The 142,414-nt window shown below is 47.3% G+C and overlaps 2 protein-coding genes, 1 long non-coding RNA gene and 1 pseudogene across 3 annotated transcripts; 2 read left to right on the forward strand and 2 right to left on the reverse strand.

The window, feature by feature from the left end:
* The first annotated feature begins 11,108 nt into the window (after positions 1-11,108).
* LOC138425916 (elongation factor 1-alpha 1 pseudogene) lies at positions 11,109-13,968 on the forward strand (annotated as a pseudogene).
* A 10,585-nt stretch (positions 13,969-24,553) lies between these two features.
* CMTR1 (cap methyltransferase 1) lies at positions 24,554-78,555 on the forward strand. The gene is made up of 24 exons (XM_069563984.1): positions 24,554-24,759; positions 26,766-26,903; positions 36,932-37,083; positions 39,334-39,492; positions 42,301-42,393; positions 43,824-43,895; positions 44,925-45,019; positions 45,142-45,214; positions 50,109-50,307; positions 51,057-51,175; positions 53,068-53,164; positions 53,479-53,611; positions 54,259-54,438; positions 68,605-68,661; positions 69,428-69,485; positions 69,937-70,005; positions 70,960-71,091; positions 71,966-72,088; positions 72,777-72,868; positions 73,597-73,665; positions 74,961-75,008; positions 75,837-75,949; positions 76,489-76,597; positions 77,198-78,555. Exons 2-24 carry the CDS (start codon positions 26,771-26,773, stop codon positions 77,328-77,330), a joined length of 2,508 nt encoding a protein of 835 aa, XP_069420085.1. The 5' UTR covers positions 24,554-24,759; positions 26,766-26,770; the 3' UTR covers positions 77,331-78,555.
* On the reverse strand, positions 70,626-74,165 carry LOC138425723 (uncharacterized). Its single transcript, XR_011251350.1, has 2 exons — positions 72,205-74,165; positions 70,626-70,797 (listed from the first exon to the last, which is right to left on the reverse strand). It is a non-coding gene; the product is annotated as an uncharacterized lncRNA (long non-coding RNA).
* A 1,132-nt stretch (positions 78,556-79,687) lies between the features above and the next one.
* On the reverse strand, positions 79,688-94,869 carry CCDC167 (coiled-coil domain containing 167). The gene is made up of 4 exons (XM_069563985.1): positions 94,766-94,869; positions 81,625-81,719; positions 81,381-81,433; positions 79,688-80,038 (listed from the first exon to the last, which is right to left on the reverse strand). The coding sequence occupies exons 1-4, from the start codon at positions 94,805-94,807 to the stop codon at positions 79,935-79,937; spliced, it is 294 nt and encodes a 97-aa protein (XP_069420086.1). The 5' UTR covers positions 94,808-94,869; the 3' UTR covers positions 79,688-79,934.
* Between the last annotated feature and the right edge of the window lie 47,545 nt (positions 94,870-142,414).

A 142,414-nucleotide genomic window follows, 5' to 3' on the forward strand; every position in this document is an offset into this window, starting at 1 on the left:
TTTTTGTAGAAAGGAAAGGTGCTTTTATCAGAAAAGCTGACAATCTGGGGAGGTGGTAGGCTCATATCCAGAGACCAACTCCAAAAATTCTGGTTAGCTATGAGAGCTTATTGTTTTTGGTTTTTTTATTATTATTTTTTTAATTGAAGTACAGTTGATAAGTGTTGTTACTTTGCAGTGAGGCAAAGTGAAGTTGCTCAGTTGTGTCCAACTCTTTGCAACCCCATGGACTGTAGCCTACCAGGTTCCTCTACCCATGGGATTTTCCAGACAAGAATACTGGAGTGGGTTGCCATTTCCTTCAGTTACATATACTTTCTGTTTGTAATATTCTTTTCCATTATATTTTATCATTGAATATAGTTCTCTGTGCTGTACAGTAGGACCTTGTTTTTTATCCGTTCTCTATATTATAGCTTCCATCTACTAACCCCAGCCTCTCGCCCAGCCCCTCCCCTAATCCCTTTCCCCTTGGCAACCATAAGTCTGTTTTCTGTGTCCATGAGTCTGTTTTGTAGATAGGTTTGTTCATGTCATAATTTAGATTCCACTTTTAAGTGATAGCATATGGGATTTGTCTTTCTTTTTCTGACCTACTTCAGTTAGTATGATTGAAATACATCTGTTTGCATTCATGTTGCTGCAAATGGCACTATTTCATTCTTTTTTTATGACTGAGGAGTATGCCATTGTATATATGTATCACATCTTTATCAATCCATCTGTCAGTGGATATTTAGTTTCCATATCTTGGCTGTTGTGAGTAGTGCTGCTATGAATATAAGGGATGCAGGTATCTTTTTGAATTAGAGTTTTGTCTGGATATATGCCCAAGAGTGGGATTGCTGGATCATACAGTAATTCTATTTTTAGTTTTCTGAGGACCCTCAACACATTTTTCTGTAGTGGCTGTACCAACTTACATTCCCGCCAACAGTGTAGGAGGGTTCCTTTTTCTGCACATCTTCTCTTACATGTTATTTGTAGAGTTTTTAATGATGACCATTCTGACCTCGGTGAGAGGTGGTACCTCATTGTAATTTTGATATGCCTTTCTCCAATAATTAGCAATGTTGAGCATCTTGTCATGTACCTGTTGGCCATTTGTATTTTTTCTTTGGAGAAACGTCTAGGTCTTCTGTCCATTTTTTGATTGAATTGTTTGGAGGTTTTTGTGTTGAATTGTATAAGCTGTTTGTATATTTTGAAAGTTAACTCCTTACTGGTTGCATCACTTTTATTTCTGTTGCCTTGGGAGACTGACCTAAGAAAACATTGGTACAATTTATGTCAGAGAATGTTTTGCCTGTGATCTCTTTTGGGTGTTTAATGGTGTTATAAAAGTGAAGTCACTCAGTCGTGTCCGACTCTTTGTGACCCCATGGACTGTAGCCTACCAGGCTCCTCCATCCATGGGATTTTCCAGGTAAGAGTACTGGAGTGGGTTGCCATTGCCTTCTACAGGGGATGTTCCCAACTCAGGGCTCGAACCCAGGTCTCCTGCATTGTAGATAGACCTTTACCCTCTGAGCCATCAGGGAAGTCCTTAATGGTGTTATGTCTTATGTTTAAGTCTTTAAGCCATTTTGAGTTTACTTTTGTGTATAGTAAGAGAGTGTGTTCTAACTTCATCAATTTACATGTGGGTCTCCAACTTTCCTGACACCACTTGCTGAAAAGACTTTTTCCCCTTGTATATTCTCACCTCCTTTGTCAAAGATTAATTGACCATAGGTGTGTGTGTTTATTTCTGGGCTCTCGGTTCTGTCCCATTAAGCCTCACGTGTCTGTTTTTTTGTGCAGATACCGCACTGTTTTAATTTACTGTAGTATTGTCTGAAGTTGAGAAGGTTATGCCTCCTGCTTGCTTCTTTTCCTTCAAGATCGCTTTGGCAATTCTGGGTCTTTTACAGCTTCATGTAAATTTTAGGATTGTTTGTTTCAGTTCTGTGAAAAATGTCATGGGTAATTTGATAAAGATTGCATTAAATTTATAGATTGATTTGGGTAGTATGGCCATTTTAACAATGTTAATTCTTCCAATCCAAGACTATGGGATACCTTTCCATTTCTTTGAGTCATCTTCAGTTTCCTTTATTCATCTTTTATAGTTCTCAGTGTAGAAGTCTTTCACCTCCTTGGTCAGGTTTGTTCCTAAGTATTTTATTTTTTGGAGTGTGACAGGTATTGTTTTTTTTCTTACATCACCTTTGTGATATTTCATTGGTAGTGTAAAGAAATGCAGCCGATTTCTGTGTGTTAATCTTGTATGCTACCTTGCTAAATTCATTTATAAGTTCTGGTAATTTTCTATGGAGTCATTAGGGTGTTCTATGTATAGAATTATGCCGGGCTTCCCTGGTGGTCCAGTGGTTAAGAATTCATGTCACAATGCCAAGGACACCGGTTCGATCCCTGGTCCGGGAAGATCCCTGGATGCCTTGGAGCAACTAAGCCTGTGCGCCACAACTATTGAGCCTGCGCTCTTGAGCCCATGCTCTGCAACAAGAGAAGCCACCACAGCTGAAGAGTAACCTCTCTTTGCCACAACTGGAGAAAGCCCACACGCAGCAACAACAACCCATTGCAGCCAAAAATAGATCAGTAAATCAATGTAAAAAAAATCATGTCATCTGCATATAATCATCTGGTAATAGGGTCACATGTTTTGAAGTCATCTGACAATATGGTTACATGTTTTGAAATCAGAAGGTTCAAAAGGACATAGGGTGAAAAGCCTATCACCTTTGTCCCCCAGTGACACTTCCCTGCACAGAGGTGATGAGTGGTGCTGGTTCCTCGTATATTCTTCAAGAGATGTTCTCTGTCTATACAAGCAAAAACATACATGTAGGCCTTCTTCCCTTCTTTTCCACAAATGGTAACAAACTGTACACTGCTTTGTACCTTGCTGTTTTCAGTTACATCTTGAAGACTGGTCCATGTCAGAACGTATGGAATCTTCTCTTTCTGTGTTACAGCTGCCTGTTACTCTGTTATGTGTTTACACCATAAACTTGTTTTCCAGTTTTTCTCGTTTTAAATCTAAGGTGCTTTAAACCCTTTACTCTTTTTCATACAACTCTCAAAGACCTATTAAATATATCTCAGAATATATACTTTCAACTAAAACAAACAAAAAATAATGGCAATAAAAATGACATAGACCCCATAAAGTGGTATATGAAGAATGAAAAAAAAGAAATCTGGAAATTCACCTAGTGGGAGTTCTTTATTAAAATCAAGGAGTTGGAATCTTTAAAAAGAAATTTATGGATATAGCTTTTTCTAAATGTTAGTAATGGTCTAGTAAATCTGGTTCCATAGTGATCTGACTACTTCCATCTGCAGTTCCAATAATCTACATTGAAATAAGAACAGAATCTATTAGGCTCCCAATTCCACCAAACCCTACAGTACAAAACTTCAGTAAAACCAAGGCAGAGTATCCAAGGTAAAATCAGTCTGCTCCCAACCAACCAAGAAAAAGATATCACTTGGTATGAATAGCCATTTACATTTTGACAAGATCCAGGCTTGAGACAATCAATTTCATTTGTAGTAAGATTTGTGTCATTGCCACTAAAATCCTTATAATTTATGTTGCATGGTATATAATTGTGTTGGGTGACTACAAATGAGCTGTATAGTTAAAACTATAGTTAACTGGTTCTTGCATAGTCAGGTGGTTACCATGCTGGAAAGTTCCATGGACAGAGGTACAGTCCAGACATGACTGAGTGACAACACTTCCACTTTTTGTTTTTTACCATGTTGGGGGCAAGTAGCTTCCCTCTTTTTACTCTGTTTTAAAACAGTGCTGCAGGGAACACCCTTATACATCACTGGAGGAAAGATCCTCAAAGGAGACACATCTCAACTCAAGAGCCTAAAGGCTGTCTGCAGAGACTGATCTCACAGAATGATCCTTCTCTTCTCTTCCTTGACTGTTGGACACAGTGACTTGCAACCTCTCCTTCTAAAACATGTTTCAAGGGTGCACACAAGTTCAGAAAGTGAGTTCTTAAATTAAAAAAAGACTTTGAAAACTTGGGTTTGAATCCCAGTCCTGCTATTTGTAACTGTGTGACCTTGGGCAAGTTACTCAACCTCTCTAAGCCTCAGTTTCTTCATATCTAAAATACCCTGATCTGTGAGGTCTAAATATTCCAATTATTGCACTGCTCAGAAACAAATGTTCCATTATTAAAGGACACAAACCAAAAATTAACCCAAACTTTTGCATCGTTTCTCTCAGCCACAATATGTTCTTTTCCTGAAGCGTTATCTGATATGAAACACCATCTCCATTTTGCTTGCCTAGGAAGATATGTGGTAACTTTTCTGCCTTGCAGCACCAAACCACAGTATAGCTGAACCCCACCACTGTGCATTCTGGCTCTAATTAAAGGCATGTTCTCTGCAACAGGGCTCTGAGAAACAGTAAAGAAGGTTTGTTTCAGATTCTGGCTTTATTAAGCAGATGAATGCAGTCAGCAAGCTCTGTGAAGCGCTTTGCAGTGAGTGGCAGGTGTCCTGTATCCGTCTGATTATGTTAACCTAGAAAGGGCTCACTCTAGCTCTAGGCAGTCTTCACGCCAGCAATCAGACTCTGCCAGGGCGGGGGACTTTGCCATTTGTGGGTTGGATAGCTGGATACCTGTCATCTGATTTTCTGATTGGAAACTGCTGTTTTTATAGAAGAACCTAAATCCCCTCGTTATCTCCAGCCCTTCTCTCACTACTTTCTGCTCTGTGAAGAACCATCCAGGCAGTCACCGCAGCTCCAAGAGTGCCTGGGATGGGCACCTCTCTCCAACTGCCTATTTGGCTTTTTATAGCCTGACTCTGTGTAGAATCTGCTCACTTCCTATCTGAAGATAAATCAGGCATCCCCTAGGTTTGTCTGTCTCAACAACTCATTCCCCTAGGCTTCTAAAATAAAAAGTCTACAATTAATCTATTTGACATAGAAATTAAAGGAAGGAATGTCTAACTTGCACTGTGGTCCTAGCCTAAGAAGAATCTAAGATGGTTAAAATGCTAGTATCGCTGTCTCTTACCCAGAAAAGCAGTCTTGTTAACAGGTGCAGGGCCTGATCTGAGCAGAATGCTGCCGCTGGTAACTGGAGGCCAAGCGCTTGTTCTTCTGAACACCAGACACCTTCCCAGCTGGTCAACTCTTTTAAACTGTTTCCATCAATGGGGGTTGAAGCAGTAGGAGCTCCTGAGGAGAAGATGGGACCTTGTGTTGATGAAAAGTAATGAACTGTCTTGTTTATCTGATTCTTTCATTTTACATGAACCTATGAATCCTGCACAGTAAATACACAGATGCTGGAACTCCTTTATCTGCACCATCCCCAAACAGTGTGCCCACCAGGGGTTACCCAAGCTCATCAATTTGATCTCCAAGCAGGATTTTCAGCTTGTTGCTTTACCAGAGTCTAATCTGGATCCCCACGTCAAGTCCAGTTTCCAGACCCACTCTCCCTGCTGCCCATCTTCCCCAGGACCTGTGAATACTCGAGTCTCGAGTGACTTCTGTCATCTAGTCGCTTATTGAATTCTGGATGTCTCCAATTCAGCAATAGTTGTTGGATGCCCATTTTTCACTAGGTCCTGCTCTAGGTATTTATGCCCCAAACAAAAGAAAAAAAGCCATTGTAAGCTACATTCTAGTAGAGAGTCAAAAAATCAAAAGCTTCCCACAAAGGTTTGATCAGATCCTCTGGAAGTGGTTTAGCAGTGCTGCCTACCTAAAAGCCAGCATAGTGGGTGTGCCTTCATCCACACATTTCCAGAGATGGGATTTTGGATAAGTGGGTCCTGTGGTGGTGAAGAAGGGTTGAAATGATGGAGCTTGGATTCAAGCCTGGTTAGGGTGGAAAATGAAGACAGGAGGGAGGTGATAATTAGACTATAGATGAGTCCAGGGCCTGCAGGAGGTACCACAGGATCAAAGAACAGTATCTGAAAGAGAGACCTGGGAGTTGGAGAACTGATGTGTGGATTTAGTATTTAAAGACTGGAATAGTTCTACAACCAAACAATCATGTTCTTATCTCAAAATAAAATGATGGGGCTTTGCTTCATGAGCACTCTCTTTCATGAAAGTAACCTCATTTGTTTTAATTATATATGTGTGTTAGTCACTCAGTTCTGTCCAACTCTTTGTGACCCCATGGACTGTAGCCCACCAGGCTCCTGTCCATGGAATTTCCCAGGCAAGAATACGGGAGTGGGTTGCCATCCCTTCTCCAGGGAATCTTCCCGACCCAGGGATCGTACCTGGATCTCTCACATTGCAGGCAGGTTCTTTACTATCTGAGCCACCAGGGAAGCCCCTTTAATTATATAGATCATATGTATTTTATTAATATTATTGTTTATACAATAAATTTATTTAAATAATATAATTTATATATATTTCTATGTTATATGTTGATACATTGTTCTTATGGATATATTCTTATATATTCATTTGAAATAGCATATTTTAAAATAATATGTAAGAGCTTCATTTTTTGATATATTTTTACTTTACTTCTTTATCACTCACTTTGTTTTCCACCTTAATCTCCAGCTGCAACAGTCAAAACAAATTAAGCATTAAGATGCTGTTACAAAAATCTTTGGTTCCTGTCCTTTTCTTGCATCTATCTCACCTACATTTGTCTTTTTTGACTATTCATCACCCAGACTACTTTCATATTAATAACTAATTCCCTTCCTTATGAAGCAAAGCCCACTTCCCCACAAAGAAGCTGAAAGTACTTGCTTTCCCAGAATTCCTTGTGGCCAGAGCTACATGCATAACAAGGATGCCTTAATTTGGCACTCTCAACCTGTGAACTGGGAATGGGATTTAAAGATGCTGGGACTAGCAGAATCATGTTCTGTGAGAGAGGTGGCTGCTAAGTAATTTCTAGAAGCAGTTGTGACAGTGGCGCTTGCAGGATGGTCCCTGGTCAAGGGTATCTGCCATATAAGCTCTGGGGTGTGTGCCAGATGCTGGGGGCAGTGCTGACTATAGAACCACCAACTGGTTCTGTAGTACAATTTCAGGTGTTAACCACTAGCTGCTAAACCTCTTTCTGATATATCCTTTTAATCCTTTCAATATATTCTTTTTCTAATTACTATAACCAGAAGTCATTTCTGTTGCATACACCTGAGTCAGAAGACTGACACAGCCTGGTCCAGCCGTGCCTTAGTCCTGTGAGCTGGCCTGTATCCTTCCAAAACCTGTTCTTTTGGTTTGAGTTGGCTGCATCAGGTTCTATTACTTGTGTAGGTGGCAGATGTGATGGGGAAGAGTCTGAGCTTCGAGGCTACCTTTTACCTGCTCTGTGACCGTTAGCCAGTTACCCAACTTCTGTGGGTCTCAGGTGTTGTTGTTCAGTCGCTTAGTTGTGTCTGACTCTTTGCGACCCCATGGACTGCAGCATGCCAGGCCTCCCCGTCCACCACCAACTTCCGGAGCCTGCTCAGACTGATGCCCATTGAGTTGGTGATGCTATCTAACCATCTCATCCTCTGCTGCCCGCTTCTCCTCTTGCCTTCAATCTTTCCCAGCATCAGGGTCTTTTCAAATGAGTCAGCTCTTTGCATCAGGTGGCCAAAGTATTGGAGCTTCAGCTTCAGCATTTGTCCTTCCAGTGAATATTCAGGGTTGATTTCCTTTAGGATTGACTGGTTTGATCTCCTTGTTGGCCAAGGGACTCCCAAGAGTCTTCTCCAACACCACAATTCTAAAGCATCAATTCTTTGGCATTCAGCCTTCTTTATGGTCCAGCTCTCACATCCATACATGACCACAGGAAAAACCATAGCAATGACTATGATGTCTCTGCTATGTGATGTCTCTGCTTTTTAATACACTAAGTTTGTCATAGCTTTTCTTACAAGGAGCAAGCATCTTTTAATTTCACAGTTGCAGGTACCATCTGCAGTGATTTTGGAGCCCAAGAAAATAAGGTCTGTCACTGTTTCCACTGTTTCCCTATCTATTTGCCATGAAGTGATAGGACTGGATGCCATGATCTTAGCTTTTTGAATGCTGAGTTTTAAGCCAGCTTTTTCACTCTCCTGTTTCACCTTCATCAGGAGGCTCTTTAGTTCCTCTTCACTTTCTGCCATAAGTGTTGTGTCATCTGCGTATCTGGGGTTACTGATATTTCTCCCGGCAATCTTGATTCCAGTTTGAGCTTCATCCAGTCCAGCATTTCCCATGATGTACTCTGCATAGAAGTTAAATAAGCAGGGTGATAATATACAGCCTTGACGTACTCCTTTCCCAATTTGCGACCAGTCCGTTGTCCCCTGTCCGAATCTAATTGTTGCTTCCTGACCTGCATACAGGTTTCTCAGGAGGCAGGTAAGGTGGTCTGGTATTCCCATCTCTTTAAGAATTTTCCACAGTTTGTTGTGATCCACACAGTTAAAGGCTTAGCATAGTCAATGAAGCGGAAGTCTCAGTTACTAGCTCTAAAAGATAAGAGGACACTTCCTTCTGACCTGCTCTGGTTATAGGATTTGGGTGATCTCTCTCTCAAAGGTCTGTGCTGAGTATGAGGGACAGATTGAACTGCTCATTGTTGATGCCACCCCTTCCCGCTGCCCATGGAAGGTTCTCTCTCTCTGTCTTGTCTTTTAGATTTTATCTTGGCTGTGCTGGGTCTCTGTTGTGGAGCACAGGCTTTCTCTAGTTGCAGGACGCTGTCTCTAGTGTGATCAGGCTCAGGAGCTGTGGGTCATGGGCCTCGTTGCCTCCCCCTGGCATGTGGGATCTTAATTCCCTGACCAAGGATGGACCCCCATGTCCCCGACATTGAAAGGTGGATTCTTAACCACTGGACCACCAGGGAGGTCCCTGGAAGCTTCTATTTTAAGTTCATAACATTCTAAAGCAACTAGATTTATCACGTCTTCTCTTCCATTCGTCGTCTTCCCTTCAAAAACACTGGGTGAGACTGGGACAGTGGACATTCTGGAAGTTAAAAGAGATGAGAGACTAAGGGGAATGGAAGGAACTTCCTAAAAGCTCAGGGAGGAGAGACAGATGTGTCCTTAACGTTATCCTCTTGCATATGGCTTCTTACAAGGAGCTTCCTCAGCCAACATACTTCACATCTTAAGTGCCAGGTCCTGGGACAGAGTGTACCGTGCTCAGCCCTTCCTCTTCTCTTCTCAAAATCCTTCGATAAATTTTCTAAATAACTGCCTAGTCTTTGCTCTTTTCTGTTCTAATCCATGCACCATACCTTATCCCAAGGTGGCTTTCTAAAGTATACATGAGGTCATGTCTTGGCCCTGTGTATCTCCTTGAGTCATGGGCAAATGAATTACATTTTCCAAGCCTCAGTTTTCTCATCTATAAAATGAGGATAGTAATACCTATGTCATGGGGGTTTTTGTGAAGACTAAATGAAATGGTAGGTATGTAGCCTGGAGCGTAGTGCCTGGAACACAGCAAGAGTTCCTGCGTTAGCTATTGCTATTACTACCGTTATTGCCCGGGGTACATAGCTGTCTGGTCCAGTGGTCGTGAGCGCTTGCCAGGGAGTCAGACACAGCTGGCTCTGTCTTTACTATTCATATGAGCTTAGGCAAGTCAGGTTACCTCTCCTCATTTCCTTTCCATGAAAATAAATAAATAAAAATCCTTCCACTCAGGGTTTCTGTGAGGGTGAAATGAGATAGTATATGCATTTCAGAATTAGGTTAGGCTAATAGAGGGCTCTAAACAAGCCATTACCCCTACCCCCATAAAAGCTGAAGGGAGACTGAGTTGTTACTAAGGACTCAAATTCTTCTTCTCTCTGTCCTTCACCATCCTTGGGGGTTGCCTAGTAGCCCATGACAGCAAAAGTTTTAAGACTTCCTGGAATTTCCACCCAACAACTTCTAATTGCACATCATTGTCCAGCATGTAGTATAAAGTCACATCTAGCTGCAAGGAAAACAAGAATTAAAGTTTTTCAGCTGGACAAATTGCCACTCAGAATGAAATAGGGTTCCTCAAGTCATTCTGCCAACAACTATACGAATGAGCTTGGAGGCAGATCTTCCAGCCCAGTCAAGCCTTCAGATGGCCAATGGCTTGACTTCGACCTCATGAGAAACCAGTATTACTGAGCTAAGTTGCTCCTAGACACCTCACCCTCAGAAATGGTGTGAGATTCTGTTGTTTTAAGCTACTAAACGTTGGGGCAATTTGTTACGCAGCAATCAATAACTAATACGGTAGACAACAAGCCGCAGAATATTAGATTATCTTTGTCACCAATAGAAACCATAGCTATTTAAATATAGTTAAGTTGCTGTAGATATTTTAAAATATTATTTCTACTCACCCTTCCTTTAGAATTACAGTATTATTAGATTTACTATTAGATAACACACAATTTCCTTAGGATTCATTCAGTCCTAAAGGAAATCAACCTTGAATATTTATGGAAGGACTGATGCTGAAGCTTCAGCTCCAGTATTGTGGCCACTTGATGGGAACAGCTGACTCATTGGAAAAATACCCTAATGCTGGGAAAGACCGAGGGCAGGAGGAAAAGGGGGCAACAGAGGATGAGATGGTTGGATGACATCACCTACTCAATGGACATGAGTTTGAGCAAGCTCCAGGAGATGGTGAAGGACATGGGAGTCTGGCATGTTGCAGTTTATGGCATCAGAAAGAGTTGGACACAACTTAGCGACTGAACAACGACAACAATACATGATTACGGTCTTGCATTTTTGTGTTATGTAGTAGGCCAGCTACTGGGCAACTCTGGATCTAGGGATCAGTGTGTTTCTCACACTGATAACTCTGATATCTTTGTTGCTTTTGAGGAATTTCTATCAAAAATTATTTGTTGATCAAACAAGATCAAACAGAGGAGGTAAGTTGTTTCCATTGTTGGTTCAGGTTTTGCAAACCAGACAGTCCAAATGAGAATTCTTAACACTCCATAAGGCAGCTTGACCTTTGGTAATGTGAGCAAGTGTGCAGTCAAGAAGCGTGTTGTTTTCAAACCTGTCTAATGGTTGAAGTAACTGTTGCTGGATATTATTTAAGATAATTTAGTAGTGTTAACACAATATAGGCCATGTTACACATTCTGCAAGTAGCACAGGTGCTTTAGTTTTGCACTGTAAACTCTCTTTGTACATTGTCTGTGTTTTGAAGTAAATGTATAAATGAACACATAGTATTTGTACAGGCTGTATTTGCATATTAATTTTCCTTAGAAAATACTGAGAGGTCTTTTGTTTATTTGTTTGGCCTAGCTGTGTGGCTTGTGGGATCTTAGTTCTCTGACCATGGATCAAACCAGTGCCCCCTGTAGTGGAAGCTCAGAGTACTAACCACTGGACCACCAAGGAATTTCCCTGAGCATTTAAGAAAACTGAAGGCAAGATATTCAGGTATGGCCAAGAGAAGAGATCGGCATCTCGTTCACCCCAAAAGAAACTGGGACAAAAGCGATAGTTGACATAAAGAAAAAATGACAAAACACCCATTTCATTTCCCCAGAAATGAAACATACGTCATATAAACGTACAAACAAAATCATAGAACAATCTGAGAAGCATTTATGCTTGAAAAACTGCTGATGAACTTCAGGTGAGAATAGTGGGAATCTGTGATTTTCTGGCCCGAGGCTGCTCCATCACTGTCTCCCTCAGTTATTTGGTACAGAGGTTCTAAATTTTAAGACAGTCAGGACCTTCTCTGCTCTGGTTAGTGGGGACAGAGGATAGTGATCAAAAACACCTGACAGTGTTGTTGATGAAGGGACAGTCTCAGAGGTAGCAGTGAGGAGGGGCCAGTGGCTCTACCATCTTAAGTTTGTAGTCTTGGTTGGGGCAAGCTTCCAGGATGAAGCTGCATGCGTGCACAGAGATAAGAGAGGGCCCGATCAGCTACACACTCCTGGCCAACCCTGAGGTTGTGTATGTGCAGAGGAAATACAAAAGGGCATAACAATAAGTAAAAGCTGGATAAGAGTGAAAATGGTGGCCTAAACTATGAATACACTCCCCCCTGGCCCCATACACGGATCTGTCAGTAGAGGACAGAAGATTGTTTAGTGGCTTGAGGTGGTTGGACACAAGCTCTGTTTGATCGGTGGCTAGTCACTCAGTTATGAAGTACATGAGGCAAGTACTTCAGGAAGACAGAAATAAAAATAACTAAAAAAAGACAGTAGTTGTAGCTGTATTCTGCTGGAGAGACAGATTTCATGGATTTAGCCCAGACAAGTTACTAATCAGAGAAACAATAAACAGATAAACAAACAGAAATAACAGTAACCTGCAGGGGGGATTTAGAATTCAGACTTGCTGCAAGATGTTATCTAAAATGTCCAGTTTACAATAAGAACAGCAACAACAAATTATAAGACACACAAAGAAGTGGAAATGCATGACCCATACTTGGAAAAAAACAGTTAATATAAATTGACTCTGAGTGACTATTGATACTGAATTTAGCAGACAAAGACTTCAAAGAGGCTGTTATAAGGATGTTCAAAGAACTAAAGGAAATTATATTTAAAGAATTCAAAGAAATTATGGTCACAATGAATCAATAATAGAGATTCTCAATAAGGAGATAGAAATAATAAGAACCCAAGGATATTCTGGAGTTGAAGAATACAGTAACAGCCCAAAATAATCTATAAAACCAATGCAATCCCTATCCAATGCCAACAACATTAATTTCTTTTTGCAGAAACAGAAAAATCCATCTTAAAATTCATATGGAATCTCTAGCAATCACAACGGTATGGTGCTGGCATAAAGACAGACGTATCAACCAATGGAATAGAATAGAGCAGTGGTCTGACACAAGGGATGAGTTTCATAAAAAACATTTTTTCCATGGAATGAGGGGAGATATAGTTCAGGCGGTAATGTGAGCTATGGGGAGTGGCAGATGAAGCTTTGTTCACTTGCCTGCCGCTCACCTTCTGCTGTGTGGTCCCGTTCCGAATAGACTTCGAATCAGTACTGGTCTGTGGCCCAGGGATTGGGGAACCGTGCAACAGAGAGCCCAGAAATAAACCCATATGGTCAAGTGACTTAAAAAAAAATTTTTTTTTTTAATTGTTGGCTGCATTGCACAGCATGTGGGATCTTAGTTTCCTGACCAGGGACTGAACCCCTGTCCTCCAAAGTGGAAGCATGGAGTCTTAACCATTGCTCCAGTCAACGTGGCAACTGAAGTGAAGTCTGTAGAAATGCACCATGAAGCACTGAGTGAAACCCTTCCTGGGGACAATGTGGGCTTCAATGTCAAGAACATGTCTGTCGAAGATGTTCGTCGTGGCAATGTGGCTGGTGAGAGCAAAAATGACTCACCAGTGGAAACAGCTGGCTTCACAGCTCGGGTGATTATTTTGAACCACCCAGGCCAAATCAGTGCTGGATATGCACCTGTGCTGGACTGTCACACAGCTCACGTTGCTTGCAAGTTTGCTGGGTTGAACGAGATTGATCATCGTTCTGGGAGAAAGCTGGAACATGGCCCTAAATTCTTGAAATCTGGTGATGCTGCCATCATTGATATGGTTCCAGGCAAGCCCATGTGTGTCGAGAGCTTCTCAGGCCATTTTGCTGTGTGTGATATGAGACAGTCTCTATGGGTGTCAAAGCAGTGGACAAGAAGGCAGCTGGAGCTGGCAAGGTCACCAAGTCTGCCCAGAAAGCTCAGAAGGCTAAATGAATACTATCCCCAATACCTGCCACCCCAGTCTTAATCAGCGGTGGAAGACCAGTCTCAGACTGTTTCTCTCAATTGGCCATTTAAGTTTAATAGTAAAAGACCGGTTAATGACAACAATGCATTGTAAAACCTTCAGAAGGAAAGGAGAATGTTTTTGTGAACCCTATGTTTTGTGTGTGGCAGTTTAAGTTATTAGTTTTTAAAATCAGTACTTTTTAATGAAAACAACTTGACCAAAAATCTGTAACAAAATTTGAGACCCATTAAAAAAAGTTCAATGAGAAACCTGTGTCTTCTTTTGGTCAACATTGTAACTGCCTATAGTACTACTTTGGTAAGAGTTGCTCATAACCTATTTCTGGTGAAACAATTTTTGATTTATAGGTTTGTATTTCTAGGGTGGAGCTTCAGGTTTGTTAACCTTGTGTTGAGAACTCATCTGTTTTAATCACATCTTAAGCACTGGTACAACACTTTCTAGGCTAGGACAGATGAGCAAAGAGTAACTATGTTTTATATGTAAGCTAGTTTGTAAGGTCAGATTCTATGGTATAAGAGCTCCCATTGCATATACAATTTTGTATGGTTACATAAATAATGAGTGAATCTATGTCATTTAGTTTCCCAGTTATGAGGCTGTGCATTCACATTTATAATATTAAGTTCAGTTCAGTTCAGTTCAGTCGCTCAGTCGTGTCCGACTCTTTGCGACCCCATGAATCGCAGCACGCCAGGCCTCCCTGTCCATCACCATCTCCCGGAGTTCACTCAGACTCACATTCATCGAGTCGGTGATGCCATCCAGCCATCTCATCCTCGGTTTTCCCCTTCTCCTCCTGCCCCCAATCCCTCCTAGCATCAGAGTCTTTTCCAATGAGTCAACTCTTCGCATGAGGTGGCCAAAGTACTGGAGTTTCAGCTTTAGCATCAGTCCTTTCAAAGAAATCCCAGGGCTGATCTCCTTCAGAATGGACTGGTTGGATCTCCTTGCAGTCCAAGGGACTCTCAAGAGTCTTCTCCAACACCACAGTTCAAAAGCATCAATTCTTCGGCACTCAGCCTTCTTCACAGTCCAACTCTCACATCCATACATGACCACTGGAAAAACCATAGCCTTGACTAGACGAACCTTAGTCGGCAAAGTAATGTCTCTGCTTTTGAATATACTATCTAGGTTGGTCATAACTTTTCTTCCAAGGAGTAAGCGTCTTTTAATTTCATGGCTGCAGTCACCATCTGCAGTGATTTTGGAGCCCCCCAAAAAAGTCTGACACGGTTTCCACTGTTTCCCCATCTATTTCCCATGAAGTGATGGGACCGGATGCCATGATCTTTGTTTTCTGAATGTTGAGCTTTAAGCCAACTTTTTCACTCTCTTCTTTCATTTTCATCAAGAGGCTTTTTAGTTCCTTTTCACTTTCTGCCATAAGGGTGGTGTCATCTGCATATCTGAGGTTATTGATATTTCTCCCAGCAGTCTTGATTCCAGCTTGTGCTTCTTCCAGCCCAGCGTTTCTCATGATGTACTCTGCATAGAAGTTAAATAAGCAGGGTGACAATATATAGCCTTGACGTACTCCTTTTTCTATTTGGAATCAGTCTGTTGTTCCATGTCCAGTTCTAACTGTTGCTTCCTGACCTGCATACAGATTTCTCAAGAGGCAGGTTCAGGTGGTCTGGTATTTCCATCTCTTTCAGAATTTTCCACAGTTTATTGTGATCCACACAGTCAAAGGCTTTGGCATAGACAATAAAGCAGAAATAGATGTTTTTCTGGAACTCTTGCTTTTTCCATGATCCAGTGGATGTTGGCAATTTGATCTCTGGTTCCTCTGCCTTTTCCAAAGCCAGCTTAAACATCAGGAAGTTCACAGTTCATGTATTGCTGAAGCCTGGCTTGGAGAATTTTGAGCATTACTTTACTAGCATGTGAGATGAGTGCAATTGTGTGATAGTTTGAGCATTCTTTGGCATTGCCTTTCTTTGGGATTGGAATGAACACTGACCTTTTCCAGTCCTGTGGCCACTGCTGAGTTTTCCAAATTTGCTGGCATATAGAGTGCAGCACTTTCACAGCATCATCTTTCAGGATTTGAAACAGCTCAGTGGAATTCCATCACCTCCACTAGCTTTGTTCGTAGTGATGCTTTCTAAGGCCCACTTGACTTCACATTCCAAGATGTCTGGTTCTAGATTAGTGATCACATCATCATGATTGTCCGGGTCGCGAAGATCTTTTTTGTACAGTTCTTCAGTGCATTCTTGCCACCTCTTCTTAATATCTTCTGCTTCTGTTAGGTCCACACCATTTCTGTCCTTTATCAAGCCCATCTTTGCATGAAAGGTTGCCTTGGTATCTCTAATTTTCTTAAAGAGATCTCTAGTCTTCCCCATTCTGTTGTTTTCCTCGATTTCTTTGCATTGATCGCTGAAGAAGGCTTTCTTATCTCTTCTTGCTATTCTTTGGAACTCTGCATTCAGATGCTTATATCTTTCCTTTTCTCCTTTGCTTTTCACCTCTCTTCTTTTCACAGCTATTTGTAAGGCATCCCCAGACAGCCATTTTGCTTTTTGCATTTCTTTTCCGTGGGGATGGTCTTGATCCCTGTCTCCTGTACAATGTCACGAACCTCATTCCATAGTTCATCAGGCACTCTATCTATCAGATCTCGTGCCTTAAATCTATTTCTCACTTCCACTGTATAATCATAAGGGATTTGATTTAGGTCATACCTGAATGGTCTAGCGGTTTTCCCTACTTTCTTCAATTTGAGTCTGAATTTGGTAATAAGGAGTTCATGATCTGAGCCACAGTCAGCTCCTGGTCTTGTTTTTGTTGACTGTATAGAGCTTCTTCATCTTTGGCTGCAAAGAATATAATCAGTCTGATTTCGGTGTTGACCATCTGGTAATGTCGATGTGTAGAGTCTTCTCTTGTGTTGTTGGAAGAGGGTATTTGCTATGACCAGTGCATTTTCTTGGCAAAACTCTATTAGTCTTTGTCCTGCCTCATTCTGCATTCCAAGGCCAAATTTGCCTGTTACTCCAGGTGTTTCTTGACTTCCTACTTTTGCATTCCAGTCCCCTATAATGAAAAGGACATCGTTTTTGGGTGTTAGTTCTAAAAGGTCTTGTAGGTCTTCATAAAACCGTTCAACTTCAGTTTCTTCAGCGTTACTGGTTGGAGCGTAGACTTGGATAACTGTGATATTGAATGGTTTGCCTTGGAGACAAACAAAGATCATTCTGTCATTTTTGAGATTGCATCCAAGTACTGCATTTTGGACTCTTTTGTTGACCATGATGGCTACTCCATTTCTTCTGAGGGATTCTTGCCTGCCGTAGTAGATATAATGGTCATCTGAGTTAAATTCACCCATTCCAGTCCATTTTAGTTCACTGATTCCTAGAATGTCGACGTTCACTCTTGCCATCTCGTTTGACCATTTCCAATTTGCCTTGATTCATGGACCTGACATTCCAGGTTCCTATGCAATATTGCTCTTTACAGCATCTGATCTTGCTTCTATCACCAGTCACATCCACAGCTGGGTATTGTTTTTGATTTGGCTCCATCCCTTCATTCTTTCTGGAGTTATTTCTCCACTGATCTCCAGTAGCATATTGGGCACCTAATGACCTGGGGAGTTCCTCTTTTGGTATCCTATCATATTGCCTTTTCATTCTGTTCATGGGGTTCTCAAGGCAAGAACATTGAAGTGGCTTGCCATTCCCTTCTCCAGTGGACCACATTCTGTCAGACCTCTCCACCATGACCCACCCGTCTTGGGTTGCCCCGCAGGCATGGCTTGATTTCATTGAGTTAGACAAGGCTGTGGTCCTAGTGTGATTAGATTGACTAGTTTTCTGTGAGTATGGTTTCAGTGTGTCTGCCCTTTGATGCCCTCTTGCAACACCTACCATCCTACTTGGGTTTCTCTTACCTTGGGCATGGGGTATCTCTTCACTGCTGCTCCAGCAAAGCACAGCCACTGCTCCTTACCTTGGACAAGGGGTATCTCTTTACCGCCGCCGTTCCTGACCTTCAACGTGGGATAGTTCCTCTAGGCCCTCCTGTGCCTGCTCAATGTGGGTTAATATGAAAGACTGTACTTTTCCTTCTTTTCTTAACTATCCTAAAAACTGCAAGATTATAACACTGTATTACCATGTTATATATATGATAAAAACTTTGTAAGAAAATTGTGAATGATATAAAAATAAGAACTAGTATTTCTAGGAAGGGACAGTAAACTGTTTAACACAGTGTACAACAATTATAGTTTCACAACTACTAAAGCCCTCATGCCCTAGAGCCTGTGCTCCTCAATGAGAATTGCTGTTGTTGTTCACTCAGTCACGTCCGACTTTTGCGACCCCATGGACTGCAGCACGCCAGGCTCCCCTGTTCCTCGCCATCTCCAGGAGCTTGCTCAAACTCATGTCCATTGATTTGGTGATGCCATCCAACCATCTCATCCTCTGTCGTCCCCTTCTCCTCCTGCCTTCCATCTTTCCCAGCATCAGGGTCTTTTCCAATGAGTTGGCTCTTCACATCAGGTGGCTGAAGTATTGGAGCTTCAGCTTCAGCATCAGTCCTTCCAATGAATATTCAGGGTTGATTTCCTTTAGGATTGACTGTTTGGATCTCCTTGCAGTCCAAGGGACTCTCTCAGAGGGACCAGAGTAGCTTATCAAGATTAGGAAATGGCCACCTGAGATTGATAAGGCTACCAGGCTCCTCCATCCATAGGGCTGTAGATTGAGACTGTAAACCCTGCTCACAACCTAATCTTGTCACAGACCCCACCTCTGAACCACTGTTATAAAACCCTTCATCATATCCTCTGGGGTTGAGACAGAGCAGAAGCCTTCCTAACCGGACAAAGCAATGAAGTTATCTTTTTCTACTTCATCTAAGACTCTGTCTCCGGGATTTGATTCAGGACCAGTGATAGACCAAGCTTTCGGTAACAGAACCGTCTGACACTAGCAAGTAGGTCTGGTTCAGTCTCCTGTGGGGTCACTGCTCCTTTCCCCCGGGTCCTGGTGTGCACAGGAGTTTGTGTGTGCCCTGCAAGAGTGGTGTCTCTGTTTCCCCCAGTCCTGCAGAAGTCCTGTAATCAAATCCCACTGACCCTCAAAGTCACATCCTCTGGGGATTCCTACTCCTTCTACCATCTCGCTGCGGCTTCTCCTTTGTTTGTGGAAGTGTGGTACCTTTTTGGTGGGTTCCAGTGCCGTCCTGTTGATGGTTGTTTCGCAGCTGTGATTTCAGTGCTCCCATCAGAAGAGCTGGGTACGTGTCCTTCTATTCTGACATCCTGAACCGATCTCTCAATTTTTGAGCTACTACTACTGCTATAATCTGTGTCTGAGGATTAAAAATCATTCATGGTGATGAAACCAGATAAAATGTAAAACTTGTCATCTGCTACAACTTACTATACCTATTTCTTAAATATCATTTTACTTAACACACAAATTACTTGTTTATCTATAGGCTCATAAAAGCAATTTATTTAAAAACCATACAAAAATTCTTTCAAAAATGTCACTTGGAGCATTAAAATAAATAACAACAGTAATGTATAATGATCTAATGCTATTATAACCACATACATATATACATGCACACATTAGGAGAAGAGAAACTTACAATAGAATGCCAACCATTAACGTGGAGTTAGACGGCTACCATTTAGTAGATTACACAGTGAAAATTGATATGGGCAGGTGTCATCCTCAAAAGCTAAAACTTGTTGGTAAAGGTTTGATGAGGAACAGAACATGCAGATAGTTTCAAATTACTTGTCAATGGAAAATGAAGAAATAGTAATGTCATGGTAGAGAAACTTAGACACCCCCTTAAACAGCTGAACAGGTGGTCAACATTACTGTCACTAGTAATGGTACGGATAGACATCGTGCCCCTCCCCTGCCATAAGAGGGACACAATATCGTTTCTATACTATCCTTGCCAAGAGTACATGATTCCAGTCTAATCCAGAGGAAACATTAGATTCCAATTTGGGTCCATCTCACAAAACAGCTTTTAAAAAATGTCAAGGTTATAAACTAGAGACTTTTAGAAACTGTTCCAGATTAAAGAGAACTAAAGAGACATTATATAATTTGATGTATGATACTGGGTAGGTCCCTGGACCAGAAAAAAATTTCCAGCTTATTGAGATATCATTGACAAATTAAATTTCAGCTATTTAAAGTGTGCAATGTAATGATTTATGTGTACATTGTGAATGAGTCGCCCTCCCCATGAAGTTAACACATCTATCCCCTCATATAGTTACTCCCTTTTTTTTTGGTGAAAAAATTTTAGTTTTACTGTTTTGGCAGATTTCAATTATACAATATAATATCAACTATAGTCATCATGTTATACATTAGATCCCCAGACCTTATTCATATTAAAAATGGGAGTTTGTGTACACTTTTACCAACCTCTCCTTATATTCCCCACCCCACACCCCCAGACCCTGGCAATCACTTTTCTACTGTTTCCATGATATCGAATGCCCCCCAGCCCCCAGATTCCTGATATAAGTAATACCATATAGTATTTCTCTTTCTCTATCTGGCTTATTTCACTTAGCATGATGCCTTCTAGTTATACCTATGTTGCTGCAAATGACAGGATTTCTTTATCCCATTATGTAAGTAAATACCACATTTTCTATCCTTTTTTTTTTTTAACTTTTTACTTTGATTTGGAGTATAGCTGATTAACAATGTTGTGATAGTTTCAGGTGAACAGCGAAAGGACTCAGCCATACATATACATGTATCCATTCTTCCCCAAACTCCCCTCCTATCCAGGCTGCTACATAACTTTGTACAAAGTTTCATGTTCTACACAGTAGGTGTTTGTTGGTTATCCATTTTAAATATAACAGTGTGTACATGTCCATCCGGAACTCCCTAACTATCCCTTCCCCCTAGCAATGATAAGTTTGTTCTCTAATATACCACATTTGCTTTATTCACTTATCCCAAAAAATTGTTTACTGCAAAGTACATTATGGGACAGTTGGTGAAATATAAATAAGATCTGGGGATTAAAATATCGAGTCAGTGTTAACTTCCTGATTTTGATAATTATACTATGGTTAAGGAAGAGACTATCCTTATTCTTGTGACATAAACACTTAAGTATTTAGGGATCAAAAGGTATCATGCCTATATAATTTACTTCAAACAGTTCATAAAAACAATGTGTTTATATTGTTTTTCAATTGTTCAGTCACTAAGTCCTGTCCAACTATCCCACCCCATGGACTGTTGCATGCCAGACTTCCCTGTCCCTCACTCTCTCCCGGAGTTTGCCCAAGTTCGTGTCCATTGAATCAGTGATGCCATCCCACCGTCTCATCCTCTGTAACCCTCTTCTCCTTTTGCCTTCAGTCTTTCTCAGTGTCAGGGTCTTTTCCAGTCAGTCGGCTCTTTGCATCAGTGGCCAACGTATTGGAACTTCAGTTTCAGAATCAGTCCTTCCAGTGACTAGTCAGGGTTGATTTCCCTTAGGATTGACTGGTTTGATTTCCTTGCAGTCCAAGGGACTGTCACATCTTCTCCAGCACCACAGTTCGAAAGCATCAGTTCTGCACTCAACCTTCCTTACAGTCTAACTCTCACATCTGTACATGACTACTGGAAAAACCATAGCTTTGATTATAGGGACTTTTTTGGCAAAGTGGTGTCTCTGCTTTTTAATACGCTGTCTAGGACATTTTCCTTTCAAGGAGCAAGTGTCTTTTAATTTCATGGCTGCAGGTACCATCAAAAGTGATTTTGGAGCCCAAGAAAATAAAATCTGCCACTGCTTCCACTTTTTTCCCTTATATTTGCCATGAAGTGATGGGACCAGATACCATGATCTTAGTATTTTTATTGTTGAGTTTCAAGCCAGCTATTTTTCACAAAGCCAGTTTAAAATGAAATGTCAAGGAAAAGTAATTGATGATGACAGCCTTATATTATATTGTTTTACTTGAATTATCCAATGTGTTAGAACACAAATGGAGTGTGTGCATGTGTAAAAATGAATGTGAACTGAAGTGTAATGTAAGCAAATTGAAAGAGCATCTTACATTTTCCCAGCCTAAAAGGGCATCTAAGTAAGATGTGGCTCTCAATGTCACCAGCTTCCTCTTTTTGTATCCTATACTCATACTGATGCCATCAAGGAAGAATTCTTATCCTGTGAGTCCTTTTGGAAACTACAAAGGCTATGAACATTTTGAAAAGAGTAAACATTGTTTACCAAATAAAACTTTTGGGAAGAAAACTTTGTATTATGCACAGATGGAGCCCCTGAGATGCTTGGTAAAGCATCTCATTTTACTACTTTTATAAGAAAGGAAACTCTTCACACCACTCATTGTCTTTCTACTTAGACAAGCACTGGCAAAAAATTTTTTCTAACAGCCCTCAAAAAGAGGTTTTGTCAATAGTCACAAATGCCATAAATTTATCAGAGGCAGATCTTTTTGAGTCAAATGCATTGAAAATTTTTTTTGTAAAGATACGAGAGCAAAATATAAATTCCTTCTGTACCACATGTAAGTTTGCTGGTTTTCATAAAGATATGCCTTCAAGCACATTTTCAAACTAAGGGCAGTTTTATTTGAACAGAAAGTTTAAAAACAAAGAAGGAAAAGAAAATCCACTCTTGGGACATTATGAGAGTTTTGCTTTTCATGTATGGCTTACCTGACATATACTTGTGATCATGTGAATGAGTTAAACTTTTCCATTCAATGTTATGAGGTCAATGTTATAATACTTCCTAAAAAATTTAAAAAACATTTTCAGTTAAGTGATTAATAAGGAAGAAACTGGAAGATATGTTTTTCTAAGACAGAGTTGTAATATAAAATTCTATCAAATTTCTTTGAAAAGAGAAATCTGCAAATTTCCAGAACACTTTAGAAGTCTTTCAAAAGTTATTTCTATCTTATGACTTCTAAGTTGAACCACAGATATGCAGTCCATTTCTTTCTTAAATAAACTGAATCAAAGAGATTAAGATGCTGATCTAATCAAAGATGAATTCATTCATCTTAGAACAAAAAACTACAATTGAAGTTTTAAATACTGGAAGAATTCTAGAATTCCTTGAAAAAGCATTATTCTTGCCTTGATTCAAAAAATTGTTGAAAGTTTAATACCATTTGCAAAAATAAATCTTTTAAAAATATTTAATTTCATTTTTATTTATTTGGGTGCACCAGGTCTTAGTTGCAGCATGCAGATCTTTGGTCTTCATTGCATCACGCAGGAGTTTTAGTTGCAGGTTGTGAAGTCTTAGTTGCGGCTTGTGGGACCTAGTTCCCTGACCAGAAATGGCACTCAGGCCTCTTGCATTGGGAGCATGGAGTCTTAGCCAACTGGGCCACCAGGGAAGTCCTTCCCCCCCCCGCCTTTTTTTTTTTTTTTAATCTTTGGTCAGTTATTTCATTTCTTTTCCCACACTTGACCTGTTCTAGAACCCGCCTCAACATGCATGCAGAACTTTTTGCTAAGATGGATTCCACCACAGAAACCTGTAGGGGGTTTGTCCACACTTGCTATGGGGTGGCGCCCCCTCCCTTTTTGACCCCTAAGGAGCCTTCCTGCACATGTGCAGACAGGGAAGTCTTCCTTGATCTCAGGAGTGGTCATTTTATCTCCTTCAACACAGCTCAGCTTCTGTCCTTGGAGTGGCTGGGGAAAGCAAAGCTTCAATTTTACTCCAGTTGAAAAACACCAGCTGTCCAGCCCAGGGGCCCATCCATCTCCTACCTCAGTGCCATTCAGTGGAAAAAGAGCAGGCTTATGGGAGAATGTAAGGTCAGACTTGAATTTATGGGTGTGAAGTTGTTGCAGGCCCATTCTGACTCCATGTTGGAGGTGTTTCTTAGACTTGCTTTTCGTTGCTCTTGTTATTATAATAATTGGTAAGCCCTGCCTCAGAGAATCCTGCTCCTCTGCCTGACTGTTAAAGTGCCTTTGTTCAGAGCCCCGTCCACCTGTAGATGGCAAGATGTAAGAAATTAACACATCCCCTGTCTGAGGCTCGCTGTTCTAGGAAATCTTTGCAAGATCAATGGCCTTTTTACTTTGTTTCCTCACCTCCCCCCATCGCTGATCTATTAAAAACAACCTGGCAAGATAGTTATTTTGAGATATAGTCTACCAGCTTCTCAATCAGCTCTCCGAATGAAGTTGCATTCCTTGCCTCAACCCCTGGTCTCCGGTCATTGGCCTGTCCCGGGGCGAGCAGAGCAAGCTTGGACTCCAGTAACAAGGTGACACCGAGGACGCTCAGCAAACTTCTGGCCCCACTGGTCTGAAGATCAGAAGAGGAGTTTGGCATGGGAAGCCATCTGTGTCCATACGGTAAGAGGCCATAGACAGCTCTCCTTCTTTCCTCTGGACCTTACTTCAGTATCTGTAGAGGCTGCACTGTTTCTCTACGCTGGAGATAACAGCAGTGAACAAGGTTGGGTGTGTGTGCCTTCAAACCATTTTACCCTTTACCTCTCTAAACTTGTTCTTAATCTGTAAAATTAAGAGGATAACTGATTGACAGAGGAGTTGATGTGATGCCACTTGGCCTTTTCTGTTTTCCACATTTGTTTCTCTTCCTCTAGAGCCAGAAGACGAGACCCTGTTACTCTCGCTTTTATAGCCCTTCCGCGTTGGGTCTTCTGCGCAGGCGCCCTGGACGGCTCGGGGGCAGGGTGGGGGTGGGGCGGGCCCGAAGCCGAGCAGGTCTTCCCCCGGGCCAGGGCCCGCGAGGGGTGGAGGGAAGCGGGCTGCCCTGACGTCATCAGGCTGCGCGGCCCGCAGGGCGGGACCCGAGCGCGACAAGGCGGCCCGCGGACCCGGGCGGGCTAGTGGGGAAGCGAAACTGAGGGAGGAGGAGGCGGCGGCTCTGGCAGCGGCTGGGCCAGGCCTGGTGGCGGCGGCATCGGCGGCCTGACCGCCCCCCCTCTCCGCTCCTTGGCAGGTCGCCCTCTTCCCTCAGCGTGAGTGCCGACGCGCGGCCCCGGGTGGGGGGGCGGCGAGCGGGCGGGCACGCGGGGCTCAGCATCCTCACGTCCGCCGCCGCCGCCTCGGCCCCCGCGCTGGCGGTCGTGACCCCTGCCGCCCCTTCTCTCTCCCCTCCTCCCTTATATCCCCTGTCTCTTCCCCCGCGCCCTGTCTCCAGTCCACCAGCCGCTGCTGACACACGTCTCTGCGCACATATTCTTCACACACTCACGTTGTCTACAAATGAGAAGGCTGGCCGGGAGGGACGCGAGCTCATCTCTTCCCTCTTGTGATAACGGGTGGCGGTGCGAAACCCAGGCCTGGGGAGATAGAGAGGGGATCTGAACCCCTTCCTTGGGAGAGCAGCGAGTCGAAGCCGGCCTTCTGCCTTCCTCTTAGGAATTCCCTGCCAGGGCACATTCTTTTGGATGTGTAGGTCACTTGGGCTGTGGTAGGTAGGTCGGTTGGCTGCGCGGCCTGCCCCTCTCGGGCCTCAGTTCCTTGCAGCGGCAAAGGAAAGAGGGTGGGATGAGGTGGTTTGGAAGGTCCAGATCTAGGATGTGTAGGGGCGGAGCAGCAGCACCTCCTGCCTTTCGCACACTATTTCCACTCCTTTTCCTGCATCAATCTCAACACAGTTCTTGAGTATCCTGTGCTTCTAGCCTCCCCCAGAGGTGCTAGGAATCAGAGGGCCCTTTTTGCTTAGGTTATGGGCCTTGGAGGTGGTGGTGGTTGCGGGGGCCGGGGAGTGGGATTTTTAAGACCGTACTTTAAAGTTAAATGTAGCTTAGCCTGGTTTTGCTTTCTGTTTGTTCCGCATCTCCTGTTCTTCCTTCTTCCTCAGGATAGCTCCTGCCTGTGTGTAGTTAAAAGGCTGCCTCCTTAAAAAGGAGGAGATTATGGGTTGGATTGGCTGGCTCATCCTTGAGCTGGAGAGAAGTGAAACGTGATTCATGTTTGAATCATGAGGGATCAGTGATATCTTTGGATTTCAACATTGCTGCCCTGACCCGTGCTGTTCGCCTGCTCTTGTGCCCCTGCAGCTCCCCTTCCCCAAGCAGTTGCAGGCCAGCTGAGCACCCACCTGTTTGCTCTTATTTTTGAGTACTTTCTCTTTTCTGAGTCCTCTTATAGCCACTCTGTTTTCACCTACTCTTGTTTTTCAGTTTAATCACTCCTTGAGGAATGATTTCAGGAATCTCATTATTACTTCATTCCATCTCATTTCCCCCCTCATGTTTGCTTCTCACGCTTACCCATGAGCATGGGTGATGGTGACACGGTGCCTCGCCTCGTTCCATTCTCTTTTTGTGGAGGCAGGTTCTTGTTCTTAAAATTGCTGTTTTTGTACCTGAATCCTATGATTTGATAAGTCTGGTCCTGCTAGCTTTCCCACTCTTCCATTTTTTCAGTCAAGTCAACCACTGCTTCCATTCCTTACTCCATTTAAAAACTTTCCCAGTTCTCCCATGTTTTCAAACATCCTGAAGTAAACCAAAAACCAGTATTTGTATCATATTGTGTAATCTCTTAATTTTCCTGGTGAAATAATAATGGCGATGGCGTAGCCTTTCTGGGATGGTCTTTTTACCTTGAAAATATTTGTTGATATTCATTAGGTTTCATGATTAATTTCCAGTGTACCTTATCACACGTGTCCCTTGTTGCATCAAAACTATAGAATAGCAAGTACCTAAGGCCTTTTTTCCCTTGTGGCTTGTGGAGTTGATCCATGACTTTTTAGTGTTTGACACCAGTGGCCCAGAGACCTCTGGGACTGTGAGCACCACATTTTCCAGTAAAACTGACAGCTCTTATTGAAAACCAGAGCTTGGCTAGCCTTCCTGGGTATCCTTCTGAGGAAGAAGCTGTTCAAGCACTGACACTGGGAGCTGTTTGGAGTTGCCAGCTTTCATGCCATTAATGGTTTACTCTGGAATTCCCTGCTGTGATCCTAGTGGCTCTGACCAGGGCAGCTGACTATCTGGATTTATGGTTGCAGTAACAATGAAGAGGAGAAATGATTCAGAATGCACTGCCCCTCTCAAGAAACAGAAGAAAAGAGTTGCTGAGCTTGCCCTGAGCCTCAGCTCCACATCTGATGATGAGCCTCCCTCCTCTGTCAATCATGCAGCAAAAGGTAAGCTTGCCTCTGTGGTCAGAGACCACTGACCATCTGGCTGCTTGAATCCCTGATGCCTCAGTTGGGCAGAATACAGTCCACTGCCCCATGAGGAAAATTCGGCAAATTCTACCGAGATATAGCGGCTGTAGACTTTCTCTTTTGCCATTATCCTGTTGGGAGCTGGGAATGTGTTGTAACTAAAATACTGGGCTTTCTACAGGTGTGCCTTAGTTCTGTTGTGGTCCTTCAGTGAGTGGCACTCTTTTGCTGCCTTTAGCCAGGTAGACATAGTGGTGAGCCTTGAGTGCCCCTTGTTCTCAGCTGTTAATGATCCTGGGGCTCTTTCACAGGGCTGGGCTCTTTGCTGTGGTGATCTGGCTTAATTTCCCTCAGGTTTTTGCATTCTGTTTTCTCAGTTCCCTTGGCAGGTATGGTCAGAAACACCCAAAGGAATTGGAGCATCTCTGAGTTCACTGTTTGCATTAAGCTTTAAGGATTTCACTGATCTGGTTGAAACTAGCATTTTACTTTGCTTGTTTTCTAGGGTGACAGATGTTCACAGTTTCCACAGGTGCTTTCTGTGAAGCTTTCTGTCTTCGAGCTTGCCTGAAATATCAAACAATTAGAAGTAGCTCAGTTTGCATTTTCCTTGAGTTGCCAGCAGTATTAATTTCCTAACAGTACCATGAACTACGTAGCTTAAAACAACAGAAATACATTCTCCAGACTTCTGGAGGCTGGAAGTCTAAAATGAAGGTTACAGCAGGGTCATGCCCCCTCCCAAGACTTTAAGAAAGAATCCTGCCTTGCCTCTTTTCATTTCTGCTAGTTGCTGGCGATTCCTGGTGTTCTTGCAGCAGCGTAACTCCAGTCTTTGCCTCTGTGTGTGTCTGTGTTCAGATCTCCCTCTTCTTAGGAGGAGAGCAGTCACTGGATGAGGGCCCACCCTAATCCAGTATGACCTCATCTTAATTTGATTACATCTGCAGAGACCCTGTTTCCAAATGCCATGTTCCCAGTGCTGGGTGGATATGACCTTTTGGACACCCAATACCCCCAGCAGTCTTGCATTTTGTATCCTCTGCTGGATCAGTGGTAAATTGGAATGAAATTTGGTGACAGATTGGTGACTGAAATAGTGTAAAGCATTCCCTTGAGGGTGATAGAAAATACAGTTTATTCTCAAGAGGCTGGCTAATTGAAGGGTGGTTACTCATCAGGTGTACTGAATAGCTGGTCCAGAAGGGAGGAACTTGACAGACCTTGCAGACAGCTAATGAAGCATTTGGTGCGGCCATGATCCCCGCTAGATAAGAGACTCTTCTTATAACCTTCTGTGTGGGGATCGGTGTGGCTTTAAAGTTGTCACAATGGATTTTAGGGTGGGTGGGAAAGGGTTTATGTCATTGAGGTTGCTAACTTGGGAAGGCAAAAATATATTGGGTGAATCGGTTCTGGCAACTGTTGAGGGAGGGAATTTTGCTTATCACCTGGGATTTGAGCAGCTTGAAGGTAGAATCTTCAGTCTTGAGCAGGAGAAATGGCCTGCAAGGGAGAAGGGGAGTGTGTGCCTAGGGGAATACTTAGGTGGTGGAGGTATCTGGTCCTAAGCGGATCTCCGGGGACATTTGCTCTCAAGAGAATGACTCCCAGGAGATGAAGGTGTATACTTAAGACTCTTTCAAGGGAACCAGTCTAATTTAAATTTCAAGCTTTTAAAAATGTGACTGTGGAGATTATCCCCCCTCCCTCCCATTCTCCCACAAACTCCCCTTAATTCTGCCAAATGGCTTTAACCTTTTCAGAAGTAGCACCATATGACTCAGTCAGGTTTGACTGTTCCTGTTGTGTGTACAGAATGGAAATCTAGAGGTGGCCAGTACATTGTATATGTCTGGCAATAGGCCATTTGGTCCCTTTGATTGGCAGAAAAATGAGGCAGAGGCAAACATTGTTAACTTCCCAGGTCAGCTAATTTTAGGGAGGGGCAGCTCCACAGATGGAGAAGGCAGTGGCACTCCACTCCAATACTCTTGCCTGGAGAATCCCATGGACGGAGGAGCCTGGTGGGCTGCAGTCCATGGGGTCACTAAGAGTCAGACACGACTGAGCGACTTCACTTTCACTTTTCACTTTGATGCATTGGAGAAGGAAATGGCAACCCACTCCAGTGTTCTTACCTGGAGAATCCCAGGGACAGGGGAGCCTGGTGGGCTGCCGTCTGTGGGGTCGCACAGAGTCGGACACGACTGAAGCGACTTAGCAGCAGCAGCTCCACAGAAAGCTCTGAGGATGAGGGTCTGGTGTCTTCATCAGCAAGACTGCTGTCTGTGCCCCTCCCCCTGTAGCCCCATGCCTGGCATGGAATAAATGGCTCAGTAAGTGGGGACGACAGAGGATGAGATGGCTGGATGGCATCACCGACTCAATGGACATGAATTTGAGTAAACTCCAGGAGTTGGTGATGGACAGGGAGGCCTGGCGTGCTGCAATTCATGGGGTCGCAAAGAGTCGGACACGACTGAGTGACTGAACTGAACTGAAATATTTACTGAATAAAACTGATGGAAGGCAACAGTGGTATCTTTTCTAAGAGCCTTAAAATGCTTCACCTCTTGGACTGTGCCCCCCCCTCCTGCAGTCTGCAGAGGATCATTTCATTAAGTGCCTTGTGTCTCTGTCATCTCCGTCTGTGGTGACTTCTCCCAGGCATTCCCTGGACAGTGTGCTCCGGTAGTTTTCTGTCTCCCCAGAAACTGCATATCCGCTGAGAGCTCTGTGTGGCTTTGCTGCTCAGCACACTGCATTAAAGCAGGTGCATTTCCTCTCCACCACTGCTACCTGGACACACTGTTGAATAGATGATTGAAAAATGCTCTTTAGGGAGTGCAGATAGAAAAACAAAAAATCAGCAGTTGCTGTTTCTGTCTGGGCCTTGTTTGTGCTTCCTTTGCTAGATCAATGTGGTGACTCATTAATAGGTCTATTTAGTTTAATCAGTTTGTTTATTTTGCATTATTGACAGGGTAGCTGCATTGCCAGTCTGAGACTGACATCTGACCAGACTAAAGAAAAGGGATGTTGTTGTCATGGCCACTGGGTCATCGTGTGTTCTTTTGAGTATTTTAAGAGGAGTTTCAAGGCATTTTCAAGCCTAAATATACTCTTGGAAATTAAGCAAGGAGTGGCAGATGGCAGTCATTTTGTTCTTTTTGGTTGTTTGTCACAGGATAGGTTGGTCTAGACCCCGACACGATTTCCTTCTCTTCTCAGCTGCACATCCCGTGTGGGCTCCCAGCCCTCCCACAGCGTGTTGCTCTGGGCTCCTTTAGCCGAAAGTGCCTTCCCCTCCACCAGGTTTAATTCTTCCCTAAATAGGCTATTTTCCCTGAAACGCCATCGTTTTCCTGTCAGCCCAGATTCATGACCTTAATCAAAAACTTCCTTTATAGGTATCTATTTAAATTGCTTTAACGAGTTACCATTCGTCCGGCATGAAGGAGAAATTGAGTCTTTAAACAGGAATAAGTGTGCTCCTCAGCAGTTGTTAGGCAGGATGTGGTGTTTATGGCGGTGTGTAGTTCATTCTCCCGCATCTGTGTGCTGCGCACCGTGGCCGTTGGCGGCCAGAGCTGCCCGAGCTGCCCCTCGTGTGCTGTCACTGTCATTTTTAATCCTGACATGTTTGACCTGCTGTTCTATTATGAACAATTCTGTCAGTAGCTGGGATACCTCTGATTCTTCTCTAAAATAAACCTCTTGTCTTTAAAAGGATTTAAGAGTAATGATTTCTATCGGGTAGAGAAGAAATCTTAAGTGAAAACGTGGAAGAATGTCTTGGGCTCTCTGGTAGGTTTTAGAAGGGAAGCTCCTGGGGAGTAAATGGGAATGCCACCCAGCTTTGGCACATTCTTAATGAAACTCATGATTTTAATAGACCGACCTTATTACTCCTGTTAATTTATATCCTCATTATAAGATTGTCTGCTCAATATTTGCTAAATTCTTATCAGTCTTGGGAGGCTAAACGTCCTCTTTAGCTCTTGCTGCAGCAGAGACAGGTGTCTTCTCTTCATGTGGAAAGAGTGGCCGTGGCAGTCTGTGGACATCAAGACTGCTCCAGGGCACTTGGCTTCAGTGGTGTCAGGCTAAGAACAGGCTTTAAATAGCACATGAAATAGAGGAATAAGGCTTATCTGCTAATCCAGCACACTTCTCCATCTCACAAAGAAAAGCCTAGTTGGATATTTTAGCTGCCATCAACCTCATTCTCAGACCTTGGGCGGGACAACTGTATTCTTGGTGACACCTTGGAAAGACAAATGGAGTGGAAAGCTGTGTGCCAGAGTCCGGTCCAGGAATATTGTACCTGAGCCACCAAGGATTTGTCCAGTGAGCCTTGTGCCCAAATTTGGTTCTCTCTGTCATTTTGGTCCAAAAATGTTATGAAGACAAAACAAAAGATCTCTCTCTCTCTCTGGGATCTGGCGGTGGCAGGAACCCTGCATGCCCAGGAATGGTAATCATATTGTTGATGGGTGCCCACTGTTGGATCGTTAAGCAAACCTAACAGCCTGGCGGCTCCCTAGAGCTGGATCAAGGGCGCATTGTCCTGTGAGAAGGAAACCAGGCTTTCCTAACCTTTGTATAGATAGACGTGTGAGTCTCCAGATAGCTGGTGAAAGAAATGACAACTGATGTAACATGCTAACTTCTAGGCTAGTCCGGTGGCAGGATCCCTGGGCTTCCCTGAGAAACTAGGGCTGTGCCCAGGGAGCTGCCCGCTACTGAGCAGTACAGGTTAGAGTCAGGGAGCAACTGAGGAGGAAGACGCTGCACCTTGGGAAGCACAGCTCTTCAGCGGGTGGGAGCTCTGTTGAGCTCACATCTCTCCTCTGCATGGGCAATGAGAGGCCTAGGGTTCGTCTTGAGCTACTCAGGTCTTTTCCCTCATTTGCTGTCCGCTGAAGATTACTCTGGAAACAAATTCTGCACAGGACTTATTGACTGAGACTTTATTTCTTTATCGTTTTCTTTTCCTTTAACCCTAATTTTGAAACTAATATATTCTTATTTCTCACGCAGAAAATGCAGAAAAGCCAAGACAGAAAATACATATCACCATACCTCTCAGTTTCCATGGTTACTCATTGTTAACGTTCTGGGTCTGGCCTTCTGAGTAGCACTCTGTGACGTGTGCTGCATTGGCCCATGTAAGCACGTCGGCTCATTGTTGAGGGAATTGGAGGGTCACCTTAAGAGGACAAAGGCCGATTTGGTGCCTCTCATTCAGGGATTTTCTCAGCCAACATTCCTCCTCAGAAGCCAGAATTTTGGTTTTAAGTTTATTCTAATTTTTTCACACATACTCACCTGCTTTTCTTTTGCAGAATGTCATATATACTGAAAAACACGTGTTTATCTTAGCTGTTGGATTTTTAAGCTCTCTGGGAGTAGGATTGATACTTTTGGATAGTACTCCATTGTATATAACACGGACAGTTTATAAAAACAGGCCCTCAACCAAAGTTGTTATCTGATCTATTAAACAGTATAAGGTGTCCTTTTTTGGCCTTGTTACAGGGTGCTAAAGAGTAGTCCAAGGGGGACACAGTTCTCTGTCAGGATATAGATATTCCATCTTCATGCTTAAATTTTTTGTTGAACCTTAAAAAAATTTTTTAAGACTTTATTTTATTTTTTTTTACAGCGGCTTGTTTCACAACTCAATTGAAAGTAGAAAGGGACCTCCTACACCCCCGCCCCTGTGTGTACAGCCTCCTTCATTAGCAACATCTCTCTTCGGAGTGCTGTGTTTGTTAAAATTGATGAACCTATGCTGATACAACGTTATGGTTCACTCCTGATGATGTACACTCTGTGTATTTGGACAAATACTAGATTGGTGCAAATGTAATTGCAGTTTTTGTATTGTTGAAATTTGCCATTTGATACTGGGATACATTCTTAATAAATGTGATATTATACATCATTTTAATGCACATTTCTCACCTTTTTTTTTTTTTCCTGCTAATGTCTGTTTACTTGCTGTTTATCTTTACTTTTTGGACTATGGAAATTATGTTAGATGAAAAGCAAATTTGACCTATTTTCTTGAGTTTGAAGTCATAAAGCAGTGGAGACAATTTGCAACATTAACAATGCATTTGGCCTAGAAACTTCTATTGAACGTACAATGCAGTGGTGGTTCTAGAAGTTTTGCAAAGGAGACAAGAGCCTTGAAGATGAGGATCATGGTGGCTGGCCACTGAAAATTGATAACGACCACCTGAGAACAGTCATCAACGCTGGTCCTCTTAGAACTACACAAGCTGTCAGAGAACCTAGCATCCACCATTCTATGGTCATTTGGTATTTGAAGCAAATTGGAAAGGTACAAAAGCTCAGTCAGTGAGTGCCTCATGAGCTGACTGCAAATCAAAAACATTGTCATTTTGAAGTGTCGTCGTCTTGTATTCTGTGCAACAGCAATGAACCATTTCTTGATCAGATTGTGATGTATGATGAAAAATGGATTTTATATGACAATCAGCGATAACCAACTCAGTGGTTGGACTGAGAAGCTCTGAAGCACTTCCCAAAGCCAAACTTGCACCCCCAAAAATCTCATAGTCACTGTTTGGTGGTCTGCTGCCCATCTGATCCACTACAGCTTTCTGAATCCCAGTGAAACCATTACATCTGAGAAGTATGCTCAGCAAATCGATGAGATGCACTGAAAACTGCAACGCTTGCAGTCAGTATTGGTCAACCGAAGGGGCCCGATGCTTCTCCATGACAATACCTGACCATATGTCACACAACCAGTGATTCAAAAGTTGAACAAATTTGGCTGCCAAGTTTTGCCTCATCCACCATACCCCTTCTTCAAGGATCTCAATGACTTTTTGCAGGGAAAATGCTTCCACAACCAGTGGGAGGCAGAAAATGCTTTGCAAGAGTTTGTTGAACCCCAAAGCATGGATTTTTATGCTATAGGAATAAACCAACTTACTTCTCATTAGCAAAAATGTGTTGATTGTAATGGTTCCTATTTTGATGAATAAAGATGTGTCCGAGCGTAGTTAATAACGGTTTTAAAATTCACAATCCAATACCATAATCACTTTTGCCCCAACCTAATATATAATGACATGTATCCTTCCCCTGTATTTCTGAGGGCTGGATGTCTTACACCACATGTTTGAGGTATTGTAAAAGGGAATGTCCTAAGGAGTTGTACACTCAGTAGATGCTTAGCAAAGATGACAACTGGGTGCCAGTTCTTTAAATTCACTACAGTGAGTACCTAGTTTATTTGTTTTAATGCAAAGCCTCAGTTCAAGTGTTAGAGATAGAAGGTTAATTGTGGCACAGTCATTGCTCCCTAGGAGTGACTGTGTCCAGTGGGATGGCATGTGGCAACTAGCTCTCAGGCAGTGTGATGAATGCTGTGCTACTGGTGTGAATACTGGTCCTATTGGAGCTCTGTGGAAGGGAAAGTCAGGCCTGGGTGCTAGGGAAGACTTCGTTCTTCTCTGAATGTCAACCCTTTGCGACTCCGTGTTCTCACAGGGAGATAGATGGATGGGTCAGTGCACACAGGCTTTAGAATTAGAATGTAATCCTCAAGTTATGAATACCTGTATAAAGCCCATTTTGGGTATATAGAGAATTTTTCTTTAATGGCTGTCTTTCGTGCCTGTCCTCAAATGCTTCCCACAAGCAGCCAAACTTTGAGTCAACATCTCTTCTCAAGGACCTCCTTTTTTTCTTAAAAGAATTGTGCTACATTGCTAAGTTAGGGTTTTTTTTTAACATTTATTTTAAATTTTGATAGCTAATATATTCACATGGTTCATAAATCAAAAAATATAAAAAGATAGCCACTATAAACTCTAGTGATATAAAAATAGAAATCAGGCTTCACTTTTTCCACTTGTTCCAAGTAATCATTGTGGTATTTTTTCTCTATGCCTCAACCACACATGTGTGGCTAATCACTTTTATTGGTCTTGTATATCTTGCCTTCCCAAAACTTTGTAATTATAAGAAATAAAAATTTATTCTATTTTATTCTTATTGTCCTTTTTGAGAACATGAAAGTTAGGATGCCATGCTCATGGATATGGTCTTGGTCTTCTGTTACCCGGTTGACAACATGTCTTGGTGGTCTCATCATTTCAATACATAGAGTGGAGGTTCCCAAGTTTTCTTGGTTCTTGACACTCTTAGTGTTGCCTTAACTTTTTTCACTATGCCCTTAAAATACCCAAAGAAATACCTAACAGGTTTGTTAGCATTTAGGTCTAAATAGCAAGCATTTATATCCTAATAACTACCAGATGTTTGCAAGAATAATATTCATAAATTGAAGAGATTAAAAATTTTATTCTTTAAAAAAATTTTTATTGTGAGCTGCACTGGATTTTCGTTGCTGCGTGCAGGTTTTTCTAGTTGTGACGTGTAGGAGCTACTCTCCCTTGCAATGCAAGGGCTTTTCCCTGCAGTGGCTTCTCTTGTTGCAGAGCACAGGCTCTGGGATGAAGGGGCTTAGTTTTCCGGCACCATGTGGAATTTTCCCAGATCAGAAATTGAGCCTGTGACCCCTGCATTGGCAGATGGAGTCTTATCTACTGTTCCACCAAAGAAGCCCCCAGAATTTTATCGTTAAGTAAGCACAGTTGCCTATTAATGAGATTTGTGTACTCCTGAGCACTGTACAGCTTCTTTAACCTTGGGATCAGATTGAACACTACCACTGTCATTTCCTGTTCTGCATTCCTCCTGGCTTGGTGGTTTATACCATTTTTCAGTGGCAATATGCAGAAATTGTTTACCAGATTTTTTTTTTCCCTTGCTCTCTCTCTGCACCATGGAGGATCTTCATTCCCTGATCAGGGATCGAAACCCCGCCCCCTGCAGTGGAAGCATGGAGTCTTAACCACTGGACCACCAAAGACGTCACCTGTTTAACTGATCTTTGAGATAGAATTTATTTCCAAATTTGGGTGGGTTTGCCTAAGAAGCTACCTGCATAAAACTGTATTGGGTTGAGATATCTTTTTCTTTTTTTTTGGCCATGCCATGTAGCTTGCTGGGTCTTAGTTCCCTGACCAGGGATCTAAGCGACCTGGCAATGAAAGCACGAGTCCTAACTACTAGATTGCCAGGGAATTCCTTAAAATCTTCTAAGAGATTCACATATCTATCAAAGAGAAGGAAAGATGCAGTTATAATGATTATTTAGACTGTGGCTTATCCTGCCTTTGGCAGGTAGTAGCTGCTAAGGTGGGTCTTATTTAGAGTCTTTTGGCAACAAAATTGCTGGCAAATGATGCTAATGGCTTGACTCACCCAGGCCGGCAGCTCCCTCCTGGAGCCTTTAGTTGCAGCTGCTTGAACCCTCGTCTTCCCTGTCTTCTCTCTCCTCCTCCTCTTCCTTTCCTATCCCCACCTCCCCCTTCACTTCTTCCTTTCTCTTCCCCAGCTTTCACTCTGTGAGCCAGCTCTTTGGGGCTGTGCTGTAGACGCCCCCATCTCACCCAAAAGTTTGAAGGACCATGAAAACAGAAAGCTAGGAGGTTAGACAATCACAAGCTAGTAGTCCCCATGATAGAATTGTTGAAAATGAAAACAGGTATCAGTGTTTGGAAAGTGATGTTCAACTAATAAATAGCAGCAGAAATAATAATCATATTGTTAATAAATTTTTTATTTGACACTGCACTCCCAAATACATTTTTTCACTTAATCTTCAAACAACTATATGAGGAATGTATTATCCCAGTTTTGTAAGAGATGGGAAAGGAAGACATATTTTGAACCCCCATTGTGTGTCAGATACCCTTAGGAACCTTCAGTGGCCTTGCCCAAGATCACACAGTTTAGAAGAGGGAGAGAATACATTTGATCTGGGTCAGTTAATGAACTGTGTGTGTGCAATGCATATACCGAACACTAGTTGTATAAATGAAACTTGAACTTTTAGAGGCTATATTGTGTCATAAACACACCAAAACATTTTCTTTTTTCTTTTCTAGCATCTGCTACAAGCCTCAGTGGGTCTGACAGCGAGACTGAGGGGAAGCAACGCAGCTCGGACTCTTTCGACGATGCATTCAAAGCAGACTCTCTTGTGGAGGGAACTTCCTCTCGCTACTCCATGTATAACAGTGTCTCCCAGAAGCTCATGGTATGTCAGCACTTGGGTTGGGTTTCTAAAGCTCTACCAGCAGAATGAGAGGAGGGAAACTGTGTTGATAGAAGCAGCAAAACGAGGGCGTAAGTTTTCCCTCTGCTTCCCAGCTGCTGTAGTTCAGTAGAGAGAGCGTAACCCCTTCTTGATACACGTATCACATTTGAATCATCCGTGGGAAGCGGCTGTTCAGGCCTGCTTCTGTCTAGAGCTGGGGCAGCCTTTGGTCTCAGTGTTAGGTAAAAGACGACCAGGACACCAAAAGAGTGTCTTAACAGGCTTTTAATGCCGCAGCACTCCCGGGCGGTGTTCCCGGACCCGAACGAGGCCGGTCGAGGGAGTCCGCCCCCAGACTGTGCTGGGGAGTGGTTTATATGCGTTCCTTGCAGGGTATGGTCGAGCTAGATCGCCCAAAAAGGTACGGTTAGGGAACGGGGGTTCAGATAGGTCGCCAGGCCGAGGCGTCTCGGGCTGACAGGTCTTTCTGTGTGGCTAGGGCAGGGCGGCTTTAGCTGGCGGAAGTGTGCTGTCATTGGTCCCTGGGGTCTGGGAGGCTCCTTCTGTTAGGGACTTCCCCCGCCAGCAGGCGCGAGGAGGGGCGGGCCATCATAGCCCCAGGGTCCGGCCTTACACTTAGTAGTGAGTTCTTATGAGCAAAGCTTTTGAACTGTGGTGTTGGAGAAGACTCTTGAGAGTCCCTTGGACTGCAAGGAGATCTAACCAGTCCATTCGGAAGGAGATCAGCCCTGGGATTTCTTTGGAAGGAATGATGCTGAAGCTGAAACTCCAGTACTTTGGCCACTTCATGCAAAGAGTTGACTCACTGGAAAAGACTCTGATGCTGGGAGGGATTGGGGGCAGGAGGAGAAGGGGACGACAGAGGATGAGATGGCTGGATGGCATCACTGACTCAATGGACGTGAGTCTGAGTGAACTCCAGGAGTTGGTGATGGACAGGGAGGCCTGGCGTGCTGCGATTCATGGGGTCGAAAAGTGTTGGATACGACTGAGCGACTGAACTGAACTGAAGCACACGGATGCGTGTTGGTGGATAAGGAGGCGTCATGCTGAGATTTTTGCTCTAGTGATTGATCTTAAAATGACTAAAATCCTGCTCACTCCCAGGTTCCTAAAATAAATGGGAGTAGAGCTGTCTTCTGTGTTAACTTCCAGAAGAGGGCCCAGTTTTCCTTTCCAGCTTTGGTACCCTGTTGATATACCACAGGAGGAAGGTGGAAGAAAAGACCTGCTTACTTCTCTTATCAGACTTCAGTATAAGGTCAGGGAAATCCAAGTTTGTCTTCTGTCCAGCTTCACAAATATTATAGTTGACGTCTCCGTTTTCTGCTGGAGTCATTTGAGAACAAGAACTGCCACTTCTGAAGTCGTAGTCAGGATTCTGATTTGGGGGCCAAAAACTTCGGGGAAGTGGGAGATGGGAAGGTTGGTGGCTCAGACTCTGACCTGGGGAAAGGTTTGTGGCTACTGTAGGAATTTCATCAAGCTGCTGAGCCTGCAGTGCCCCTTCCACAGGGAATACAGGCCTCTAGAGGAAACAGGTCTTCAGGGTTGGAGTTCTTTTATTAGACAAGAGTATGTGGGTTTGGGGTCTCTGGTTTTAGGAATATGTAACTGGGCCCACGACTGTAGAGTTTAGTGTAAGCTTTTTAGTTAGTTGTGACATTTAAACAGATGCTTCTGTCCAGTCTTACAGTACCTCCCATGCCTCAGTTTTACATGAAGTGATTTTTCAGTTACTGTCTTGATTAAGTGGGCTCCTACAAGCCCTCATTGTCCTTCCCTAGTAAGGCCATTTGACTGGTTAAGGGTAAGGTTTAGAAGTTGCCGCTGGAAGCAGTTCCATTTTAAATTATGTTCTCTTTATCAACTCTGCTCTAGATTTACTTCTCACTTAATCAGACAAATTAGCTGGAAGGGTAGTTGTGCAAATGTCCAGTGAGATTCATTATGTACTCTTGGTGCCTTTAATTACAGCTGTGAGGTCCTTCTCATTTATCCAACTTCTGGTTGCCCTAGACTTTTCACCCCCAGAATAGACAGCCACAGGGCTCACAGTCAAATTGCAGTTATTAGGCTAGAAGGAAAACTTTAGGCCTTACTCGTTTATATTTCTCACAATTTAATACAGTGTCTGACACAATAGAAGGACTGAATAAATATCTTATTTATGTAAGTGCTCCACTTCTGTTTGCTTATATAAATACACCATTTACTTCTCTTTTTCAGGCCAAGATGGGCTTCAAGGAAGGTGAAGGATTGGGTAAATACAGCCAGGGTCGGAAGGACATCGTTGAGGCCTCTAATCAGAAAGGTCGACGAGGCTTGGGTCTGACACTGCAAGGCTTTGACCAAGAGCTGAATGTGAACTGGCGAGATGAGCCAGAGGTACCTCATGTGGAGAGGAGATGGGAAGGCCATTTATGTTTTTATGAAACTATATTAACAAACTAGAAGTCCTCAGAGGCAGTATGATCAGGGTGGTTGGTGGGGATTGGAACTAGTTTCTTACATGGAAAATATGGGGGTGTCCAAAATGGAAAAGAGCCTGGGGGAGATACGGTGGGATATGGATTTGTTTCCTGTTACTTCATAGAAGACTGGGTCTAAGACCAGTGGGTAGAAGATACAGAAAGGCAGAGTGTGTCTCCACAAAGAACTTGAATAAATAGATAACAGCTTTTCACCAGTGATGAACATGCCTGAGGAGGTAGTGAGCACCCTCTGCTGAAAGGATTTCATGTGACAGATGAGGGCCACTCTCCCACTGTGTGAGTAGCTGGATCAGGTGCCCGCCAAGGTCCTTGCACTGCCTCAGGTTTATGATATCCTGATATTAAATAGGTGTTTGTTTATGCCAAATAGCTTTTCTCTTGTGGGTTTATTCTGCTTATCTTCTTGGGTGTGAGTTTGTTTTAATCCTGAATATCTAAAGAGATTCCCTTTTGATGGCATAGATAATGTTGAGATTTTATGTTTATTCATTTACTTATGCCCTACCTTATTTCACAGAGGATTTGAAGTGGGTATAATAAAAATACCTAAAAATAATGGTAAAATGTTACCATTATAGAGTTGAAACTAGAGAAGATAAAATACAAATGTCTAGCCTTCCATATAGTTGCTGTAAGTTGAGCTTCAGATGTTGCTCTGAACTCTGGAAAATAGATATTTTATTTGTCTTCCTAATGTTCCGGTGCAGCAAAGAAGTTCTGTGAACCTGTGCATGATAAAAGCCTAAAAAAGTGTCAGAGTAAGATGCTAACAAACCAGGAGTTGATGGATTCTGAGAGTGGTTCTGCTGTGTTGCCTTGTAGTTGTAAGGAGACGCAACAATGCAAAATAGGCAAATATTTATAATTGGGGCTAGATGTAGGTTTCTACCTCCAAATTCCTTGGTACTTTCCATGTCCTCATTTATTTAAAGTGAGTGAAAAGTCCCTACCCTCTCAATGGGGCAGAATTAGAACTTTGCTAAACTTGGAATCTGAAATTTGCTTTTAAAATCTGTTTTTAATAGAGACAGGCTATTGAAAAAAAAGGGGGTGTTTTTTGGCCTCGTCACATGGCTTGTGAGATCTTAGTTCCCTGACTGGGGATTAAACCCTGGCCATGCCAATGAAAGCTCCAAGTCTTAACCACTAGACCACCAGGGAATTCCATGAATAATTTGTTTGAGGCAAGACTGACTTAATCACCATTTACCATAATTCACTTTTTTTTCCTTAAAGATAATCTTTTGGTTAAGAGTTTGCCTCAACTATTTGTTGGTGGCCACTTCTTTTTTTTTTTTGTGGTTGTTGTTGTTGTTTTTTGTTTTTGTTTTAAATTTTAATTGTTTGCTTATTTTTGACCATGCCAGCTCATGTGGGATCTTAGTTTCCCAACTAGGAATTGAACCTGTGCCCCCTACAGTGGAAGCACAGCGTCCTAACCACTGGATCATCAGGGAAGTGCCGCTTCTTTAAGGTAGTTGAGTCTGGGCGGCCTGAGGCGAGCGTCCGATTCCTGAATCACCGCATGGAGAATGCTCCAGTGGCGCTGTCCAGGAATACGGAGTGTAAGGTGTGGAGCTTCAGGTAGAGTTCACTTTGTAGGCAGCCATAATGTTCACACTTCCATGGAGAGATTGAGTCTGCTATTCCTCTCCAAAGGAGCATCCCTATTGTGTATGAGCTCATTTTACAGGTTATAGTTCACAACGTTTATACCTAAAGGGACCAGATTTGACCAGGAGGAGAAGCCATGATTCACTGCTAGATTCATTGACAAAGTTTTCAGTAATTTTTCTTTTAAACTTTTTCTCTGTTGATGGTAGTTGGCTTGCCCTCAAGACCTTGCATTGAGATACCATTTTATGCCTTTCAGAGCATGTAATATTACCTTTAATCTCATTGCTTCAATTCGCAATGGTGAATCTCTTCTCCACACTTACTTGGAGGGAAAATGTGGAGCTGCCAATGCAGGTTAGCCAGCTATTTAGGTTTTATAATCGTTGTCTCTTCAGCCCTGTGAACTTAGCTCTGGATGCACATTAGAATCACCTGGCGACCTCTTAAAAATGTCCTTATACCCAATCCTCACCTGAAACCAGCAGAATCATATACTCCGAGGGTGGGGCCCAGGCATCAGTACTTTTTAAAAGGTCTACAGATAATGCTAAGTGTGGCCAGGACGAAAACCACAGTTTTAGCTTGGTAAGGAAAGTGACTGAAAAATTAAGAGAAAGCAGCACTAGAGAAGCCAGTTTCTACTGTATCTTGCAATAAAAGGCATCAGGAAGTGAGGCTCACTGCACTGTCTTCCTGATGTAATTGCCCTGTAAACGTATGTTCTTCTCTGCGTCCCCACTGCTCTGACTATAGGCCACTTGAGTTAAAGACCATGTCTTTTTACCTCTGTGTACTGAGCTCTTAGTCCACAGTAGGTGTTCATCAAATAATATTGGAACAAATGAAAGAAACTTTGAAAGTTGGAGAAGTTTCTTAGAATTCAAAGCAGAAGTGGTCCCGGCTTTTAGAAGCTGAACTTCAGAATTCTGGCTCAGTTCTTAGGTCTGACACTGCTGTTGGCCTCAGCTTCCTGGACACTTCTCTCTCTGAGCCCCTCTTAATAGTTGGGGAAAGCCCTGGTGAGTTGGGGCATGGCCCTGAGGGTCTGCCTTACCTGACTTACTTGCCTCTCTTCTGTTTGTAGCCCAGTGCCTGTGAGCAGGTGTCATGGTTCCCAGAATGTACCACTGAAATTCCTGACACTCAGGAAATGAGCGATTGGATGGTTGTGGGGAAGGTAGGAGTTCAGGAAAATGTACTCTGAATTCTTGACACTTCTGACATTTCTCCTCCTCAAATCAGGTGTGTGTATCTGTATACTCACAGTATTAGAAAAGTGTGAATCTAAGCTTTCTGGCAGGAATAAAGCTGCATCAAGAGGGTATCAAGAGCTTCACGGATATGCCCCTGGGAGATGTGGCATGCGGGGCTTTTTTCCTCCTAGTCATTTACCTTGCAAGGCAGCACAAAATGGGTAACTTCTGTCTTCCTCTTGGATGCTTTTTAGAGTAGCTTATTATACACCTGTGTATATTCTGGTCACTACTGGGCACTGTTCCAGGAAGATAAAAAAAGACTACTCCTGTCCTCAGAAAGGAATGAGGGAGTTGTTACAAAAGGAATTTGTGTGTTCTCTTTCTGGGAAATTGTAAGAATTAAGTATATAGTTTTACCAGATCAGCATGTTCCAGAGAGCAGTTCTCGAAGTATAGGGACTTGAGGGATCTCCATGACCCTTTCAGAGGGTCTACAAGGTCAGTTATTTTCATAATTCTGAAAAGTTATTTGCCTTTTTCATTCTCACTCTCTTGCAAGTGTCCTGAGAAGTCTTCCAGAAGCTCTGACATGTGATAGCATGTGTTGAATGCGCATGTGGGCGGGAGATTCTCCCTGTCTCGTGTAAGCTGGGTGCTGAGAGCTTTGCAAACATGGAAAGCAATGCCCACTCTTCTCAATCATTTTTTTTCTGGAATACAATTTTCTTACACGTTTATTTATATTAATACAACATTTTAAACTGAACTAGTAAATATTTAAACATCTCGTTTTTAACTTCTAATAATAAGGTATATAAATACACACACACACATATACACATCTATCTCCCACAGAAACAAAAGCTGTTGAGGATCCTCAGTGATCTTAAAGAGTGTAAAACCTGAGAATACCGAGTTTGAGCACCACTGGTTTAGAGGCATTCTCACTCGTACTTGACACTGAACTCAACATCCCCATGAGGCTCCCACACCCTTGTTTTCTGTGAGGCTGCCAAGTCGGTGCCTTCATACTCACCAAGGAGCAAGAGGCTTCCTGGCAAAAGGACAGCCTCTGTCATTTTGGGTGTTCCTAAGCATCCCCCTTCCTTCTGCCCCCGCGCTCTAGGGACAGACAGCTTGGGTGTCTCCTCCCTGTTTGCTTTTCTCAGCCTTGGCATTCACGAGTCTTGTATCCATATGGCGCTTTCATAGGAGCCCCCAGAGGGCTCCTTCTCGCAGCCCCATCTGGAGCCAAGCCAGAGGGATTTAGGCTTTTCTCTTTCCCACCCCTCGGGGTTGATGTTCTCTGGCAGGGACTCAAGCCCCCTTTTGCTCTGCTCACTCAGAACCCTAGTTTCCCCCCAGATGCAGTCACATGTGGTCACTGTGGATTGTTTTCTTCTCCCTGTAGAGAAAGATGATTATCGAAGATGAAACAGAGTTTTGTGGGGAAGGCCTGCTTCGCAGTGTGTTGAAGTGTAAGGTAAGTCCTCGTGGCTAGAGCTGGCGCTAAAGATTTTGTGTGAGGGGTTGTGCTGGGCTTTTCTTGTTCTTTTGAGTTGGTTTTGGGGGACCTGAAATTTAGCTAATTTTTCTTGGTGGCTCCCTTGCCCTGCAGTGTTGTTCTGTCTCTGTGGTCAGTAGCCAGGAAGGGAACCACTTAATTTCAGTGGGTGGGTTCATCGTAATCCTGAGGAGGGGCTGGCATAGTGGAAAATTTGGAATCATTCTTCAGTATCAGAGCTGAATTCAAATCCTAGTTTTGCAGCTTTTCTTTCTTTTCTTTGCTGAATGACCTTGGACCATTTGCTTTAGCTTCTCTGAGTTTGAGTTTCCTTATCTTTAAATTAGGAAGAAAAAAATACTCAGTGTTAGAGTTAAAAGAGATAGTTGGTGTTACTCTCCCCTTGATGTCTTCTGACCTGACCTGACTTTGGTCAGGAGGTGCATTGCCTGGGGCAGGGTGAGCCAAGGAAACTGAGGAGAAAATGAGTTGGAGGAGAAGCAAGGCCTGAGACAAGCCTCACGGAGCTTATTTTTCTGGCAGGTAGAGTGTTGGAAATATCCTCAGGTAAAGTGAGGCTTTCTTTTTCCAGAGAGAATTAGAAGAAAGAGAAGGGTTCCCTGCTGGGAGGTAGGTGCCCTCAGAAAAGCCTGATCTTGGTTTGCCGGCCCTCTTTCTGGGTACACCCTTCATAGCAAAACTCTGGTCCCTGCCGAGTTGCTGCTGGAGTGGAGAAGCAGGCTTGCAGCAAGGTTTAGCAGTGCCAGGAGGATTAATACCACAAGCACGTGGCAGGCACGTGCTTGCTTCCCTTTTATTTTGTACCATTTTATAAGTGAGGTAGTTGAGAGGCAGAGTGATCGTCCCACCTGTCTGGGGTCACACATCTGGTCATTTCAGAGCTGGGTTGCAGCAGAGGCCTAGCTTTTCAGAGGGCTGTGAATCCGGCTCCTCAAGCTCCATCCCGAGGGGGATGCTCACCCTGTGCTTCTGATTCTTTCCGGGCAGAGTGTGTTTGATGTCCTGGATGGGGAGGAGATGCGGCGAGCTCGGACTCGGGCCAATCCCTACGAGATGATCCGAGGAGTCTTCTTCCTCAACAGGTTTGCTGGCATTTCCCTTCCCTCCCCTCCTCCGATGTGCACTGGTCGATGTTTCCATTTGAGCCTCAGCTCTCCCATCTGTCTGGTACTGAGGTATGCTTTTCTGTCTTGCTTTGTTTCAGGGCAGCAATGAAGATGGCTAACATGGATTTTGTGTTCGATCGCATGTTTACAAATCCAAGGGACTCTTATGGGGTGAGAACAAGATTTTGCTTCTGAATTCATAGTGCTAAATAGGCTTCAGCTTCAGTGGCTCAGAAATTGCCATTTGTACAATGCTAGGAGAGTATTCCTGCTGGGTGATGGAGATGCATTTTGTGATGAGATATATTTTGTTTTGAGCTCTTCAGCTAGGGTTCCACAGTGCTTCCTGTGGTCCCAGGAGTGCCCTAGTAAGCAGTTATCTCTAGGGCTTCAGGCCCGGAGTCCCAGCTCCTGCCTCTGCAGATCCTGCTCTTCACTCTGGGTAGAGGAGCACAGGGCTTGCAGCAGTGGAGGAGGAGCATTCCTGACCAGACCAGCAGGTGTAGCCTCCATAGGCCAAGGGGGCAGGGAGGTGAGGGCATGAGTGAGTGCATCGGCCTCCCTGCTGCACTGATTAAACGTGTATTTGTCCAGCCCCTACGTTGTGCCAGGCACAGTGCTAGGCACCAGGAATACATAGATGTGATCCCTTTCCCCATGGTGCTTAGGGTCTGGACATTCTGGGGGGCTTAAGAGCAGATGAGGGTAGGGGTTGGGTGTGTGTAGAGCCTCTCCATGCTTGTCGACGTGTAGAGGCCAGTTGCCACCAGGGAGCTTGAGCCTGCCTCTTACAGGGTGGGGTGGAGTCTGAGTGCAGTCAGCCCTCTGTGTCTGTTGACTCTGCGATGCAGAGGGCCGGCTGTATACCGCCACTTTATGTAAAGGACTCAAGCATCTGCAGATTCTGGTGGCTGTGGGGGGGACCTGAAACCAATGCCCTGTCAATACTGAGGGACGACTGTGAGCAGTCCTTACAGTGAGTTAATGTTCCAGGTTGAAACTTGTGATATCATCTGATTTGGTTGCTGCTGTTCCTGGTATGAGGGGGCAGTACTCTGGGAAATGTCTGAGTTTTGAATGAATTGTGGGCATCTGGGTTCTTTCACGGGTCTGTTTACAATCAGGATCATGTCTGAAGGTCTGTGCTCATGGTCGGGGGCAGCACTTAGTCACAGGTGGTGTCCCTCAGGTTCATACCTCCTTTGGATCTCAGCTACCTCATCTCTGAAATTAGCCCTACTAACCTGCCAGAGAACCAGGGTAGGACCAAGAGACTCTTAAGGTTTGTTCTAGCTCTTAAAATCTGTGACTTCAAATGTGGCCACTTTCCCTTTCTGCTTCTCTGGACAAGCTTCATGTGGAATTCTAATTACAGGTGGTGGATCGGAATGATTGTCTACTTTACTACTCTCATTTTTCTGAACACAGACCCTCCATATGATAGAGAAAGAAAAAAGGAAATTTCATTCTAGCTTTCCCTTCAGAGTTTCAAAGCATTTTCACCCTGTCCTAGAAGGTTAGTCTCTGACAGTGAAGGGGTCAGGAGCCGGCTGTTCCCAGTCCAGTTTCTGCCTCATTCAGCCTCCTCCTGCTAGGCCCCCGATTATCCACTGCTTAAAGAAATTTGTTTTCCAAGTTCTTCACTGCTCCAGCCTTACCTGCCTGGTTGTCTCCTCTATGCTGGCAGAAGGGCAGGTGGACCCCTCCAGTCTGTATTTATTTCTCTCTCCCAGGTCTCCCTCCCACCTTACAGCACCAGCAAGCTGTACAAAACAGCTCTTGGAATTAGCATCTTGAGAAAATTACATTGATACAATGTTGATTTAATTTTCTGAGCTCCCAATGATTTCCCTTAAACCCCTGCCTGGCAGAGGAACTCTGTCAGGTTGATGGGAAATCACAGCGTCATTTTGGGCTTTTGAATGTAAATGCCTCCAGCAGCTGGGATCTGGTTATTGTCTTTTGCTGTCAGGAAAATGAAGTAGGCATCAGGGTTGTACCATTCAGGTGGAGGGTGGAGATTTTACATAGGAAAAGGTGGCTGTGTTTGTGATGCTTCAGGCAGCTCCTTGACTTGCATTGATTGATAGTGGCCATGGAGAATTGCCCTTCCAGAGAAGTTCTTCTATACTCCACTATAAAAGTGATTTCTCTTCAGCTCCTAGTGTTTGCTTCTGTCTGTTCACCCCTGTTTCCTCCCAAGGACTGGAGTGACAGCCAAGCCCAGCAGGCTTGTTGTGTTTAGAGCAGTCCCAGCAGACGTGGGAGTGGCAGAAGCCCCAGGCACACGCCCAGGTTTGTTAGAGCCTCAGTGGCTCTTGGATCAGGGAAATCAGAGTGAGAGTGCAGACTACGTGAAGCCTAGCGAAGTGTGAGGAGGTTGGCGATGGGAAGCTGGAGGGAGGCTCTTTGAGGTTTTTCAGCATGTTTCTGCTTCTACAGGTTGTGGTAAGAGGAGAAAAGAGGCTAGGGAAATAAAGAGATCATAAACAAGAATTGGAAGGGGCCAGGAAGAGAAGGGCGTTTAGATTCTTTGGGTATATGGAAGCGTATTATATATAAACGTTACGTGAGGGACTTGTGTGCCTGCAGTTATCGTTGTGGTAAGAAAGCATTGGCTATGAAGCGTAACAGGATACAAAAGCTGAATGTAGATCTTGAAGTTTCATCGCTGTCTTAGAAGAAATTAGACAGCACTTACAAAGTCCCTGCTGCCTGTGGAGCGCTGCGCCAGACTCTGCAGAGAGAAAGGGAGAGGAGGGGCAAGGGCCCCTCAGGGACTCTCAGGGAGCTGGCTGATCGAGTTGAACTTCGTGTCATCTTAACGTTTGTTCAGTATTGTACAGTTTTTAAGGGTCTTCGACATAAGGTACTTTGTTTAATCCTACAATAGCCTTAAGAAATAACCTACATTAGTTCCCGTTTGTCGTTGAGGAAGCTCAAGCTTAAAGACATAAATCGTGTTCTTGCCTTTGACTGCACAGTCAGTAAGTGGCAGAGGTGAGAACCCCGGCCATCCTTTCTGTGAAAGGACCGATGGCCGTGGCCTGCTAGGGTGACACATCCTGAAATTACAGAACAGATCATATTTATGCCGTCTTTTTGGAGGTGAGACGCTTTCATTGATTCATTCTCCTTCTCACAGTCTTCTTTGGGCCAGCCTCTCACCTGGAGAAGCTGGCGCCTGGGGCTAGGGCTTGGCCTGTGAGGAGGAACAGTATCTTCTCTGCAGTGTGTGCAGGCCTTAAACTTGTGACTCCTGCCTCACTAGCACTTTGCAGCCTGGGAAGTGCTGCATAGTATTCTTGGCGTATGCCATTAGGTCTTTTCTAGTGTGCAAATGAGTACAGTAAGAAAGTGTGAATAATTGATGGCTCAGGAACAAAGAATGCTAGGGTGATGGAGCAGAGGGAGGGGAGAAGGAGCTGATATGCCCAGCACACTGAGTGGGCTTGTCACAGGGCGAGGGAGTGTATTTTTAGCTACAGGCCCTTTCTCCAGAGACTTTTTCCACTGTTGTGATCAAGCTAGATAAACCACCACCAGATGCAAAGCCCTTGTCACCCCGAAAGTGACTGGACTGTGAGCATTAGTATTTCCATTTCTTTCCTATAACTGTTTCCCCTGAAGCCTTCTGATCTTTATCTGGCAGTTAGAGAGCTCTGGACAAGCACCCAGCCGTGCCAGACTTTGAGGGAGAGAAGGCTGAGCTGTCTTAGCCCTTCCTGCTGGATGTTCATCAGGGACCCCTGCGGTCACTCCTCTGAAGCTCAGCTTCTTGTCACCAGTGCAGATGGCACGTCTCTGCCGTGGAGGCTTGAGACAAGTGGAATTCACCCTTGAGGGCCCAGGTGTGTAGAAGAGAAGTGTAAACACAATCTAGATCTGCATTCAGCATACATTAAATTTAATTAATTAATTTGGCCAAGCTGTGCAGCTTGTGAGATCCCAGTTCCTTGACCAGGGATGGAACCTGGGCCACAGCAGTGAATGCGTAGTATCCTAACCACTAGGCCACCAGGGAATGCCCAGCATTTTATATTAAGAATTTAAAGCCGCTTAAGTGGCCGAAACTAATCATCAGATACAAATGATGATAGTGTAATTCAGTTGTTCTTTAGGTGGGTGGATGCTCTGATGGCTGCCTAGGTCAGTGTCTCCTGTTTTCTCAATCTTATCAGCTTCCAGCTCTGCCCTGTGCAGGCCCTGGTCAGCAGAGGGGCAAAGGTAGGAGCAGGGGTGTGCAAAAAAGGAGGACACACAGGGCACTGTGGGGTCTTGGATGGAGTCGTGGAACAGAACAAGGGGTCTGGTGAGATCTGAAGCAAGTCTGGGGTGTAGTTCGTAGAAATGTACCCGTGCATGTCAGTTCCTTAATTTTTACAGCTGACCATGTAAGATGTTACTAAAACTGGGTGAAGGATATGTGCAAACTTTGTCCTCGCAACTTAGCTGTACGTCTAAAATTATTCCATGGTAAAAACTTAATTGGAGGGGAAAAAAAAGATGGTGGCTAGGAGGAGAGGAAGAAGGGACACAGAAACTGCTATTTGGAAGATGAGGCCCTGAGCTGGGAGGAAGTGATGTTAGAGCCCCTCAGACTCTGGTTGGACGGGAAGCCTGCGTCTCCTGCTCAGGCTGACGGGATGCTGACTAAGCGGTGCTGCAGACTGAACAGGTCGATTTGTGTCTTGGCGTTTCTCTTTCCCTGTCTGTCATGTGGGGGGCTAGAACATCTGCTCCGCCCGTTGGGACTCTTGTAAGGCAGGATGCGGTGGGGAAAAGATGCTCAGAAAACATGCATGCTTGGGTGCCCATTAGGGTGTTTTTTAGGAGTCTGAGCTGGGCATGGTGGTGTGAAGGGCATCAGGGGTGTTTTGAGGTGGGGATGGGTGACTCTGAAGGCAGTGGTCTCAGAGGACCTGTTTCCTGGTGGTTGTGGCTCTGGCAGGAACTCTGCACTGTGCTTGCTGAAAGGCTTGTTTTACTCCCCTGCTTTCTCTTTCCTGCTCCCCACTGAGGCATTTCCCCCTCTTCCTCCCCTGGCTTCCACTTGCCCCTGCAGAAGCCGCTGGTAAAGGACCGGGAAGCGGAGCTTCTGTACTTTGCCGACGTCTGTGCGGGCCCGGGTGGCTTCTCGGAGTACGTGCTGTGGAGGAAGAGGTGGCACGCCAAGGGCTTCGGGCTGACTCTGAAGGGCCCTCACGACTTCAAGCTGGAGGATTTCTACTCTGCCTCCAGCGAGCTCTTCGAGCCCTACTACGGTAGGGACACGGAGGAGGCCCCAGGGACCGAGAGGGACGAGTCTTACCAGGAGGAGCTCCTAGCCATGTGCCGTGTTTTCTGTCCCGGGGCTCTCAGTCCGGGGCTCCCAGCCCACGTCACGAGGTCTTGGTCTCCCCTTGCCTGTGCCTTTTACCCCAGGCCTGTGGGATCCAGGTTAAACCCTCCAGTAGGCAAACTCGCAGCAGATCCATGCTAATTTCTCCTTCCTTCTCTTGTGGTGACAGGAGATAATAAAACCGTTCGATCTCTAGCTGAGAACTGGCAGGGTTATTAACAAATACAAACCCACACCCGTCCCCAGCCCTGTATGCCAGATGGTCAGCAACCCCCTAGCAGTTCCCTCCACTCTGTCTTGCTTCTTGTGATTTGGCAGGAAATCCCAAGTCCTTTGTTAACAGAACTTATTAAGAAATTGATATTGCTTCCTAAATGTAGGTGCTTTAAACACGTTTGATCTTGAACATGAAGACCTTCTCTTTCAGTTGATGGCTCACGGCTGGTTGACTCCGCCTGAGCTCTCCTCCACTGTAGCAGGGCCCTGTTTCTGCCTCCTGGCCCATCACTGCAGGGCAGCCTTGTGTGACGGGTCCTGAGCTGCTCCTCACAGAGGCTCTTCTGGGCCTTGAGGCCTGCCTGGTACCTGTGTTCACAGCCCTGGCGAGGCTGTGTCCTGGTGCCAAGGATGCACAGGGCAGACGAGCTAAGTGTGAACCTTGTGTCCTGTCAGGTGAGGGTGGGATCGATGGAGACGGAGACATTACCCGCCCGGAGAACATCAATGCTTTTCGGAATTTCGTCCTGGATAACACCGATCACAAGGGTGTCCACTTTCTGATGGCTGACGGGGTAGGTGACCTGCTCTTCGTGGGGTGATGATGTATGTTTTTATTCTTTTTGTACATCTTTTCAGTTTGTAACTTTGTCAGGGCTGGGCTGTTACAGGCATCTTTGCTTGGGGCAGGTGGATCTTCCCAACTCACTTCCTCAACGGGCCTCGGGTGTGGGTGGAGGCCTGGTGAGGGGGCACCGTGACTAAGATGGACTCAGCAGAGCCAACGGGAAGGACATTTCCATCATTTGTCACCCGGGTGCTGCTCTCGGAGAGGCTGTCTGTACATGGCCACTCCTAAGCCTCGGGAGCAGCTGATAGGTGACCACGTAACCAAATGCAGCTGCTCCATATTAAGACTCCATATTAAGACTCTGCAAGAGGCTCTGTCAGTGGCTGGGCTGAAGAAGATACTCAGGTTGTCCATTTCTTGGGCAGTTACCTGAGGCGTAGAGGCAGCCCCTGCAGCTTCCTCCCTTAGTAATCTGATGCTGCCAGTAGTCTTCTCTGGACTACCAGAAAAGTTGTGAGTCACAGCTTAGTGTGGAGAAAGGTCAGAGAACGTGGCAGTTGCTCCAGGGTCACGTGGCCAGAGTTGCAAAAAGCTTCTGGAGCCCCCTGGGCAACCTCATAAGCAGTAGCTGTGTGGAGAGGTGAAGAAATGTTTAGGATGTCAGCACAGGAGCCGAGCGTGCCCTCAGCCCCCAAAGATTGGTGCCTAGCAGGGGACAACAGATAGGCTTGGGTAGAGGGAGGGGCCGCTTCCGCTGAGCCTGTCGGAGTCTGATATACTTGGGAGGCAGCCGGGCAGGGCATCAGCTCGAGTGGCAAACTCAAGGATTGTCCCTCTGACTTAGGCAACATAGACTGGTGACCCATGTGGGATTTTTTTTGTGTGTGTTTTTTTCCCCTCTCCCTGTAAACAGCTGTGCATTTTAAGAAGCATCTGTAAATCTGGAAGACATTACCGAACATTTTTATTTCTGGAGACCAGCCTCTTTGCTTCTCTTAATTATTGTGATAAAAATCACATAACATAAAATTTACTGTTGTAGCCATTTTTAAGTTTACAGTTCAATTATGTTAATTATAATCATGCTTTCATGAAACAGATCTCCAAAACTTTTTCCATTTTGCAAAATTGAAATTCTATGCCCATTAAACAATAACTCGCCTCTCTTCCCGTCACAGCCCCTGGCGTCCCTCACTCCCCTGTGAGCCTGGCTCTCTGCTCCTTGCTGGGATCTCACAGGGAGGGAGACCACTCCAAGAACAGCAACATACATTCTTCATACAAACAGCCTGCCCAGAGACTCTGCCAGCTGGAGGAAGAGGCTCCATGGTCCTGGGACAGGAGGGGGGGTTTGTGAGTAAATCTGTGGTCAGCAGAGAAAGAAAGATTCTTGTGACTATCAGAGTCAGGCAGACTTTCTCCTGTCACCAGACTGGGGCCTGTTCAGTGCAGCCCAGGACTGAGGGAGCCCACACAGATTTAGCCACACGTGCTCCCTGGGTCTCACTGGACTCACCAGGGCATTCAGTTTCCTGTCTTGTAGTTGGCTTGAGACCAGCGTATTTTGCCTCTGTTCTGCCGTATCCTTCCCTTGGATTCCAGCATGAGTTTTTAAATTTTCTGGACCATCTCCTTGGAGGAGCAGATCCCCAGGAGCGATAGAGCAGGAAAACAGCACTGGCTCAGTAGGCAGGCCTGGGTCCCAGGTGCTGTCTTTACCACAGGGAGCCATACAACCACGCTGGAGAATCTAAACACCAGACTGTATCTGTGTCAGTCAGTTGGTGAAGATCAATGGAAACACCTGTAGAGATCTCAGGGAAGATGCGGTGGGAGCACTCTCTTCAGTCCTCATCACTTCTCTTTTCTGCTCTGCTCCTTGTGCTCTCGTTTCAGGGTTTCTCAGTGGAGGGACAGGAGAACCTGCAGGAGATCCTCAGCAAACAGCTGCTGCTCTGTCAGTTCCTCATGGCGCTGTCTGTTGTCCGGACAGGTGACACTCCTCTGCCGTCTCCCCACCCAGGACCCACCAGAGGCCCTGTTGTACAAGAACATGTATTGGGGTTGGCTTGAAAGTTAACTAATGGTCTGCTTGTATGAGGTGACACATGGCGGAATGAGGGATTTAGGGGGAAAGGTGCTATGGAATCCCCAAAGTCCCCTCTACAACTCTTTCCCTTCTGTGGCCTGTGACTTTTAATGGGCCCAGGTATCTGGGCCCTGACTTTGTCATAGTCCCTGAGATGACCCAACCCATTTCCTGGAGTGGAAGCTGCTGACTATCGTTGGTGTTTTCCTTTAACCTAGGAGGCCACTTCATCTGTAAAACCTTCGACCTCTTCACACCATTCAGCGTGGGGCTCATCTACCTGCTGTACTGCTGCTTTGAACGAGTCTGTCTCTTTAAGCCAATTACCAGCCGTCCTGCCAACTCAGAGAGGTGAGACTTTCCTCTCCCTTTGAATCAGACTAGTTGGCTAAATGTCAGAACAAGAAAACCTGGTGCATCTCTGGCATGAGCACTCAAGCTGCATTAAAAAACCCTGATTTAAAAAAAGTGATTGGAGCCAAGAGGATTTGGATTTTCTTGTTCAGCCTCTGCCTCCTCCACCAACCTTGTTCACCACACTTTTGTGGGCGATCCTTGGCTTGGCCCAGGAGGGTGAAGGAGACCAAGGAAGGGTTACCTGAAGGACGGTTGGGCCATTAACCAGAGTCCCTGTTTGCATCCCAGATGGGACACAGTGCCCATGCATCTTGTGAGAGAAGATGCAGCCAATCCGAATTGCTAGGTGGCTTGCTCAAAACACAGATTTCTTGGCCCCATCCCTGGAGAGTCTGATTGCCCTTAACTTAGCAGACTTCCCCAGCTGATGGTGATTCAGCCAGCCTGGCACAGGGTAATTGGAAACCACTGCCATAGAGAGTAGAAACACAGCCCAACATGAGAAGGGTTTGAGGTGAACTTTGCAGCACTCTGTTCTCAGTGCGTAGACAGGGGTTTTGTGACTCAGCAGGTGGTTCGGGGAGGAGGAATTATGCCGGGGAAGCCCTTGCTCAGTGGAGTGACAGGGTCTCTCCTCTCAGGTATGTGGTGTGCAAGGGCCTGAAGGTGGGCATAGATGAAGTGCGGGATTACCTCTTCTCAGTCAACATTAAACTCAACCAGCTGCGGAACACTGATTCTGACGTCAACCTTGTGGTCCCCTTGGAGGTGATCAAGGGAGACCATGAATTTACTGACTACATGATACGGTCCAACGAGGGGTAAGCAGACCAATGTGTTTTTTCCTTCGCTTCTTTTTGTTGTTGTTGTTTGCTTGCATCCCTAGGGTATCAGGAAAGCCCTAGGGATGAAGAGAATGAAGGACTGAATGACTGGCTTTTGGTATCACTTTGTCCGTTTTGAAAAACTGGTAGCTGAGATTGGTCTGCTCGCTCCAGGGCTCCCTAGGACTTTGAGTACCTTGAGGACTTTCATCCTGCTCCCATGCCTTGTCACAGGGTGGCTGGTGGGAGCCTGGCTGGCACAGCCCTGCCCGTGGGAGCCTGAGTATGATAGTGAAGCTAGAGGGCAGACTTGTCTTGCATCCTTGGAGGAAGGAATAATCTCCCTTTAATTGCTTCCATTTGTAGAAGGCCATCATAGTTTGCTGTCCCATGAAGTCCCTTAGTTGGAAGCAAGAGATGGCTGGAAAGCAAGTATATAACATGCTTTTGGAAGTTTCTGGTATCAAAACTTTTGCCAGACCATGAGGTACTCAAATAGGCCATCTGAATGCTGGTTTTGTTTTTGTTTTAACCTTCATTAATTGTTTTCCCCCTCCTTGTTAGTAGTGATAATTTAAAGTTGTGAGAGTTGGCTCAGTTTTCTAAGTGGGCAAACCTCATTGAACAGTTTTCTGAGGAAGCTTGGAGAGTTGTATAGCAATGAATCAATAGAAGTGCTTGCTTAGGGGGCCAAACATGTACTGGAAAGGTCATTTGTAAGTGGAATCCCAAGTCTCCCAGAGAAAGTTGAATGTATGGGTGGCCCTAGGGGAACATAGGAGGAGAGGAAGTCTTTATCCATCTTCTCTCAGTATTTTAATTTTCCATTCTGTGGTACTGCTACATAAGCTCTCTCATCTTGATGTAAGAATCGGCACCAAGGCGGAGCCCGTACTAAGTTTCAGCGTGTTGTAGATGAGGAAGCAGGCCCGGAACTGGAAGTCAGCAAAGCCAAAGCTATGTCACATTTCTGGACTTCTTTTTGTTGAGCCATGCTGCAGTTTCATATGGGTGTGTGTGGATGCATGGCAGAACTGGTCTTCTCAAAGCTCCCAGTTGCAGAGTGTTTAAGCAGCCTGGTAAATTGATTTGTGTCTGGTATATTGGGAATATTTTTCCCCAATCTGTGGTTTGCCTATTCATTGTCTTAATGATGTCTTTTGATAAGCAGAAGTTAAAAAATTTTTGAGTCCGTTTTTAAATTGTAAAATACACATAACAAAGTTTATCATTTTAACCTTTCTTAAAATGTGAAATTTAGTGGCCTTAAATATATTCACACTGTTCGGCAACCACACCACAATGCATTTCCAGAGCTTTTTAATCATCCGAAGCAGAAACTATACCGGTGAGATAACAGCTCCTATTCCCCTCATCCCCAGCCATTGGTGCCCTCTGTTATCTCCTCTCTGACTTCGCTTGTTGCATGTGCCTCATGTAAGTGCATTCGTACAGTATTTGCTCTTCCGCCTCTGGCTGTTTCGCTTAGCATAATGCTTTTAAGATTCATCATGTTGTAGTGTGTGTCAGGGTTTCATTCCTTTTTTAGGGCTAAGTAATAATCCATTTTATGTGCATACATACACATACATTTTGTTTATCCATTCAGCTGTTGATGGACATTTGGATTTTCCTCACATTTTAGCTATGGAGAGTAACACTGCTGTGAATGTTGGTGTGAAAAGTAACTGTGTCCCTCCTTTCACTTCATCCAGGTATACATCTGGAAGTGGGATTGCTGCACTACTTTACATTCCGACCAGCAGTGCATCAGGGTTCCAATTTTTCCACATCTTCACCAACACTTGTTATTTTTTGATTTTTTTTTTCCATAATAGCCATTCTAGTAGGTCTGAACTGGCTCTCATTGTAGTTTTGGTTTGCATTTCCCTAATGACTAATATGTTGAATATGTTTTCATATGCAAATTGGCTATTTGTATATCTTATTTGAAGAAATATATTCAAGTCCTTTGCCCATTTTTTTAAAAATTTTATTTTTCATTGAAGTATAATTGACTTACAGTATCATATTAGTTTTTGGTATACAGCATAATGGTTTGATTTTTTAAAAATTATTTATTTTTGGCTGTGCTGGGTCTTCATTGCTACACATGGGCTTTCCTCTAATTGCAGCAAGCAGAGGCTAATTGGGGTGCTAGGCCTCTAGTTGCGGTGGCTTCTCTAGTTGTGGAGCACAGGCTCTAGGACTCTCAGGCAGCAGTTGTGGCCCACAGGCTTAGTTGCCCCAAGGCATGTGGAATCTTCCCAGGCCAGGGATTGAGCCCTTGTGCCCTGCATTGGCAGTTGGATTCTTAACCACTGGACTACCAGAAAGTCCGATTTGATATTTTTATACATTAGAGAATGTTCACCAAAGTCTGATTACCATCCGTCACCATAAAAAGTTATTAAGATATTATTAACTATATTCCCTGTACTATACATTACATCCTGGTGACTGACTTATTTTATAACTTGAGGTCTGTACCTCTTAATCTCTCATTTCACTCATACTCCGCATTCCCCTTCCCTCTGGCAAACCACCGGTTAGTTCTCTGTATTCAAGAATCTGTTTCTTTTGTTAATGTTTGTTCATTTGTTTTGTTTTTAGATTCCACATATAAGTGAAGTTGTATAGTATTTATCTTTTCTCTGACTTACTTTACTAGCATAATACTGTCTAGGTCCATTCACGTTGTTATAAATGGCAAGATTTCATTTCTTTTTTATAGCTCAGTAATATTCCTTTGTGTATATATACCATATCTTCTTTAATTATCTATTGATGGACACTTAGATTGCTTCCATATATTGGCTATTGTAAATAATACTGAAATGAACACTGGGATGCGTATATCTTATTTTTGTCAGAAAAATAGCCAGAAATGGAATTGCTAGGTCATATGGTAATTCTGGCTTCCCTGGTAAAGAATCCGCCTGCAATGCGGGAGACCCCGTTCGACTCCTGAATTGGGAAGATCCCCTGGAGAAGGGATAGGCTGGTCACCCACCCCAGCATTCTTTGGCTTCCCTCATGGCTCAAACCGTAAAGAATCCACCTGCAATGTGGGAGACCTGGATTCAGTCCCTGGGTGGAGAAGATCCCCTGGAGGAGGGCCTGGCAACCCACTCCAGGATTCTTGCCTGGAGAATCCCCATGGACAGAGGAGCCTGGTGGCCTGTAGTCCATAGGATTGCAAAGTCAGACATGATGACTGAAGCGACTAAGTACAACACAACACATGGTAGTTCTGTTTTTAATTTTTTGAGGACCCTTCATACTGTTTTCCATGGTAGCTGTACCAGTTTGCATCCCTACCAACACTGCATGAGAGTTCCTTTTTCTCCATATCCTTGCCAACAGTTATTTGTTGTCTTTTCGAGATGGCTGGATGGCATTACCCACTTGATAGACATGAGTCTGAGTGAACTCCGGGAGTTGGTGATGGACAGGGAGGCCTGGCGTGCTGCGATTCATGGGGTCGCAAAGAGTCGGACACGACTGAGCAACTGAACTGAACTGATTCTGACAGGGGGAGGTGATATTGTGGTTTTGATTTGCATTTTCCTGATTAGATTAGTGATGTTGAACATCTTTTCATGTGTTTATTGACCATCTGTATGTCTTCCACAGAAAAATATTTAAATCCTCTGCCTATTCTTTAATCAGTTTTTTAAAATTATAGTTTAACCAAGTGTTTTTTAAGTTGAAATATAGTTGATTTACAATGTTGTGTTAGTTTCTAGCGTACAGCAAAGTGATTGCTTTATGTATGTGTATATGTTATTTTTCAGATTCTTTCCCATTGTTACAAGGCATTGAATATACTTTGCTGTGCTTTACAGTAGGACCTTACTCCTTATCTGTTTCATACGTAGTGGTTTGTATTGGTAAGCTCCTAGCTTACCACTCTCTGCCTCTTCCCCCTTGGGTAGCCATGCTTGCTGTCAGTGACTGTGAGTCGCTGTCTGTTAGTCTGTTTTGTAAATAAGTGCCTGTGCGTCTTTTTAGTTTCCACATCACAGTAATATTGTGGGATATTTGTCTTTGTCCGACTTCTTCACTTAGTATGATAATCTCTAGGTCCATTCATGTTGTTGCAAATGGCATTATTCATTCTTCTTTAAAGTTGTCTACAGAGAATCACTTGGTGCGGGAAGCCTCTCCCTTCCATGTGGTTTATTTTAATAATTAAAAATGTATTTAGTTCTGGCTGTGCTGGATCTTTGTTATCGTGTGGGCTCTTCTTGTTGCGGGGAGGGGGCTACTCTTCACCGCGTGTGTGGGCTTCTTACTGTGGTGGCTGCTCTTGTTGCGGAGCACGGGCCTCTGGGGCATGCCGGCTTCCATAGCTGCACAGGCTCCAGAGCACGGGCTCTGGAGCTGGGCGCGTGGGCTTTGTTGCTCCGCAGAATTTGGGTTCTTCCTGGACCAGGGATTGAATCCAAACCTCCTGCATTGGTAGGCAGATGCTTTACTACTGAGCCACTGGGAAGCCCTATTGCACTCTTTCTTATGACTGATACTCCAGTGTGTGTGTGTGCGTGTGTGTGTGTGTGTGCGTGTGTGTGTGTGTGTGTGTGTGTACACACCACATCTTCGTTTATCTGGGCGTTTTTTTAATGTTGAGTTGTGTGAGTTCTTTTTATGTTTTGTATTGTAACCCCTTATCAGATACATTGTTTGCAACTATCTCCCTCCCGTTCAGTCGGCTGCCTTTTTGTTTTGTTGGTAGTCTCCTTTGCTGTGCAAAAGCTTTTTAGCTTTTGATCTAGTACCATCTGTTTAGTTTTTTGTTTCCCTTCTCTAAGGAAATATGTCCCCCCAAAATTGCTGAGACTGGTATCAAAGAGCATACTACCTGGCTTTTCTTCTAGAAGTTTTATGGTTTCAAGTATTACTTATATTTAAGTCTTAAATCCATTTTGGGTTTATTTTTGTATAAGGAGTGAGAAGGTAGGCCAGTGTGATTCTTTCACATGTAGCTCTCCAGTTTTCCCAACACCATTTATTAAGAAGCTGTCTTTCCCCCAGTCTATATTCTTGCCTCCTTGGTCATAGCTTAATTGCCCATATTTCCTAGTTTGAAATTAGGGAGCATGACACTCCCAGCTTGGTTCTTCTTCTGAAGATTATTTTGGCTATTTGAGGTCTTTTATGGTTTCACACAGATTTTAGAATTATTTGTTCTAGTTCTGTAAAAAATACCATTGGTATTTTGATAGGGTTTACATTGACTGTAGATAGCCTTAGGTGGTGTGGTCATTTTCTTCTGGTATCTTCACTATATCTTTCCATTTGTTTTTGTTATCTTCAGTCTCTTGAATGAATCAGTGTCTTATAGTTTTATGAGTACAGGTCTTTAACCTCTTGGTTTACCTCTTAAGTTAGATTTATTTGTAGGTATTTTATCTTTTTGATGCAATTGTAAATGGTATTGTTTTCTTAATTTCTTTTTCTGATAGTTTGTTGTTAGTGTATAGAAATGCAACAGATTTCAATTTATTAATTTTGCTTTTTTTTTTTGCCAAACCTCATGGCATCTTAGTTTCCCAACCATATGTCCCCAGGAGGAGTCCCAGTGGCCTCCTGTCTCTCAGGGAGGCTCTCTAATTTAAAGATCGGCAGGTGGGTCTCACCCAGACTCCTCTCAAATCACCACCTGAGTGCTGGGACTTGGGGTGTGTGAGGGTTTGCAAGTGCCCTTAAGAGTCTGTTTCCTGCAGCCCTGCAGCTCTGGGCTCGGATGCCTCAGTCCTTGGGGAGCACCCCTGCAGTCGTGGTCCTCTTTCCATTTGTGAGTTACCCACACAGGGCTTTGGGTGTTGTCTACACCTCATCTCTGCCCCTCATACCCATCTCATTGTGATTTCTTCTTTATATCTGGAAAATCTTTTCTGCTGGTTTTCACGTGGTACTCATAGATAGATGGTCTGATCAGTTTAGTTCAGTCGCTTAGTCGTGTCCGACTCTTTGCGACCCCATGGACTGCAGCACACCAGGGCTCCCTGTCCATCACCAACTCACGGAGTTTACTCAAACTCATGCCCATTGAGTGGGTGATGCCATCCAACCATCTCATCCTCTGTCGTCCCCTTTTCCTCCCGCCTTCAATCTTTCCCAGCATCAGCGTCTTTTCAAATGAGTCAGCTCTCCACATCAGGTGGCCAACGTATTGGAGTTTTAGCTTCAACATCAGTCCTTCCAGTGAATACTCAGGACTGATCTCCTTTAGGATGGACTGGTTGGATCTCCTTGCAGTCCAAGGGACTCTCAAGAGTCTTCTCCAACACCATAGTTCGAAAGCATCAATTCTTCAGTGCTCAGCTTTCTTTATAGTCCAACTCTCACATCCATACATGACCACTGGAAAAACCGTAGCTTTGATGAGACGGACCATTGTTGGCAAAGTAATGTCTCTGCTTTTTAATATGCTATCTATGTTGATCATAGCTTTCCTTCCAAGGAGTAAGCGTCCTTTAATTTCATGGCTTCATTCACCATCTGCAGTGATTTTGGAGCCCAAAAAAATAGTCTGACACTGTTTCCCATCTATTTTCCATGAAGTGATGGGACCGGATGCCATGATCTTTGTTTTCTGAATGTTGAGCTTTAAGTCAGCTTTTTCACTCTCTTCTTTCACTTTCATCAAGAGGCTCTTTAGTTCTTCTTCACTTTCTGCCATAAGGGTGGTGTCATCTGTATATCCGAGGTTATTGATATTTCTCCTGGCAATCTTGATTCTAGCTTGTGCTTCATCCAGCCCAGCATTTCTCATGATATACTCTGCATATAAGGTAAATAAGCAGGGTGACAATATACAGCCTTGACGTACTCCTTTCTCGATTTGGAACCAGTCTGTTCCATGTCCAGTTCTAATTATTGCTTCCTGACCTGCATACAGATTTCTCAAGAGGTAGGTCAGTTGGTCTGGTATTCCCATTTTGTTCAGAATTTTCCAGTTTATTGTGATCCACACAGTCAAAGGCTTTGGCATAGTCAATAAAGCAGAAATAGATGTTTTCCTGGAACTCTCTTGCTTTTTTGATGATCCAGCGGATGTTGGCAATTTGATCTCTGGTTCCTCTGCCTTTTCTAAAACCAGCTTGAACATCTGGAAGTTCATGGTTCATGTATTGCTGAAGGCTGGCTTGGAGAATTTTGACCATTACTTTACTAGTGTGTGAGATGACTGCAATTGTACAGTAGTTTGAGCATTCTTTGGCATTGCCTTTCTTTGAGATTGGAATGAAAACTGACCTTTTCCAATCCTGTGGCCACTGCTGAGTTTTCCAAATGTGCTGGCATATTGAGTGCAGCACTTTCACAGCATCATCTTTTAGGATTTGAAACAGCTCAACAGGAATTCCATCACCTCCACTAGCTTTGTTTGTAGTGATGCTTCCTAAGGTCCACTTGATTTCACATTCCAAGATGTCTGGCTCTAGGTGAGCCATCACACCATCGTGATTATCTGGGTCATGACGATCTTTTTTGTACAGTTCTGTGTATTCTTGCCACCTCTTCTTAATATCTTCTGCTTCTGTTAGGTCCATACCATTTCTGTCCTTTATTGAGCCCATCTTTGCATGAAATGTTCCCTTGGTATCTCTGATTTTCTTGAAGAGATCTCTAGTCTTGCCCATTCGATTGTTTTTCTCTATTCTTTGGATTGATCACTGAGGAAGTCTTTCTTATCTCTCCTTGCTATTGTGTGGAACTCTGCATTCAAATGGGTATCTTTCCTTTTCTCTTTTGCTTTTTGCTTCTCTTCTTTTCACAGCTATTTGTAAGGCCTCCTCAGACAGCCATTTTGCTTTTTTGCATTTCTTTTCCATGGGGATGGTCTTGATCCCTGTCTCCTGTACAATGTCACGAACCTCCATCCTTAGTTCATCAGGCACTCTGTCTATCAGATCTAGTCCCTTAAATCTATTTCTCACTTCCACTGTATAATCATAAGGGATTTGATTTAAGTCATACCTGAATAGTCTAGTGGCTTTCCCTACTTTCTTCAATTTAAGTCTGAATTTGGCAATAAAGAGTTCATGATCTGAGCCACAGTCAGCTCCCGGTCTTGTTTTTGCTGACTGTGTATAGAGCTTCTCCATCTTCGGATGCAAAGAATATAATCCATCTGATTTCGGTGTTGACCATCTGGTGATGTCCATGTGTAGAGTCTTCCCTTGTGTTGTTGGAAGCGGGCGTTTGCTCTGACCAGTGCCTTCTCTTGGCAAAACTCTATGAGCCTTTGCCCTGCTTCATTCTGTACTTCCAAGGCCAAATTTGCCTGTTACTCCAGGTGTTTCTTGACTTCCTACTTTTGCATTCCAGTCCCCTATAATGAAAAGGACATCTTTTTTGGGTGTTAGTTCTAGAAGGTCTTATAGATCTTCATAGAACCATTCAATTTCAGTTTCTTCAGCATTACTGGTTGGGGCATAGGCTTGGATCCCCGTGTTATTGAATGGTTTGCCTTGTAAATGAACAGAGATCATTCTGTCACTTTTGAGATTGAATCCAAGTACTGCATTTCGGACTCTTGTGTTGACTATGATGGCCACTCCATTTCTTCTAAGGGATTCCTGCCCACAGTAGCAGATATAATGGTCATCTGAGTTAAATTCACCCATTCCAGTCTATTTTAGTTCGCTGATTCCTAAAATATTGACATTCACTCTTGCCATCTCCTGTTTGACCACTTCCAATTTGCCTTGATTCATGGACCTAACATTCCAGGTTCCTGTGCTGTAATTTTGGTGTCCCATGTGAAGAGGTGAGCTCCGGGTTTTACTGTGCCATGTTGACAGACCTCCCTTTGCCCACTGTTAAATTGATTTGCTTGATTTTTGTTGTTTAGTTATAGAAATTCTTAATACATTCTGGGTATTAATCTCTTAATCAGATGTATGATTCAAAAATATTTTCTTGTATTCTGTGGGGTTTTGTTTTTGTTTTTTACTGTATTGATTATGCCATTTGCACAGAAGTTTTATATTTTTATATAGTCCAGTTTATCTATTTTTTCTTTTATTGCCTGTGCTTCTGGTGTCATTCAAGAAATCCATCGCTAAATCCAGTGTCGTGAAGCTTTTCTCCGTGTTTTCTTTTGAGAAAAAGAAAAGTTTTAGAGTTTTATTTCTTGTGTTTAGGTCTTTGATCCATTTTGAATTGATTTTTGTAGGTAACGTGAAGTAAGTGTCTAACTGTATTCTTTTGCATGTGGATATTGAGTTTTCCCAACATTAGTTGTTGAAGACTATCTTATATGCATTCCGCATGGAATGATCTTGGCACTCTTTGAAAATCATTTGATCATACATGTGAGGGTTTATTTCTGAGCTGTCTATTCTGTTCCATTGGTCTTGATGCCAGTACCACACTTTTTACTGTAGTGTCGTAGTAAGTTTTTTTGAACTGAGGATATATGAGGCCCCCAGGTTTGTTCTTCATTTGCAGTATTGTTTTGGCTATTTGGGGTCCCCTGAGTTTCCATATGATTTTTAGGATGAGTTTTTCTATTTCTGCAAAAGCTGCCCCTGGGATTTTGGTAGAGATTGCATCGAATCTGCAGATCGCTTTGGGCAGTGTTGTCCTGTTAACAACATTAAGTGTTCCAGTCCGTGAGCACAGCATGCCCTTCCATTTATTTATCTCTCTTCATTTTCTTCAGCAGTGTTACACAGCTTTCAGTGTACAAGTCTTTCACTTCTTGATTTAATTTATTCTTCAGTATTTTATTCTTTTTGATGCTATTGTAGATGGAGTAGTTAACTTCATTTTCAGATTGTTTGTTGTTAGTGTGTAGAAATGTGACTGATTATTATAACATTTTTTTGTGGAATCTTCAGAGTTTTTTGCATAACAGATGTCATCTGCAAACTGAGATAATTTTACTTATTCCTTTTCAATTTGATTGCCAAGAAGTTTTAAATTTTGATGTTGAAATCCAATTTATCAATTTTTTATTTTTGTTGGTGATTCTTGTTGTCTAAAACACTTTCACTGTACTAAAGTTAATATTCTGACTAGAAAAGCAGTCAGAAGTTTCACCTAGAAGTTTTATTTAGGTTCTTTAATCTAGTCTTTCAGCAGTTTTATAGTTTTCAGTATAATGATGTTACACATCTTTTGTTAAATTTATTTGTAAGAATTTTATGGGTATGTAAACGTTGTTTTAAAATTTTTATTTTCTAATTGTTCATTACTAGTATATGGAAATACAGTTGAGTTTTGTATATTGATTACATATTTTGTGTGAATGCTTCATTTACTTATTAGTTCTAGTAGCTTGGTAGATTCCTTAAGATTTTTTATGTATATAACCATATCTTCTGCAAGTAAATAATTTTTTGCTTTCCTTTCCAATTTGAATGTCTTTTAATGTTCATTGACAGATGAATAGATAAATATATATATTCCTTTATAAATATATACACCTAAAGGAATTAAAAAAGGATTAATAAAGGGAAATTTATAGCATTTAAATATATATATTTGTTGTTGTTCAGTCGCTCAGTCATGTCTGATTCTGTGACCCCATGGACTGCAGCATGCCAGGCTTTCTTGTCCTTCATTATCTCCCAGAGTTTGCTCAAACTATGTCCACTGAGTTTGGATGCCATCCAACCATCTCACCAAAATTCTAAAGATTACACATTTATAGATTAATACCCCTCATGAGCCTATACAGAAAGATCTTCCCTTGGTTGCTCAGTGGTAAAGAATCCACCTGCCAGTGGAGGAGACATGGGTTTGATCCCTGATCCAGGAAGAGCCCACAAGCCATGGAGCAACCAAGGAGGTGCACCCCCAGTCTAGAGCCTGTGCGCTAGAGCCCGGGAGCCGCAACTGGAGGGCAGCCCCTGCTCTCCGGAGCTAGACAGAAGCCTGCACAGCAGCAAAGGCCCGCACAGCCAAAAACGTAAAGGAAACTGTTTAAAAATTAGTAAATCACATCTGGCAATGTATAAGAGTAATGCTCATGATCAACTGGAGTTTATCTAAAAATGCAAGATTTGTGTACCTTTTTTGAAAACCATTTTTTGTACTTCACTGTATTAAAGGAATAAAGAGGAAAAATAATAATTTTGATAGATACAGAAAGAATATTCAATAAAATTAAACATCTACTCATGATTAAAAACTCGCAAACTAGTCATAGTGATAAACTAGCCATGGGGATAGACTAGTCATAGTGATAAACTAGCCGTGGGGATAGACTAGTCATAGTGATAAACTAGCCGTGGGGATAGACTAGTCATAGTGATAAACTAGCCGTGGGGATAGACTAGTCATAGTGATAAACTAGCCGTGGGGATAGACTAGGCATAGTGATAACCTAGCCGTGGGGATAGACTAGTCATAGTGATAACCTAGCCGTGGGGGTAGACTAGTCATGGTGATAACCTAGCCGTGGGGGTAGACTAGTCATGGTGATAAACTAGCCGTGGGGATAGACTAGTCATGGTGATAAACTAGCCGTGGGGATAGACTAGTCAGGGTGATAACCTAGCCGTGGGGATAGACTAGTCATGGTGATAAACTAGCCGTGGGGGTAGACTAGTCATGGTGATAAACTAGCCGTGGGGGTAGACTAGTCATGGTGATAACCTAGCCGTGGGGGTAGACTAGGCATGGTGATAACCTAGCCGTGGGGGTAGACTAGTCATAGTGATAAACTAGCCGTGGGGATAGACTAGGCATAGTGATAAACTAGCCGTGGGGGTAGACTAGTCATAGTGATAAACTAGCCGTGGGGATAGACTAGGCATAGTGATAAACTAGCCGTGGGGGTAGACTAGTCATAGTGATAAACTAGCCGTGGGGGTAGACTAGGCATAGTGATAAACTAGCCGTGGGGATAGACTAGTCATAGTGATAAACTAGCTGTGGGGATAGACTTTGTCAGTGTGTCGTGTGTCCTTTTTCCTCTGACTGCTTTCAAGAGTTTCCCTTTATATTTTGTCAATTAATCTGTGACACAGGAGGCAAGGATATACATTCGAGAAAAAACAGTCTCTGTGTCTTTGTGTCTCTATGACAGTGATGCTGGAAAAACTGGTGAGCTACATGTAAAAGAATGAAATTAAAACATTTTCTCATGCCATATACCAAAATAAACTCAAAATGGATTAAAGACCTACATTTAAGACCATAAACCATAAATCTAGAAGAAAACAAGGGCAGAATACTCTGACATAAAGAGTAGAGATTTTAGAGTGGCGGGATCAGGCCCTAAGGCAAAGAAAGCAAAAATAGAGAAATGAGACCTAATTAAAGTTAAAAACTTTTGCACAGCAAAGAAAACCAACCAAATGAAAAGACAGCCTATTGAATGGGAGGAAATATTTGCAAATGTTAAGACTGATAAAGGGTTAATATGCAAAATATATAAATAATTCATATAATTCAATATCAATTAAAAAACAATCCAATTAAAAATGGGCAGAAGACTCGAATAGACATTTTTCCAAGGAAGACATATAGATGGCCAACAGGTATATGAAAAAATGCTCAACATCACTAATAATCAGAGAAATGCAAATTAAATGTGATCACCTTGCACCTGCCAGAATGGCCATCATCAAAGTCCAAAGGTAACAAATGTTGATGAGGAAGTGGAGAAAAGGAAGCCCTAGTGCACTGTTGATGGGTCCACACAAACTGAAATATCACAGTCATTTAAAAAAAAGAATGAAATTCTATTTGCCACAATATGGATGGACCTCGAGCAGTGGATCTTAGTGAAATCAGTCAGACAGATAAGTTATCATTTATACATGGAATCAAAAAAATAAATAATAAAACAGAAATTGACTGATAGAGAACAAACTATTGGGTTACCAGTAGGGAGAGGGAGGAGGGGAGGGGCAAGATAGGGGATTAAGAGGTACAGACTACTATGTGTAAAATATATAAGCTACAGGGATATATAGCCAGTATTTTATAATAACTTTAAATAGAGTATAATATATAAAAATTTGATTTACTATGTTGTATACCTGCAACTAACATTTTAAATCAACTATACTTCTGTAAACCAGCTAAATAATACCATTTATCTCTATTTTTCATTTCTAGAATTTTTGCTTTTGAAAAAGTTTTTATATATCTCTGCCAGTATTTTTCCATCTTTTTAAGTATATTATACCTTTTTCACTAGATCCTTTAACATATGTTTCAGTTATTTTAAAGGTCTTGTCTGATAATTTCAACATTTGGATCATCTCTTGGTCTTGATCTGTTGGACTGTTTTCCCTCTCTTGTCAGTGGGTCACATTTTCTTGCTTTATCATGTCTCACTTGTTAAATGAAAAATTTGTCTCTAAGAGTCGTGGCGGCTAAGCAGTAAGGGTGGCTCCTAGCGCAGGTGAGTCAGTTTAGTGTGTACTTGAACTGAGTCTGCTCTGTGTTGCTGCTCCATTTAGAATCAGGTCAGGGAATTCCTGGTGGTCCCGTGGTGAGGACTCTAATTGAAAGGCTGCAGGTTTGGAGATCCCTGCTTGAGGAACTAAGATCCTAGAAGCTGCACAGTGCAGCCAAAAAAATTATTTCATTACGGCTTTCAGTTTTTTTTTAATTTATTTGGTTGCTCTGGGTCTTTGTTGCTGCTAGCGTGCTTTCTCTAGTTGTGGTGAGAGGGGGCTACTCTTTGTTGAGGTGCTTGGGCTTCTCATTGCGGCGGCATCTCGTTGCAGAGCACGGCCTCTAGGCACATGGGTTTTCAGTAGTTGCGACTTGCAGGCTCTCGAGCTTGGGTTCGGTGGTTGTGGTGCAAAGTCTTAGCTGCTCTGCAGAATGTGGGATATTCCTGGACCGGGGATCGAACCCATGTCCCCTGCATTGGCCGGTGGATTCTTATCCACTGTACCACAGGGAAGTGCTCAAATTTTAAAGAATATCAGAACCTTCCTTTTGGCTGGGCTTGGGATCTGAGTGTCTGGAAGGTTTGACTCAGTTCTGCTTCACCCTAAGTTTTCATCAGGTCCATGTAACTGTACCATAAGGGTATGGTCAAAGGGGTTCTTTTTTGACTTTACCCCTTCCCCAAACGTAGATGGCCACTGCTCTGGCTAAACTTCTCTGTCCCGATGACCGTAGGCTGTCTTTTTTGGTAATCCTTCTGAGATAAAATCCTTTTTTTTTTTTTAATTCCAGCCACTGTAGTCTGCAGATCAAAGCTCTGGCCAAAATCCGTGCCTTTGTGCAAGACACGTGAGTGTTGCCCTTTCCAGAATCCACCTATTTCAAGGGAAGATCTTTATGCTTTGTTCCCCACCCCCCAACCCCAACTCTTCACTTCATTTCTACAAACATTTAAAAATACCTACTTTTTAAATCTCTCATACTTTACCGTATTCTGTGAAGGATGCCAAAGAAGCATATGGCGTGAACCTCAGCCTCAAAGCTTTACGTTGTCTTTGGACAGATAAGAGTAACCCAGGCAAAGGATACAGGAAAAATTGTTACCAGTGCATTAGAGAATGTAGAGGGGCATGTGTAGAAGGTCTGATGTTCAGGGGACATAAAGAGTGATGTTCAGGCAAGGAGAGGGAGGCCTGGTCGAAGAAAACCTCTGGTGGGGGTGAGCAGAAGCTCGTCCAGCTTTCTCGGGCATGGTGACGTCCATGGGATGGACTTACTGTGGCCTGTGTCAAGGAAGCAACCAGTGTGTTCTGATGGGTACTTGGAAGAAGGGTGTTTGGGGACCCTGCCATCCAGGGTGGTCAGGAGGGTGGCTCCTCCCTTCCCTTTGTGGTTGAACGAGGAGATCGTCTCGTTTCCTGTGCCCCTGTGCGCTCACTTCCCGGAGACAGAGCCGTGTGAGTGTTACAAGCACCGTGGGTAAGGGCGGCTTGGCCTCGTGTGGGCATGCACCTGTTCATTCCCGCGACTTCCTCTCCCTGGGGTTCTGATGGGCGTGCAGGAGGCACACTCCTTGTACAGAGGTTTCAGTCATGTACTGGCTTCATTTTCCCAGGACCCTGATCGAGCCTCGGCAGGCAGAGATCCGGAAAGAGTGCCTCCGGCTCTGGGGGGTGAGTGTCCCCCCACCCAGTTTTGCTCCAGGGCAGGGCAGCTTTCGAGAAGACTGGGACCGACTCCCAGCCTGGCCGGCCCCCACAGCACTCAAGAGTTGGACGTCTCAGCACTGTCGGGAGTTACTTCATTGGCTCTTTCACTCCTAGTTTAGCCCCGCAGACTGGTCACAAAGGACAAGGGTGGTGGGTGAACAGGCCTGTTTCCTGCTGGTGGCCCTGGGTAGCAGTATTGACCACAGAGAGCCCCAGAGAAAGGTAAATGGCTTTGAAGGAGTGTTACCACAAGGCCTGAAAGGGAGCAGTGACTGAATTGGCCACCCCAGCCCCCCCTTTCCAGCTTCCTTGGGTGCCATTTCTTCTTGCCCAGTCTGAGCCTTTGTGTAGGCTCACACACAACCCTGATCAAAAGTGCACTTGAAAACCGAAGTTGTTTGCTTTCTCGTTTCAGATCCCAGACCAGGCTCGAGTTGCTCCTTCTTCCACAGACCCAAAATCTAAGTTCTTCGAGCTCATCCAGGTAAGCTTGGTGTCTGGTGAAAACAGAGTTAGAAAGGCCTGATAAGAGGTGGTATCACTGAGACCCCCAGGTGCCTGCCCTCCAGGGGGCTTGTGCAGGTACCATGTGGGCTTCAGCAGTGGGCTGAGACCTCCTACAGGCAGGGACTTTTGGTGAGAGTGTTGAGTTCCCACAGAGCCCACCAGGCTGCCTGAAGATTCTTGGCCTGAGATGTGTTGTGATCAGCATTCCCGCTGCCCCAAGTGTGGTACTGGCTCTTACTCCCTGGCAAGTTTAGGGTGCCATGTGCCTGCAGGGGAGGTGTGAAGTGTGAGGTGATCTTAGGCCGGGAGCTGGTCAGAGGGGCAGGAGGGGCTGCCAGAGAGCTCCACAGTGGAGCGGCCCAGACCTAGGCTCTGTTTCTGGTGAGTGGTCTCCGGAATTCTGCCCTGTGTTTTCCTGCCACCTGAATTCCAGCTTTTCCCTGGGCTTCATTTAAATCTGGCCCTAATCTTGAGCTGTTGTGCAGGTCAGGGACTGGAGAATGAGGTTCAAGATGGCCTCACAAAAACAGCATGTGTAAACTTTTCTGAACCAGGTGGAGAGATCACCTAACTACTTTCAAATCAACTGCTTGCAGGTCTTTGCTTTCAGTTTTATTGAAGGGGAGGCTTTTATATTCTGGTGACATTTCCTTATAGCTCTGGTAAATCGATCTGTACTCAGGGACTCGGTGTTCTTTGCTTTTCCAGCCTCTTCTAATAGGTCCTAAAGGAACACTCCAAGCAGATGGAATTAGATCCCAGTTTGTTCCTGGTTAGGTAGAACAGGGGGCATGTTTCAGAGAGCAAGTGCTTCCTGTCCCCGCCCGCGCCTTGCCCCCCAGCCTGCCCTGACCTCTGCCCCCAGGCCCCCGTCCTGAGCGCCTGTCCCTCTCCCCAACCCAGCTGTGTTTTCTCTGCCCCGGGGCTGCAGGGCACTGAGATTGACATCTTCAGCTATAAGCCCACGCTGCTGACTGCCAAGACCCTGGAGAAGATCCGCCCAGTGCTCGACTACCGCTGCATGGTGTCTGGCAGCGAGCAGAAGTTCCTCATCGGCCTGGGGGTAAGTCTGCAGCTGGTTCCCTCCCCGGCTTGGGTGGTGGAACCGTGCTGTCTGTCTGTGGGAATCTGGACAGCCGCCTGCCACACTTGGCGCGTGTTTGTTTGGCACTGAGGAGCTGACGCTTTGACCCCAGGGAACGTAGTTCTTGGAACTTCCCTTCCTTTCCGCCTCCGTTACCCAGGTGTCATTCGTTCTTTCATTTTCTCTCGTATTTGCTTGTTCACTTTGGTGCACTGCTGACGGGAGCACTGCTGACCGGAGCACTGCCGCCTCCTGGTGACGTGGCGCCTCCCGGGCTAGCAGGACGGTCGGCAGGCTCGGTGGCTCGAGCCCCGGCAGCCGTTTCTTTGCAGCACCGCCCCCACCCCTGCCTCCCCTGTCTCGCAGACACCGCCTGTCCTTACTCGGGTGCCTTTGGAGTCTCACATGAGGTGAGGGAATGGCTCCGCAGTTCTGTATCTGCCTCACCGCTCTCACTGTATAGTTTCTTTCTTCTTCCTCGCTTCCCTTCTCTGTGTCCTCTTACCTTTTCTCGTTTTCTGTCTTCACTGTCTCTCTCCGCTCTGCTCTCTGGATCTTTCACTAAGCCCTCTTCACTCCTGAGGGCCTCTGATCACGGACTCAGGCCTTCTGAATGGTGCCTGAGCCTGTTCGCTGTGGCGGGACCGAGTCAGAGCACGCCTCTTCCGCCGAGGCAGCGGAGGACAACACTGCCCTCCTCGTGTATGAAGTGTCACCAGCTCCTTTCTCCAGACCTCCTCAGCATCTCCAGCCCCATCAGCTTGGAGCCACCAACTGAAAGCCTTTTTGAGAACTGGCCTCTCACCACTCAGTCCCTATTCTGCCTGACCTAACCCTTTCTCTCTGCCCATAGAAGTCTCAGATCTACACGTGGGATGGCCGCCAGTCAGACCGCTGGGTCAAGCTGGATCTGAAGACAGAACTACCCCGGGATACTCTGCTCTCTGTGGAGATTGTCCATGAGCTCAAAGGGGAGGTCAGAGGTGGTTCTGCTCGCGTGTTGTGGCTCTGCCATCTAGGGACCTGAGACACAGCTGGGCTTGGCCCTTCACTGCCTCCCACCACATACACATCCCGAGTTGACTGGCTTACACTGCACGTGGCTGTTGACAGGGCCCAGGGCCCAACGAAGGCTTTGTGATCATTCCTCCTCCTCCAGTAGTTGCTTTAAACCAGCGTGTTCAGGTAGGAAGGCACACAGTCTCCTTCTGTGCAGGAAATCTCGATCATCTCTGGGCAGCAAAGGCCCTAGTCAACCTGCCGTGTAGTTTTTAGATATTGATTGTTACTGACCGAGGATCCCTTGGGAAGGAAGCAACTTCTTATTTCCCTTGAGTTTTGGGTATTACCACCACACACATAACTTTCAGAACAGTCAGTGGGAGTAGAGGGCCAGAGTGGGAAGCCAGCTCCTCCCAGAGCACCATGGTGGCAGTCTCACTGGGTCTGAGATTTAAGGGGGCTGGTCCAGCACCTCAGATCTCTTGTCTGCTCAGAAGCCTGGGCCAGTCTGGGGCTGAGCATCTACTGGGAGGGAGGTGAGAGAAGTGTGTTCAGAGCACCTCCCCCCAGCTCTAGGTAGAATGGAGGCCAGCAGGCCACCTTGGGCGGAGTGGGCCCCAGGCCAGTGCCTGGCGGGGTGGGCAGTGTCCTTGTCCTTCTAGGGGAAGGCCCAGCGGAAGATAAGTGCGATCCACATCCTTGATGTCCTCGTGCTGAACGGCAGTGATGTGCGGGAGCAGCACTTTAACCAACGGTCTGACCGGGGCCCTGGGGGCAGAGGGGGAGGTGGGCCGGGGCGGCGCTATGGCAGCGGCCTCTGTGGCTTGGCTCCTCACTCAGGTCTTCTCTGCTTAAGAACATCCTTAGTTTCCCTCTTCTGTCCACTAGCTGGTTCCAAGGGCAGGGTGAGAAGTTGGTGTTGGCACTTTGATTCACCAGGGACAACCCTTGATTTCATAGATACCAGCACACTCCACTTTGCCGCTGTTTAGATCAGGAGTGATGTTTGCTTTAAGGTTGAGCAAGAGGGTGACCTTATGGGGAGAGGGAGGGTCTTCTCTGAAGAATGTGTTCCGTGCTTGGTGGCTCCACCTAAGTCAGTTCACCTGGGTCCCACAATTGCCACTCTGGTTCACGGATGGATGCTAATCAGTTGTTTAAAGGGAGTTACAGAACACCCTTACACCACCATGCTGCTGACATCACTCCTGAGCTGGCTTATCTGAGTGGGTGCATTGTGGGATCAGTGGTTTGGGGTGAAGGAGCAGACGTTTACGATAAAGATGACCCTTGAAGTTCTGCTGGAGGTGACTGACCACAGGGCAGGAGGGGGCCTCCAGGGGGACGTGGGTGCCGCCTCTTAGAGCAGCTTTGCTGCAGATTCAGGAGTGTCCTCCCACTGGTGCCATGAAGATGCTCTGGGGGTGGGGGTCCTGGTAGAGGTACCCTTACTTGCCTCTGAGAGACTCCGTTGGATTGTAGGATTCAGCTTGCTGAGAAATTTGTCAAAGCTGTTTCTAAGCCCAGTCGGCCTGACATGAATCCCATCAGGTAAGCGTATCACCTCTCCCCCCATATCCGCCTTCCCCATTGCTTCTTTCTGGTTAGTGCCTGCCCCCGTCCTGTGAGGTGAGAGAGGGCTCAGTGGAGGCCAGGCCAGGCCAGCGTGAGAGGTCAGACCGCCCTGATGAGTGATGTGCTTGAGGGTCCTGGAGAGGTGCCTGCTTGCCCCAGAGTATCTCCCCGTCCCACCTGTCACAGCGGGCCAGCCTCCAGCGGAGAGACTCATCCTCAGGGTTCAGGTGCCCTCATTTCAGATGCACGCGCTTCTGAGGGCACTAACGCACCTGTGAGCCACACATCCGTGCTTGGGTATCATTAGTATATCCATCCTGGCCTTTTCATTTGTTTCAGGTAAGAAAAGGGTGCCGAGGGAATGGGAGTTTTTGAACATGATAAAGAGAAGGGTGGTTTGAAGTAATGGGATCCTTGGTGCATGGAAAGAAGGCCACGGTTTGTTGCCATGTGAGGTGATATGAAAGGTCCAGACCCTGTGGGAGGCAAGGAGGATAAGAACAGTCAGCAGATAGATGGAGAACAGACTTTTCCAGTCTGGGCTGAGGTCTGATGTTATTATCTTTGGGGCTTCATGTGTCTAGAGACTGAAAAAATAATTTTCATTATTTTTAATACAGATTTACTTAGAATTAAATCCAGTAGTAAGAATGCACTTTATAGAAGTCTTCTGAAAGCCTAAAAAAGTGATTTCTTCCCGTGCTTGAAAAGGTCCTGTCCGCCAGGCACTGAGAAGCTGCTTCAGGGACCCTGCCTCTGTTGTGTGTGGTCTGGTTGCTCAGTCTCTGGGCACCTTACCCAGTAGTGGCTCCAAAGGCGTGCTCGGCGGCCCCCAGGGCCGGGGGGCTGCCTGAGTGGTCTCCTCGCCCGTCATGGAAATAGGCCTGTTAGGACGATTTGGAAGTCTGCTACCGGAAGGCCTAAAATCCATGCAGACGGACCTGGACGAGAGCCTGGCCCTTAGTGTCCTGGCCTCTGGTGCTGGGCACGTGAGGCTGTAACACTGACAGGGACATCGCCTCCAGACCTTCCTCTCCCTCCCTCCTGTCCTCCTCAGCCATGGCTCTGCTCCCCAGTTGCCGTGGGTCAGGCTCCAGGGTGCTTGGCAGCTGTGAACCCTAGAGCTTGTCTATGGAGGCAGTGCCAGGCTGGGGTCCTTGTTCTTGGTGGCCTTGGTGGTGCTGGGCCTGCAGGCGCAGCCTCCTGCCTCCCCCTGTTGCCCAGACAGGTGTCCCAGGAAGCCCTCATCATCTCTGCACCTCTCTCCACAGGGTGAAGGAGGTGTACCGGCTGGAGGAGATGGAGAAGATTTTTGTTAGGTGAGTGGCTCAGCCAGGGAGCTCAGGATTTGAGGAGTTGGGGTGGGGCATGTGGCAGCGTCCAGGGCTCCTCCTCTGCTTTTCTGTAGAGATGGGTTGGGGGCGCAGCGCTGAGCGGCCCCGCGGCTCCTCTAACCCCCCCTCCTTTGTCTGCATGGCTGCCCGGCAGCCAGAGGGGAGCAGGGTGGGTGCGAGTCAGGCAGAAATACGGGCTCATTGATGCTGTAACAGTTACGAGTGTCCCCACGAGAGGCAGAGCACAAGCTGCCTGAAACACTGTAAATCCAAGCCCCTGGTGCTGAGAGGGGTTGAGCCTGGGGGTTGGAGGGTCTCAGTGCTTCCTCATGTTCTCAGCCGTTGTGCAGGGTGCTTGGATCTGGGGGGCTCTTCCTGGGTGTGCCCGCTGGGGCCACTGGAGCCAGACCTGGTCTCACTGCTCCTCAATTAACTCTTTAGTGGCCACGCTGAGACCATGGCTGGTGAGCTGAAGGCCTCGTGGCACTTGGGGTTTCAGATCTCACCCCAGCTGGTGTCACCCTGACTCCTCGCAAACAGCAGCAACATAGCAGAGGCGTGTGCCATTCCCCTGCCTCCACTGCTCAGTTGGGAGTTCAGATGCTGAGTTCTAAACCCAGCACCCCACTGTGTGACCTGGAGCAACTCAAGTCTCTGCCTCAGTCTCTCTTATGTTGAGCCAAGAGGCAAGTAAGTGGTTGGCTGGTTTTGACATTAGTCAGAGATCAGCGTCAGGACTGACTCTCTCTCTCTCTCTCTCTCTCACACACACACACACTCTTCCTGTTTGCACGCCTGCGTGGGAAAATCAAGGTTAGAAATGAAGATCATTAAGGGCTCCAGCGGCACACCAAAGCTCAGCTACACAGGGCGGGATGACCGGCACTTCGTGCCCACTGGCCTCTACATCGTCAGGACGGTGAATGGTGGGTGATAAGCCCCTCCCTGAGCCCCTCCCTCAGCCAGGGCGACTGGCCCACACCCCGCCAGGGCCAGAGCGCAGGGTTTCCTGCTGAGGTGGGCAGAGCCAGGCTTATGTTGAGGGGGACTGTCTTCCCTGAGCTTTTGTGTCTTTGGTGGTCCTGGGGGCTGGGCTGGGGCTGGAGAGTGGGGCCCAGCTTGTACATAGGGTGTCCTTATGGCAGGAGAAGGGCCTTCCTCATGGGCAGTGGCAGATCCAGAAAGACAGACCTGGCCATTTGTATCTCCTCTCGAGTCTTCTTCCCTCTGGCTGATAGAACCCTGTTCCCTCCACTAGCCCTGGTGGGAGGTGGGGCTGCTGAGTAGTAGTCATCTTAGACCGTCCTCCAGGAGCCCCTCTGGGCTGATGCTGAGGGCTGTGTCCTCCCAGGCTGTTCTCTGCTGTCTAGGGGAGGGGCATGGAGGAACCAGGGAGGAAGGCCTGACCCATCCCTCAAGGGTCTTGTGTGTCCTTTCTGAGCCTTTGTCCCCTTCCTCCCATCAGAGCCATGGACCATGGGATTCAGCAAAAGCTTCAAGAGGAAGTTCTTCTACAACAAGAAAACCAAGAACTCTACCTTTGACCTCCCTCCAGATGCCATTGCTCCATTCCAGTAAGTAGGCCTCCTCCAGGCCTGCCCCCTCAGCAGCCCCGGGATCTCCTACCAGGATGCCAGCTCTTGGGGCACACCTGCGCCCTGAGACCTACTGCTGCCCAGGCAGGGGCCTCCCCTGTGGGCGGGATGGTGGTTTCTGCAGGGTGTGTCTGGGACTGGGCGGTGAGCTCAGGGAGAGGCGGGTGATGTCAGGACTGGCTGTGAAAGTTGGGTAGGTGTCCTGGGTGTAGGAACGTGGCGAGGGCCACAGCCTTGCTCTCAGACCCAGTGTCTGTTTGCCAGACTCTTGGTCATAGGTTTCAACAGTAGCAGTAGCCCTAATGGGCCCGTAATTATTGTCACCACACTAATGCTGTTCAGTTAGAGCAGCAGAGACAGATAAGCCAGGAGTATCAGTAATGAGAGGATCCAGTAGGATGCCGATAGCAGCAGCAGCTGTGTTGTTGGAAAAGCGGATTCTGGAAGGCAGGAGGAGTGGGGTTACAGGGTATGTTTTGGCTGCCATAGCGAATCGTTCCCGTCACAGGTGCCAGGTAGGCGGGGATCTCTTGGCCCTGTTCTCCTGGGTGCGGCCTCTGACTTCCCCTCTCCCCCCAGCATCTGCTACTATGGCCGGCTCTTCTGGGAGTGGGGGGATGGCATCCGTGTGCACGAATCCCAGAAGCCCCAGGACCCAGACAAGCTGTCCAAGGAGGACGTCCTCTCCTTCATCCAGACGCACAGCGCCTGAGGGCCTGGGGCACGCCCACCCTGCCCAGCGCCCTGTCGTCCAGAGCCCGGCCTTGAGGGCGGTGGCCCCTCCAGCTCCTCTGAAGAGCTCAGTTGGAGCCTTTAGAGGACATATGTTCCTTCTGTGGGACACTCTGAACTTTCCTCCCTGGAGCGCTGCCTGGGAACTGTCTCCTCTGCCAGGACAGGGCTCCGTCAGCTCCTGCAGCAGGTTGAGGTCAGGGCCCAGGGCACCTGGGGCCAGCAGCGGACATGTCAGGGGCAGCAGGGCTCTGCCATTCTCGCTTGTAGCGCACACTCACTTTTCCGAGTTCTGTGCATTGCCCGAGGGCGCTCGTGCCCCTGCCTTGCCCAACTTTTTATTGGGCAAACTCCGAGAGGGAAGAGGCCCACTGTTGTGAGCTGGCCGGAGCAGCTGCTATATAAATCAAAGTTTTGTTTCCTTGAACTTGTTCTGTTTTGATGCCAAGTTGGAGAAGACTGCCTCCTCCCCTTCCCTGGAGCTCTTCGCAGCCCACACCTCTGACCATCCTGCAGGCTGGGAAGGGAAGCATGTGGACCCCGTCTGATACTACATAGGGTGCAGGTGGCATGTCTGGGAGTGGGTGTGACTGCTTCCTGGGATTGTGGAGCCTTTCTGTGCCCCAGCCCTCTCAGTGTAAACCTTGGGTAGCTCTAGAAGGGGAGGAAGCAGCCTTGAAGAGCTGTGTTTTCTGTGGCCATCAGTGGTGGCCCCCTGTAACAGGGTCCTCCAGGGTTGGGTGGCACCCAGTCCTCTGGCGATCATGGCACTCCTGGTTGCCCCAGACACCTTGCCACCCTCCCCCCTCCTTTGTTTTCTTCCCCAACAGGAGGCACAGTTGCTTTTGTTTGTCCTTATGTGGTCACTCCACGTCCTCTATCTTGGCAGGCAGAGGGGGAAGCTGGGCAGTCGCTTTGGGTAGGGGAGGGAACCTGTGGTTGTTTTTAATGGGAAATACCTCTCGGAGATGCTCACAGGGGCTCCCTAGGGCCCCATCCCAGTACTAGACTGGTTTCCATGGAGATAGAGGGCACGGAGGCGTCCCATGAGATTGGAATTGACTCCACCTCAGGGGTCTCCAGCCTGCATTCAGCCCCTCCCCCCGGTCGTCAGCAGCACCGCTGAGATGCTGTATTTCCACCCAATTCTGGGTATCAGTGTGTCTTGCAGAACCTTGGATCATTAAAGACAGACATATTTTTAACGCCTGTGTGGTTCTGTGCTGGGGCTGCTGCTGTGTGTCCTCTGTGCTTTGTGGTCTTGGGCTGGGAGGTGAAGGGGAGGAAGCTCTCCTCAGGGAAGAGGGGAGGAGAGAGGGTTGGTTTAATTAGCGCCGTGTCCGAGCTCAGGGCTCCCGGGGCTGCTGCTTGCTGCCAAAGAGGGGCCCAAGGAAGAGTCAGAAAATGCTGTGGCTCCTGTGAGAAGCAGGGGTTGGAGAATGAGAGACCCCACAGCCCAGGAGGCCCCTGCCCCTCACGTGAATCACTCAGCTACTCCCAGTGGCACCGTGACAACCCGGGATCAGTCTGTGTGACTAAAATAACAGGCGTCAGACCAATTAGTGCCACTAGACGGGGAGGGAGCTCCGCGTCTGCACTGGAGGCCGCGGGCGCCTCTCCCACTGTGCTCTAGGCGCGTTTCTCCAGCGGTCCTCCCCGCCGGCAGGTCCTCCCCTAGAGCCTTCTGCCTACACACTGCTTGGGTCCTTCCTTCACGTTCCATGGCCCGAGCACCCAGGCAATGCCTTTCCCAGCTTTTCTGACTTAATTGGTGTGATCTCGGCTCCCAAGCCCCTGCATCCTTCTGCTTGCCCTACTTGGCCTTGCTCCAGCCTCCCGTGCCTGTGCTGGAGGAGAGGCTGTGAGCAGGGGCCAGGTGGTCTGCGTTTGCCCCTCCTGCAAACTCCGCCAGGTTTCCTGGTCCCTCACCGGGAGCCTGTCCGGTCGTGAGCGTGGCCCCGGCTGCCCACTGGCCCTGCAATGCCTCCCCAGGCCTGCTGCCTCTTGAAGAGAATGGGTTAACTGCCCTCCAGGGGGACCACCACACAAGCACGAGTCCCCAGGTTGCCCTTCAGCACACAGGCTGCACTTCTGCTGCTGTGATCACAGGCAGGCACCAACTGGGGTGCCAGACCGCATCTGGGGGGCACAGGGACAAGTGGTGTCAGGTCGGCCTCCGCCCAGCAGCCCGAGCTCTCGATGTGGCTCCCACTGCAGCTCTGCCTGAGCAGGTGCTTTGTCACCGCCTTATTCCCCACCTGGGGTGGGAGCTCACCTTCACAGCCCCTCTCCTCCCTTGAATCCTGAATGCCACCCCACTGCCACTGGGTCATGACATTTTCTCGGCACACAGGTTCTTTATTGCCTTTCTCCTGGGCCAAGCCAGCACAAAGTCCTTCTGGAGCCCCAAGCCCCACAGCGGGAATGGGAGGCGAGAGGGGCCAGGCCAGCAGGAAGCCCTGCTCCAATGTCTGGGTCAGGGAGAAACAGCCCTTGTACCTTGGTCCTCTCGAGGCTCAAGGGCCTGCTTGGCTATGATCACGGAGCTGAGGGGAAGCCAGGGTTGACCGGAGAAATCGCAGCCTCACAGGGCCCAGTAGGCGTAGATGACCGTCAGCAGGAGGAAGATGGCCACAGACAGCAGCATGTTCTTGCGGTTCTCCTGCCGAAGCAACTTTAGCTCCTTCTCTGGGAGGAAAGGGGTGGTGGACAGGTGTCCTCGATCTGCACAGATCCTCACAACCTTCTGGCTATAGGTGCTGGGCCCAAAAAAGCCCCAACCCCCAATGTGGCTCAACCGTTTCTCTCCAAATGCAGCTGAAGACAGCATGTGTGGGAGAGTCAACAAAAGGGCTACACCTGAAAGCCCAGCGAGGTGGTGGCGTGGCCTCCCCAGAAGGGACGACCCTCCGGCTCGTCCCTGAGTGGCCCCGTGGCGCCCTTCCCTCCGGGGCGTCTCATCCGGTCAAGCAGAGACTGAGGGCAGCTGGGCCTTCCTTAGGGAGCAGGCACAAAGTAGGGCCACACAAGCAGTGCTTCAGTCTGCCCCCTGCTGGATGCCCAGCTAAGCAGGAACTAGTGATGGTGAGAGGAGGCCGTCTGTGCTCACGGGGTGGTCAGGCTGCCTCAGGAGGATGCCAGCCCAGCTGTTCCACAGCCACGCTGTGTCCATTCATGACACAGAGGTGGTTGGTACTCTGAGGGCTAAACTGAGTGATAAATGCTACAATTTTGTGTGAAAACCGCCAGCTTTGAGGGGCAAACTGAGGTCTCATTTCTCCCTGTGTGAGGGAGTGGGGACATGTGCAAACCAGCCTTGGGCAGGCCAGACAGGACCCAGGCAGGGGTATGTGACACGCACTGTGCTTATAGTGCCGATTCAAATTCCCCCGCCGTATAACTATTCTAGGGCTGACTCTGGGCCAGGTCTGGCCCCCCAGGGTGACTAGAACAGAGCCCGAGGAGCCTCTGCAGACCCTTTACCTCCCAGGCCACTGGGCAGGGCGACAGTGGGGTGGTGGGGGACAGCGGCCACCCTCCAGCTCTGAGCCGGGTGTGGGCTCCCCCTGGCTCGGCGCCCGGCACCCAGAAGGTGGCAGCATTGCTCCACCCACAGCAGCCCTTCACAGCACCCATGTGGGAGGTTCATTGTCCCTCCTGGGCCCCAAAGACCCTACTACCATCTTTCCCATTGCAAGGTTTTCCTGGGAGGGAATGGAGGTCTGCAAGGAGAGGGCCAGAACAGGCTTCCCAAGGCAGGAGAGTGAGAGGGATCTCAACCCGGCTACAGCCACCCCCTCCATCCTAGGGAGAGAACAGACCCTCTGGCCTCTCCATCTCCCTTGGAACAGAAGAGCAACCCTGCTCCTCTCCTAGGCTGCTGGGCCTTCAGTGGGGTCCTGAGGGCTGGCCCCCTCCTGAAGTGCACCCTTGACCCCCATCACTTTGTGGGCTCCCCAGGCTGTCTGCCCATTGCTGATCCTGGGACTGGGGGGAGGGGGGGGCTGGCAATGGGAAGGAGCTTTCTTACCATAGTTGGAGGCTTTGTTCATCAGGCTGCTTTTCTCCTTCTCCAGAGACCTCCTGTGAGGGGGGAAGGTCAAAACAGCTCAAGCGCTTTTCCCACCTAAGGAGCAGCAGGCGTGCCATGGCAGGATGGACAAGAGGAACAAGGGCCCAGGTCTCTGGAGGCAGGGGGAGGGGAGGGGTGGAATGTGAAGGTCAGGACCCAGGGACAGATACGAAAGGGTGGGGGCCGTGGGGAGGGGCATCACCTGGCCTCTGAGCTCAGCTCCGCCCCACAGAGCCTGGAGTTCACCACCTCCAGATCTCTCCGACATTGTGACAGCTTCTTCTCCAGCCCATCAATCTGAAAAACACAGCACACCTAGCAGATAGAGATGGGTGGCAGAGTCTTCCAGTTTTCAAGACAGCTGGGATCCTGGGATGAGGAGGAAGGAGTCTCTCGGAGTCTTAGGACAGCATCCACACCCCGAGTCCATGCTTTGCTGTCCTCTACGTCCACGTGGTACAGCCTCTGCCCGGCTGGAGACACCTGTGAGTGTTGCTCAGGGTCTCCGAGCTGCCCTGACCCACCGGGCCACACGGGATGGGGCAGACAGGAGCAGCCCTTCAGTCAGCTGTGTCCCCAGTTGGGCCCCACAGCAGGAACAACCAGAGCCCTGAATGTGGCAGGTTCTGCTACACGGGCGGCGCCTAGAATGAATGAGGTGATACGGGCAGCCTTTGCCTTTCCAAAGCACTCCATGCGCGATTAGACATCTAGGGGCCAAAAAGCAGAGGCATTTCTTCACATTGGCACACTTCATTTTAAAGTAACCCAAGTTGTAATAATACACATTTTCCCATGAGATTCAATAAAAATTATTGAAAGTACAGATCAAAAGTTTCTGACTTGGCTTTTGTGCAAAAGCATTGACCGGCATCAAGGTAGCTGTGACGTGTGCGGTAAAATAGCTAAGCTCCTGAAAGACTACATGCCAAAGGTGCCAGTTCTCCCATTTATTTTGATTCTAGTTTCAGAGATGTGTTCTTGGGGAAATCATCTGAATTACGGGGAGATGCTTTATGAAATACTAGATTGGGTCGTCCACAGTCCTGGTGTCACGCGTTTGGCTTTCAGAGTTCACCTGTGTCCATCTGTCTCCAGGTGTCTTGTCAGCCACACCTCTTTGGGTCTGGGCCTGTTGCTTCTTGCGCCTCTGCCCTGCTGGTGGAGCCCAGACTGCAGTGGGTGGGAATTCAGGGGCCCTGTGTCCCTCACAGCAGCTGACTGAACAGTGCCCTGGGTCCAGCTCATGCTCGATCTTCCGTATGACCTCACTCTCACCACAACCCTGGGAGGGACAGCAAGTAACCACGTCGATTTCACAAATGGGAGAATGGGTCCCCCAGATGGGAGGACTTTACTGAGAAGTCAGGGTAGAACGCCCCTCTCCTTGAAGGTCTCAGCCAGCTCTGCTCCAGCCCTTTCTGGAGTGGCCCCTGTACAGACGGAAATCAATGACTGCGCAGACCAATCCCAGCATCCCTGGTGTTCTGGGGACAGTGTCAGAGTTTCCCTTGAAGACTGGGCCTTCAGCCCCTCCTGGCCCGCACCCACCCCGGTCCTTCTGGGTCAGCCTCTTTCCCTTGTCCCAACGCTCAGCCCAAATCACACACCACCTACCCCCTTCCCTGCAGGCCCCGCTGCCGCCGACTCCAGCTCTGGAAGCAGGGCGTTGTGGGCGGGAGCCACTGCAGAGCCTTGAGTTAACTGCGTCATTAACTGCTTGGTTAATTGCGTCATTTCCTGCTAGTGGGTTCCAAAGGGAGGGCTGTCCTGGAACAGCCCTAGCCAGGAGATGGGGCCTGTGCCTGGGGAGGCCAAAGGCCGCCCTGAACCTGTGCTGTAGGGACACCAGCGCCAGGGAGCCAGGCTCAGGGAACGGAAACAGCCTGATGTGAAGGTTAGTGGAGATGGAGCCAGGAGGAACAGGTGACAGGCCACTGCGAGGCCTGCACTTCACAGCAGCACCCCCGACACACACAGCTGCCCCTCAGGCCCTGAGACTTGTGGTTTCCATTTCCTGGTGCAGAAAGCAAAATCAAGGCACCAAATTCTATGCTGGGCCCCACACAAAGCTTAATTCTTGCTGCGCTCTCTCCTCCATGAGGCCTTTTCTGCGGCCCTTGGCTGGAGAGGTGTTGCCTCCTTCCCTGGGCAGATTAGCCAATCCTTCTCTCATGAAGCCAAGTGCATATTATGTCATCCAGCTGTGGGAGTCCAAACCTCATCTTGCCAAACTCCGGGAGCCCCCTGGGTAGATGATGCAAATCTGCAACCCAGGGTCACGTCTTGCCTAGATCAACCCACTCCACTTACGTGTGTGATGCTGGCCTCTAAGGAAGCCTGACTGTAGCGCCTGCCCTAGAAGGCGTGGTGGCCATCTGTCCCCTCTCTGTGGCCACTATAAGGCATGGGCTACTGCAGTCCGTGTTTGTAGCCATGGAGGAATGAGTGGGGCTAGGCCTCATTTAGCACATGGCGTCTGAAACTCTCCCCTCATGCCCACAGAAGCGGAGAGAAGCGGTGGTACATGCACGTGGATTATATACTTTGTGGACCACCCCATGCAAGTATTACTTCTAGGTTACATTTCTCCCTGCCACCCTTTGGCCAGGCCCTGGTTTGCATGTCATTCTGTGGAGGAATTTCGGGGCTTTCCATCCCTAAACACCTCTACAAGGCTACCGGGGGCCAGGAACTCATCATGCTAAGTAAAATCTTTAAATTGAGGTTGGCAAACTGCAAGTGGGCATGCCAGTCTGCTGTCACGCTCCAGGCAGGGCCTGTGGAACTGGCAGCTGGAGGCCTTTATCTGAACGAGCCCAATTTATCTGCAGTTCCATGAATACCCCACTTTCACTTACCACTTTTTAATGAACATAAACAGACTAACACAAATCAAGGTTTTAGGGACTCAAGTTCTAACTTCCCTCCATGAATATTTATGGCCTGCTGCAGCGCTCTCTGATTCCCTTCTAAACATCAAATCCTTTAAACCCAGCTGTCTGCTGTGGGCAGAGTGAGGGCAGTCTGGACTGTCGGGACACTCTTCAGCAGGCCACAGACCCATCCTCAGAAGGTGGCCCCCCGCAGTCCAACACCCTGCAGCACTTGCTGAAGCAGAAGCCGGTTCTCAAGCAGCCATAATAATGGGTGCAAAAGTTCTAGTGACCTAGGGACTTCCCTAGTGGTCCAGTGATTAAGAATCTGTCTGCCAATGCAGGGACATGTGTTCGATCCCTGGTCTGGGAAGATTCCACGTGACATGGGGCAACTAAGCCACCGCAATAAGAAGCCGGCACATCGAAACAAAGAGTAGCCCTTGCTCACTGCAACGAAGACCCAGTAAGTAGAGGCAAAAATAAATTTTCTGGTGACCTACTGGCTGCTGATCAGGCAGGGAGGAAAGGTCAAGATGCATCTTTTTAAGTTGTGACTGGGGTCAGGGAGTGATGGCCACAGAGCAGAGCTAGCCCAGCAAGATGGAACCTGAAATATGGGTGAGCACCCAGGAAGCAGTCCTAAAATAAGCCTCTAGTTGGCTTTTCAGTCAACAATGACAAGCACATAGGGAACACACTTCGCAGATTCCCCCAAACAAATCTATAGTCTTCGATCAGCCTCCTCTCTGCCACCAGGCTGAAGGCAACAGAGGACAGGACAGCCAGGACCAGGAGAGAAAACATGGGTTAGGACCAGAATAAGGAGACAAATGTCAAGAAGATTCTGGAAGCATAAGGGTCAGAGCTGGGCAAGCAGTTGGAAGACCAAGTGCCCAGAGGCCTGAAGCTGTAGTTTCTGAGAAGTGTGGTAACAGGGAGTATGGGCTGTAATCTGGTGACTTAGCCCGCCAGTCACCTGCTGTGTGTCTAGGTGACTTCCTTAATTCTATGCCTCAGTTTACTCGAGTGTAAAACAAAGGTAATAATGTTTCCTATTTCCAAGAGTTGTGGAGATGATACAAAGCAATACATGTAAGGTATTAATATTAGAACAGTGCCTCACACACACAGTGAAGGTTTAACAAGTGTTTGCTATCATTATTAGAGAATGGTTTTCAACTAGATCTTTAGGGAATAAAAAGAAAATTGAGTTAATTTGTGGCAAGAGTAAGAGGAGCAAGAAACGGGGGTGTGAAATAGAGCGAACTCCCCGTTGGTCACTGGCTGGTAGCAGCATGAGGGGAGCCCCTCGGCTCAGGTACGGCCGTCCTGTCCATGGAGGGTCAGCAGGGCCTACAGGGTCGATCATCAGAACAGTCATGCCTCCAGACCAGCCTCCCCAGCCGGCTTGGGACGCGGCACACTGGGGACTTTATGACCCTGCCCTGGGATGAACCTGGGGTGGTCTGGAGCCAGTGCCATGTTGTAAAGGTTGGGCCTGGTGGAAGCAGAGGTCAAGAGGCCAAGGGCAGCGGCTAGAGTCAGAACAGACTCAAGTATGGTCTGAGCCCCAGCGGGCATCTGAGAAGATGCGGAACAGCAGGTGGGGGCTGGCAGCTGGCGCCCAGGTTCCCTGAAGCCGCGGCTTTCTGGGGCCGGGTGCTCAGCTAAACTGGGAACAGGAATGCAAAGCCCAGGACTTCAGGTAGAAAGAGGCTCCATCAGAGATCTGACCAACTCTGACGGGAAGGGAAGATAACACTCTGGAGGCCAGGGAGGCTCCCGAGACTCCTGCCCAACAGGCTAGAGAGTAGGCATTCGGCAGGAGGAGCGTGGCTGCCCCACTGGTTCAGTTGTAGGACTTCCCTGGAGCGGTCTGCTGGCTGTATCTCTCACAGGTACAGTAACAGCTAGGGTGGGCACTGAGGCAGGCCCTCATTCAGGTTGTGTGGGAGTAGAGAGTGGATGCCCCTGGCGGGCAGTAACACGGATGAGAGAAGTGTCCACGCATTACATTTATACTCAGAAGACCAAGTGTCTGTTTTACTACAGGGGAACAGAACAGTGTGTCTCAGTCAGTAGGCGAAGCACGGCTGCACAGGGGCCCGAGGGATCAGTAAGGCCGTGGTGTGAGCTCCGCACCACTGTCTGCCTTCTGGCACGCCACACAGAGCCAAGCACCCGCTAGGTGTTCTGTAAGCTTGCGTGCAAGCAGCTCAGGGGGCCGGGAAACAGGTGGTGAACAGGCAGCCTGTCCTGAGAGTAAAGTCTGCTCTCGACCCCAAGACCAGCAGTGGCTAAAACCTGCCCATGGAGACTGCCAGTCTGAGCCGTGGTGGGGAAGAAGGGAGGAGGAGAAAGGCAGGGAGCCTCTCTCAAGGAGTGGGGAGCTGAGGGCCCCGGGGGAGGTCCTGGAGACGGGAGCCAGAAAGTCTATATTGTGTTGGCCAAAAAGTTTGCTCAGGGTTTTCTGTACCATCGTATGAAAAGATCTGAATGAATTTTCTGGCCAACTCAATATTTTAACCAGAAAGGCCCACGAGGGATTCCTCCACAGTCAGAATGGGAACTGCCGCCCTTCTCACCTAAGCTTGGGCTGGGGGATTGGAGGCTGGGCAGTGGGCAGAGGATCAGGCTCAGTGAGAACTGTAAGACCAAGGATTCTCCCCCGAGGCGGGGGTGTTTCCTGCAGCAGATCTCGGGGTTCTGAAGGCAGACTGACGCTAAGGTCAGAAGAGGCCCCGGCCCCAGCCAAGTGAGGCCACTGCCCCTGCTGGCCGGCACTGGGGCCAGGGCCTCTCCGTCAGAAGCAGCTCTGGGCTCCCTGCAGGCAGTTCAGTATTAAGCAAAACTACCTCTGCCGCCTGACTTGGGGGATAACACCCTATTCTCACAGCTTTAGGGAAATCTCCCTGGGGTCCTATATACCATAAAACCACTGTGTTAAGAGAAACTGTAAAATTCTCCCAGAATCCCCAGGGGGCATCTTTTCAGGAGTGTGGAGCCTCCTGGTACTGAAGTGGCCCCTTTCGGGGCAGGGAAAGATAAGCACTCAGCATCCTGGTCAGGCCAAGCCCGCGGGCAGCCATTTCCAGGTCTGCCAACAAGCACGAGCTGTAGGCTGTGGCTCTCCCACTGAAGACTCTCCTACTGAAGGTGCTGAATGGTGCTCCCAGAAACATCCTGACAGCCCAGGAGGTGGCCCCCGCCCACTTCCTAAGAAGCCACTGTCTAGGGCCAGACTTTCTTCTGGAAAAGGGCAGAGGCACACCTGGGGCTTGGCGCTGCCAGGCAAGCCACTGTGCTTTCCAGTTTAGGAAGTCGTTTCCAGTCTTGCTGGCCTTGCTCTTGGGAGCTTCTGGGCTCTAAGTGACAAGGGGCTGAGAATGAGTTAAGGGTCAAGCAGCGGTCACGGGGCATATCCTGCACTGGCCTGGCCAGATCCTTCCTGCACCGAGACCTAACAATGAGCGTGCTGCTGAGGGACCCGAGCCCAAGTCAAATCATGGCCTTACACGTGTCTGGATGGCAGCGTGCCGGTCAGAGCAGCCTCTGGAAGCCTAGGGCCCACAGTAATACCGGCAGCAGCCAGCACTCTGGGAGCAGGCACTGCTCTAAACACCTCACATGGCTCCCTCACAGGATGCTCACGATAACCCTGGGCGGTGAGGAGAAGTGTTAGTGTCCACATCCTGCGGATGAGGAAACCTGGGCCACGGGGATGAAGTAACCTGTCCAGGGTCACACAGCCGGTACCCGAGGGGGTGGTGGTGGGAGTCAGCGCTGTGAGTCACCAGCCTGTAGCCACTTTCAGCTCTTAGGCGAAACCTCCACTTACACCCTGGGCCAGTCTGTGGGCAGCTTCCCTTCCCGCATGCTCCCCACTGTCTGCATCAACTCTGCAAGAAAGGGACCTTCCCCTTTTTACAGAGGAGAAAACTCCTGCACGTTTATGCAAACAGATTTAGGTCACAGCACTGGGAAGTCGCAGAATTGGGGTCTGAATCGGTGTTTTTCTGCTTCAGAGCTCATGCTCTTTCCACCACTTCAAGCTCTTTCACCAAAATCCCTCATGAAAACATTCATGACAAAGAAGGGTTCTGTGGAACAAAATCATTACACATCCCAGTTGAAGCCCATCTAAGCTTGTTGATCTGGCTTTAACAGATTCTCTGCTCTGAATAATCTTGTACAAGGGCTTTGCTTGGTTTCTGTCCACATAACAGATACTCGCTGTGAGGGAAGAACCTGACTGAAATCTGTTTGCCTGGAGACAGTGAGATGGGAGCCTAGCGTGTCCTCACACTGAAGGCAATTATTACCTTCCAACTCTGAGCTTCAGACATCCGAGGCACCCTCCCCCAAATGACCTATGCTGCCAAAGCACCCTGACAAAGCACACAGAACAAATACGTGTCTGAGAAGGAAAAAGGTGGGCTAGTTGGGCCTGAAAACCTCTTCTTTCCCCATAGCCTTTCTTCTTACTTGTTAACAATCCACAGCCCGAAGAGTGGGGTCAAATGTTTCATCTCTAGCCCCAGCAGTCCGCGAATTGGATTTCTGGAAACCCACTCATTCTCACATGTCAGGGAAGCCCCAGGACATTTATTACGATGGGGAGAGAAGCCAGCCTGCCAGCCCAGATGGTCTCCAGCTTCCCATCTGGGGCCTTGAAGCCACACAGCCAACTCACATGAGGGTCACGGGCCCTGATTTTCCAGGGGACCAGCCTCAAACCCCAGAGGACGGATTACCCTGATAGCCCCTAAGGGATGTTTTTCTGTGGAGGAAGAAAACAAAAACCTCCACCATGGCTCCCAAATCATCAGAAGTTTCTCTGCTAGGCTGGGCAGACGACAGCAAACCCACCCAGTTTTTAATCAATGAACAGTTTCAGGAAAAGCAGAGAGCTAAGGGGCTTGTCATTTCTCTGGAGAGTCATTCCCTGCCCCAGGTCAGAAACTTGGGGGCCGGGCTGAAGCCCTCACGAGCTCTGAAGCCTTCTGAGACCCCCCTGGCCTTTGAGCAGCTCACAAGCAGATCCATGTCAGTCTGCGCCTGGAGCCTTCAGTCGTCCCTGGACCAGAACACCCGAGCTTTGTTTTCTCTTCTTTCCCCCAATATATAATTTTTGATAAATTAGCAAAAGCCTCTTCATCGCTGAAAGGCTCAGAGCCCTTTTTAAGAATTGGCATCCACCCCGCGCCTTATGAATTCATTAATTAAGATGCTGGCAAACAGCCACTCCACACACGCTGACATCCAGCCGTGTTAGGTAATGAGGTTTTAGTCTCCTGACCCCCGTCAAGTGGAGTGGAGCCAGACACAGGCTGCCCAAGAGAAATCACCTGCCCAATGGCGACCTGTCGCTTGTGCCTGGCAGCAGGTGAGGCTTATTTAATGGTCAGTTGCCCTTGAACTGTGTCCACAGGCCTCAAGCCTTTCTCCCAGCAGCAGCCAGCAAGGCGGTGCCCAGATGCCTGCTCCACTGTGGCCTCCTGACCTCTGACCGACGAACCAGTCAACTGGGCCCAGAGGTCAAGAGGTGAGGGTTCAATGCCTCCTCTAGCTTTTCAAGGCCGATTCAGTAAATATTTATTGATGGCCCACTAGGCTGCTTCTAACCTTTGTCTTAGCAAGTTGGTAGGTTCCTGTTCCAGAACCGAGACAGTCTTCATCCACACGCAGCGCTGCTGCCTCTCACTGCCCTCAGGGAGTTCACAGCGGGGGCTGACGGTGCACAAACACAAGTGTCCAGGATCCCCTCCTCCTGGGGCTCATCCTGCCTTGGCCAATGTTTCCTCTCATCCTACCACCTGTCTTTCACCATCACTGATCCTGGCCTCTCTCTCTGATAAGAATTCCAGTGAATTTTAAATGACTACCACTCACTTTTATTCCCTCTAGCTGGTCAACACAACATTGACTCCCAACCCCTCATCCTTTGCATGCCACCACAGAAGTTAGAAAAGCTCAAAGATACTTTTCCAGCCTCAGGGCAGCCAGAAATGGTCACGTTCCAGATCTAAGCAATGAGAAGATCCAGAAGTCAGCTGGGAGACTCCCAAGAGAGCTTATGCTTCACTGATAAAAAGGACAAAGAGTGTTATAGTTCCTTTTTCTTGTTCTCCCTGACTTAAAGTTGAATATGATGACTGGGGCTGTGGCAGCTATCTTGTGAATAGAGGAAACAGCTAAGAAAATGCAGAAACACCAGCCCTGACATAGCTGACCTTTTGAACTGAAGTCAGTAGCTACCTCTCTCTCCGAATTTCTTGTGATGGGGGAAAAAAGTGTATTCTTGTTTTTTTAGGTCACTGAGGTCAGTTTTCTGTAACTTGTAGCTTAAAAGTTTTCCAAACTGATAGATTTTTGTACTGGGCCCCAGATCCAACTCTCTAAATGTCAGCCAAGACACTGCACATCTGTTAACTTAAGACTGTTGAAACATTTAAAGACACTAAGGTGAATGGTCCAGCTGTGGTGGGAAAGTACAATGACCAAATAACAGGTCATTACTATCAGAAATTAAAAAACAAACAGGTTTTACCTGAGCCAAAATCCTATCCATTGAGACTGAAATGCAACCTTTCCCTCAGGCAGAATCCTTCTATCAGTTTAGATGGAAATACAATCTTTCCTTCCTCCCACACAATTTGAAAATCAGTACCAGAGCTGGTGATTTCTCATCTGAATTCTAATTCTCTCTTGTTATTCAGAATAAAACTTGGTAGCCAGTTTTTCCCCAAATCTGAGATCTCACAAGGTGGCACATGAGTTGGATAAAAAGGCTTTGAAAGGAGCCACAGGTTGGGGAGGGTGAGAGATGCCTTGGTGTCCTGGGAGGTGACTGTCCAGTCCAGCTGGCCCGAGCCAGCCCTCAGGGGGAGTGCTGCCTGCTCAGTAATTGCTGCATTACAGCAAGTGGAGCCTGTCTGCAGGTGCTGAAATCACTCACTTGTGGGGGTTTTACTGCACTCGTCAGATTAACAAACATTTTTGATTAAATCACCACTTCACTGGCTCGGAGCACATGACTCTTAATAACAGGACAGTATCTGCGGCTCCTGGACGCCAGCGCACATTCAATACTCAGATCTGCAGGGGGCAAAGGAGGAGCACGGTGAGGAGACAGCCAGAAGCCAAGTGTTTTTCTCACGCGCACAGTTGCAGAGCTCAAACCTTAGAATATCCCAACAGAAGTAACCTAATCATCAGGATGACCAGCGTAAATACTTATACTGACATTGACAGGTTAATAAAAAAATGGGCAAAACTGATTGGTATAAGGCACTAGGAGGCAGGCACATCACCATATCAAAACACTTTTAAAATTCACATCAGGGACTTCCCTGGTGGTCCAGCGGCTAAGAATCCATGCTCCCAATATAGGGGGCCCAGGTTCCATCCTTGGTCAGGGAACTAGATCCCACACTCTGCAACTAAGAGTTTGCAGGCTCCAACAACAACAAAAAAGCCACTTGTCGAAAGAAAGACCCAAAGTAAGATCCCAGCTGTCACAAGTAAGCAGCCAAAACAAAGAAAGTAAAAATAAATATGAAAAAAGGAAAGGTATATAATAAATAAAACCCATATCAGACAAACAGAAGACATCTATGATCTATATGTGGACCACAGCCACTGAGTCTGCAAGCCCTGGTGATGTTCAAGTCCTTCATGTCACCAATGAGGAAACTATAAAGTCCAAACTTAGTTACTGTGGAAGGATGGCCACCGATAAGAAAGCCTTGTTTACTGATTATCCAGCGTGTCACACGTGCTCCTTTACAAACTCTCTCTCATTTAATCCTCAGAGCCACCCTGTGAGGTAAGACGCAGTCTGCTGAGGAGACTCAGGCTGTCCAGTAAAATACACTTACATCTTCTTCCACAGAAATGGAGCCCTAGTTGGGCACATGGTCTCCTAGGTGATGAATGTATTTACGAGCCACCCCTTACAGGCCTTGCATCTCAGCTGCAATCTTTGCCAGTGGGGAGAGGGCACTTTGGGCCCAGGATTCTTCAGACACTGAGTGTGCTTCCTCCACTCCGTCTTTCCAGTCAGTGAACACTTCAGTGTGGCGCAACCTAGCTTCCTTCATGAGGTGACAACAAGGCCCTGGGGGACAGCAGAACCACAAGACCGAATATGGTAGAACCACTACTGCCCTGGTGCCCTAGACCAGGAGTTGGCAAACAATGGCCTGCGAGTCAAATACGGTCCACGACTTGTTTCTGTAAATCAAAGCTTTATTGGGTGTATGACTTGCTTTTGTAAATAGTTTTATTGGACCACTCATTAATTTACATACCACCTATGGCTGCTTTTTGTGCTAAGTATAGTTTTTGGTTATTTTTTAATATAGCTGAGTCTCATTATTTTGGTAGTTATGTTCTATAAAGTTGCCAACAAAAAATTAGCAAATACTGAACCAAGTTAGGTTCCAGAGAGCCTCTGGTCACAATATTTTTATCAGCTGATCAATACAAAACCCTGCGTGCTTGTGTCTAAAGAGACCTTATTTAATATATATTGTTGTTTAATTAACATTGAACTCACATCCAACAGCACTATAACTATGACTGAGAAACCTAATCTAACACACACATTTTTCTCCATAAGGCACGTCTCAGCCTTCTTGCACTTTGGAAGACTAAACAGCACTCCAGCCCTACACTTGAGGGCCATTTTAAACTGCAAAATCACCAACAAAAAGCACAACAATGTGAGAAACTTGGTACTAAATAGACCAGAAAAAGGACACCAGTTCAGAGCTCACAGAAGAGTTGAAAAATAAAGACCCTCTATTGCCTTGTTTGACCGTAACTGGACATGTGTGCCTCAGGTGAATCAAATCTCAATGCTTTGAGTCAGTTTGGTAATTACTACAGAAGCGTTTCAAGTATTGATTAGGGGGTAACAAGCACATTTTAGCAAGCAGACAAATGCACAATACGTGATCTGTGAACAATGAGGGTTAACTGTAGTTGCAATAGAGACCATATGGCCCATAAAGCCGAAAACATTTACTATCTGATCCTTTATAAACAAACAAAACCCCGAATTTTGGGATTTCTGTTACAGCAGCTTGTCATGTCCTAATATAGGCTATAAAGTCTAGCCTCTTCCCATTTCAGAGTGCCATCTCATTTTAGCATCTAGATTCGATTTTATTGTGCGTTAGTCGCTCAGTTGTGTCTGACACTTTGCGACCCCACGGACTGTATCCCACCAGGCTCCTCTGTCCGTGGAATTCTCTAGGCAAGAATACTGGAGTGAGTCATCATTTCCTTCTCCAGCCGATCTTCCTGACTCAGGGGTTGAACCCAGTCTTCCCAAAGTTTGTTTGTGTTTTTCCACAACATCTTACAGAAACACTCGAATGAAATTTGTGGCCATCCCAATGCAAGAAGATTCCACCAACCTTGTTCCCTACCGAGTAGGCCAGTATTTCTCAAGTGGTGGTACTAAAACCTCCTGCATTAAGCATGGATATAGCTTGTTAAAAATACAGATACTTTGTTAAGAATACACAACCAAGTTCTACTGAATTACCTGGGATGGGGGAGAAATCAACTCCCCATTTTTAACAAGACAGATGATCCTTGATGCATTCTTAAGACTGAGAACCACTGAACTGGGAGTAAGTTCAAGAAGACAAGTACCCAGTATATTTCCTGCAACCGCTGAAAGGGGGATCTAAGGGAACCATAAAACCGGAGAAACAAGATGCAGCAGAAGGCAAACCACCTGTGCTTGATTTTGGGCACCTCAACCATTTCCACTCCGCCTCTACTTGAAACTTCAGTTTCCCCATCTGTAAAAATCTCACAGGCTTGTAGTGAGGATTAACCAGGAATGCAAATAAAGTGACAAATAGCACTTGCTCAATAGGCGTCAATTTTCTTTCCTTTCCTTATGCAGTTATTTGTAAGCTCTTTGAGAACACCATTCCAGAATCCTCTACAGATCCCCACAAAGTACTTTTCAAGCTCCATGCTTCAGTACCCCAGAAGAAAACTTCCCCATCTCAGGCCACCAGTAATATATTAAACAGTATGGGGACCCTCACCTTCGGGGGTCCCCTCATCTACAGATTTCTACCCCTTGGGGATCCCCCTCACTTCCGAGTACCCGCCCCTTTTGGGTTCCCCCTTTCACTTAAACGTTTCCTCTCAGGGCCTCCAAATTTCCGTATCGCTCCCTCTTTGGGGCTCCCCTTACCCGCGAGTCTCTTCCCCTCTGGGAGTCCCCTCACCTTCTGTTCCCACCTCTCGTGACCCCTCGGGCTGGCAACCTTCGATTCTCCCCAGCGGGCCGTCTCACCCTCGCGTCCCTCTCCCAAACCCACGTCGCCCTCATTTCCTCCCCTTACTCCTTCCTCCAACCAGTAGCCCGGCCGACCCACCACCCGCCAAAGGGAGAAGTTCACGAAGTGCTGCAGCCCCCGTTTCTCCCCTCACCTCTAAAGCGACGCCCAGATTCTCCCGCTTCTTTTTAGTCATGTTACTCGACGGGTTCCCGGAGTCATTATTGGACGCGCCCACTGGTGGCGCCACGCATGTGCAAAGTCTCGTGCTTCTCCCTCATTGGCCGCCGAGGTGGCGGGAGGCGGGACTAGCGGCGGTCGCTATCTAGCTGAGGGGCGTGGCCATCTTGGTACGGCCATGTTTGTGAGGGGCAACCCTTCTTTGTGGCCTCAGCGTAGAGGGCAGTGGGGAGAGAGTACCTGGATTGGTCCGGAAGGAACGATGTCCCGCCCAGGGGTGGAGCTATCCCTTTCCTTCCTTACCCAAAGCCGCTTTACAGCACAAGAGATGCTATTTTTTCACCACATTGTCATCTGTGTCCTTCAAGCTTTTAGAGACCACTTTGCGCTGTTTGAGGAAGCCAGCTCCCATCCCTTCAATTCTGTCATTTCTTCACTATGGACCTTCAAGACCCATACTGAAGCATTGCCTCACCTCGAAGCCCCATCTTGAGCCTCTTGGCTCTTTGGGAACTGATAATGATCTGTTGTTATTCATCCTTTTCGTCTTGTTCTTATTTTTCTTGTTTTATTGTGACAGCCTACAAACGTCAGAGAAGACTTAAATGAAAAGCAGCTTCCTTTATCCTGCCACTCAGTGCAGTTCCTGTCTTCCTTTCTGTGTATTCTGGTCCGGGCTTGGTCTCAGACATTATATTTTATGATGTTGTAGTCCTATCGTACCTCCCTGGTGGCTCAAACGGTTAAGAATTTGCCTGCAATGCAGGAGACCCGGGTTCAATCCCTGGGTCTGGAAGGTCCCCCAGAGAAGGAATTGGCAACCTACTCCAGCGCCCTTACCTGGAAACTCTCATGGACGGAGGAACCTGGCAGGCTACAGTTCTTGGGATTACAAAGAGCTGGACTCGATCGACTGTCTTTCACTTTTCACTTTCAGTCCTGTCCATACAGTATGCTGTAGACCCATGTCCTTTGAAATGCTCTGACTGGGATCCAGTTTTGTCTGGTAACCCAGTTACCCATATAGCCAAAACTAATGTTCCCTGATAAACACTTTTATCACCTATGATGCACTCAAATATTTCCTAATCCAGTCTGTTCAAGTGAGAAAAGCTAGTGGCAGGAGACCTATTAAGTTTATATCGTGACTCATTAATAGATATTTGAAATAGACATTTTCCAATGTGCTTTTTTTTAAGCTTAAAAAAAATTTTTTTTTAAATTTATATTCGTTTTTGGCTAGACTGGGTCTTTGTTGCTGAGCACAGGTTTTCTCTACTTACAGCGCACAGGCTTCTCATTGCGTTGGTTTCTCTTGTTACAGAGCATGGGCTTCAGGGTGTGTAGGCTTCAGTAATTGTGGCACATGGGTTTAGTTGCCCCATGGCATGTGGAATCTTCCTGGACCAGGAGTCAAACCCGTCGCTCCCCCCACGTCCCCCACTGTGTCCGCTGCATTGGCAGGGGGATTCTTAACCAGTGGACCACCAGGGAAGTCCCATTTCCCCATGTTTTGAAATCAACATTTTCAGTGGGGTATATTCCCACCAAGCGAATGCATCGTCTTGTATTATTTTCTAGGCTGTTACCACCAAATTATGCTAAAGCAAATATCTTTGTGTACATAGCTCTGTCCTTCTGAATTATTTCTTTAAGATAAATTCGCACAAGTGGAATTATTGGGTCAAAGAGTATGAGAACAGCATTGCAGCTTATTTTCTGACCAGTTATCTCTCTGTTGGAGTCTGTGTTTCTGTGTGTGAATAATAACCTTGACAGTGTTTGGGGGGAAAAGTCTTTTCAGATCTGTTTTCTCTTCTTGATAGAGTCACTGAATGATGGAGCTGGAGGGAACCTGAGATACCATCTTGCCCGGCTGCCTGACTGAGGCCCACAGCAGGAAGGTGTAGTAAATTCTATCTGAAAAGGAAGCAGGCTGTTGAGCAGTTGTTTAGTGCAGTTTTTAGCGTAACAACCAGCCCAGGAAAAACTTACTCTAGAACACTGTCCATCAACTGTCAATCAACAGCATTTATTGTCAGAACACTCTTCATAGCTTTGGTTCTGATCCCAGAAAAACCAGACTCTCTGCTTCCCAATTATCATAGGCACAGGCCCAGGGGAGGTGAGAAGAGAAGGAAAAACACTGTGTTCTTTTAAAAGTGATTCCTTCTGCGTTTGTTTGGCACCAAGAAAAAGCCATGGGTATGCTTCATGTCAGTCCCTTGTCTCTCTTCCCCACTCCTGGTGAACTGATGGGTGAGCTGTCATCCTTCTCCCCAAGGAGCCTTGGATTTTCCAAACCAGAGCTTGTCCCACGTATCTGCTAATGGGACATAGAATTGAAGCTGGAATGAGAGCCTCTGTGGGTTGTAGTAAAAGGGGGAATTTTGAAGTGAGGCTGACTTGGATTCCAGTCCCAGCTCTGCCACTTAGCTGTGGTGTGATTTGGGGCAAAACACTTCAACTCGCTGAGCCTTGATTCCCATAACTATAAAATAAGCTCGTCACGTCAGACTTATAGGGGTGTTGTGAGAAATACTAAGTGGTTGGTACTGTGCTTTGTGAGTGACCACGAGAGATAGCAAGACTAAGGTACCTGTTTCCAGCTTTTCATTATAGGGTTTTGCTTAGCAGTTGTTGCCATTCGTATTTTTTGCTATTGTTTTGATACTAGTTTCTGTCATCTTTGATATTATTGTAAACCATCTGCTGTTAGGAGTTTTGGGCAAATATTGGTTTATTTCCTGTTATTAAGGATGTGTCATTTACTGCAAAATGCAGCCACTCACGTACACTCTATTCAGAGAGGAGATGCCCTCTTCACCTCTCTACTCATCCCTCCTGCTGAGATCATCAACTGTGGGTTTCATGTGCCCAGACATTGCAGACGGGTGTGGGGGAGGTTGAAAGAACCTCAGGTAACTCACTGAGGTCCTTTCACCCCTTGGTACATTCAAAGACCAGCTTTGATTCCCATGGGGGCTGTTTGCTGAACCTAACCCAGCTTGGCCTGGCTTTGTGCGGGAAATTCTGTCCACATGTAGATGGTAGATGGATTACCGTTGGCTGGCTGTCTGTCTGTCTGTCTTCGTTCTCCAGTGAGCTGTGGTCTTGAACGGTCTATTTGGGAATTTTTTAGCTAAATTTTTAAGGGAAATCAAGCACCACACTGGCAAACAGGAGAACTGGCTTCACTCCTGGCCAGGTCAGGTTCTCACTTCCTGACCTTGGGCAAGTCAAGCCTCTTCTCTGGCTCTCAATTTTCTTGTCTGTGATGGACACACTGGGGAGACTAGACAGCTTAGACACCGTAGGATTCTGTTTTTAATGGCCTTGTTACTTGTAAAGTGCCCAGATAAAGGCACCCTCGTTGACTGTAAGGTGGACATATAAAATAAGAAGCAATCATTACCCTCAAGATATCATCAATCTAGTTAGAGAGACAGACTGACAGCATGAAATAGTGAGTGCCAGACAACATATAATTAAAAGCCAGCTGTTTGGTACTTACTGTTGATACATTAGGAGCTCAGGGTAGAAAAAGAATGCCATGCATATTCGGGGTGGCTTTGTGGAGATGGGTCTTGGAGGATAAATGAGATTGGATAAGTTGAAGATGGGAGAGGGCACTCCAGGTGGGAACCCAAGGATTTCCACTGCAGGGAGTGCCCTTCTCAACCCTGCACAAAAGCACTGTATTGGCTAGACACAGCCCTGGCAAATTTGTCATGGAGACCCCTAAGTCTATTCTTCCATCCCAGCCGCATCATGGGCTTGCTGGACCCAGAGGGCCCAGGCCTGGACCCCTACCACTGCCCTAAGGGCACCTTCTCAGAGCTGGAGTGGGGGAGATTGAAATCTTTCATTGTCATAAGTATCACAGGCAGGAAATGAAGAATTTCGTAGGTGGTTAAAAATACAGTGGAGGCTGATTTATGTTTGAATTTTGTTCCAGGACAGGAGATTATAGCCCAGGTTCTGAGGCAAAGGCAGCAGTGTCTTTATAGCCTGCTTGGATCAGTTTTATGTCTTAGTGATTTTTATATATTTCAGCTAAGCCAAGATGCTCGAACTTTTTTGTCCCACACTTCACGGGGGAGCTCATGTACCACTCCTGCACCTAACCTCATTTTCCCATAAATAGAAAAAAAAGCAAAATAGATGAAAAAAGTGTTTTTGCTTTCTACCTAGTTGGTATCCAGTGATGTTAGCTCAATTAAACCAAATCATAAATAGATGATGAACCCACCTGACACCCTGAAGCAGATGTCAAGGGACATCTCGAAAATAAAAGGACAGGAATCTAAATATTGTTGAATATGCAGACCAGTCCTTCCCATAATATTTTTTAAAAACTAATTTATTTATTTTTGGCCACGCCGGGTCTTCGTTGCTGAATGCAGGCTTCCTCCAGTTGTGGTGTGCAGGCCCCAGGGTGAGCAGGCTTCAGTAGTTGTGGCAAATGGGCTTAGTTGCCCTTCAGCAGGTTGAATCTTCCCTGACCAGGGATCTAACCTGTGTCCTCTGCATTGGCAGGTGGATTCTTAACCACTGGATTACCAGGGAATTCCATAATATTTTCTTGATAAGAAGAGATTCCTATCAGATATTAGCATCGAGATAAGCTATGTGGCCCTTCCTGGCATGCTAATAGGATTTTACCTCATGGCTACTGTACCTTTTGTAACTGATTATACTTCCCACTATTTCGCTCACAACAAAGCTCAGGTCTGAACTTGTTCAGGGATTTTGAGCATAGATTTTCATGTACTAGCATTCTCCTTGGCTTTATTTTCTTTTTCTACCCTTGTTTTCCCTTTGTTCTATCACTTTATCTATTTTTATCCTACTGTATTGTGTACATTTTGGTTAACTACCTCAAATCCTTTTTTAGAACATAAAGGAAAATAAATAAATCAATAAATACATCCTGTGTTTGTAAATATGGCACTTTGTTTTTTCTAAGGCAAACTTTCACATCCATTAGCTCTGTGGTCCTTACATGGCTCTGTAAGGAAGGTTGGGCAGGCTCAGTCACCCTCCCTTTGCAGACAAGGAATCTAGGTACATCCATGGATAAATGGCCTGCAAAAGAGGACAGACCCACTCCTCCATCCCTAAAGAAGATGGCCTGAACCCTTCTGAAGAAGGAGATGGAAATATGAAACTAGTAGCCCACTAGGTGACTTTTTACTAGTAGGTGTGGATTGAGAAAGCGGAAAAGTTGGAAGGGACACAAATTAGGGTGACCATTGGCTTCAGGGATTCCTCCAGAGTCCATATCTGTGTTGCCGTCTCTACCGCCCCTCCTTTTCGATAACAAATCCACTTCCACTGGTCACATGGGGGGCCATGTAGCCCCCTGAGCAGGGTAGCCAGTCATAGAACCATACTCTGTTGGCCACACTGATTGCTTCAGAGGGGAGAACTCATGACTCCGTTTGGGCCAATAGGAGATCTTCACTGAGATTTTTCATCTCTAGCTGGGAAATGAAACCTCGTCTCAGTTTTGGTCGCAGAGCTATTGTGCTGTGACCCTGGAACTGCCGCTAGTTGTGCTGCCTTCCATGAAAAGGAGTTCCTGTGGAGTATGAGGTGAGACAGGCAGAGTCCATAAAGCAGCAGCTAGTGAGAGACTGTGCGAGAGACGGTGCCTTGTGGATGTTTGGACCTGAGGTTCCAGGTGCTTCGCCCTTGCCTCTCCCAGGTTGGAGGCCAACACATCCCCCCTGTTGAGTACGCCAGTCTGAGCTGTGTTTCTCTCACTTACTGCCCAGAAATTTCTTACTTCATATAATTTGTAGACTGAGTTTTTTTGTTTGCTTTTTCTGGGAGAACCCTGAAGTTCTGCTTTTCTGAATGTTCATACATCTGGATACTCAATGTTTAAATTTCAGTGTTCAGCTTCTGCGAGGGAGCTTGGGCCCTGGGAAGTAAGAATAATAATTACCAGCACACTGTCAGGCATCTATCACCGGAACATAAGCAGAGGCAATAGAGCTTAGTGGTTCAGGGCAACTGGCTCGGCTGCTCATCAACTGTATAACCTTGAGCAAGTTACTTAACCTCTGAGTCTCAGTTGCCTCATCTGTAAAATGAGGATAAACTGAATAGTAGGTATCTCATAAAATTCTTGTGAAGATTATATAAAATAATCCATTTCAGCATATAATGCTGTGCCTCATACCTCATTGTGCTGTGCTTAGTTGCTCAGTCATGTCCAACTGTTTGTGACCCCATGGTCTATGGCTGGGCAGGCTCCTCTCTCCATGGGGATTCTCCAGGCAAGAATACTGGAGCGGGTTACCATGCCCTCTTCTAGGGGATCTTCCCAACCCTGGTATCGAACCTACACCTCCTGCATTGCAGGGGGATTCTTTACCAGCTAAACTACCAGGGTAATCCTCATACCTCATTAGCACACCATAAATGTGGTTCAAATATTTTGGACAATTTTACATGTATTATGCCTTGAGAACTCCTATGAATGAAGCAGAACAAATATTCTCATATCTGTTTGGCTGATGAAGACTGATATCTGGAGGGGTTAAGTCATTCATTCATATCACCTAATAAGTGGGAGAGTCTGGGGGCTTCCCTGGTGATACAGTGACTAAGAACCCCATTAAATATGCAGGGGATGCATATTTAATTCCTGGTCAGGGAACTAAGATCCCACATGCTGTGGAGCAACTAAGCTGCCATACCACAGCTATTGAGCCCGCATGCCACAACTAGAGAGTCTGCGTGCCACGGCAAAAGATTTTGCATGACGCAATGAAGATTTTGCATGCTGCAACTAAGACTCTTCACAGCCAAATAAATAAATAAATATTTTAAAAAAATAAGTGGAAGAGTCTGGATTCTAGCTCTTGGAGTCAAATCCAAGGTTCTCGTCTTTGGATTTTGTTACCAAATGGCTCTGTGCTGGCTATTCTCAGGAAGCCAGTTTAGCAGCTTGTAAAGGGCACCATCCCTCCAGGGACAAGGTCATTAGAGAAGCCAAATTCTGTCCAGAAGACAGCTTGCTGAGGACAGAGGATTGGCACTGGAAAGATGCCCAGAGGAAAGACCAAGCACTTGCTTATCTGCACTCCTCTTCCTCTTCTTCCTCCCTGGCAGCTCTCAGCAACCACACATCTCACATATAAGAATTCTACGAGACAGACACTACAAAAATCAGAAAGTAATGTAGAGGCCATTCGAGTCCATTCATTTATTCAACAAACATTTGTTAAACATCTACTATATGTCAGGCATAGTAGATGTTATGGTGAACAAGACACAGATCAAATCTCTCATTTTACAAGTGAGAAAAACTGAGCCCCAGGAAGGAAGATGGTTTTCCTAAGGTCTACAGTGAGTTAGTAACTTTGTTAGACACCTAGAGCTATCTGCCTAGTTCATAGCAGCCCCTCTTTTCTGAAGTTTATGTGATCTCACCTTCCTTGTCACAGCTGATTGGGCCAGAAAAGACAACAATCAGATACCTGGCAGAAGCTGGGCCAATCAGATGTCACCTCCCAGAAATCTGACCCTGAAATGTGGTGCTGTTCTCAGCCCAGAGAGAAAGGGACAGAATGAATGCATGGTCATATCCACAGTCCGTCTCTTGGATCAACCTGTGGGTGTTCTATCAGCACTGCCCATTTTTCATATCTTCCCTCTTCATTTGGGAAAATTTTAAATTATTGTTTTTTTTCTTCTTGCAACAAAAAATAACGTGAACTAAGACTGTGGCCGAACTTGGATTAAAACCTGTCTCCTGGCTCCCAGACCTGTTTTCTTTCCATAACATTGAATGGCAGCAGAGATGTTTCCCAAGGAGTTCTCAGAACTCTGGCTTTTGGGTATGCCATGCAAAACCATACCATCCAAAGGCGTTCTCATGGTTCAGAGAAGGGGTTTCTGGGAGGTGTCAAGTCCCTTAATCTCTAGAGCAATTGCCTTGGGGTGTGTGTGTGAAGGTTTCCAGAACAGCAGGAGAGGATGGTGATTAAAAGTTCAGGCACTGAGGCCAGACTGTCTGAGTTCAAATCAATCCTGGTCTCTACTCATTAGCTGTGTACCTTGGGCAAATCATTTTTCTCAGTTTCCTTCTCTGATATTCACCCTCATGGGGTTATCATAAGATTCCATATATGTATAGAGTGCTTGGAATAGTGTGCAAGAAACTCTAGTTGTTTACTATGCAAGCAACTTGTTTTTTTAGATTGCATTTGCTCACAAAACATTCCCAGACCCTTAGGGTTTAGCTTTCACTCACTTCTCTAGCTACTGCTAGTCCCCTGAGATCCACCTTGGTCTGATCACATTTTTAGCATAAAAACAAGTAGCATTCAAAGCCCAAGTCAGATACCACATGAAAAGTAATCCATCTCTGACCTTTTACACAACTTTATGTGTGTGTTGTACCTGTGATGAGTTGTTGTCTCAGCTCGTACTCTCCCCTGGGACAGGAGCTGACCAGACTGATTAAAGTTTCTCATCAAACCTTCATTCAACGATTATTTATTAAGTGCCTATTGGAGAAGGGAATGGCAAACCACTTCAGTATTCTTGCCTTGAGAACTCCATGAACAGTATGAAAAGGCAAAATGATAGGTTACTGAATGAGGAACTCCCCTGGTTGGTAGGTGCCCAATATGCTACTGGAGATAGGTGGAGAAATAACTCCAGAAAGAATGAAGGGATGGATTCAAAGCAAAAACAGTACCCAGCTGTGGATATGACTGGTGATAGAAGCAAGGTCCGATGCTGTAAAGAGCAATATTGCATAGGAACCTGGAATGTCAGGTCCATGAATCAAGGCAAATTGGAAGTGGTCAAACAGGAGATGGCAAGAGTGAACGTCAACGTTCTAGGAATCAGCGAACTAAAATGGACTGGAATGGGTGAATTTAACTCAGATGACCATTATATCTGCTACTGTGGGCAGGAATCCCTTAGAAGAAATGGAGTAGCCATCATGGTCAGCAAAAGAGTCCAAAATGCAGTACTTGGATGCAATCTCAAAAATGACAGAATGATCTCTGTTCATTTCCAAGGCAAACCATTCAATATTATGGTAATCCAAGCCTGTGCCCCAACCAGTAAGGCTGAAGAAGCTGAAATTGAATGGTTCTATGAAGACCTACAAGACCTTCTGGAACTAACACCCAAAAAAGATGTCCTTTACATTATAGGGGACTGGAATGCAAGAGTAGGAAGTCAAGAAACACCTGGAGTAACAGGCAAATTTGGCCTTGGAGTAAGGAATGAAGCAGGGAAAAGGCTAATAGAGTTTTGCCAAGAGAAGGCACTGGTCACAGCAAACACCCTCTTCCAACAGCACAAGAGAAGACTCTACACATGGACATCGCCAGATGGTCAACACCAAAATCAGATGATTTATATTTGCAGCCAAAGGTGGAGAAGCTCTATACAGTCAACGAAAACAAGACCGGGAGCTGACTGTGGCTCAGATCATGAACTCCTTATTGCCAAATTCAGACTTAAATTGAAGAAAGTTGGGAAAACCACTAGACCATTCAGTTCAGTTCAGTTCCTTTCAGTTCATTTCAGTCACTCAGTCGTGTATGATTCTTTGTGGCTCCATGAATAGCAGCATGCCATGCCTCGCTGTCCGTCACCAACTCCCGGAGTTCCGTCAAACTCACGTCCATCAAGTCAGTGATGCCATCCAGCCATCTTATCCTCTGTCATCCCCTTCTCCTCTTGCCCCCAATCCCTCCCAGCATTAGAGTCTTTTCCAATGAGTCAACTCTTCCCATGAGGTGGCCAAAGTACTGGAGTTTCAGCTTTAGCATCAGTCCTTCCAGTGAACACCCAGGGCTTATCTCCTCTAGAATGGACTGGTTGGATCTCCTTGCAGTCCAAGGGACTCTCAGGAGTCTTCTCCAACACCACAGTTCAAAAGCATCAATTCTTCAGTGCTCAGCTTTCTTCACAGTCCAATTCTCACATCCATACATGACCACTAGAAAAACCATAGCCTTGACTAGACAGACCTTTGTTGGCAAAGTAATGTCTCCGCTTTTCAATATACTATCTAGGTATGACCTAAATCAAATCCTTTATGATTATACAGTGGAAGTGAGAAATAGATTTAAGGGACTAGATCTGATGGACAGAGTGCCTGATGAACTATGGAATGAGGTTCGTGACATTGTACAGGAGACTGGGATCAAGACCATCCCCATGCAAAAGAAATGCAAAAAAGCAGAATGGCTGTCTGAGGAGGCCTTACTAATAGCTGTGAAAAGAAGAGAAGCAAAAAGCAAAGGAGAAAAGGAAAGATATAAGCATCTGAATGCAGAGTTCCAAAGAATAGCAAGTAGAGATAAGAAAGCCTTCCTCAGCAATCGATGTAAAGAAATAGAGGAAAACAACAGAATGGGAAAGACTAGAGATCTCTTCATGAAAGTTAGAGATACCAAGGCAACATTTCATGCAAAGATGGGCTCAATAAATGACAGAAATGGTATGGACCTAACAGAAGCAGAAGATATTAAGAAGAGGTGGCAAGAATACACAGTAGAACTGGATCTTCACGACCCAGATAATCATGATGGTGTGATCACTCACCTAGAGCCAGACATCCTGGAATGTGAAGTCAAATGGGCCTTAGAAGCATCACTATGAACAAAGCTAGTGGAGGTGATGGAATTCCAGTGGAGCTATTTCAAATCCTGAAAGATGATGCTGTGAAAGTGCTGCACTTAGTATGCCAGCAAATTTGGAAAACTCAGCAGTGGCCACAGGACTGGAAAAGGTCAGTGTTCATTCCAATCCCAAAGAAAGGCAATGTCAAAGAATGCTCAAACTACCGCACAATTGCACTCATCTCACATGCTAGTAAAGTAATGCTCAAAATTCTCCAAGTGAAGCTCCAGCAGTACATGAACTGTGAACTTCCAGATGTTCAAGCTGGTGTTAGAAAAGGCAGAGGAACCAGAGATCAAATTGCCAACATCCGCTGGATCATCGAAAAAGCAAGAGAGTTCCAGAAAAACATCTATTTCTGCTTTATTGACTATGCCAAAGCCTTTGACTGTGTGGATCACAATCAACTGTGGAAAATTCTGAAAGAGATGAGAATACCAGACCACGTGACCTGCCTCTTAAGAAACCTGTATGCAGCTTAGAAAGCAACAGTTAGAACTGGACATGGAACAACAGACTGGTTCCAAATAGGAAAAGGAGTATGTCAAGGCTGTATATTGTCACCCTGCTTATTTAACTTCTATGCAGAGTACATCATGAGAAATGCTGGTCTGGAAGAAGCACAAGCTGGAATCAAGACTACCGGGAGAAATAGCAATAACCTCAGATATGCAGATGACACCATCCTTATGGCAGAAAGTGAAGAGGAACTAAAGAGCCTCTTGATGAAAGTGAAAGAAGAGAGTGAAAAAGTTGGCTTAAACTCAACATTCAGAAAGCAAAGATCATGGCATCCGGTCCCATCACTTCATGGGAAATAGATGGGGAAATAGTGGAAACAGTGTCAGACTTTATTTTTGGGGGCCCCCAAATCACTGCAGATGGTGATTGCAGCCATGAAATTAAAAGACGTTTACTCCTTGGAAGGAAAGTTATGACCAACCTAGACAGCATATTGAAAAGCAGAGACATTACTTTGCGATGAAAGTCCGTCTAGTCAAGGCTATGGTTATTCCAGTGGTCATATAATGGATGTGAGATTTGGACTGTGAAGAAAGCAGAGGGCCGAAGAATTGATGTTTTTGAACTGTGGTGTTGGAGAAGACTCTTGAGAGTCCGTTGGACTGCAAGGAGATCTAACCAGTCCATTCTAAAGGAGATCAGTCCTGGGTGTTCACTGGAAGGACTGATGCTAAAGCTGAAACTCCAGTACTTTGGCCACCTCATGCGAAGAGTTGACTCATTGGAAAAGACTCTGATGCTGGGAGGGATTGGGAACAGGAGGCGAAGGGGACGACAGAGGATGAGATGGCTGGATGGCATCACCGACTCAATGGACATGAGTTTGACGGAACTCCGGGAGTTGGTGATAGACAGGGAGGCCTGGTATGCTGTGATTCATGGGGTCGCAAAGAGTCATACACGACTGAGCGACTGAACTGAGCTGATTATGTTCTGAGCCCTATACTGGGGCTGGGGGACACAGGATCTGTGTGTGGTGACAGGCTAAAAGATAAATACAATGCCGTGCTCCAACACTGTGAGGGAGTCAAGCTTAAGGAGCTATGGACTGAGACTCCTCTAGCGGTCCAGTGGTCAGGACTCTGCATTTCTAATGCAGGGGGCACAAGTCCAGTCCCTGGTCCAGGAGCTGAGATCCCTCGTGCCTTGAAGCAGAAGGAGCTATGGATTCGCTGAGAATGTTGGGCTTAGTTCACACTGGGGAGTTAGGGAAGGAGGCTCAGAGAAAAGGAAAGATGAGTAAGAGTTAGACAGGGAATACAATTTCACACCCATCAGATTAGCAGACATCTGACAAAACTGGCAAGGATGCAGAATCACGAAAACTGTGATACACTGCTGGTGGAGTGTAAGTTGATACAAAACTATGGAAAACAAATCAGCATTAACTAAAAAAGTTGAAGGTGCATCAGTTGACATATTGCAATCGTGTACTTTGTTGTAATAGCAAAGATTTGAAAACAATTTAAATGTCCATTGTATTAATCAGCCACCGCTGTAATCATACTGAGTAACAAACAATTCTCAGTGACAACAAACATTTACTTCCTTTTTGGGGCAGGAGTCAAGTCATTTGCTTTTTACATTCAAACAGAAAATTGGGAGAGGGAGAACAAGAGGGGAACCAGCCAGCTGCTTAGATTTTTCTGCAGTTGAGAGGGGCAGCTGGCTTTAAGACAGGAATTGGGTCCCCACAGCAACCTGGCAATGGTGACTAGACCAGAAGCAATTTATCAAGCACTATTTTCTATTAAATGTTATCCCAAGCTAAGCAGGTTAAAGTTACGTTGGGAAGTATCACTGTCTGGGAGTATATTTCTTAAGAGCACAGAGATGAGATGACAGGCAGCAAGTCAACGGCAAGGTGAGCAGCGTGGGCCAGGCTAACCTAGGAGCAGAGGATCAATTCACGAAGAGCGAGCGGGTTCACTTGACATGGTCGAAAGCAGTGGGGAGCTCACAGCCCTTGCTGTCTGTGTAGGCTTCACGGGGGAGACGAAGCAGTTGGCTTGCTCCCGAGGCAGGTTCCGGCACAGCTCCTCCATTGGTCACAGAAGGCTTCCCTTCGGAGCTTTTTGGTCTCCCTTCTCAGTCTCACAGCTAATCATGAAGGTCAAGTACTCATGCAAGGTCCCTGTTTGGATCCACGGTGTCCAGAATGGCCTCGAACATGGCGTCACACTCCCTTTCCTTCATCGTGGGCAGGTCATGGCCCAGGGAGTGCTCCTTGTCCGCAGGATTTCAGGTTAGCTGGGGTGAGTCTGCCCAGGTTTGCCCCTGCTCTCTGTCTCTCATCTGGAGACTCAGGCTGAAGGGATAACAGTTTGCTGGGAGCAAGCTCTTCTCATGACAAATGTCAGGACTGCAAGAGGCCAAATTAAATCATTTAAAACGACGTTTGCATCACATTCTCTAGCATTCTATTGGTTAAATTCCATTAGGCCAAACTCAGAGTTAATGGGGTAGGGATAGGTTCTCCATCCACTCTACATGGCAAAGGATGTGCATGTATAGTTTTATGTCGTCGTGAATGCAAGAGTTGGGAAAATAATTCAGTTGCCTATATCAATCAGCAGAAAAAAGATCAATAAATTGCAGTGTAGTCATACAATGAAAACTTATACAGCAATGATGGTCTAAAGCAGGGGTTAGCAAAGTGCACCCAATCCTGGCTGCTTTTTGTTTTGTTTTGTTTTGTTTTGTTTTGTTTGGTAATTACGGTGTTTGTAATCACAGTTGTATAGGAATGCAGTCGCATTTGCCCCTCTACATATTGTCTATGGCTTTTTTTGCATTATAGTGGCAGAGTTGAGTAGTTGTAGCAGACTGTTCAGCCCACAAAGTTTAAAATATTTATTCTCTCTCTCTTCCAGAAAAGTTTGCCGACCTCTGATCTAGAGCTACACACATCAACATGGATAAATCTCACAAACATAATGTTTGAAAAAAAACAAGTTGCAGAGGAACATAAACCATATGATACTATTTCCCTAAAGTTTTAAAACATGCAAAATATTCAAAATAATGCTATATATTGCTTCACTACTCAAACATATGCTGTTTAAATAGCAAACATCAAAAGCAGGCTGAGGGGCTTCCCTGGTGGCTCAGTAGTAAAGAATCTGCCTCCCAGTCAGGACACACAAGCTCCATTCCTGATCCCGGAAGATTTCACATGCCGCAGAGCAACCAAGCCCATGTGCCTCAACTCCTGAGCCTGTGCTCTAGAGCCGGGGAACCACAGTGCTAAAGCCTGGGTGCCCCAGAGCCTGTATTCAGCGACAAGAGAGGCCCCTGCAGGGAGAAGCCTCTGCACCACAACCAGAGAGTAGATCCTGCTCACCGCAACTAGAGAAAAAGCCCTCGCAGCAACGAAGACCCAGCACAGCCAGAAATGAAGAAAGAAGTAGAATCGTTTTTAAAAGTAGATTTATTAAAAAGAAGAAAAAAGCAGGCTACAGACTTCTCTGGCAGTCCAGTGGTTAAGACTCCACACTTAAAAAACAAAAAAGAAAGGCAGGCTAGTGATTTTCTCCATAAGTGGGGAGATGGATGTGACTGGGGAGAGGTACCCAAGGGGTTTCCACTGTGTTGGTAATATTTTGTTTCTTAAACTGGATGATGGTGCTCATATAAAAGTATTCATTTTATTATGATTTATACCTTTTGTGTAGGTCTTAAATATCTCATAAAAGAAAAAAAAAAAAAGAAGGGAGAACAGAAGATGGGTGAAGACTGTTCTAAGGAGTCTCATTCCTTACCAAGGTAGAGAGGAGTTCTTGGGCAGGTCTGAGCTTAAATGGCATTGCAATCAGGTTCGTGTTTTAGAAGCATCAGCTGGTTGCAGCATGGAGGACAGTGGGGAACAGGGCTACCACACATCTTGCCTCCCAGGTGCCTCCTTTGCCTCAGTTTCCTGCCAGCCCTGGTCTGGAAGGGGGTGAAACTGGAGCTAGAGACCTGGTTAAGGGGGGGTGGGGTGGCAGTGGTCCAGGGCTTGAGCCAAAGCAATCACACGAAGGATGGGAAGGGATGACATCTTGAAGACCTAGGAAGGAGGTGATTAAAGAGGGAATGTGGGCCTTCCCTGGTAGTCGAGAGATTAAGAAATCTCCTACCAATGCAAAGGACACGGATTCTAGCCCTGGTCTGGGAGGATTCCAAGTGCCCTGGGGCAACTAAACCCCTGTGGCACAACTACTCCGCACACCCTAGAGCCTGTGCTGCACAAGAGACGCCACTGCAACGAGAAGCGCACTACAGCTAGAGAAAGCTCACGCACAGCAACGAAGACCCAGCGCAGGCAAAGCCAGGGAAAGAGGGAACGTGGAGAGCAAGTAAGGGGGTAGAGTCGAGGAGGCCACCCACCTTTCTGCCTCAGATGGTGTTGCCGTTTGCTGCAGGAGAGCCAGCAGCAGAGTGGCGGAGTTTGGAAGCCACTGTGAGCTCTGTGGGGCAGTGGCCCTGAGCGCTGGGCCCCAGGGTGCAGCTGGAAGGATGGCGGAGGACTTGGGAGGACAGGCAGGTTGTGGAAGGAGCCTGAAGTGGTGTGTTTCCTTTGTGCTGCAAGAAGGGCGCAGTGGGAGCTGGGAAGGACATGCCAGACACTGTCCCTCGCCTATCCCACAGCATTCCTTCTCCTTTGCTAGGAGAGCGCTGCTTTCTCCAGGAGTCAATGTGCTCAGCCCCCAGGTGAATCACGATGGGTGCAAATCCATGCCGGCCATTCATCTCCCTCTTCTAGTGATTGGCTTAGGGGTAGACATGTGGCCTCATTAAGGCAATGAGACATGAGAAATAATATGCAGGGACTTCTAGGAAATTCTCTTCCTCCGTAAGAGACCTATGTGAGAAGAAAGTCATCCTGAAAAGTGAAAGTGAAGTCGCTCAGTCATGTCCCACTCTTTGCGACCCCATGGACTGTAGCCCGCAAGGCTCCTCCATCCATGGGATTTTCCAGGCAAGAATACTGTAGTGGGTTGCCATTTCCTTCTCTAGGAGATCTTCCCCACCCAGGAGTTGAACCCGGGTCTCCCACATTGCAAGCAGATACTTTACCATCTGCGTCACCAGGGAAGTCCACCCACATTTTTCTCCGTCTGACCCCTTCAGTTCTACTTGGGAAGCTGTTGAGAATGTATACGAGGCTAGTGGTCTTAGGATCTAGTTCCCCAACCAGGGATCGAACCCGAGGCTGCTGCATTGGGAGCACTGAGTCTTAGCCACTGAACTGCCGGGGATGCCCCCTAATTGAGGATGGCAGGATGGAAAAACAGCAAGAGCACAGGCCTTCTCCGTGCCCTGCCTCCTTCCTGGCTGTTGTTAGTATTCCAGGCTCCTGCTTCTACCAGGTGGCTCCTCTCACCTGGAATTCTGACCTTTCCAGAGCTGCCTCCCCCAGCCCAATTTCCCCCTGCTCAGAATTCCCTGGTGGCTCAGATGGTAAAGAACATGTCTGCAATGCAGGAGACCTGGGTTCGGTCCCTGGGTCGGGAAGATCCCCTGGAGGAGGAAATGGCAACCCACTCCAGGATTCTTGCCTGGAGAATCCCATGGACAGAGGACCCTGGCGGGCTACAGTGCACGGGTCACAAAGAGTCAGACCCGACTGAAGTGACAGTATGGACTGTAGCCACCAGGCTCCTCTGTCCATGGGCTTCTCCAGGCAAGAATCCTGGAGTAGGTTGCCATTTCCTCCTCAGGGGGATCTTCCTGATGCAGGGATCAAACCCAAGTCTCTTCGGCAAGTTCTTTAACACTAGGGCCCCCTGAGAGGCTACAGTCCATGGGATCACAAAGAGTCGGAGGCGACTGAAGGACAATATTTCTTTCAGAATTCCTTGAAACTCTGCCTGTCCCTAGCCCAGAGTTCTCCCGTTCTTCCATGTTGGTGTTTAATTTTCCACCCCTCCTTCTCTCCAGGGGCCCACAAGGCAGTGCCGCCCATTAAGATGTTCAGCAAACCCTTAGGGGGTGAGGGAAAGGTCCTGTCCTTTCAACTAGATCTATTTAGAGACGAGTACTCCTTTTGGGTATTCCATAAAACGGCACGTGCCCGCCATCCCCCGCCTCTTCTGGTGAGGAACATACGCTTCCCCAAGTGTTGCCACACTCACTTCTCCAAGAACCCCAGGAAGCGGCTGCTGTTATTGCCACTTTCCAGAGGAGGACACTGCGATCCAGAGAAATACGGGATCCTGCCTGGAGCTACAGTTAGACATGGGCAGAGCTGGGTTTGAGGATTCTGAGTTTTCCCAGGGATGAAGGAGAGAATCCCTCCCCTCTCACTCAGGCCCCCCTCCTGCTCCCGAGGAAGCGAGAACCTGATCTATGTGTTTTGCGGTGAACAAAGGCTCAGGAGCTCTTCCTAAATGGCTTTGCTGGAGGCAACTGTGTTTTTATCTACAGCCTCCCATCTCCCTCGCCTCCTCTCTTTGAGGTTGTAAGGAATCAGAGAGCAGGAGCACCCCTCCTTCCACCACCTGCCTGGATTCCCTTTGGCGGTGATGAGGCTGGAGCCTGGGGTGAGCCACATCATGGTTTAGCTTGCTGCCTGCCCAGCTCTGCTGGCGGGGATGTGAGTTTACAGTGCCCGGCTCCCTGGCCCGGATGACTGCTGCCTCTCTGAATGCCTGCGAGGGCTCCTTTGCCCTCTGGCTTCCAGCTGGACTTCAGGAATGGAGACAGTGAGGACGGGGAATCTATTACCCCAGCTTCCTCCCTGCAAGGTCACCACGGGCTGGCCATGTCCCTCTGCCCAACGGTTCCCCACCAGCGGGCAGCCCCTCCCTCCGCTGCAGCTCTCTCCAGGGATCCCCGCACTCGCCCGCCCTGGGTACCGCAGTACCCCTTATCAGATTCCCCAAGCCTTGCCTATACACCTTTGCAAACAAGCTCTTTATTAAACTCTCCTCATGTCATTCAGGGTGAGGCTGTCATCTCATTGCTCCCAAGACCCCGAACTAATCAAGTAGCAGCCACTTGAGGAACAGCTGAATCCCCAGCAGGAAATGGCGGGAACCGAGAGAGACAGGCTGGTTGAGCAAAAGGGCGCTGCCATCACCCCCTGGCCATCAGTCTCTGAGAGGGTGGGACCCCCAGTGAGCCGTGAGTTGGAGTCCAGTCAACTCCACCTGCATAGCAGATTATCTGAATGCCTGCTGTTTCCAAGCCTGGAGAAGACTGCTTCGATGGGACCAGATCCACAAAGAGGCACCACGCTGTGCAGCAAACAGTGATCTCCAAATATCTTGATCACACACCCCTGCGGGTAAAACATTTTTGAGGATGGGTCTGTATATCAGTCAGGGTCCCAGCAGGAAACAGATATCCTGTTTAACTTCGGGTGATTCAAGCAAGTTTATTTACGTGTGTGCGTGCTAAGTCGCTTCAGTCGTGTCTGACCCTTTGTGACCCTATAGACTGTAGCCCGCCAGGCTCCTCTGTCCATGGGATTCTCCAGGCAAGAATCCTGGAGTGGGTTGCCATGCCCTCCTCCAGGGGATCTTCCCAAGCCAGGGATCGAACCTACGTCTCTTATGTCTCCTGCATTGGCGGGCAGGGTCTTTACCGCTAGTGCCTCCTGTGAAGCCCCAGAACCTCTATAAAGCTGTGGGTGTAGAGAAGCTACAAGGGATGGCACAGAGCTGTGACCACTGCTCGGTCCGCAAGGGAAGGGAGAGAGTGGAGAGCCCAGATTTGGAGGGACACAGCCACCTGAGAGGCCCTGCCGGGAGGGAGCCGTGGGAATAAAGGCCCCGACTGCACTTTCCTCTTCCCATTAAGTCTCCCATTAGCCAAATCCTCCCTGACTCCCTAGGGCAGGGATTCTCAGGACCGGCTGAAGGTGGGCTGAGGGGACAAGCAGGAAATAGGAAGTTCATAACCCCAGCAAATGTGAGTTTATTTATTAATAAATTCTAAACACACACAACTGAGCTAATACATTATGTTCATTATAGAGTACATACAAGAGGGGAAATTGAAAAGAATAAGATGCAAGAGATAGAAGTAAAGCCCCAAAAGATTATTTCATGCCCCCTTGGAGTGTAGGCTCCCTGCTGTGACGTAGCCTGTGTGGAGGACCAGTGTCCCTGATGGAACATTCTGGGGTGATGGAAATGTGTAAAAACTGATCAAGCTGGACACTTAGAGACGAGTGCATTTGCCTGCATGTAAGTCTCACACACACACACACACACACACACACACACACATGCACACATACATCTGGGCCCAGCGGGCCCCCTGTTTTCTCCAGTTGGCTCAGGAGTCCAGAGTGGCCTGTTGTTCCAGGGCTGTTTCTCCCCCTTTCTTCTCCTCTCACCCATGTCCCCGGTTCCCCACGCTGCTGAAGTGCCCTGGCCGGGGCACCTCCCTCTGGCAAAGCCGACACCTTGTTCTCTCGGGTAATAACAGAGCCACGCTTACAGGGCTCTTGCTGGGAACTGGGAGCTGCTCCAGCCACTTAATATGCATTAACTCCTTTAATCCCCACAACAGCCCTCAGAACACTGATGCTATTTTTACCTTCTTTTTCCAGAGAAGTGACACAAGGAGCGTGAAAAGCGGAAGAGATTCACCGGAGGCCACACGGCCAGGAAGGGGCAGAGTCAGGGTGCGGCCCCAGCGTCTGAGCTCCCGCACCAGGCTCTGGGGCTTCTCTTAGATATTCCCCGGGGCCAGGAAGGAAGTGGACCCGCCTGTGCCCCTGAAGCTGGCCTCTCTCTCACTGTCTCCAAGTCCCTTCTCTCTTCCTCTCACATGCCAACAGTGGTTGATGGTGCTCCTGTGGGAGGCTTGGCAGTGGGGGGACGCCTGACAGCAAGTGGCCTGAGAGGCCTGAGACAGGGCCTGGGGCAAGCCCCTCTGCACATCCACCCAGCCTGCAGGAAGGAGCGGTGTGTGTCTGCCCCAGCCTCGCCCTCCACTCAGCCGGCCTCCGCTTCTCCGTCCCTGGCTGACTGGGTCATCTCGACCTCTGCCCCCAGCCAATATCCCCTCCCTACCCTCTGCAATGCACTCCGGCCCCCAGCCTACCTGGCCTTCCAGGCCCAGTTGAAATCTCGCCCTCCCTCTAGAACAGTGGTCCCCAACCTTTTTAGCACCAGGGACCAGTTTTGTGCAAGACAATTTTCCCGTGGAAAACTGGGTGAGTGTGCATGTGTGACGGTTTGGGGATGATTTATTGTGCACTTTATTTCTGTGGTTATTGCATCAGCTCCACCTCAGACCGTCAGGTACTAGATCCCAGAGTCAGGGGACCACTGCTCTAGGGAGTATCTATCTCTCTCCTGCCCACATGAGCCCACTTTTGAATTTTAGAGCCAGGCTCCCCTTTCCACTGCCAGCTCAGAGAGGGTAGGAACCACGTCTGTCCTGCTCACTGTCACCAGCTGGACACCTTCCTCAAAGGGGCTTGGCACAGAGAGGCACCCGGGAATTGTTTGAAGCAGCAAAGGAATGGAGGGATATTTGTCAGTCCTGATGTTGTTCTGTGGGCCATTAGCGGGTCATCAGAGGTTTTTCGGCACGTGCATTTCATGATCAGAATTCTCCAGGTGTCCCGGGGTGTTCAGGGAGGGGAGGCATCGTCCCCTGTTTCTGAAATGTGTTTGCTGAGAGCTGTGGCAGCTTGACAGGATCCCCTTCCCGATGGCCAGAAAGGAAATGGTGGGCCCAGGCTCCTTCGCCGTGTGAGCCTCCAGCGCACAGATGGGGCAGGGCCACGGGGCCGGCTCCACTGACTGCGCGCACCGTCTACGCCCACCCGCCAGAGGAGCCTGCCTGCGTGGGGCCTTGCGACAGCCTCGTGCCAGAAAGCCCTGGGCAACTGAACTCTGTTGCCTCACAAGAGAGGTCATTTCCCTCCCCGACTTCCAAGCCTTTACCGGAGCTGTTTCCTTGTCCCTTAACTCTGTTGGTATTGAAGTCTGGGCAGCCTGACAGCCCTGGCAGACAGCCCAGAGGCCAGCGCCCCAGGCAGACACTCTCTCTCTCTTATTATTCAGCTTCAGCAGCTCGCTGCGATTGGGTGGCATTTGTGAGCACAAAAGAGAGGACACAGGCATTCAGGAGGCCTTTTCAGAAAAGGGCGCCGCAGGCCTCCTGGGTAGAGATTCTCCTGAGGTCCGGTTGGGTCTATTTTCAGCCACCAGGCACTTCTGTTTGCATCTGACCCTGGCCCCTGGGCCTCTGCATGCCGTAGGGGGTGGAGGGGTGGAGGGGGCTGGCAGGGAGGTTTCTGCCAGGGTCTCTCTGCCTGGAGGGCCGGATGCTGGCTGCCCAGAGCTGAGGGGATGATGGGGGTGGCATCCACAGAGATCAGTTCCCTACTGGCCTCCCTTGACCCACCAGACCCACTCAGAAGTGCACAGAAGCAGCTACGCGGTTGCTACTGCCGTGTAGCTGCGAGTCAGCGATAAAGGGCCGACTCCCCTAACTGGCGCCTCGTGTGATTCGGGGCTCCTTTGTCACCCACATCATCATTCCTGGTACCCAGATCAAAGCTCCTGCCAGCTGTGCACCGAGCCCTGCTCTTGGCAGGAAAGAGCGAACTGGAGCAAGTGAGGATGAAAGATGACGCTGAGGATGGAAAGGCGTTTTCGTTGACAACAGCCTACAGCTCCCTGCTGGCCCCTGCCCCCCAACCTCGCTTCTAGTCCTGGGAGCCATGGGGGGCTTTGAAAATTCCACCAAGAAATGGTACCCCGGTTCCCGGCATGCCCTGTGGCCGTCCGTTGTTGATTTGAAATCTGTTCGCCCAGGAGTCCCAGTCCAGCTCAGCAGACAGCAGTATTTGCTTATTAATTTGTTTATTGATTTACTGGGCTGTACTTGGGGCTTCTCCCGGGAAGAACTCCAGACATGCGGGCTACCCAGTATCTAGCCATCAGTCAGACTCAAGTTTGGGCTTTAAGATGCTGCAGGGCCTGGAGCCGGCGGGCCTCAGGCCAGTGCAAGGTCCGGAAGGGTTGAGGAGATGGGCAGTGGGGTGCTGGAAGGCTGAGGCCAGCTGCTGAAGAGGTGGGCTGACCACAGGGACAGAAGCATGCTGTGCTCGATGGGGACGGCGCCCCCTGGGGTTGTGCAGCATGGCCTCTGCCTGTGGAGAGGTTATTATAGACTCGTGGCCAAAGGGAAGGACGCCCCCATCTCCATCTCAGAAAAGGCCCTCCTCCAGCTGAGCAGTATTTAAGAGGCCTTCTTCCCAGAGGCAGGGGATGCAGGAGAACCAGTCCAAGGTCTTTGGTGCCCGAAGGCGCTCAGATTCATGTCTTAGGAAGGGTTTTCTGAACGTGCCGGGACTGAGTAAGGCAAGGCGTGTTTCTAGCAACAATTCGCTCAGCTCTTGCATGATAATACTACATTTTAAAAAACCTCTGAGGACGTCTGTGGCTTTGTCGCCTTTTCAAGGCATATGTTGACTACAGATTGTGGGAGCAGGATGGGAGGGGGAGGGAGCTTCTGAGGGAAGAGGCAGCTGTGTCTGAACAGAATTCTGTCATGGAGAGAAAGATCTCTGACTGAGGACTTGGAAGAGTCAGGCCACTGTGGGTGTGGGCTTGGGCGTCATGCAGACCAGGGGCGGTTCTTAGTCCTGTCATTTATGAGCTGAGCAAAGCCAGGAGAGTTACTTAGCATTTCTGTGCCTTGTCTCATCTGTAAAATGATGGTAAATGCGTCAACCTCATGGGATTGATGGGAGGGTGAAAATAAGATGACATACGAGCATGGGTGCTTATTGCTCAGTCGTGTCTGACTCTTTGCGACCCCATGGACTTAGCCCTCTAGACTTCTCAGTCCATGGAGTTCTCCAGGCAAGAATACTGGCCTGGGCTGCCATTCCCTTCTCCAGGGGATCTTCCCAACCCAGGGACTGAACCTGGGTCTCCTGCATTGCTGACGGATTCTTTACTGTGTGAGTTACCGGGGAAACCCCAAGATACCCTGAGAAACACACTAATATATGGATGATGGTCATCTTCTTATTATAGACGCAGGATTAGAGATGTGAAGCTTCCTGACGGAACTCTTTCCCCTAAAATGAAAGGAGGGCCCTGCCTGAATGAATCTGGAGTCCCCTTTTCAGATGTGCCCTGCTCTTTGGCTGCTCTGGACTCTCTCTCTCTGCTCCCTGTAGCCCCTTCAATTCTCTTTCCCTGAGGACCAAGATCAAAATCTCCTGGTATTGTTAGGGGAACCACTATCCAAAACAGCCCACCCTGCCAAGGCACCACAGTGACCACCTGCATCAGTCAAGGAATGCAAAGCTAACAAGCTACCACCAACTGGAAGACTTCGAGGAAGGTCGAAAGGAGATAGGAGACATCAGTCCACATGTCCCACCAACCTCCCAGAGTCCTTCGTTACTGGGATCCATCTTGGTTAAGTGATGGGCACACCACTTGGGAAGACCCTGGATCAGAATGATTGGGCAGAGACAACCTGGAAACTCACCCCATCACCAGAAAACCCAAGACTATGAACTGTGTGGCAGAGCAGTTCTCCTGGGCTCCCTTACCCTCCTGCTCTCCGCCTGGGCGCTCCTTCCCAGTAAATTTTCTTGCTTTGTCAGCACTTACGTCTCCCTGGACAATTCATATCTGAGTGTTAGACAAGAGCCCACTCCAACAGTATTGCTGTAAGCCAGCCAGGCACTAATATTGCCCTCAGACGATACCAAATGGGGGAAAAGGGGTCGGGGTAGGTAGATGGAAAGGGCTGAGAGTATCTTCTGCAAAGCCGTGTTCCTGTAAGAGTGCAGAGGGGCTCAGGAGGGCACCAGGCTGTGGAGTCCACTGCCCAGCCTCCAATCCAAGCCCCACCGTTCCCTGCTGTGAAGCCTGGGGCAAGAGGTCTAATCTCCCTGTGCCTGGTTTCTGCATCTGTGAGAAGAGATTACGAGAGTACTTGTCCCACATAAGCTGTGTGAGGTTAAGCCATGCGGGTGGCACTAGTGGTAAAGAACCCGCCTGCCAATGAAGAAGCCGTAACAGATGCAGGTTCGATCCCTGGGTCGGGAAGATCCCCTGGAGGAAGGCATGGCAGCCCACTCCAGTATGCTTGCCTGGAGAGTTCCATAGACGGGAGCCTGGCAGGCTACAGTCCACGTGGTCGCAGAGAGTGAAGCAACTGTGCACGCATGCATACACGTTACACGCTAGGCACCTGCGCCCGGCTTCCAAGTCTTCACCCGCACAAGGATGAAAACATCCGTAACTCACCTTCCTTCCTTGTTCCCACCCCATTCCCTTGCACGCTGTGCTCAGATTGCACCAGGTCAGCCCTGTTGTTCAGTCACGGCCTCTTTGCCTTTGCACTTGCTGTGCCTCAGCCAGGAATGCCCTTCCTCCCAGCCTTGGCTTTTCCAAGTCCTTCTCGCCACATTCACCCCTCCCCCGCCACATCCCACCCTCTTGAAAACTCCTCCCCATTCCTTGGATCTCAGTGTAGGTGACACTGCCTCCAGGAAGCCTTCTTGGATCCCCTTCCCTCACATCCCCCTCCCAGTTGGGTCCTGGTCCTCCCTCCTCTGAGACTTTTCCTACAGTATCTTGTGCAGAGCCATTACCACCACACTTGGCAGAGTAGGTCTAGTTCCTTCTGAGCTACACCCAGCTGACTGAGTTTCCAGTGATGGAGTCAGTATCAGTTAGGACTGAGATGGTGGGCAGGTGATAGCCAGCTCCCAAACTTTGGCCTGTGCATTAGAAGTGTTTGGAGTTCGAGGCTGATAGGATAGCTCTGCCCCATGCGGTCCTCTGGGACTCAGGTTTCCCCCGTCCTGTGGCTCTGTGATGAGCGGCTCTCATGACCAAGCTCTCCTCACAGTCTAACATGGCTGCTCCTATTCCAGCGATTGCCACTTTCCAGGCAACTGGAGGAAGAGTGAATATCAGCTATCTCTCAAGGAGAATTCTGGAAGCCATCATTTGACAGCTCCCTTTACACTGTATATGTCAGAATTTAGTCACATGGCTGTCTAGCTGCAAGGGAGTCTGGGAAATGTAGTCTTTATTCTGTTTGACTCTGTGACCAGCCGAAAGTTCCAGGAGTAGGGAGGAAGGGAAGAACGGAAGGACGATAACTAGCAACCTCTGCCATAGGGCCCTGGCCTCCTTCATCCCTGGGTTGTGCCCCTGCCAGTGAGCACTCAGTGTTTGTGGATAGACTTGTGTAGACAGTCCCAGTGTGTGCTTGCCTCTCCCATCAGAGTGGATGTGTGGCAGCCTCTGATTGGTCCATACGTTTTCCCCCATCCCCCCTTCTCTCATTCACACATACTTGTTGATGCCTCCTATGTGCTGGGTGTTATCCTAGGTGTCAGGCTAAAGCAGTGAATAAAAGGCACAAAAGTCTGTACCTTTCCGAGCTTGCATCCCAGTGGCGCCTGTGGTGATATGAAGCATTGTGTTTAATGCTTTCTGAAGATTAACTCACTTGAAAGGGTACTCATATTAGTCATCTCTATGTACAGGTGGGGAAATTGAGGCATGGAAAGGTTACATGACTTGTAGAGGTCATGCAGTAGAGGAGACAGAGCTGAGGTTTAAACCCAGGGAGCCTGGCTTCAGAGCCTGTCCCCTCAGCCTCTACTGGATGTGGTCGCTCACGTTTCTTACACGACGCTGCTCTTCCTGCTCATGCTGTGCTGTGTCCTGCTTTCTGCACTGAGCTGTGCCACAGATATATTCCTGTAATTTTTGTAATCACCATTCGTGGTGGCCACATGGGGGAGGGCGGGGCAGAACAGCTGTGATCTATATGGGTGGAGGGGGAGAACGGGGTTGTGGTCCCTGTGAGGGAGGGCTAAATGGGAGAGGAGGATTTGAGCTGAACCTCAAGAAGTAGTAAAAATTAAACTCATACACACAAGAGATGGAGAAGGGGCAGGAGGGGAGGGCTGCCAGCTTGAGGCACAGAGGCTGGACTGAGGTGGCACATGACAGGTGTGCTGTGAAGCCTGGCTTAACTAGGCTTATGGGATGGGAGTAAGCAATGGTGCTGGAGAAGCCTGACAATGGAGAGACATGGACGAGCAGCAGAGGTATTTGAACTTTATTCTGTAAGCCAGGCAAGATAGCTCTTCAGCACGAGTGCCTCCAGCCTGCCTCCATTCACGGCAGATATTCACCAGTCAATCACTGCACTGTCCCTGCTGAAACTGATAGCAGCCTTAGAGTCCTTTTCAACCCAAAGCTTCAGGTGGTCACTGCCTACTTAGTTGCTATGGGTAAATGGGAGCCACTGCATGTTCTTGAGCAGGAGATGAGTGTCAGAATATATTTCATACTCCTGGAGCCTGCGGGGGCTGCTTGCCCTGATCCCAAGCAGCCGTGAGTCACAGCTGTGGTGGGACCGGGGCCTGGGAAGACCACAGGACAGTGGCGCTGCTGCCTTCACCCCTGTAAACCCACCGAGCCTCGCTTGCATCCCTGGGGAGAGGACCCAGCTTTTCTCATCACGGAAACTGAGCACAGAGAGAGAGAGAAGCCGTCACACCACTCAGGCGAGATAGAATTCTGAATGAGGCCCTGGTTGGCTGCCCCCACCCTGCTGAGAAAGAGCAGAGGCCAGGTCAGGGCTGGATGGGTGCCACCAGCAACCCAGGTTCTAATTTCGTGAGTCTAAAGGCACCTTTAAAATGCATAGAGAGGTGAACAAAACTCATCTGTCATGGTTTTCAGAGTGAGAGGGATCCATCCATCCACCACAAATATATATGTGTGTGTATGTGTATATATATATATATAATTTTTTCTTTCCCAAAAGTAAGTATCGATTCTCGGTGATTGTAAACAATGCTCTCAGGCATCCCACCCTCTGGTTCAACAATGCAGATGTGACTGAGAAGACATTCCTCTTGTGGTTCTTGTTTGTCATTGCTGCTGTCTGTGTGTGTGTGGTGTAGTGGGTTGGTGAGAAGAACAAGATGTAGAAAGGTGGGGATAAAAGGGAATCATTCTGTCTGCCCAAGCTACTGTGGGCACTGAATGCAGGTGTTTGTTGTGGGTCTTGCAAGCTGGTGGATGGAAAAGAAGCTCCATCATGCCTGCAGTGGGCAGTGGAAGGTCCCCCGCTTTGCATGCTCCCAGGCCCCCACCCCACCTTCCAGGCTGCAAGCTTATCCCTGGCTGGGGAGGCTTTTGATAACCCAACTCCCTGGCGAGCACCAAGTCCGTGAGCAGCTGAGAGATATGTTTATTTCCTTTTAATGTTGTTCAGAGTTCAATTTACCCAGTGGCACACTAGTAAATAAATAAGAAAACCAAACCTTTGACAGGGGAAAATACGGAGTTTTCCTCCTACATTCCTGAGTAATATCTCAAAACTTTTGTGACTCACGAGGGCCTTCAGTGTTTGGCTAAAAGGGGGGGTGGGGAGAAAAAGAAGAAAAAGAAAACCATCTCGTTTCTTATATATTTGTCAACAGCTTTACAGCAAGTGGAGAATATTCTGTATAATGTGGCCCCATGCACCATCTGAGCTGACTCCAGGATTTCTGGGTTCTGTGGCTGTGTCTGAAGCTAAGGATGTGTGACCTGTATAACTGCATCTCTGTGAGGGGGGCCGTTTTCTACTTCCCAGAACACATTACCCACTCAAATCTCCTGACACTCGTCTCCCAGGCCTCCAAGATCTGGCTGTTGGGGGTGGGGAGTTATTGCACAAAAATCATTCAAAGTCTCCAGCTTAGAACACAGAGGCAGTGAGAAAAAAAAAAAGAAAAAAAAAAAACAAAAGGCAAATGAGAGAGAAGCTGTTACAGATGAATGAGGCAGTAGGAGGTGAGACCAGGGAGGTGAGAACGACAACTCTGCATTCTGTTACGTGTTTCCCTGGAAGACTTTGAGACCCTAAGGTGCCAGGCATTCGGCAAGGCACAAGGGGAGGAGGCAACAGAAACAGCGACAATCCACACGTGGCAACAGTAATGATAATGGGGCATCATGTTTACTGAGCATTTACTCAGTCCTCTGCAAGCATATTATCTCAGTATTGAGTGGCCAACCCAAGCTCCTTGTTCTCAGGGCGTTTACCATCTGGTGGGGGTGGGGGGAGTGGGGAGTGGGGTCAGCTGACTGCTGAAAATCCAAGGAGAACCCTGGTCTTGAAGGATAGTTGGGAAAACCCCCAACTGAGGAATTTTTTGCAGATTTTGAAATGTGGGGCTCTGATTGATGTTAGAAGCCTTAGCTCTATCAATTTGAGGGACTAAGGGCTGAGGTTACCAGGAACCTGGCAGTTTAGGTTTCCATGGGAAAGCTTGCCAAATTTAGCACAGATGGGACGGGCAGAGGGGTGAGGGAGGTGGGGGCTGGTGAGGGAGAGGAGGGGACGTTCAGGGCACAGAGAAAAGCAGGGGGCAGAATTACTAGGCCGTGAGGTGAATAAGGCTGCAACAAGCAGATGAAGGCTGAGGGACTTGGAATTCCCCAGCCCAGGGCACTGAGGTGAGAAGGAGGGAGATGAGGGCTGTTGGCTGGCTGGCTGGGAGCTGGAATGAGTGGTAACAGGTCTTCTGCATCCTGAAAGAAATCAATGGAGGCAACTGAGAGTGAAATTGCTCCTTCAGTTTCAGGACAAAGTTTGAAGACGTGCCTCCCAAGGAGGGAGAGGGGAGAGAGGGGCTGTGAGTGGAATCCAGGGGGCAGTGGATGGAAGGAGATGGTGGGGAAATGGCTGTCCTCAGTGGGTTCCCCTGTCTTGGGCATGGGCAGAAGATAAGCACTGAAGGGAGATGCTGGGAGCTGTCCAGTCTCCAGTTCTGAAATGGATTCCTGGAACTAGCATTTGTTTGGTCACAGGAGCTGACAGCCTTGGATTCTCAAAGTGCATAGACCAGCCAGTATACCTGGAGAGTGGCTAGCAGTGCACATTCCCAGGCTCCACTCCAGAGTGAATGCATCAGAATCAGTGGTGGGAGGCTGCACGCAGTAGCAACCTGTTTTAAACAAGGGCTCGTGGTTTCTGATGCCACTCAACTCGGAGAACCACTGCTCTAACCAGTAGCTTTTCCTGTTCCCAATCCCAGACCCCTAGTCCATACCTCTAGGGACAAATCCTGTATGCAGCTCTACCATGCCACTTGCCACCCTGCCTTTAAAGCATGTCTATGCTCATTTTGTCGCCAGCTGAACTCCATGAGGGGAGGGTAATGTCCTGCTTAACTCTGAACCACCAGTGCATGGCACACAGTAGGTGTGCAGTAAATGTTGTCAATGAATTGATGGAAGGATGGATGGATGAATTCTGGAAAGGCAGCTACTGTGACCTTTTAAAATCTAAATAAGGTTGTGGGGACTTCCCTGGTGGTCCAGCAGTTAAGATTCTGCACTTCCACTGTAGGGGCCATGGGTTTGGTCCCTGGTTGGGGAACTAAGATTTCACACGCTGCATGCCGCAGCCAGAAAAAATATATATAAATAAGTTTGTGTCACTTTCTTGCTTAAAATCTTCCAGGGGCTGCCAGTGCATTTAGGATGAAATCTAACTTCTTTCCTTGGCCCACAAGGTCTATTGGTCTGGACCTGTGGCCTTGCCTCTCTGATTTATCCTGCCATCCCCCTCAGCCACTATCGCATTCCTCCAAATATCCCAAGCGCATTCCTGTCTCAAAGACTTTTTAAGGCTGTGCCCTCAACCTGAAGCCCTGGTGCCCAGATAGTCACACAATGGGCTTTCTCTCATTTCTCAAGCTTGGCTCCGATGACACCTTCTCAGAGGGGCCTTCCCTGACCGCTCCTCTAAAGCATCACCTCCCTCCTCATTCCTTTACCTCGTTGGTTGGTTGTTTTATTGGTTGGTTTTCCTCTTTATAGCACTAGAACAGATTTCAAAGATGTATGGGGAAGGATTTGTCTCTATCATTTCCAAACTTCCCTCCATATAAAAGAGGATCATTCTTTATATAGACAATTGACATTGCGTCAATTTCAAAAACTTTCTATATTTATTTAGATTTACATTAAAATCACTGTGTGTACTTAGCAAACCCAGCTTCAAGGCCAGTTCCCTTCTAGTTATCTTGCTGCCTCTAAATCCCTTTAGATGGGGTTTCTGAAACAGCCATGGACCGAGCCCTTTTAATCTCACCACGATAAGAGTTATGGACTTAGGGTAAGATGAGCCCTGTAACTTGAGGCGTTCCATTGAGCTAGAAGAAAAGTGGACCACCCAAAGGAAACACGGAGACTGGGGTGAAAACTTCAGGACACTCAGTGAAATGAGGGAAGGATGCATTCTTTGGGACTAGGGTACAGGTTTTGCTATGGTTAGTCAGAGAAGGCTTCTTGTGTAACTGAATATTTGGGTTGCATGTGGAAGATTTTACAGGGATGAAGATGACTAAGATAACCATGATAACATTCTGTGTAACGCTTGACTCCATACCAAGCACTGTTCTAAAACCCCATATTCACTAATCTTTACAAGAACCCTATGCGGAGGGTGCTATTTTCACTCCCTCCCATTTTACAGATGTGGAAACTGAAGTATCAAAAGGTGATGTCATCTCTCCAAGGTACCCAACTAATAAAAGGTGGATCAAGGAAATCCAGTTTGCGTCTCAGCCATCACACTTTCCTGTCTCTCCATTAAAGACGTCAGCAGCCCTTCAGGTTTCTCTACAGCTTCTCAAGCCTGTCCTCATACTTTAGCTGGTTCTGAGGGCCTATGAGGTAGCCAGGGCAGGCGTTTCATCTCCAGTTTTGAGGTGAGGGTGCTGAAGTCGGTGAGGTTAAGCAAACCACCCCAGGCCCCACCAAAAAGAAGAGGCATAAGTGGGACCACAGCCAGCAAGCCCAGCCCGGGGAAGAGAGGGCATTTGGGAAATGACATTGAGAGCCAGCAGGCAGGGAACGGTCTTGCTTCTTTCCCCAGCCCACCCTCTTCCAGCCGTAAGATATATATAGCGCCAACGGAGAAATGAATCGTGTGTTTGCAGCCCCTTCTGCAGATCCATCACGGAGCAGCGTTCGGTGCAGATTTTGCAAACAGCTTGAGATTACTGAATTAATTAGAATAAAATTAATCAAAACACCCACCACAAAGGAGCCTGAGCATGTAGAGTGTGACTTGGGTGAGAGAGGAGGCGCAGCGGAGAGATGGCACCAGGGGCTGGACTGGCTGTTCGCCCAGAGCCCACTGGGGCAGGCAAGGAGCTGCTGGGTGGGGTGCTGACTCCTGCTGGCACTCTGCCAGGCCCCTCAGCCCCCACTTCTGCACTCTGGGTCTCAAAAAGGAGAAGACTCTGCCCCTTCTGTCCAAGCTGTTCAATCTGTAGGGATGGAAGCTTGGATCCTGTCGGAATGTTTGAGGTGATAAATGAGAAGGGGGTGAGCAGGCAGGGATAAAGCAACTGATTATAAGTCAGAATACCTGGGGTCTCTGAGCATTATTATCCCAGTTTACCAGGACGGATAATTTCGACTTTACTCATCTCTTTCAGCCCTTGCTGTTCGGTCGCTCAGTCGTGTCTGACTCTCAACCCCATGGACTGCAGCATGCCAGGCTTCCCTGTCTTCCACTATTTCCCGGAGTTTGCTCAAACTCATGTCCATTGAGTCAGTGATGCCATCCAACCATTTCATCCTCTGTCGTCCCCTTCTCCTCCTGCCTTCAATCTTTCCCAGCATCAGGGTCTTTTCCAATGAGTCGGCTCTTCACATCAGGTGGCCACAGTATTGGAGCTTTAACTCTTGTAAGTTGTATAAAATAGATGAAAGAGCTATAAAATAGAGCTTGCACCCTCAGCCAGATTGAGTTTAAAGCTAAACTCTCCTACGTACTAGCTGTGATCTCAAGCACTTACTGGCTGCATACTCTCACTGAGCCTTAGTTTCCCCATCTGTCAAATGGGGATAAAAAATAGTGCCTCCCTTATGGGGCCCATTACACAGTAAGTACCATGTAAGTGCAAGCTGTTCTTAGATCTGTCCACTCAAGAGGGCCTGTTCATCTTCCTTCAACTTGGCTTCACATTTCCTCTATCTTCCTCCTGCCATTGTCTCAGTCAAGCCTTCATCACTCCATTCATTCATTCATTCATTCATTCATTCATTCCATAAGCGTTTGTGGAGCTCCCAGTATGTGCCTGACACTGGACCAGAGCCAGCCACCGCCTTGGGGCATTTCTCACCTAGCAAAGGGGGTGTGGATGCACCTGCTCAAATTCCCTGGGGATCAGGGAATGCTTCACAGAGACCTTTCCAGCCTAGGAAGGGCATTCCAGCCAGAGGAACAGCACGTGCCAAGCATTGCCACCAGGCCCAGTGTCCTAAAACACAAATGTGATAGAAATCATGTCCTGGTTTGTAACCTATAATCAGCCCTGTTCACTCACTGCAGTTCACGCCATAGTGCATGTAAAGCCCTCTGCTTGGGTTTCATGCTTCTTGCAAATCCGCTTCCACTTACTCTCAAGCTTTTTGACTCCTAGCACCCCGCTTCAGCTGGGGACTGTAAGATGAAAGGGTTATTGTGGAACCTATGGTTGTGTGTATGCAGCAGGCGCTTAATAGATGAGCCCACCCCTCCTCCCACCGCCACACTAAGTTGCGTGGTCAGCTTCTCTTTGTTTAACTGTGTGAAGGAGGCAGCACCGTGCAGCGCTCAGAGCGCCGAGCCCCAGGCTGGGGGTCAGCAGAGCAATTTCTAGTCCTGGTCTTTTTTTTTTTTTTAATTTATTTTTCACACCTCGCAGCATGTGGGATCTTAGCAGGGATCCTGTGCCTCCCTGCAGTGGAAGCATAGAATCTTAACCACTGGACTGCCAGGGAAGTCCCTGAAAAACAGTTTTGTAATCCTTTCTGGCTCTGACCTTTTCTCTGGCTGCTGAAGAATATGTCTCACACCTCACGGGGACTTGGCTGTTGCCCCGCCCCCACAGTGCCTCGGCCTCCTACATGGCGGCGTTAGAGGTAAAGAATCCGTCTGCTAAAACAGGAGATGCAAGAGATGTGGATTTGATCCCTGGGTCAGGAAGATCCCCCTGGAGAAGGAAATGGTAACCTGCCCCTGTATTCTTTCCTGGGAAATCTCATGGACAGAGGAGCCTGGTGGGCTACAGTTCATGGGGTCACAAAGAGCTGGACACGACTGAGCACCACGGCGCCTAGCAAAGTTGGTGTCACACGATAGGCTCTAAACAGGGAGTCTCTAAGAGCCTCCTGGGAGCAGCTACAGCCCAGACTTTGGAGGCACACTGAGAAATTTCAAATCGGACTCTGCCACTTACTGGCTGTGTGGTACTGGGAAAGTTTCTCAGTCTCTCTGAGCTCCAACACTTGGTTCATCTGAATGAATGGTGGTTGTAAGAGTAACCACCTCATACTGTTACTGGGAGGGTTAAATAAGATAACAAATGTAAAGCACTTAGCCTAGAGCTTGGCAGGTAATACTGCTCAAGGTTTTGTTTTATGGGGGGAAGGGTGATCTTGGGCAAAACTGAATCTCTCAATTTTCTCATCAGACAAGGATAATAACGCCACTCTCCCTAAGCTGTCATGAGGGCAAAGTCAGCAATGTCTGTACACACTTGGCACAGTTAGCCCACTGCAGGGCACACAACTGGTGGGAGTTTAAGTGACTGGAGGTCAGCTGGGCAACATCTTTCAAAATTACAAGTATATATATGTATCTCTCGTCCCTGCGATCCCACATCTAGCTATTTTTCCTATAGATATACTTCCAAGTGAGCAACTAAACACAGGTACAAGGTTCTTATTAGCAAATGATCAAGGGATAACTCAAAATAACCATCCAGTGGGGACTGGTTAAATCAGTTATGAGACACAAATGCTTATGGAATACTAGACAACTGTAAAAAGGAATGAGGAAGTTCTTCACATACCCCTATAGAAGAATCTCCAAGATAAATTGTTTTGGAGGAAAAAAGAACGCTGTAACGCCTACATATCTGTGCTTGTCTATCCATAGAACATCTCTGGAAGGATCCGCAGTAAATCAACAACAGCGGCTGTTGTCTCCAGGGAGGGAAAGAAGGGTGCAGAGAAGGAAGGAAGGAATGCTTTTGTGAATGTGGAGCCATATGCCTATAAAAGCCATTGGTAAGTGGAAAGCCTGACTCGGGACAGCAGGAACCATAATGAGCCCAAGTCTGAAGTGAGGTCCTCTGCTGGGGGTGACTGTGAGGCTTGGCCCCCTCTGTCTCAGGCATATGGCCCATTGCTCATGCTGGCAGTGCACACTTCCAGAGGCCAAGACAGGGGCTTGGTTGGAGGCCCAGAAGGACGGTGCCCCCTCGGGACTGGCAGTGTTTGAGTACCATCCTGGCACCTTGGGAGGCCGCTTTCCTCCAAGGGTCCCCACACGTTTGCACTTAAACTGAGGCAGTGGTACCAACAGCCTGATTGCTCTGCCCAGGACTGCACCACCCCAGGGCTCTGTGGGTATCCGTGTGATTGGAAAAGAGTCCTTGGGTGGCCCCTCAGGTCTGCCAGGGAGGCAGTCTCACAGACGGCCTGGTTTTGTACCCCCTTTCCCTTCCTGGAGTGTAAGAGCTGCCACCCTGGCTCTGAAGGAATGAGGTGTCCACCACAAAACAGGATTCAGCCCCTCAGAGGGAAAGGAGGGAGGCGGGTGGAGATGTACAAGCCAATGGAGTCAACTTGGGTTGAACGCCTGGGTTCAATTTCCAGCTGGGCCACGTGCCTACTGTGTGATCTTGGACAGGGCACTGAGCCTCCGTGGGCCTCAGTTTCCATATCTCTGACATGGAATGGCCACAGTGACTTCACAAGCTTGTTGCAATGAGTGCAGGTCCTGTCTTTGAGGTGCACTAGCGCAGGTAACAACTGAGGCCAGGATCTGAGCGCAGGGTTGTTTATTTGGTGCGTGATCTTGAGAAGCACTGCGCAAGGGAGACAGGGAAGGCGGAAATCCAACAAAGGGTGCATTGAAGAGCAGTTACCACCCAGAGCCTGGGAGACTGTAGAATAAGCCTTGGTTATCTCAACGAGGGCCAAGCTCGCTGGGGTATGTATACACAAACACCTTAAGATCACCGGTTAAAGGTTTCTCTGGGCACTGAAACTGCTTGTACTTCTAGCCTGCCTGGAGCTCAGGGCAAGCAGACTGGGAGGGGGTGAGTGGGTGGAGAAAGCTGTCAGGCAGAGAGACACGGGTGCTTGGAGCTGGAGCAAGTCCAAGTGCTACACATGGGACTGGTGTGTGTTGAGGGCATGTGGCAGGGGCACCAGTCTCCCTGTCACAAGGGGTTTAGCATGTCCTTGGCACTGTTCTCAGCACTCTTCAAATATGAACTCATTTAATTCTTACTACAACCCAGTGGAGCCTGGTGTGCTGCAGTCCATGGGGGTCGCAAAGAGTCAGACACAACTTAGCAACAATTCAGTGAAGTCGATGAAAACACCAAGGCACAGAAAGGTTAAGTAACTTGCTCAAGTTCCCCCAGCTAGAAGGGGGAGCCAAGATTTAAACTGCAGAAGTCTGGCTTATTAGGACTAAAGGGACCTTGGGCTTCCTTGGTGGCTCAGACGGGAAAGAATCCACCTGCAGTGTGGGAGACCTGGATTCAATCCCTGGGTTGGGAAGATCCCCAGGAAGAGGGCATGGCAACCCACTCCAGTACTCTTGCCTGGAGAATCCCCATGGACTGACAACTAAGCACATACAGCATTTAAAGGGAACTTAGAGACCACTTAGGTCAACCCCTTCCATTTTATGAGTGAGAAAACCAGAGGGGAGAAGCAATTTGTCCAAAGTCACACAGCTAGCTGTGACCAGAACAGAAAATTGAACCCACCCCGGCCTCTGCCAACCACCACCTTCTTAACCTTAGCTCTTTCTCCTCTGGGCTGTCAGTCTCAGGTGGGGCCAGCGGCAGGTGAGAGGGGTGATGGAAGTTGGCCCTCTGCAGAATAGTGGGTGCTGCAGTGCGGAAGCCAGGGGGCCATTAATCGGCTGGTAAGGCGGGCATGGCAAAATCAGATTAGATCTTTAGGATGCATGCTTGGAATCTCAAAATCAGCAAAGGAATCAGAACCCAGAGGAGGCGTATGTCGCTTGTCCCTGCTTTTTAACCCCAGGCTGGCATCAAAGAGGAAAAGATGAGCTGGGCTCACTAGGGTGTGAAATTTCTTTTTTGTCTCCTGAGGTGGGGAGGGAGAGATGAGAAATTGCGATGAGCCCCGTGTGTAATTAAAGGCTCCAGAATTTCTTGAGGATTATGTTGCTCAAAGAGACAGAGGGGGGTTATTGCAGGGCCCTGGCTGATGTGCCTTTAGACAGACTAAGAGAGGCAAGGAAGCATGGTGGGGTGTGTGTATGCGTGCTTGGACTGAGAGGAAATCATAACCGACAAGTAAATTAACCCTTACAGCTTCACACTTTTTAGGGAAGTCAGAACAAGGACAAGCCGTCCTTGCCTGGAGACAGCCTTCTAGAATCTTCAACCTTGAGTTGCCAAACTGTCAGTGGGCTGCCATAGACAAGAACTGGCACAAGAAGGGTTACTATTTCCTAATTTGCCTAGGACTGTCTTAATCCAGGGCATCCCTGGTGGCTCAGACAGCAAACAATCTGCCTGCAATGCAGGAGACCTGGGTTCAATCCCTGGGCTGGGAAGATCCTCTGGAGAAAGGAATGGCTACCCACTCTAGTATTCTTGCCTGGAGAATTCCATGGGCCAAATCCTGGGAACCATCTCAGTTCCGGATAGATCACAACGGTTGGTCACCCCAGGCATATAGCCCCTCTATTCCCACCCTTGGTGAGACTGGGCCTGTGGGGCCTGGAGAAGGGTAAGGTCATGGACAAGCGCTGGCCATCCAGCCAGGTGTCCAAATCTGCTTCCAACTCCTGTCTTTGGAATCAAAGACTGCTCCCTCAGATCAGGTCACACTCCTCTCAGGGGCCCTTCCTGCTCTGGGAAGGGGGTCCCTGGTTCTCTTGTGGGCCTGTTGAGCCTGGCTGGCCAGGCTGCGTGCCTGGGAAGGAGTCTGGTAAAGGGACATAGAGGATAGGGCCTGAGGCCAGGCTGTGAGCACAGCGCCACTTGGGAAAGTGCCTTTCCCTCCCTGGGCTCTGTTTCAAATGAAGAAGTTAGACTAGAAGTCTCTTTTTCTTTTCTTTCTTTTTTTTGGGGAAAAAGATTTATATTGAAATTGTGAAAGTAATGCAATCATTTTTGAAAAAAATCGAACAAAACAAAAATTTCAAAGTGAGAGGTTAAAGTCCCTTTCTCCTCCTTATCCCATGGGACAGCCATTAACAGTCTCTTTTTCTTCTCAGACATTTTCTCTGCATAGGCAAGCCTGTGAGTATATATAGCCTTTATTTAAAATGTAACACAAATGAGATATTTCGCTATATGCTATTCTGCAACTTGCTTTTTCTATTGAACAATATATCCTGGACATTTTCCTTCACACACAAATCTCCTTCTTTCTTGCTGGGTTGTAGAACGTTCTGCTGTCAGAATGCCCCATGGCTTGTTTAATCAGAACCGCTGGTTTCTAGGGCCCTCCTGGCTCCCAAGTTCACAGCCCAGGCAAGAGAAACAACCAGGGAAGCGGGATGGGGTTGGGGACGATCAGCAGAGTGTCAGTTCCAGAAAGCTTGCCATCTGTCACATCTCTTCACTGGGAGATGAAAATGATTCGGAGAGGGGTAAGGAGGAGAGAGAACTTATGGGTGCGGAGAGTAAGGCCTGGGGTGGAGAGCTCCTGAACACAGAAAACAGCCCCTCCAACACGGAGTTGGGGCCACAGACACAAGGCTCTCGGCTAATGCAATGTGACAGAGCTGCAGGGCCCGATAAGTTTTTCCATTTCTTTGTCTTTCCTTAGAGAAGCTCATGATTATCACCTTCCAGGTCACCGGGAGCCGAGCTCAGAGGGACAGCACAGCTCCGCGCGCTTCCAACTGGCTCCCATCAAGAAGTTAGAAGGGAGCCTGCAAATGCATTTCCTGTTATCATCTCTCTAGCCCAGACAGACTTTCCCTGACGGGGCTGGGGCAGGGCAGGCGGGCGGCAGGCCCCTCGGGAGGACCTGGGCAGAAATGTTAATGCCGGACCAACTCCCTAGCGCCGCGAGGAGGCCGACGGCGGCCCCGCAGGTCCTGGAAGGGTCTGGTTGCTGCGCAGCCCGCGGGAGGGACCGATCGGATGGCTCGCGGCAGGGGCACTCCGAGTCTAATGAAAAACCATCTCCTCGTTCTGGGCTGGACACCCCCAACACACTGCCGGGGCCTTGCTCGACCACCCGGGAGAGGATGGGCTCAGGGCAGGACTCCCAGCCGGCCCTCCTAAGCGCGATCGGCGACATCGCTTTATTCTTGGCGGTTGCATCCGTCTCGGTGGGTCTAGATAGATAATACAATCTTTCTGCCCACACCCCATTTGCTAGGAGACAGCCCGGGCTTCTGAATTTTTTATGGCCTCACTTAGCTTGGAGGAAATCCAGAGGTCAAAGCCAGAGCAGACGCTCCAGTCACCTTGGCCGTCCGGGCGCGCAGCCTTGCCGAAACGGGCTCACCCACGGGGCCCTAAATTACGGCGATTACACTGCAATTCGCGGCGCGATATTACTTTGATACACTACCTGCTGCAGCCGGCGCTGGGAGGCGTGCATTATTTACCAGGGAGGCTGCCCGCGCCGCGCACCAGAGCCGCCAGCGCTCCGCGGGGTCTTTCCCGTCCCCGCAGCCCCGCCCCCGCTCGCCTGGTGCGGGGTCTGGGGTAGGGAGCGGAGTGGAGGAGCCACCCTGACTCCGCGTGACCCTTTCCTGACCGCGGTACAGGACAGGAGAGGGACCAGTGGCAGCTGGTGATGAGGTTGGGGGTGGGTGGGTGGGGAGAAGTGCCCAGCCTGCGGCTTCTCGTGCTCCGAAAGAAAGAAACCTTTGGTCCCTCTTAGCCGTCCTAGGAGAGCCCTTCTCCGGAGCGTCCAGGGAACCCCCGTGGAGGGCTCGCCCAGAACGCGCAGCTGGCTCCCCGAGGCTGGCTAACTGCAGCGGCAGCATTAACCCTCCTCGGCCAGACTCAGCAATCCGGCTGTGCCCGCCGTGTCGGGGACGCAGGGACAGAGGCTTCGCCCCTTCCTAGGTCCCTGGAAGCTGAGTCGGCTGCAGCCCAGGCCGATTTTCATCCTCGCTGAGCGCGGGGGTTGGCCGGGGGAGGGACCGGGTTGGGCAGGCGGCCTCCTTCCGGCTCCCCCCATTATGGCTAGGCATCAGCATCTAGATTGCAGGTTTCTTCTGCTTGTATCCAAAGCGGTCCTTAAGGGAGATGGATTTCTGATTGAAATCCAGTCAATTGGCGCCGAGGCTGGCAGGGCGCAGCGTGAGCGTTCTTCTGGGGAAATTGCCCTGGGTCGGGGGTGTGCTTGTTGGCGGGGAGAAGACAGAAGCCGGGAGCCCTGCTCTGGAGCCTGTGAACAAGCTCTGGTTGGTTGGTATTACAGAGAATCTGCGCTGCCTTTCCAGCTCCTTGGGATTGATGGAGCTGGAAGTCTTCCGTGGGAACCCCCAGAGGTCAGTGCATCCTGTCTCTGGCTTCCAGGGTGTGGTTAATCAACCCGAGGAGGGGACCAGAGTCGGTTCACTGGAGGTGTCTGTTCTGCGGGGTGAAGGATAGTCTTTCGTGAGTCCTGGTGGTTGATCTGTCCAGTTGTGGATAAGTGCTAACATCCTAGTTCCTGCTCTCTAGGATTTAGGAGAGGTAACTGTTCCCTGTAGAGCATGCCCAGTTTAGGACACACCTGGTGGAAGGTGGGGAGCTGCCCCCTTCCCTGCTAAGAGTGCCCGGGGTGCTTGTTATCTGCTTCCCCTCCTGGATGGTGACCCCCAGTTCCACCCTGGCCTTCCTTTTCCATCAGGGAGCCCTGGAAAGGCGTCTCTGACCCGCACACCTCTCCCCAGCATCCAGAAAGTCCTTAATGTCCATGCTTTAGACTCCATAGATCAAACCTCTCCCTCTTACAGAGCCTGACTTAAAATGAGAATTCTCCTGGGTGGGGTAATATACGTTGAATCTCCACTGCCTTCCAGTGGAGGAGTTCACCGGCCCTTCAGGAGCAGCTGGAGGAACTGGATGTGGAGGGGCGCCTGGGAGGAAGCCTGCGGGCTCAGGAAGGGAAAGGGTGACCAGTGCCCATACTCCACAGTTGCTTGGGAGAGAATGTGGCTGTGAGAGGAAATGTGAAGACCGGAGTAGATTCCAGAAATGTCAGGAGCTCATTCTGTCTGCTCTTCCCGGGCCAGCAGAGAACATGTAATACATGCTGTCTCTGTCCACTTTGGGGCCTGAGATGAACATATTTTTAAAAGGAATCCCAGCTACTGCAGGAGCAGGTGGTGCTGTGGGGGCAGCTGAGAACAGGAGAAAGGGCACTGGCTTTCGAGCTCTAGGGCTTTGCCGCAGCCCTGCCCCTGTCTAGCTTTGTGACCGTGGGCAAGCCACTCCCTGCCCTGACGCTGGTTCCCTGGTGAAGAGTGAGTGGGTCCAGGGGAGCGCTGGGTGAGTTGAGGCCTCTGTGCCCCCTGCAGATGAGGATAGAACACTACCCTGGTTGGCAAGAAAGACTTATTTTTCTACTTATCTGTTCAGCCAGTCTGTTCCGGGCAGTCTTGCAAGGCTACAACAGCCACCCCTGTATTCATCCTTCTCTGTCGCATTTGATTGCCTGATTAATGTATTGAGTGGCTTCTTTGGTTGGAGCTGGTCCCTGTGTCCTCCAGCTTCCCTGGTGGCTCAGACTGTAATGCAGGAGACCTGGGTTCGATCCCTGGCTTGGGAAGATCCCCTGGAGAAGGAAATGGCAACCCATTCCAGTACTCTTGCTTGGACAATCTCATGGACGAAGGAGCCTGGTGGGCTACAGTCCATGGAGTCGAAAAGAGTCGGACACGACTGAGCGACTTCACTTCACTTCACTTCCCTGTGTCCTCCTGCTCATCTCCTCTGGCCCCTCCCTGAGGTTATCAGGAGGAGCCCTGCTGCAGGGTTGGGGGTGGTGAGACTAGAACCTCCACCATCACTGACTGCCTCTTGGGCTTGGGAAGAATCTTAAAGGCCCCCTGGCCCAGCAGCCACCTGGTGCTTTGGGCCCCTCCTCAGAAGCTTCACTTCTCGTAGTAGGAGGCTCACTGTTTCTCACTGATTCACTCTTAGAAAGGCCATCCTTCTCTGGAACCAAAGTCCAGTCCTCTGAGTCACCTCCCCTTAATTCTAGCTCTTCTTCTTGGGAATGCACACAGAAGGAGTGGATTCTACAGGATTCACAGGACAGCCCCTCTGATAGTTCAGGGTGGCCATCTTGTCCACATCACACCCTGTATTCTCAGGGTTAAACCTGCCTGGCCTCCTCTCACTGGTATTTCCCAGTCCCTTCACAACCTTAGCTCTGACTAGAGCTGATGGCACTTCCAGCCTGGTGGCAGAGACCCTGGTCTTCAAGGAGCTTCCAGTCTGAGAGACAGTCTTCCTACAACCCCAACAATGAATAACAGATTTGCACAGATATTTGGGACTGTTGGATTTCCAACTGGTGTGGCTGTTGGTCTAGAAACTTCCTCAGAGGTGAATGGGTTTAGTCATTGGCCAGGGAGAAGAATTTTCCAATTCCCTCTGAAAAACTGTTCTGCCTTTCTCAAAGTGCTCCCACTGTCCCCTGGGAGGGATAAAGGAACTGGGAGAGAGAACGCTCTTCCATTCTCCCCTCCCTCATACAGCCATCATGAGTTGGGGACCCCACGTCCTTTGGTGCCACAAAGATTTGGGGTCAGTGAGCCTCGGACTTTGGAGAAACCTCCTCAGCATCTGAGATGCCAGTGTTCCAGTATTTCTCCTGATTCCTAGAAGATGTTCCTGGAGGGGTCAGTCTGCCCCAGCACGGAGTGGGCCCTCCATGTCGACTCCTCCTCCACCCGCCTGCAGCTCTTAATTTATTATTAACTCTGGAACTGACTTTGAAATTATGGGGGAGCATGTTGTTTCTTTCCTTGGCATCTCTTATGGTCCCCGAGGGGAGGCGAGCTGAGAGCGCCAGATACACAAATATGCTGTGAAAACCCTGTGGATTTGCAGTTCTAGCAGGGGGAAGGAAATTAGCTGTAATAAGCCGCTGCCGCCTCACTCAAAAGCCACCACCGCAGACCCTCAGAGGGGCTCCTGGCCCCCTTCCTCTGCTCCCTTTACTTCCCGGCCACCTATCTGGAGACCTTGGTCTTCAGGTTCTCCCTGCAGCACAGCAGCCTCCCCCCAGCCCAGTCCCGTGACATCACTCATGAGGATTATCAATATCCCCGGGGCCCGTGGGGAGAAGGAGGTGAGGCTATGGCCTCTCCCTGAGCGATTAGCTTGAATGGTGGTAGGACAAGCAGGCGGAAGTCAATTTTCATTCTCCTAGAATTATTGGAAGGGAGAGGGTTATTTGGAAGTTTCTGAGAAGTGAAAGGGATTCATTGGCCCCCAAATAAAAGGATCAGTAGGTGTCTGGCCTTTCCTTTCTCCTCTCCAAAGTAGAACCAAAGGCTAAAACTCATAAGTGACTACCCCGCAGTGGCAGCTTCACTTAGGCAGAAAATAGACCCCAACTGTGGCTGGAATGATGGAGGGAGCTGGTTCTAGCCCTTGGCTGGCTAACCAGTTGGCCCACCTTGATCTGGGCTCTGCCTTCCTCTCTGGCTTGTGGTGCAAAGAACAGGACTGAGTCATGTGGCAGAAGTTATATTCATGGCACTGAGCAGGTTAGGTTTACCTGCTAATTTGCTGTGTGACCGCTGATGAGTCACCTGACCTCTCTGGGCTTCTCTTTTTTCATGTGTAAAAGAAGAACATTGGTGAGATGAGCATGGCATTCCTGGGATGCAGAAGTAATCACAGTGGATCACACTGCGACTCAAACATACTTTCTGCTGGGCCCACCAGCCAAAGTGCTGTCTGCTAAAGCTTCACACTGATCCTGTAGAAGGAGATTCTTACATCCATTGGGACAGTCATGATTTTTCACTGCTAACTACTATCTTTGTGATTTAAAACCTTGTCAATAAAATTTGATTCCTAGCAGTATTGTTGTATCTTTTTACTTCAACATTTACTAAGATTTTTTTTCCTCCCTCTTGGAGATACAGCCAGATGTAATGGTGAAGAGTGTAGCTCAGGATACTGACTACTTACTTGACTATGAACCTTGGCTCTGTCACTTACCAGCTATGAGACTTTCAGCATGTTCCTAACCACTCTGTGCTTCAGTTTCCTCATCTATAAGGAGGAGAACATGATATATCATAAGTTTGTGATCTGAAGGGCTTAGAACAGTGTCTGGAGCATGATAAAGGCATATTCAATAAATATTGGGGATTATAATTGCAATGCAGTGTGCCTTTAAACATTTCTCAGGAAAGGTGTGCTCTTTGTTTTCATCATTCTGGGTTCTGAATCTTTGCTATAGTGATCAGTTAGAAACACAACTTCTAAAATCCTGAGAAGAACTGATCTTTAAGGTATGCTTCCAGCTAGAGTGTTGGGGGGTGGGGTGTGTGTTCCCGCTTAACAGAATATTCCGGTTAACTGAGGGGAGCTATTCCTTTTAGTTTCATTCCTTTTGTAGTTGAAAAATTTATCTGAAATGCACAAACCTCTTTCCTTGCTTTAGTCAGCAGGGTAATTAATAATCTGTTCTGTGGAGGCCTCGAGGGATTATTGGAAAGAGTCCTGGCTAGGCTGGGGGAAGGCTGGCAAGTCTGTTCTGCTTTCACCCCTGGTTTCAGCATCTGTAAAACTGGGGGGCAGGGGTTGAGGCCTGGAGGGAGTCTGGGCTTTCCCTTCTCATAAGGAGCTATCAAGTGGGATGGGGTTCCAAGAGAACTTTGTAAACTCTAAAGCTCTGGGTATGCAAAAGTATGCCTCATTTTCTCCAGGCAAACTCTGCTCCCTGGGAACCCATTTCTAAGACAAGAAGTCACCCCATCCAAGGCCTCTCCAGTGGAGGCCCAGGAGATGGCCTAAAGGGTGCTGGGCCGGGGACTGCACCCCAAGAAACAGGATGTTGTTTTGCTCCTTTTTTGTGTTCTTTTCTGGTCTTGCTTTCTGCTCAGTCCCTTCAGTCGTGTCTCTTTGTGGCCCTATGGACTGTAGCCCACCAGGCTCCTCTGTCCATGGGATTCTCCAGACAAGAGTACTAGAGTGGGTTGCCATTCCCTCCTCCAAGGGATCTTCCCAACCCAGGGATCAAACCTGCATCTACTGTGCCTCCTACCTTGCAGGCGGGTTCTTTATCACTGAGCCACTGGAGAAGCCCAATATTGCTTTTCCTAAGTTAAAATAAAAATCCAGTTAATGAACAATCTTGTGAACAGAGACTTTACAGGTTGGATGTATGTGTTAAAACATGAAATGCATGTATGTGGCATTCCCTCCAGGCCCAACCTTGACCAAAGTTTCCAGGGTTCATCCTTACGTCTGGCCAACATCACATGCTTTACTGATGTAGTTGTTCATTCATTGGACAAGAATTTATGGAGAACCAGTCGATGATGTTCTAGGTGCTGGGGAGATAGCCATGAATAAGACTGACAAGGTCTGTGCCCTTGTGGACCAAACACCCAGATGAGGAGAGACTGATAATACACAGAGAGATATGAGAGGGGGGAGTTTAAGTTGTGAAGAATGCTGTGAGGTAGGTAACTCATGCGGATGTGATGGGGAGTTACTTGGGGGCTGGGTCACTTCCTCAGGTCAGGACAGATTCTGAATGGGCAACTTATGTAACAGAGATTGTCCTAAATTCTTTCTCTTTAACAGAAACACACTACCATACGTAAGAACGATGGTAGTTAACAATGGCTGAGCTCTTGCTGGTGCCACACCTTTTCTGAATGGGCTGCAAGAATCATCTAATCCCTCCAACAGCCCCATGAGGAGGGTATTATCATCCTCTCTTTACAGATGAGGAAATTGAGGCACAGAGAGGTTAAGTAACTTTCCCAACATCACACAGCTAAGAATGAGTGAAACCAGCATTTGAGAGTCCTAGCATTTGAACTATCACTGAATAGTTACACTCCATTAAGTATTCTTCATTCAATTTGACCCATTTTCAAAATGCATTTGGTAATTTGTAGGTTTTATTTCATTTTAGTGAAGAGGGCTTCCCTTGGGAATTAATTGGAAGGCTGGTGGTTCAGAGAGTTTTGTAGTTTCTAGAGTGGCAGAGAAATCATGAAGCTGTGGCGTAGGAAAGCTTCAAAGGCTGCTGAGACCATCTGGCCCAGGTCACTTATCATGTAGACCAAGAAAACGAGTCTGGAGAGATTATAACACATACACATCACACGCCACACATACACAACACACCCCCCACACACACACTTCAGGTCCTCCCTCCAGCCTCCCACACAATCTGAGGAGCATGTCAGATGCTATTAAGAGTAACCAAGTGCAGTGTTCAAACACAGTTTCAGTCCATTTATCCAGGGAAACACAGCTTTGGAGGCAGCAAACATGCCCATTTGTTACTATTTGCAAAGATGGTGTACACCAAATACAGGCTTTCTGTAAACAAATTAAAAAGTAATAAAGTGGCCCCATCTGCATACTAGAGGGCTGTGCTTCCATTTTAATGAAGCTTGCTCCCTCCCGCAAAGTCGTTTTGATGGTTTGTCAAACAAGCTGAAGCCCTTGGCTGAACATGGAGCTGTGCTCCTTCCTTCAGCCCTTCTTCCCTCCAGTGTGTCTGGGGCGCCTGGGATGGGGCGGCTGGGGAGCTGGGCTGGGGTCCTGGGCCGTCTGCTATGCTCAGGAGATTGGACAGGCCCCAACAATACTGTTCAATAGCGAGGTACGAGGCCACAAGGCAGTCCACACAAGTCACACGAGCAGTAACAGTAGTAATATTTCATCAGCATTTGCTGAATGTCAGGGGGCTGGAGATCTTCTGTCTTCTCCTCCCAATCCCCCCTCTGCCCTGTGCCCTGGAGCCTCCCTCTGTGGACTGCATCACAGGGCTCCTTGTGAAGTGAACCCTGGTTGGCATTGCCCAATGCGAGGCACCACTAGGCGATGGGGAAGGGAGTGGGTTGAGGTAGGTATCTCGGGGTGCAGGGGCTGCCTCCTCAGTACTCGCGGCACCTGTCTCAGCCCCTCTCCTATAGCAGAGTTCTACCTCTGGGCTCTTGCTTCCTCTCTGTGCCCCACTAGGCTGATGGGTGCTAACAGTGCCCCAGTGTTTCTAGCCCTGGGGTTCTCTACCTCCTTACTTACTGCCTTCCTTAACTCTACCCACCTCTCTGCAAACACCCCCTTTGGTAAACTCTCCTCAGTGGTTTGAATAAACTATCTGCTTCCTGCCAAGACCCAGATGAACACAAACCACCTGAATTAAGCCTTTACAGACAGACACTCCATCCTCCCAGAACAGCTCTGTGAGATAGAGGCTATGATTAGTCCCATTTACAGATGAGGAAACTGTGGTTCAACTTGCCCAAGGCCAAAAAGCTGGCAGAATTTGAATCCAGACTATCCATCAACAGAGATAAACTCTTAATCACCACCTCACCTGCTGCAGAGGAAGACTGACGCCAGTCCTGTGTACCTTTGGGCACCTCCAGAAAAGGGACTGGCCCACCTATCATTAAATCTTTTATTTACAAACATTTATGGAGCACCTGAACACCGAGCACCGAAGAATTGATGCTTTTGAACTGTGGTGCTGGAGATTTTGAGAGTCCCCTGGACTGCAACGACATCAAACCAGTCCATCCTAAAGGAAATCAACCCTGAATATCCATTGGAAGGACTGATGCTGAAGTTGAAGCTTCAATACTTTGGCCACCTGATGTGAAGAGCCGACTCAGTGGAAAAGACCCTGATGCTGGGAAAGATTGAAGACAGGAGGAGAAGGGGACAACAGAGGATGAGATGGTTGGATGGCATCACTGACTCAATGGACACAAGTTTGAGCAAACTCTGGGAGATGGTGAAGGACAGGGAAGCCTGCTGTGTTGCAGTACATGAGGTCGCAAAGAGTTAGACATGACTTAGTGACTGAATAACAACATGGAGCACCTGCTATGTGCCAGGCCCAGCGCTGGGCACCAGGAATAATGTCCAGCTCATGTTTTCTATGGAGGAGACCACAGCCTGCTCCCTTGGTTCTCAACCACGGCAGCATGTCAGCACCACCTGGGGAGTTAAATGGAATCAATACCCTGCCACCCCACCCACAGCCAATTAAATCAGAATTTCTTGGTGGTGGAACCAAGGCATTAGTGTTTTAGAAAACTCACTAGTGAGTCTACTAGTGGACCAGACCCAAGGGCACACCTGAGTGCCACAAGGGGTCAGAGCAGGTTGAGAGAATTTGCAGCTGAGCTGGTTGGGAATGTGGAGAATTTGGAAAGATGGAAGCTGGTAGATGCGAGCCTTCTAGGCTGGGGAATAACT

The sequence above is a fragment of the Ovis canadensis genome, chromosome 20 (genome assembly GCF_042477335.2).
Source record: "Ovis canadensis isolate MfBH-ARS-UI-01 breed Bighorn chromosome 20, ARS-UI_OviCan_v2, whole genome shotgun sequence".
Classification (NCBI taxonomy): domain Eukaryota; kingdom Metazoa; phylum Chordata; class Mammalia; order Artiodactyla; family Bovidae; genus Ovis; species Ovis canadensis.

Bases quoted from the DNA above. Each gene is read 5' to 3' on its own strand.
- CMTR1 (XM_069563984.1), top strand. From the start codon at position 26,771: ATGAAGAGGAGAAATGATTCAGAATGCACTGCCCCTCTCAAGAAACAG. The intron at 69,486-69,936 runs GTGAGTGTCCCC...TTCTCGTTTCAG, and splicing joins AGTGCCTCCGGCTCTGGGGG to ATCCCAGACCAGGCTCGAGT. The intron at 76,598-77,197 runs GTAAGTAGGCCT...CTCTCCCCCCAG, and splicing joins GATGCCATTGCTCCATTCCA to CATCTGCTACTATGGCCGGC.
- CCDC167 (XM_069563985.1), bottom strand. From the start codon at position 94,807: ATGACTAAAAAGAAGCGGGAGAATCTGGGCGTCGCTTTAGAG. The intron at 81,720-94,765 runs GTGAGGGGAGAA...TGTGTTTTTCAG, and splicing joins ATCTGGGCGTCGCTTTAGAG to ATTGATGGGCTGGAGAAGAA. The intron at 80,039-81,380 runs GTAAGAAAGCTC...CTTTCCTCCCAG, and splicing joins GAACAAAGCCTCCAACTATG to AGAAGGAGCTAAAGTTGCTT.